The 144179-nt window shown below is 41.6% G+C and overlaps 5 protein-coding genes and 2 long non-coding RNA genes across 21 annotated transcripts; 2 read left to right on the top strand and 5 right to left on the bottom strand.

The window, feature by feature from the left end:
• Nucleotides 1–40171: 40171 nt before the first annotated feature.
• On the top strand, nucleotides 40172–96021 carry LOC131307749 (uncharacterized). Its single transcript, XR_009194212.1, has 2 exons — nucleotides 40172–40377; nucleotides 95385–96021. It is a non-coding gene; the product is annotated as an uncharacterized LOC131307749 (long non-coding RNA).
• On the bottom strand, nucleotides 54543–108220 carry LOC131307748 (protein trichome birefringence-like 13). 8 transcript variants are annotated; one of them, XM_058334410.1, is made up of 5 exons: nucleotides 106752–108220; nucleotides 106174–106351; nucleotides 103923–104071; nucleotides 103266–103328; nucleotides 101777–102343 (listed from the first exon to the last, which is right to left on the bottom strand). In XM_058334410.1, exons 2-5 carry the CDS (start codon nucleotides 106208–106210, stop codon nucleotides 102104–102106), a joined length of 489 nt encoding a protein of 162 aa, XP_058190393.1. In that variant the 5' UTR covers nucleotides 106211–106351; nucleotides 106752–108220; the 3' UTR covers nucleotides 101777–102103. The 8 variants fall into 8 exon arrangements, 5 of the variants coding, with proteins under 5 accessions (XP_058190393.1, XP_058190395.1, XP_058190394.1 ...); XM_058334412.1 differs by having other exon boundaries at nucleotides 106174–106346; XM_058334411.1 differs by having other exon boundaries at nucleotides 107989–108220.
• LOC131307750 (uncharacterized) lies at nucleotides 65264–66247 on the top strand. Its single transcript, XR_009194213.1, has 2 exons — nucleotides 65264–65635; nucleotides 65908–66247. It is a non-coding gene; the product is annotated as an uncharacterized LOC131307750 (long non-coding RNA).
• On the bottom strand, nucleotides 66677–71994 carry LOC131307747 (serine/threonine-protein phosphatase 7 long form homolog). The gene is made up of 4 exons (XM_058334409.1): nucleotides 71697–71994; nucleotides 70325–70439; nucleotides 69814–70224; nucleotides 66677–67880 (listed from the first exon to the last, which is right to left on the bottom strand). Exons 2-4 carry the CDS (start codon nucleotides 70430–70432, stop codon nucleotides 67395–67397), a joined length of 1005 nt encoding a protein of 334 aa, XP_058190392.1. The 5' UTR covers nucleotides 70433–70439; nucleotides 71697–71994; the 3' UTR covers nucleotides 66677–67394.
• Nucleotides 108221–109556: 1336 nt separating the features above from the next.
• On the bottom strand, nucleotides 109557–114391 carry LOC131307810 (probable pectin methylesterase CGR3). Of its 2 annotated transcripts, none has more exons than XM_058334502.1 (7): nucleotides 114151–114391; nucleotides 112486–112629; nucleotides 112197–112236; nucleotides 111959–111997; nucleotides 111286–111660; nucleotides 110997–111052; nucleotides 109557–110032 (listed from the first exon to the last, which is right to left on the bottom strand). In XM_058334502.1, exons 2-7 carry the CDS (start codon nucleotides 112597–112599, stop codon nucleotides 109880–109882), a joined length of 777 nt encoding a protein of 258 aa, XP_058190485.1. In that variant the 5' UTR covers nucleotides 112600–112629; nucleotides 114151–114391; the 3' UTR covers nucleotides 109557–109879. The 2 variants fall into 2 exon arrangements, with proteins under 2 accessions (XP_058190485.1, XP_058190484.1); XM_058334501.1 differs by having other exon boundaries at nucleotides 112486–112621; nucleotides 114151–114369.
• Nucleotides 114392–115729: 1338 nt separating this feature from the next.
• Nucleotides 115730–119100, bottom strand: LOC131308340 (uncharacterized). Of its 2 annotated transcripts, none has more exons than XM_058335258.1 (4): nucleotides 118917–119100; nucleotides 117474–117648; nucleotides 116501–116777; nucleotides 115730–116337 (listed from the first exon to the last, which is right to left on the bottom strand). In XM_058335258.1, exons 2-4 carry the CDS (start codon nucleotides 117640–117642, stop codon nucleotides 116007–116009), a joined length of 777 nt encoding a protein of 258 aa, XP_058191241.1. In that variant the 5' UTR covers nucleotides 117643–117648; nucleotides 118917–119100; the 3' UTR covers nucleotides 115730–116006. The 2 variants fall into 2 exon arrangements, with proteins under 2 accessions (XP_058191241.1, XP_058191242.1); XM_058335259.1 differs by having other exon boundaries at nucleotides 117474–117642.
• Nucleotides 119101–120278: 1178 nt separating this feature from the next.
• Nucleotides 120279–123903, bottom strand: LOC131307277 (uncharacterized). Of its 6 annotated transcripts, none has more exons than XM_058333701.1 (3): nucleotides 123779–123894; nucleotides 122659–122766; nucleotides 120279–122471 (listed from the first exon to the last, which is right to left on the bottom strand). In XM_058333701.1, the coding sequence occupies exon 3, from the start codon at nucleotides 122300–122302 to the stop codon at nucleotides 120545–120547; it is 1758 nt and encodes a 585-aa protein (XP_058189684.1). In that variant the 5' UTR covers nucleotides 122303–122471; nucleotides 122659–122766; nucleotides 123779–123894; the 3' UTR covers nucleotides 120279–120544. The 6 variants fall into 6 exon arrangements, with proteins under 6 accessions (XP_058189684.1, XP_058189681.1, XP_058189680.1 ...); XM_058333698.1 differs by having other exon boundaries at nucleotides 123730–123871; XM_058333697.1 differs by lacking the exon at nucleotides 122659–122766 and having other exon boundaries at nucleotides 123779–123903.
• Nucleotides 123904–144179: the final 20276 nt, after the last annotated feature.

The raw sequence follows: 144179 nt of genomic DNA, 5'->3' as shown, positions 1-144179 counted from the left end.
TTCTGAAACAGATGATAGCGATACAGATAGTTGTGATGACATAGATGAGGTCAGAGAGAAGTACAACAAACTTCATGTTTTTAGTAAAAAACTGATAGACGTGAGTGAAAAGCTTTCTGATAAAGTTAAGAAGTTAGAGAATATTTTGAATGAACGCACTCAAGAGAGGGATGAGAGAAATAAAGAAATTGAGCTCCTAAGCTCCTTGAGAAAAACAAAGCTTTAACTGCTAGCTCCAAATCTAAGGATAAATCAGACGATGACACACAGACAAGGACCAAAGTGTTGGATCATATTCTGTTCATCCAACGTCGACCTAGCGATCGTTCAGGGCTTGGTTATCATGCAACGTCTTCAACTCCACCGATAGGGAGAAACGGAACTAAACGTCCAAGTAAGAAGACTAATGGTAATGATATGCAGAATGTGATTAATTCTCCTACGATAAAGAAGCAAATGGCAACAGAAGTAAACGGACATCACAAGCGCAAGGAGGTAAAATCTAAAGTCATTAATATTGGTAAGTCTCAATTTTTTTCTCCTGTTGTTAAATTTGTTCCTACTTGTCATTATTGTGGTGTCACTGGCCATATTAGACCGCATTGTAGAAAGAAGCATGCGTCATACTCTTCACATGCTCATGTAGCTCATACTTATGGTCATAATTATTTTGTGCCCATTTGCCATCATTGTGGAGTTAAGGGCCATATTCGTCCGTACTGCTTTGCCCTTCATGGCTATCATAGGACACCTCTCCATTACCCTAAGTTGAATAATCGTAGGGAGTATTTTCAGAGGCCTAGACATAGGATGCCTTCACATGCTAATGTTGAAAAACCCATGACCACTAATGTTGAAAAGGGTAAGACTAGACAAATTTGGGTTTGTAAAAATGAGTTGATCTCTAATGCTGATGATGAGGAGCCCTCACACTACTCTGCTCTCTCCGCTCTGTTATTACATAGACCTATAGCAACGGGCTGAAGAAAACTTCCAAGAGCATTGAATGCTCTTCATGCATGATCTTCCCAGAGTGTCTACAATTTCTGCTCTTGGTCTTCCTTGACGTCAACTTGACGCCATGGTTGACGTCATCACCATTCCATCCCCCACTTGGGTGCCAAGTTGCCAACAAAGATTGAACTTCTAGCCCTCCCCTCCTTAGAGGGTAGTGTTACCTGCTAAGGTAACCATATTGCTTTTCCAAACTACCAGATCGTGTCCCATTCAAACTAAAGCCGCTAGAGTAAATTTCTACCCATCCCCTTCTCTTAATTGTTACCATCGGCCGTAGCCATTTCGCTGTTCTTAACTACTCTATTGGCCAATCTACCAAAGTAATGTTCAAACCACACTAACACATTCAAAATAAGCGTTTTCGCCCCCAATTTCTCGATATATTCTCTCGCTAAACAAACAAAGCTCAGCCTTCACCGAAGTTATCAAGTAACAGTCAAAAAGCAAGGAGAGAGAGAGAGAGAGAGAGAGAGAGAGAGAGAGAGAGAGAGAGTACCGATAGTAGTATCTCTGAAGCTTTTGAGAAACTAAAGAGGATCGAACCGCGGGAGACCACAGTGACGGGGCTTCCTTCCACCACCGCTTAACGATATCAAAAGCGTTGAATTTGTTAGTCCGAATGCAATTCCAGCCCTTGTAGATCTCCTTGATCGGTTCGGAGTATTTTGCGGGGTTGAAGTCTAGGTGGTTTTAGAGAGAGAGAATGTGTGTGTGTGGTTGTGTTTTGAGTCTCTCTCAGTGCCATGGGAGGACGACGGTGGATGGTGAACTGAATGCGTTTTTTTCCTTAGTTTATGACGAAAGCGTGTTTGTCAACCACGCATTCTAATCCACTGGCCATGATCTTTTATTCCCTAGCTGTGGCAAATTACCCTTGGCCGCTTACAATTGCACTCGGCCGTTGAAAATTGCTCTTGGCCGCTTCAAATTGCACTTGGCCTTGAAAACTGCTCTTGGACGCTTAAAATTGCATGTGGCCGCTTTGATCTTTGCCGCGAGAAATTGGTCGTAGTCCAAGTTTATGAGGAAAGCGTGTTTGTCAACCACAATTGTGATCCCGGTTCGTGATCTTTTCTTCCCTGGCCGTAGTAAATTACTATTGGCTGCTTAAAATTTCACTTGGCCATTTAAAATTGCAGTTGGCCGCGTAAAATGGCTCTTGGCCGCTTAAAATTGCGCTTGGCCGCTTAAAAATGTTCTGCCGCTTAAAATTGCACTTGCCCGCTTTAAACTGCTCTTGGCCGCTTAAAATTGCAAGTGGCCGTTTAAAATTGCACTTGGCCGCTTAAAATTACACTTGGCCGCTTCAAACTACTATTGGCCGCTTAAAATTGCAATTGGCCGCTTAAAATTGTCTTGGCCGCTGAAAATTGTAATTTCTATACATTGTTTTATTATTTTTGACATCAAATTAAAGTATTCATTTAATTTGGTGTAAACAAATATTTTTTTTTCGGAGTTTGAAAATCCACGAATTCTCGTAAGGGACATTTAAATTGGGAAGGTAGAAGTATATGTTTCTTAAAGTAATTTTTCATTTCTTCCGTGTTTTTCCCCCCACAATTTTCCTTTTCCTGTCAAGGAACGACATTCTATGTTACTACATCTGTCCCCATGAAATAGTCTTTTTTTGCGCTCATTTTATTGGACATAACCCACATGTCTGAGTTCAGAGCAGATGCCCATCCATCTACAACTGGTGGAGAGAAACATGATTGTATGCATTGGAGCTTACCGGGGGTTACGGATACTTGGAATGACTTTTTTATAACTCATCGAAACAACATTAAGGAGCGGATCAGAGATGTAATTGTACTATTTCTTCAAGTAGAAGTATGAAAATCATTTACCTACTTTTGAATTGCTAATAAATTTTACATCTAATATGAATCTTTTTTTTATGTAGATTTCAATTTGTTTATTAAACAATATTTACAAAATCGCATAAAACATTATGAATGACAAGATGTAAGAAAATTGAAAAGTGATACAAACTTTCAAAAAAGACTATTAATCTGCTCTGAGCCATGGAGGGCCTTGTACACCGTAACTCCTATAGGATCCGGGATAACATAAGGGGTAGATTTATACCTCCCTGCTTTGACCATCTAGAAGGCACTCTTTACCATGTATCCAGAAGCCGCAAAACTCGAGTTTCTTAATAGAGGAAAAGATAATGCACCCAACGTTTCAATTCAGCAATAGATTGTACATAATGACCGGGAGATAGTATTACCAGTGTCTCGTGTTAAAGATGAGGATATCATGGAAACTAAAAGATTGGGCCATGTTCCTTCTGGAACATCAACAAATTTATGTATCTTTCTATCTGTATTGAATCTTGTATCCTATACATGCCTTGTATAGCTAAACAAAACAAAACCAAACCAAACCTTCATTCCAAATAAATTGGGTCGGCTACACCATTTCGGTACAAAATACTCATGAATCGACCTCAACCATAACTAAAACCTATTGTTACAGCCTAGCATTTTTCATTTATTTAATTAGTTATATTGCCGTTATTAATTTGTGCGCGCTATGAATATTGATGTCGCGATTATTATATTTGGGGTATGAGATTGATTTTGGATAAAATAAGTGGTACCGAATGGTAATTTTATTAATTGTGTTACATTCTATCTTAGTCGAATTAACTATAATATAGGGAGTAGTGGGTAATTTTAGAAAGTTAGGAGATGTTTTCACGGTATAGGGTTTTTATTTGGAGAAAACGTCTGAGATAAGAAGTTAAAAGAACTTTGGGTGAGAAAGAAAGAGAGAGAGACTGCAGTCAAAAGTTTGGCGATTTGGTGATTAATCGGGTAAGTGATCTTGATCTCTTATTCTTGTTCCTTCTTCCATTCTTTTTACCGAACGTGGGTGTGGAGTAAAAGATTGATTTGGGTTTATTGGTCGTTTGTGCGGTGTGTGTGTGTGCGTGGTGAAGCGTGAAGGTGATCAATGATCAGTATGTATATGGGGTTGTGGTGGCTATATATACTGCTAATAAAATCTAAGAGTTGAACAAGGGTTTGTTGTGGTGTAATTGGAGTAATTTTGGGATTAAGGAACAGGAGAGTTTGGCACATGGTAGACTGCCGTGGGTTGTGGACATGGAAGTTGAGACTCAGAATAACAAAAATGGGTTTTTGCCGTTCCTAATTATTCTTTGTCGTTCACGGGTTTGACACCAATGTTTTCCTTCTAATCCTATTTGACTGATTGGAGCGGTGGTAGATATTGTGGGAGATGTGAGTGTGAGCAGGTGTCAAGATTTGTGCTTAGGGTGATGGTGATGTGTCGTGTGCATGGAGGGTGGTTCGGGTGAATTAAATTTCACGTGGAATTGGAGGCATGAATTGGGCTTTGTAGTTTTGGTGTTAACTGAAGGGTAGTAATTAGGATTAGGCTAGTTTTCTATTTATTTTATGGTACTAGTAGGCAGTTTTCTGTATTACGTAGTGTATATTTGAATAGATGGTCATTTCATGATTTATTATCTTGTTCAGGTTAGCCTCTTTTTGCGTTGTTCGATTGCTTTAGTTTTGGACTCAGGTGAGTAGTTAAGTATGTTACGTATTTTCGAAAGATCCCTGTGTCCCTTAAAAGTATTTCTTTCAAAAATTTATATGAATGTTATTCGGAGACTCAAAACGGTTTATAAGTTGTTCTATAAATTGGCATGCGATGAATTTTATGAGATCAATTGTTAATATTCTTTTTGGTGAGAACTTGGTGGATATTAATGGGAACATTTATTTTGGAAGTCCAGGGAAATTATTCCTTCTCGTGTTGGTGACCCTGACCATTGGGGAAAAGACCGTGTTAGGCCGGTGACCCTAATTCTCAACGGCTTTCTTTCGCCGGATCGTCTTAGGGAAAAGTACCATGGGCTGCCAACCCTGGTGACTCTAAGTTCGATATTGGATCCAATTTTGATGAGATTTATTTTGGCTATGGTACTGTTTGATTGTGGTTCCCCTTTGTTGATGGAGTTATTATTGTGATCACCACTAAGAATGTTCATTGGTTAAAGGCTTTATTGATTAATTTATTATTCTGCTGGACACCTCGTATGCCAAATTATGATTTAATAGTAAATATTATAATCCCCGCTTTCAAATTTATTTATTATACATACTTGCTATTCACTGAGCTCGTCAGCTGACGGATTTATTCCAACTTCTCTTTCAGGCAAGTTGGGGAGTTAGGCAAGGACTCTGGCGGCATCTCGAGGATTCTTTTGTTTGGCCTCCTTAGGGTGTCTCATCTTAGTTTTATTTTAATAAATCGCTTCCGCATTTGAAACAATTGTCAGATAACGATTCCTTTTTTTTTATTATTGTTGGATTACTGGATATTGGTTGGTTCATGGGATGGTTGTGCCCTATACTTTTTGTTGAACTTAATTTTGTTGGAGTTGTTCTTAATTAAAAAAAAAAATGATTTACCGTTTATTAGTTTAATGCCTTGGTTTTTGATCAAATTTATTTTTAGGCTGCATGTTCTACGAGTTTCAGTCTTGTGGTTCATGGCCGGTCACTTTTCATTTTGGGGTGTGACACCTACTGCAACCATTATCGGTTCAAACAACACAATGGCTGTGTAAAATATACAGTTTTCCCAGCAACAAATGAACCCTTGTTGTAAGAATGGAACAGTTACCTCTCAACTCCGCTCCGCACCTTGATATTGCTTAGATGAGAGATAAACAAGTCATTCCTAGTATCTGTAACACCCGGTAAGCACTAGTGCATACAATTGTCATGTTTCTTTCCACCGGCCGAAGATGGATTGACATCTGCTCTATTAGCAGACATCACGGGAAGATCACTCCACACATGGCAACAATCAATTAGGATCATGATTAGTCCAATAATTATTGAATTATTATTCTACATTCCATACTTATCATTTCCTAGTTAGTTGCATCTCTTTCTTATATATGTATAGCTGTATTCTACAATTAATTCTATGGAGAAACAATTCATATTCAACAGAAATTCTTGATTTATATATCATGGTATCAGAGCGCAGTTTGTGCTCTTCTTCTTCTGCATAAAACAAACTGGAGGAACACAACAGCTTCAATCTTTTGTCCATCTTTACCGACATGGCCGATGCCCAAGAGAAGATTAAGAAATTAATTTCTGATAACTCCTCGCCTTATTTTTTGCACTCCGCCGATCACCCCCGAAATCCCCTTGTTGATGTTGCTTGACCCACACAAACTATGGGTCTTGGAATCGTGCTATCACCATGGCTCTTTGTGCGAAAAATAAATTAGGCTTCATCGACAACTCGCTCCTGTCCCCAACAGATGAGGATATTAAGCCCTTTGGAAACGAGTTTCAATAATGGTTCTTTCATGGATGCTTAATAGCATCGACAACTCGATCACACCAAGTTTAACAAGTTGCTGCACGCCGTACGAACTGTGGTGTGAACTCGAGTCAAGATTCACTCAAGGCAATAATGCTACCATCTTCAAAATCCAAAGGGAGATCGGCAATCTTCAGCAAGGTAATCTCTATACCACTAATTATTACAACAGCTTCAAGACGCTTGGGATCAACTTGATGGTATCGATCCACCTCCGAAATGTACGTGTAATACCGCCAAGGCATGGTAAAAAAAGGTGTCGAATGGACGTGTATACAAATTTTGATGGGTATTAATGAACCCTATCATGTTCTTCACACTCAAATTCTCAGCATGGATCCGCTACCCAACCTTGGGAAGGTCCATGGCTTACTAATCTCAGAAGAACACACCAAGACTCCACAACTCGTCCCCACCATTCAACCCATCCAAGAAGATTCGGCTATGATGAGTCAGAAAATTCAGTCTCAACAAAATCGACCCAAACCCAACAATGGACAGCAGCGAAATCCACAAGTTTCTCATTTTTTTCCACAAAATCAAACAAGAGGCCAATCTTATACCCAACCCCAACAGCCCGTTTATGCTGGACCTACACCTCGCTAGCAGCACTCTTCCGCCCGCAACAATCAACCCCGCTAGCTGCAGCATGCCCAACGGCTTGACCCGCCAACTCAACCCAGCAAAGATCCAAATGCTCTATGCACTCATTGCAACCGTACGGGTCATTACAAGTCGATTGGGATGTTTTAAGCTCATCGGGTACCCGGATTGGTTCTTCAACCGCCTTCCGAACACGTCCAATTATGCAACACAATCATCCGTCATGGATTTCAATCCTCACTTGAGTCCCGCCGAGGCATCCCAAGCATATGATTTTTACGATAATCCGTCTGCACTATTTTCTGGTAATAACAATTTTTATTTCACATGATTGGATTATTGATTGTGTAGTGGGGCCTCATTTCACATGACGCCCCATCTATCTCTTTTTAACTCATACATATACAGTCACAGATAAAATTTTGCCAGTTCGATCGGCCTCTGATTCTACTCATTCTGTCTCCCATACAGGAAAAATAAATATCCCTCCTTCCATTACTCTCTTTGATGTATCGCATGTCCCTAGCTTTCGTTTTAATTTATTATCTGTACAAAAATTATCCCGTGACCTTAAGTGCATTGTTATCTTTTTTCCCAATTTTTGCCTCTTTCAGGACTTGAAATCGAAGACTATGATTGGAGCAGCTGAGGCACACAATGGCTTGTACTACCTTTGCACATCACTCTCCACCGCCCTCGTAGCTCCAACCGATGATTCCACCCTATGGCACCAAAGATTAGGTCATCCATCACCTGCCAATTTACCTCGTTCTCTTATTAAATGCACTACTAATAATATTTGCCCTTGTGATGCTTGTTTGCGCGGCAACACACTAGACTACCTTTTAATTTAATTCTCAATAAAAGTGATATTCCATTTGCTCGTATATTTGTTGACATTTGGGGTGGCTATCATACTCCTTCAACTTGTGGGGCTCGTTATTTTCTCACAATAGTTGATGATTGCACACGCACTACTTGGGTGTATTTATTGTGTTACAAATCGGATGCTTTTTCCAAAATCCAATTTTTCCTAAACATGGTCAGGACACAATTTAATACCAAAGTTAAATGTTTTCGTTCTGACAACGGCTCTGAATTCATATCACGTGCAATTCTAAAACTATTTCACGACAATGGCATTTTACAAGAACTAACCTGTGTTTATACACCCCAACAAAATGGTGTTGCTGAACGTAAGCACTGTCACATATTAAATGTTGGCTCGCTACTTACGTTTCCACGCCCATCTTCCCATCAAATTTTGGGAATTTATCATGCTCTGTACTCAGACACATGGGTTAGGTCCAATTAATATATTGAACGCCCCCATTGAGGGCCATGGACAAATGCAGGTTCACCATTTGCACCTCCACATTTGTTCCGTTACTTATCAAGGAGAAAAGATTTTCAACTTAAAAAAAAAACATCAGGTCAGAACCTGACTATGGAATGAAAATAGGTTTGGCTAGCAAAATCTTGTCTTTGGAAAAACCTTTTGAAAACTACACACTTTTCAGGAAACAAAGAAAATAAGTTCAAATTTTCAAAAACAGTTTCCACTATATGAAAGCAAAGAGCATTTCAGTTTTTCATTGTTTCCTTTCCGAAATATACATAAGAAAAGAAGAAAATGAAAACAATAACAATAACACTCTGCTAATGAAAAATAAATATCCGCTGAGAGAAGAACTACAAAGTTTTAAGAATTGGATGTAACTGATGACAAGAACCACCTGGATCCCAATCACCCCCTTCAAAATGTTGAGGGGATTGGGTACGTAAAAATATGCTTGCACTTTGTTTCATTCTTTCCTCCACAAATGATATCTGGCATCTTCACACATATCAGAAGCTGGAAAAAGAAAATAAGCCAAAAACAAATACACGTAATTCCTATTGGCATCTGGGCCGGTTATCGAGTGGACATTTGCATTTTTTTTTTTTGCAACATCATATCATTGTGAATTTCGAATAAGGAACTACTATTAATTTCGAATAAGTAACTTAGCTTCAAACTGCTCTTGGCCGCTTTAAATTGCAATTGGCCACTTAAAATTGCTCTTGGCCGCTTAATATTTCACTTGGCCGCTTCAAACTGCTCTTAGCCACTTAAAATTGCACCTGCCCGCTGAATATTGCTCTTGGCCGCTTAAAATTGCACTTAGCCGCTTAAAATTGCAATTGGCCGCTTCAAACTGCTATTGGCCGCTTCAAAATTGCAATTGAAATCCGAAAATTATGGTTGCCTTTGAATATCAGATTCAGTTCGCATAGATAAACTTCTACAAAATGGAAATTGAGGCATTGATTATATAGCATTATAATGCAGTATTTTACCTCTTTGAGAAGAAAATAGTGAGAGTCAAATGTCACAATCCTTTTTGAATTTTCTCGATTGACGCATCTCTTCCATGTGTCATTTGTTTGTTGATTGACAACCATTCCCGCTGATACTCAAATGAAGCTTTTATATGCCCAACTGAAATTAAAAGGTTTAGTCATAGTAGATTGATATCTTACATTCAAAGATTCTAACCTTTTTCTCACGATACCTATGTTTTTGACAAATTTATGTATCTTTCTATTGGTATCGAATCCCATATCATATCCGATTCCATATCATATCCGTGCTTCATATATTTAAACCAAACCAAACCTTAATTCCCATCATTTGGGTTGGCTACATAATTCGTTCTCTCCATTGAGCGCATCCAGTTCCCTGATATTCAAAAAAACCTACATCCTTAGGACCTAACACATCAAAAGGGTTGTGCCCCAGATTTGCCCAAAAGCTCATACAAACACACCAATCACACAGAACACAAGCAATTTATATGGTTCCCCGAAGGACGGGTACCTCCACAGCAGGAGAGAATGTTGCACCATATGAGAAATACAAAAATGTTACATGGGGTTACCAATCACTCAACTTCTCAGTGTATCGATCTCTCTCAACGCACACTCTCCTGCCAGAGCGCCAAAGCCTTACTGGAGGAGCTCGGCTCCCTCCCAAAGGAGGAGCCCTCACAATACTCTGCTCTCTCCGCTCTGTTATTACATAGACCTTTAGCAACGGAACGAAGAAAACTTCCAAGAGCATTGAATGCTTTTCATGCTTGATCTTCCCAGAGTTTCTACCATTTCTGCTCTTGGTCTTCCTTGACGCCATGGTTGACGTCATCACCATACCATCCCCTACTTGGGTGTCAAGTTTCCAACAAAAATTGAACTTCTAGCCCTCCCCTCCTTAGAGGGTTGTGTTACCCGCTAAGGTAACCATATTGCTTTTCCTAACTACCGGATCGTATCCCATTCAAACTAAAGCTGTTAGAGTGAATTTCTAGCCATCCGCTTCTCTTAATTGTTACCATCGGCCGTAGCCGTTTTGTTGTTCTTAACTACTCCATTGGCCAATCTACAAAGTAATGCCCAAACCACACTAACACATTCAAAATAAGCATTTTTTTCCTCAATTTACTGCTATATTCTCTCGCTAAACAAACAAAGCTCAGCCTTCACCGAAGTTATCAAGTAACTGTCAAAAAGTATGTAGAGAGAGAGAGAGAGAGAGAGAGAGAGAGAGAGAGTATCGATAGTGGTATCTCTGAAGCTTTTGAGAAACTGAAGAAGATCGAACAGTGGGAGACCACAATGATTGGGCTTTCTTCCACCATCGCTTAACGATATCAAAAGCGTCGAATTTATTAGTCCCAATGCAATTCCAACCCTTGTAGATGTCCTTGATTGGTTCGAAGTATTCTGCGGGGTTGAAGCCTAGGTGGTTTTAGAGAGAGAGTGAGTGAGAGTGAATGGTTGTGTTTTGAGTCTCTCATTGTGCCATGGGAGGACAACGGTGGATGCAGAACTGAACACGTTTTTTTACTTAGTTTATGACGAAAGCGTATTTGTTGACCACGCATTCTAATCCACTGGCCATGATCTTTTATTCCTTGGCCCCGACAAAGTACTCCTGCCCGCTCACAATAGCACTCGGTCGATGAATATTGCTCTTGGCTGCTTAAAATTGCACCAGGCGTTGAAAACTGCACTTGGACGCTTAAAATTGCACGTGGCCGCTAAAAATCACTCTGGGCCGCGGGAAAATGGTCGTAGTCCAATTTTATGAGGAAAATGTGTTTGTCAACCACGATTGTGATCCCCGTTTCGTGATATTTTCTACCTGGTCGCGGCAATTTACTTTTGGCCGCCTAAAATTACATTTGGCCGCTCAAAACTGCTCTTGGCCGCTTAAAATTGTACTTGGCCCCTTAAAATTGCACTTGGCCACTTAAAACTGCTCTTAGCTGCTTAAAGTTGCAGTTGGCCGCATTAAACTACTCTTGGCCGCTAAAATTTCACTTGGACGCTTCAAACTACTGTTGGCCGCTTAAAATTACACTTGGCCGTATAAAATTGCTCTTGGCCGCGTAAAATTGCACTTGGCCGCTTAGAATTGCTATACCACTTAAAATTGCACTTGGCCACTTCAAACTGCTCTTGGCCGTTTAAAATTACAATTGGCCGTTTAAAACTGCTCTTGGCCGCTTCAAATTGCACTTGGCCGCTTCAAATTGCAATTGGCCGCTCAAAATTGCAATTGGCCGCTTCAAATTGCAATTTGCCGCTTAAAACTGCTCTTGGCCGCTTAAAATTGCAATTTCTATATTTTATTTTTTTATTTTTGATATCAAATTAATGTATTCAATTAATTTGGTTTAAACAAATAATTTTTTTTTCGGAGTTTGAAAATACAAAAATTCTCGTAAGGGACATTTAAATTGGGAAGGTAGAAGTATATGTTTCTTAAAGTAATTTTTCATTTCATTCGTGTTTTTCCCCCCACAATTTCCCTTCGCTTCTCAAGGAATGACATTCTATGTTATTACATCCGTCCCCTTGTAGTAGTTTTTTTTGCACTCATTATATTGGACATAAGCCACGTGTTTGAGTTCAGAGCAGATGCCCATCCATCTATGGCTGGTGGAGAGAAACATGATTGTATGCATTGGAGCTTACCAGGAGTTACGGATACTTGGAATGACTTTTTTATAGCTCATCTAAACAACATTAAAGAGCGGATCTGAGATGTAGTTGTATATGTTACGCAGTCATTCTGTTGGAATCGACATGGGTTGCCGTACTTTCTTGCTATGGTTGAGGTCGACTCCTGCATATTTTGTTTTGTACTTAACCAAAAAATTTGGTGGCATATGCGTGTTTACCGTGTTAGAATTATTTGCAAAGTCTTTTTTGACGTGCTTCAGTGCAAAGTCAAAAAAAGAGCAAAAGTTATTTGGGTACAATTATGATTCTTTTCCCTTGAAGGATGAGAGGATAGAGGAGGAATCAGTAGGGTTTGAGGTGGCAAGCCGTGGCGTAGCCAGAAATCTTGTTCGGCGGGGCACCTTAAATATACAACAAATGATAATAAAAAAAAGAACTTGGAACATAAAATTTGCTCGAATTTATGAGTAGATAATGTGTAAAACCATAAAGGTAAGAGAATCTTTTTAGAGAACCAGTAATTTTTGGGATACAATTTGCCATGACTTTTATAATTTAGGTGTAAAATTGAAAGTACTAGAAAGTGTAGTGGGGCCTGTGCCCCAATTGGTATTAAATTTGAAAAAGGTTTAGCAAAGCAAAACTTATTGCAAAATTTGACACCAAAAATAACTTAGCCAAAGTTGCACATCAAGTTTGGCTACCCACTCTTTGGGTTAAGTGGATACACACATATTTCATTAAAGAGAACTTTCTTTGGACCATGGATATTCCTTGTGATTCTTCTTGGACTATGAGGAAAATCCTTGGCTTAAGGAAACTGTGCCAACCCCTTATCAGATGTCTTGTTGGTAATGGGGCAAATACTTTTCTTTGGCTGGATAATTGGCATAACTTGGGTCCTTTGTATGCTAAGTTTGGTGAGAGGGTTGTGCCTAATTTGGGCAGAGCTTTATGGGCTAAAGTTGATACTATTATAGAACAAGGTGATTGGTACTGGCTTAGATAGAGAAATCTGTCACGCCCTCGATTTTCAACATAAATAATAATCCATTTCAATAATCAATCTCCGCATAATATAGATAATACCCAAAAGAGAGTTCCCAAAAGATCACTTACAAACCAAGTTCCAGTATTTAGAGATTTTACAACATTGGCACTGTGGCCCAAATTCCATAATTAATCAAAGAAGATAAATTTAAATGTTACATAATATCTAAAGTTAAAAGAGTTCAAATGGATTTGCAATTACACCTTTCTAATAAATTAAACAAAAGATGATAGAACCACTACTCGATAACGGCTTTCAAAAGATGTGAAGTCAAGCATGCACACCATGCGCTCTGCTTCAAGATCCTTGCTTTTTACCTGAAAATGGTAGGTTGAGCTACACTAGCCCAGTAGAGAATTCTATACACAAGCTATAAGTAAATGTGATCAAACATGCAATAAGAGTGTATGAATTCCAATGAGACGAACAAGAGGTATAAAGGAGCACCACAATGAACCGACAGACTATGACTACGGGATCCTATACATCTTATAGTTATCCCTAACCATTCATACATCGAGTCGGAAGTAGCATTCAACACACACATCCATCCAAATAACCTACGACAATTTCTCATACTATTTTAAGATTTGTCAACGAACACCACAACTAGCTTCCTCATTTCTTACCATTCATCATTAGCCCCTTTTCATAAAAACGTTCCTTTCTTGGTTGCCAAAAATACTTTCAAGAAAACTCTCGACCTTTACGGGTCAAGCTCCGTTGATTCTGCGCACGAAAACCGGAAATCGTTGATTCGCTCAAGAATAGCCAGAGGATTTTCATAAAAATCGTTTTTCCAAAATCGAGTTCCTTCCTTTTTAAAAACTTTGATAAATTCAATTATTTATTCTCTTTTTCAACGGTTACAATCTCCAATAATACACAGCTCAATCAATAACATGAACTTTTATAATCAATCATAACTTCCTTCATCATGTGAGACATTCAACTGTATTACCACCACTTGCGTTACAGTGAATTCTCTCCACCTGGGTTTCCGCATTACTACACCTTGCGTTGCGGGCCCTCTAGAGTCCTCGCATTACCACACCTTGCGTTGCGGGCCCTTTATTCAAATTCTCAATTCAAGCATACACACACACAAACCATCGTTCAATGTACAAGCAAGTAGCATTTTCCCAAATTCACATTGTAATACGAACTTGTAAACATGTCACGTAGTACATTGATAAATACTTTAAATTCACATTATTCCTTTAAGTCTATCACGACGCCCTACGTCACGTACCAAATCCACAACAACTCCACGACTCACCACCGGCTAGGTTCTAAGCGAGAATCTTATAGGACGAGTGCCAAAGGAACTTAGGAAGATCAACAAGATGAAGCACGAGGATACGAGTCACAATACTACCCATCTAATCACTAGACAAACTCATGTCTACCCATAACACTTACTATATTACCTCTTATGGTCCACGACACTCCTATCAACCTCATGGTACGATCGATCCCTAACCAACTTCGTTAATTTTAAGCTCTAATGAGTGCCAAGAAACAAGGTCGAACGATGAGTTATTAGAACATTAGCAATCATGCTCAAGAGTGACTTAAACATGTTCTAATTATAGATGGAATGTAGAGACCCGTATTTATTTTAACTAATTTTAATTGTTTATTGAGAAAGAAGTAAGAAATAATGGTGTTTATGTGATTTGGGGTCAAAGTGATAGAATTGATTGTGAAAGGGTTTAAGGTGTGATTTGTGAATTTGGGAGTATATATAGGAGGGTGAGAGAGTAGAGAATTATTTTTCTCCTCTCTCCCTCACCGGCTCTCTCTCTCTCCCCTCTCTCTCCAAATTTCACCAAAATAACTCAAAACCCACTCAAAACAACCTTCAATCCTTCACCCTCTACGTGTATTGTGGTCCGTATTTCGCCGGTTGGAGCTCGGTGGAGTCGTATCGCTCTCGGTTCGATTTTCGAAAGCTAGGGCTCGAAATTCTTGTGGGTTTCGTTCTTCGGCCTCGAGGTAGGGATTCTACCTCTCAATATATGTAATAGAAGTGCTTTCTAGCCTTAAATCGTGTCCTTGGTTGTTGTTGTTGTTGTTGAAATCGTCGAATTTTGCAGAAAATCTGCTCGAACACCCATTTGTATCGATACTGCTCTACTCAGTATCGATACAGCTCTACTCAGTATCGATACAATAATCTCTGGAATGAACTTAGTTATTGATGTATCGATACTGATTAAATCAGTATCGATACAATCATCTCTGGAACGTTTTTAAGGCCGATTGTATGGATACTGAATTTCGTAGTATCTATACTTCAATGCCTTAAGGCCAAGTTTTGTTCCTTACTGGGTATCACGGATACTTGGAATGACTTGTTTATAAGCAACATCAAGGAGCGGAGCTGAGAGGTAACCGTTCCATTCTTACTACAAGGCGCAAGGGTTCATTTGTTGTTGGGAAAACTGTATATTTTAAGCAGTCATTGTGTTGTTTGAACCAATAATGGTTGCAGTAGGTTTTAGTTGTGGCTGAGGTTGATTCATGAGTATTTTGTACCCAAAAGGCTATGTACAAGCTGACAATCGGCTTCACTAACAGTACTGCATAGAAATAACGAATGATTGAATCTAAGAACATATGAATCTTGACTAATTTGTCAGGGCATTTCAAGGTTTACATGGTCATAAGCTTTACAGATCTTGTAAGTGGGAAGGGAGAAACAATTTGGAGCTCGAAGTTCTAGTGGAAGACATTTCCATCTGTTGGTCACAGAGAAATATCGTTCCTCTCCCATATGTTACTTAACACATCACCCAGATAACGTGTTAAATATAGTACCACCCAGATTAAGGATTCTTCAGGCGACAGTCCAAAATTCGATGTTTTGATTATTCCATCTAGTAGGAGATCTGTAATTTGACAACCCATGTTTTGATTAACTCGTATCTTTCAGTCCTTGTTACTCTGCTCTTCTTCTATCTTAAATCCTGACCGTCATGTAATTGACCATAGCCAGAGGTGTGACGGTCCAGGCAAAAAGATAATCAGTCTACTGATCATCGTCGCGTATGAGGAAAAGTTGATCTGAAAATTCTATTTTATCTCTAGGAATATTATTAGCTAGTACTCACTTTGATTACTAAGTGATCACATGAGCATGCTTAAGGTTTAGATGATTTGAGAAATTCTGAAAATCATATTCAGCTAGTTAAAGCGGACCCAATTGTTCACACCCGAAAGTGAATTAATCAATTCACCAGCTAATTAACGTAATCCCAGTCAATTTCGACATCATAAATTTGCTAAGATGAACCAGAAGCCCAACCAGCCCTTAGCCAGGTTAGTTAATTATTATGTGTGTTTCAAGTCTATCTGTAGTTTTCCATGGAAGACTTGTTTCACTAAAATATGGTTGACCATGACAACGATGGCAGGCAGGCAACGATGTAGAAATTGAATCGCAATGATGAAAGACTTGACCCGGGGCAAGCCTTTCTTGAGAGGAGAGAATATAGCAGTAAATTGAGGAAAAAAATGCTTATTTTGAATGTGTTAGTGTGTTTTGGACATTACTTTGGTAGATTGGCCAATGGAGTAGTTAAGAACAGCGAAATGGCTACGGCTGATGGTAACAATTAAGAGAAGCGGATGGGTAGAAATTCACTCTAGCGGCTTTAGTTTGAATGGGACACGATCCGGTAGTTAGGAAAAGCAATATGGTTACCTTAGCGGGTAACACTACACTCTAAGGAGGGGAGGGCTAGAAGTTCAATTTTTGTTGGCAACTTGGCACCCAAGTGGGGGATGGAATGGTGATGTCGTCAACCATGGCGTCAAGGAAGACCAAGAGCAGAAATTGTAGACACCCTGGGAAGATCATGCACGAAGAGCATTCGATGCTCTTGGAAGTTTTCTTCATTCCGTCGCTAAAGGTCTATGTAATAACAGAGCGGAAAGAGCAGAGTAGTGTGAGGGCTCCTCCTCTGGGAGGGAGCCGAGCTCCTCCAGTAAGGCTTTGGTGCTCTGGCAGGAGAGTGTGCGTTGAGAGAGATACACTAAGAAGTTGAGTGATTGGTACCCCCATGTAACATTTTTGTATTTCTCATTTGGTGAAACACTTCTCTCCTGCTGTGGATGTACCCGTTCTTTGGGGAACCATGTAAATTGCTTGTGTTCTATGTGATTGGTGTGTGTGTATGAGCTTTTGGGCAAATCTGGGGCACAACCCTTTTGATGTGTTAGGTCCAAAGGATCTAGGTTTTTTTGAATATCAGGGAACTGGATGCGCTCAATGGAGAAAACAAATTATGTAGCCGACCCAAATGATGGGAATTATAGTTTGGTTTGGTTTGGTTTGGTTTGATTTAAATATATGAAGCACGGATATGATATGGAATTCAATACCGATAGAAAGATACGTAAATTTGTCAAAAACATAGGTATCGTGAGAAAAAGGTTAGAATCTTTGAATGTAAGATATCAATCTACTATGACTAAACCTTTTAATTTCAGTTGGGCACATAAAAGCTTCATTTGAGTATCAGCGGGAATGGTTGTCAATGAACAAACAAATTAAATGACACGTGGAAGAAATGCATCAATCGAGAAAATTCAAAAAGGATTGTGACATTTGACTCTCACTATTTTCTTCTCAAAGAGGAAAATTACTACATTATAATGCTATATAATCAATGCCTCAATTTCCATTTTGTAGAAGTTTATCTATGCGTATTGAATCTGATATTCAAAGGGCAAACATAATTTTCGGATTTCAATTGCAATTTTGAAGCGGCCAATTGCAATTTTAAGCGGCCAATAACAGTTTTAAGCGGCCAAGTGCAATTTTAAGCGGCCAATAGCTGTTTTAAGCGGCCAAATCAAATTTTAAGCGGCCAAGAGCAGTTTTAAACGGTCAATTGCAGTTTTAAGCGGCCAAGAGCAGTTTGAACAGGCCAAGTGCAATTTTAAGCGCCAAGAGCAATTTTCAGAGGCCAAGGGCAATTTTAAGCGGCCAAGAGCAAATGTCCACGGCCAAGTGCAATTTTAAGCGGCCAAGAGCAGTTTGAATTGGCCAAGAGCAGTGTGAAGCGGCCAAGAGCAGTTTAAAGTGGCCAATTGCAATTTTAAGCGGCCAAGAGCAGTTTGAAGTGGCCAAGTGCAGTTTTAAACAGCCAAGAGCAGTTTTAAGCGGCCAATTGTACTTTTAAGCTGCCAAGAGCAGTTTGAACCGGCCAAAAGCAATTTTAAGCGACCAAGTACAATTAATTTTAAGCAGCCAAGAGCAGTTTTTAGTAGCCAAATGCAATTTTAGGCGGCCAAGAGTAAATTGCCGCGGCCAACGAAGAAAAGATCATGAACCGGGGATCACAATCATGGTTGACAAACACGCTTTCCTCATAAAATTGGGCTACGAGCAATTTCTCGCGGCCAAGAGCAATTTCTCACGGCCACGTGCAATTTTAAGCATCCAAGCGCAGTTTTCAACGCCAAGTGCAATTTTAAGCGACCAAGAGCAATTTGCAGGGGCGAAGGGCAATTGTAAGCGGCCAAGAGTAATTTGCCGCGGCTAGAGAATAAAAGATCACGGCCAGTGGATTAGAATGCGTGGTTGACTAACACGCTTTCGTCGTAAACTTGGTAAAAAAAACGCGTTCAATTCAGCATCCACCGTCGTCCTCCCATGGCACTGAGAGAGACTCAAAACACAACCACTCTCTCTCTCTCTCCCTCTAAAACCACCTAGACTTCAACCCCGCAGAATACTCCGAACCGATCGAGAAGATTTACAATGGCTGGAATTGCATTTGGACTAACAAATTCGACGCTTTTGATATCGTTAAGCGGTGGTGGAATGAAGCCCCGTCACTATGGTCTCCCGCGGTTCAATCCTCTTCGGTTTCTCAAAATCTTCAGAGACACTACTATCGGTACTCTCTCTCTCTCTCTCTCCCCCAACTTTTTGACAGTTACTTGATAACTTCGGTGAAGGCTGAGCTTTGTTTGTTTAGCGGGAGAATATAGCAGGAAATTGGGGGAAAAAATGCTTATTTTGAATGTGTTAGGTTGGTTTGGACATTACTTTGGTAGATTGGCCGATGGAGTAGTTAAGAATAGCGAAATGGCTACTACCGATGGTTACAATTAAGAGAAGGGGATGGGTAGAAATTCACTCTAGCAGCTTTAGTTTGAATGGGACACGATCCGGTAGTTAGGAAAAGCAATATGGTTACCTTAGCGGGTAACACTACCCTCTAAGGAGGGGAGGGCTAGAAGTTCGATTTTTGCTGGCAACTTGGCACCCAAGTGGGGGATGGAATGGCGTCAACCATGGCGTCAAGGAAGACCAAGAGCTGAAATTGTAGACACTCTGGGAAGATCATGCATGAAGAGCATTTAATGCTCTTGGAAGTTTTCTTATGTTCGTCGCTAAAGGTCAATGTAATGGAATGGTGGGAAATTCGATTTAGATTCCCATTATGCCTTTCTAGTCCCGCCATCCAAACATATCTTTTGGGAATTAGAAATTAGACAAAGTAAATAAGTTAAGTTGACCGACAAAATTATTGGTAGTTAACCTGCCCGGATGCCAATAGGAATTACGTGTATTTGTGTTTGGCCTATTTTCTTTTTCCAGCTTCTGATATGTGTGATGATGCCAGATATCATTTGTGGAGGAAAGAATGAAACCAAGTGCAAGCATATTTTTACGTACCCAATCTCCTCAACATTTTGAAGGGGGTGATTGGGATCTAGGTGGTTCTTGTCATCAGTTACATCCAATTCTTAAAACTTTGTAGTTCTTCTCTCAGCGGATATTTATTTTTCATTAGCAGAGTGTTATTGTTATTGTTTTCATTTTCTTCTTTTCTTATGTATATTTCGGAAAGGAAACAATGAAAAATTGAAATGCTCTTTGCTTTCATATAGTGGAAACTGTTTTTGAAAATTTGAACATATTTTCTTTGTTTCCTAAAAAGTGTGTATTTTTAAAAAGGTTTTTTCAAAGACAGTTTTTTCTAGCCAAACCTCTTTTCATTACACAGTCAGGTTCTGACCTTCTGTTTTTTTTAAGGTTGAAAAACTTTTCTCCCTGATAATTAACGGAACAAATGTGGAGGTGTGGATGGTGAACCTGCATTTGTCCATGGCCCTCAATGGGGGAGTTTGATATATTAATTGGACCTAACCCGTGTAAGTACAGAGCATGATAAATTCCCAAAATTTGATGGGAAGATGGGCGTGGAAACGTAAGCAGCGAGCCACATTTAACATGCGACGGTGCTTACGTTCAGCAACACCATTTTGTTGGGGTGTATCAACACAGGTTAGTTCTTGTAAAATGCCATTGTCGTGAAATAGTTTTAGAATTGCACGAGATATGAATTCAGAGACGTTGTCAGAACGAAAACATTTAACTTTGGTATTAAATTGTGTCCTGACCATGTTGAGGAAAAATTGGATTTTGGAAAAAGCATCCGATTTGTAACACAATAAATACACTCAAGTAGTGTGTGTGACATCATCAACTATTGTGAGAAAATAACGAGCCCCACAAGTTGAAGGAGTATGATAGCCACCCCAAATGTCAACAATTATACGAGCAAATGGAATATCACTTTTATTGAGAATTCAATTAAAAGGTAGTCTAGTGTGTTTGCCGCGCAAACAAGCATCACAAGGGCAAGTATTATTAGTAGTGCGTTTAATAAGAGAACGAGGTAAATTGGCAGGTGTGGGCACGCGACCTGGAAATTTTCAATTTACAAAAAGGCGCGGCCCTTTTTCGAAAAGCGCGGCGAAACACTTCGATTCAGAGTCGCCACTCGGGTTTTAGCGGTGAAAACACCCAAGGAACCGAACTCGAAAACGTTTGCCACGTTTGTTTGATTTTGAAGAAGGCTTAGACCGGTCCGTCGTCACCTTTGATATCTGAGGTTCGGGAGCCAGGTTACGAGAGGGGAAGGGTTTTATGGCACCCCTCTCGCCCAATCCGGAGATTGGTCTCTACTCGGGCATTTTTGTAAAACGTTTGCATTTTTCTCTCATTAATCATTTCTTAGCCAATTAGGGCGGGGGAGCAGTTAACGGGGATTAAAACTGTAACAACTTGCGGTTTATGCGACAAAATACTCTATGGATGAATTGCTTGCAATGATAAAAAATAGATTGAGAACAAGCACTGAGCAACCCGAATGAGTTGGAGTACGCTGCCCTGAAGGGACATGAACAGGCTCCGCACCAGCATGCCCTGGCCGAACCAGTGCATACTGACACGACCTGCGCACGCCACAACTTAACTGGCGTACTCCAATTATCTAGTTTCTCAGTCTTTGTTTGCAATCCTTTGGGCTCTGGAAAAGGACTAGCGCACACCCAGGACAAACCACGCAGTTAATAGAACAGGATATAAATTTACAGGCAGGCAAAAAGGCTTTAAGCCATGAAAGACAACAGAATACCCCAAAAACAGTGTGGGGATACGAAGGAGGCCAAGATTAAGCTAAGATGCAAGGGCCAACCACTGGATCTTGGGACAAGCTATCGTACGCCAGTTATGGAACGCCGTACGCCATTTTGATCCTGATCCAGTGCTTGGCTTTGCATCATCTGGGCTCTGGAACATGACCAGAAGGATCCCAGGGACCTTCTAAAGCGGAGGAAAGCGAATATTGAATGCTATAGCTAAACAGTTCTAGGATACAGAAAAGCTGTAAATCTGATTATTTAGCATGCTAAGGTGGTTGACAGAAATGTAAGTAAGCAGAAATGATGATCCATGATCCCCACGCCAGTGGTGCTCGTACTGCCATGACTGGCGTACGGCATAGGTTTACTGGCGTGCGCCATGTCTCATCTCATACGATTGTTGTATTTTACCAGTTTTAGGCCAGGACTAGTATTGTTTACTAGCCTGGGCCTTACTGGTTCCCTTCAGGAGTCGAAAACAGAAAATAACGTAAAGGAGGTATACCTTTTTGTATTGAGGTTTGAAGATGGTATGGAGCTTAAAGGTGGAAGATGGAGGTTTAGAAGGTGATTGGATGTCAGTAGGATATATGGAAGTGAGTTGCCTTGCTTTCTCTTTCAATAGAAATGGAGAAAATAGAGAGCAAGAGAAGAGAAGAAGGAAGATGGCACCTCTTGATGTGGCTAACCCCTTGCAAATGAATGCAAGGGGGGTATTTATAGGGGAGAGAGAGACTGAGAACAGGCTGGACTAAGGCCTTGTTTGGCTGTTTTAAGGCAAGAAGGGAGCCTCCCATGCATTAAATGCATGGGACTTGCCTTGATGGGGGGTGTAGGAGAGAAGGGGGACGTCCCTGTCGAGAGTAATCATTAGGGAGACTATGGCCGACGTCAGGGTGGCCACCAAAGTCTCGTCCATGTGGCTGAATAAAGTTGATTTGACATGGCTAGACGGGTGTGCGCCACATGTGGACCGGCTTGCGCCAGTTAAAACTGGGTCAACGGCCGATGACCGACACATGGCAGCTAACTGGCGTACGCCCAAGGAACAATGGCGTAAGCCAGTTGGGTTTTGCTAGGGCTGTTTGGCTCTGGTTTGAAGGGTTTGACATGGGTTTGAAAGAGGTTCGGGACACTCAAAGCTCAAACACACCATCGTCCTCATACTGTTTTCGACCATAATCATCATTGGGAAAAATAAAAGATCAAAAAATAATGTTATCTGGACAGTCCAGAATGGGGTGTCTACAGAAGCCCCCCTTTGACGGCACTTGAAGTACCATTGGCTGGAGACAAGTAACGTCAAAGGTTTTCTAGACACCCCCCTTTGACGGCACTTGAAGTACCATTGGCTGGAGACAAGTAACATCAAAGGTTTTCTAAACACCCCCTTCGAGGCTATCTAGAATGCACGAATTTTGAAGAACCTGTTTGATTTGAAGTTGGGGCGGATAGATTGCCGCTTTGTTGTCTTTGACGGACAGATCACAGAATGTGGACTCTCCTGAGGAATGATCCTTTTTGCAAAAGCATAGACTCTGTTGGAGAAAGAAGACCGTGGGATGGGTGGACCATCGTTGATTTGAAACTGGACGAGTGGACCGTCGTTGATTTGAAACTGGAAGGGTGGACCGTCGTTGATTTGAAATTGGACGGGTGGACCGTCGTTGATTTGAAATTGGACGGGTAGACCGTCATTGATTTGAACTTGGACGGGTGGACCGTCATTGATTTGAAACTGGACGGGTGGACCATCGTTGATTTGAAATTGGACGGGTAGACCGTCGTTGATGGGGATCAAACCGTCCTCGGTACAAAGAACTCCAACATCCACGGGTAGGTTGTGTCAGGTAGGTTAAATTCCATCTGTTGGGAATCAGAGCCAATCTCCTTATCAAAGACCATCCGAGACAAAGCAATAAGGTTGCTGGAAGATGCATTTGAAGCAAAGACTGAAGTAAAGGTATCTGTTCGGGGCAGGCCGAGGCAGACTCTCCTGGGGAACAGTTAGTTGCAGACGAAAGGACCTATTGAATGATATTCTGATCGTCGTTGCTGAATTGAGCCGGACGATGTTCTGATTGTCGTTGACTTGGACAGAACCAGAGGATGTGGGTCATCACTGAAGGACGACTCGTTGAACCATCGTTGACTTGAGACGGTGGGTCATCACTGAAGGACGACTCGTTGAACCATTGTTGATTTGAGACGGTGGGTCATCACTGAAGGACGACTCGTTGAACCATCGTTGATTTGAGACGGTGGGTCATCACTGAAGACGACTCGTTGAACCATCGTTGACTTGAGACGGTGGGTCATCACTGAAGGACGACTCGTTGAACCATCGTTGATTTGAGACGGTGGGTCATCACTGAATATGACTCATTGAACCATCGTTGAAGGATTGAGAAGGATGACATGGCTGATCGTCGTTGATTGAATTGATTTGAAGGACGACATGGCTGGTTGTCGTTGATTTGATTTGAACTGTATTCTGATGCTTTTTTTCTGACCATTTGCAGCTGTGGGCTTACGAGGTGCTGAAGATGTACCCACCAGAGAACAAGTGCCCGAACTTGAGGATGCTCCCTCGTGCCATGATCTGGGGCCCCATGTATAGCGGCAAGAAGAAGTCGAGAGGAAGCCTTCTTGCCTTCCGGTCGTACCTTGACGAGCTGTCTGATACTCAGGTAAGCAACACGTCAAACTGATTATTCTGCCCTTAGAATTGCTTTAATGCTGTCGCTGATGCCTTTGAATCTGTGCAACTGTCTTGCAGGTAGAGCGGAACCCATGGAGCAATGCAGAGCCTGAGCCTGAGTACCTAGCACGGAGCAGGGTGGTGACAGCGAGCCGGGTGTTGTTGGAGTCTGCCTTCGGGTGGCGGTGGTACTTGGGTGACCGGGTGACACGACAGTCACGGGGCTCTCTTGAGTTCCAGGTTCCTGGGCCACTTCCTCCTCACGTTTCTCACACAGACAAGTATACCCTGGCTGAGCTTCGGCGCTTCACTGTTCCAGCCGGCCTTGCTGCTTTTCTGAGGCCCGAGCACGACTATGCTGTCTACCGGAGGCAGCGCTTGGCGAGGCCGCTTGGAGTGTTGGAGCACATTGCCGTGCAGGGCGAGGCACTGGAGGCTGGCGAGGAAAGGCGGAGCCGGGAGAGCAGGGCAGCTCGGCCGAGAGACCGGAGCGACTATGCCACAGCGACCGGGTTGCCTCGGCTTTCTTGGATTCTAGCAATGCAGGACGCGCAAGGAGAGGAGGCTGTAGTTCGGTTTGAGCCCACCAGGACAGATCCAGCAGAGATCACAGGGCCGGTATGACACTCTTCATCCCTTGTAGCTTCCGTATTTTTACTTTCAGCATGCATATTTGGCTCGTATTCTGATTTTGCCCCAAAATTGTATCACAGGCTCCGATGGAATGGGTGCGGGAGGCAGCGCGCTTGATGAAGGCCATGGAGAAGGAGTTCCACGAGATAGCTGGCGGCGCTTCTTTGCAGTTGCATTACCCACCACCAGCTCCTGCCGTGCAGCCTCAGGTATAACTTTCCGTTTTGAATAGGATTGCTTTCAAAATTTCCTGCACTTAGCATTTCAATATATACAATATGCACAATGTATGCTAAATGACTTGAATGACCATGCAGGGACATGCTAGGGCGGCTCCTAGGAGGAAGAGTGTGCGGCCTCCTCCAACAAAGAAGGTAGCACCGACCTCCTCTCGGCCAGCGGCGAGGGTAGAACGGGGAGTGCAGATCACTCCGGCTAGCGAGGAGCTCCAGTTCCGCCGAGTGCTGAGGAAGAGGCCTGCAGAGAAAAGGCTTGCCAAGGGACCTCACAGAAAAAGAGGAGAGAAGAGGAAGAAGAAGAAGAAGAAGAGAAGACGTCCCTCAGCAGCGGCTCCGACTCGGCGAGCGATCCTCGGTTCCGAATGGACCCTCGAGAGTTGGAGGAGAGCGAGGAGGACGACGACGACGAGGACCTTTTCGACGACTGAGGGCTACCACTGAGCCTTAGTTATTTTGCTGATACTTGATACTTTGAGTAGATACTTTGACACTTGGGATTGGGCCTGCGTGCCTTTTGACTTTTGGGCGAGTGTGCCCTGCTACTTTCAATTGTGCCCGGGCCGTTGTGCCATTTCGATGCTTGATACATTTCCACCTTTACGCTTTGACATAGTAGTATAAAATTTTTGCATTTTATGTTTATCATTTTTCTTTTGCTTTGATGAGACTTGGTTAAGGAAAATAACAAACCAGCCGCTAATATCTAACATGCATTGACAAATGCTCTAAATCGATAAAAGACACTTGCATATGTACACGATCGATTTAGCTCGAAGGAAAGATGGACAGAAAAACCCTAGGATACGACACGTATCCCAGACACGCGGAGGATACGGGAAATTTGGGCTTTAGCAGGCGAAATTCCAAGATTCTCCCCGGGGAAGGAAACTGACCCTTTTGAAAGATAGCATAGGTGCATGTTGACTTGCACGAACCATCAAAACTGGTAGAATTGTCTCGTCGCGAGGAAAATACCAAAAAAAAGCTAAAAATGCCGCAAAAATGGACATAAGACGCGAAAGACGACTCGATATGGTCCCGGACCGAAACCGACACCCCCATACAGTCACATAAGACCTATGCAACTTGTACGGTATGACAAAACTTGGCAAAAACCTCTGAAACAAGATTCGACCTCCCGTATCTTCAATTTTAGCTTGAAACGGGCCGCCGAGGGTCCGAAATCTTCATCAGGCGCAGCTTTTGGAATCCGACGCCTTGCCATAGTCCCAAATGACACTTGCGACTTGTAGGAACCAACAAACGGCCAAAGCCAACCCCAGATTTGAAAATGACCATGCGAGGGCAGTAGCTGCTGCAAACTGGTTTCTGGTGAACCTTACTGGCGCACGCCAGAAATGTGGTCCCGTACGCCAGTAGTTGGGGGACACGCACACGCCAGTTATAAACTGGCGTACGCCAGGTTTCTGTGAGCCAGATCCACTTGACTGACCAACTGTCCTTTTTCAGGGGGCATTTTGTTTTTACCCTCACACATTTTGCACACGGTTCCTGAGCCCTCAGAAGGCAGTGTCCTTTGTAGAAGTGTAGTTTGGAAGGTAGCATGAAACTTGAATGAAGTATCAGGAGGTAGAAAGTAAGGCCAAAGCCTATAAAACTGAGGCTAAGGCATTGTGGCCTTCACGGCTGCAGCGCTTCCCCTTTTCTCCAATATACTCCAGCATTTTCCATGGATAACCCCCTCCCAACTTTACTTAGGCCCTGGTTGGCGCAATTTCTAAGCGTTGATTGGCTCAATTTTCAATACCACGGCCTTGCTTCGTTCCGTTTTCTTCGACACGTGCCGCTTCGCCCGGCGCTCCTGCGGGCTGCCCTCAGATTCTGGGACCCTGACGTCCATGTCTTTCATTTTGGCGATGACGAGATGTGCCCAACTGTCGAGGAATTCCAAGCGTACCTCCAGACCTACTCGTCCCCTATGCTTGTAGTTTCGCCTTATCAAGCGAGCATGCCCAAACTGCTGGCCAGCTCACTCAACATTTCCCGGGGACTGGCGAACACTATCCTTGAGGGGGGCCAAATGAACATCATGCGGCTGATTGAGATAAAATACAGCCCAGATGGCGACTTGGATAGCGACGAAGCTCAAGCGCGCCGCCGCTTTGCCTTGGTAATCTGCCTGCTTGCCGCTTATCTGCTCGTTCCGGCCCACGGGCAGGTTAGCCCTTCGCTTGTGAGCGTTGCTGCCCAGATGGGGGCACGAAGGAACGTGATCCCTTTGGTCCTGGCCGAGACACTCTTGGGTTTGGATCTGGTTTACACGGGTCAATCGGCCGTCTTCAGCGGGAGCCCGCTTTTGCTTCAAGTAACCTCACTCAGCTCACCTTTTTCTGGCTTTTCACACATTCTCGTTTTACCTCGACGCTCGGCTTAGGCTACTTCCTAGCTCCTTACTTGTCTTTTCGCTCAGGCTTTATCTGACTTCTTACTTGTCTTTTCGCTCATGCAGTTGTGGTTGTCTGACAAGCTGAGTCTACTGCATCCTCCGGTGGCGGGCTGGAATCTCTTTCCGAAGAGGATTCATCAAAGGGAGATGCGGTACCCTGACATGGACATAGAGGGCTGGTACGAGTTCATGCAGCAAGTGCAGCCTGATGAGATCGCCTGAAGGTGCCCCTGGCTGGACCTTCCGGATATGGCTGTTCATTCCGATGGATTTGACAGGATAGTAATTGCAGGACTGTCGAGCTTTGCTTTCTACATTCTCGGCCGTGTCCTTCGATAGCTGGGCGCCTCTTAGGAGAATCGCCGTATTAGCATTGGGGATTTTCGTGTCCCGAATTTCAACGCTCAAACACTCAACGGTTACCAGAGGCGCTGGGGCCTTAGAGCCCTCCAGGTGGAGATGCCGGAATTTACCACAGGGCTAAGGAGTCGCTATAGACAGTGGCTGAGAGCGGATGTGAATGCAAGGGAAAACATTAACTGACTCTGGGCCACTTTGCTATGCTTAGAATAAACTGCGAGCCGTTAGGCTTCTTAAGCATTTCGTTCTGTTTTTCATGCTTTAACTGTTTTAAGGCTTTTATGCTCAGCTTATGTATTAGAAGTAGTAATTTTGCAATAAAGTTGAAAGACGGTGGATTTCCCCTTTTCTGATTCTCTTGAATGCGGCTTTGACTTGCGCTCGACCTTCTCGAACTGCGACGTGGACCCAAAAATGTCAACCCTGGATCAAAGTTTTGATGGAATATGACCGAATCTCAAGGTGAGATTGCCTACGTATCCCTTTTCAAGGAATCAGGTCAGAACGTAGTTCAGGCTAAGGTTCACTCGTGTATTTTACCTTTCCTTTTATGTTCTAACTTTTGCCTAGGACCGCCTTTTCAGGTTTTCGGCCTAGCGAGCTTTTTGACTTTTGCCTATTTATTTTTGCCTAGTACCGCTTCCTTAAGTTTTCGGTCTAGCAGGCTGCTCTAACTTTTGCTTGAAATCGCCCACCCTTGTGGTTTTCGACCCAACGAGCATCTCTCAGGGATAGTAACGCTTGAGTTGATCCAGGTTGACCAGGGTGTTGAATTCATTGCCGTCGAGGTCAATGAGCTTAGCAGCACCCCCGGATAGGATGGTCTTGATAATGTACGGCCCGGATCGCTTCGGCTTGAATTTCCCGTGGGGATCAAACACTGGGGCCCAGATTTCCTTTGTAACCATGTCTCCTTCGACTAAGCCCCTGGACTTCACCTTTTTGTTGGACGCACGTGCGATTCGACGCTGATACCCCTGAACATGATACAAAGCCCGGAGCCTCCTTTCATCAAACAACATCAGCTCGACAAACCTCCCGCTCAACCACTCAGATTCTTCGAGGCCACTTTCAACCATGATTCTCAGCGACGGTACCTCAAGCTCGATGGGAAGCACTGCTTCCATCCCATATACTAAGGAGAAAGGAGTCGCACCAGTTGAAGTGCGGATAGACGTTCGGTACCCCCAAAGGGCGAGAGGCAGCTGCTCATGCCAATCTCTTGCAGACTCGGTGGTTTTCTTGATGATCATCTCGACATTCTTGTTTGCAGCTTCGACCGCTCCGTTTGTTTGTGGGCGATAGGTCGTCGAATGGTGGATCTCGATGTCGAATTCTTCGAAGAGCTCCAGAACCCTTCCCTTGAAATGACTTCTGTTATCCGACACAAATGCCTGAGGAACTCCGTACCGATAGATGATGTTCTTTCGAATGAACTGAGCAACCTGAATCGTTGTCAGTGTCTTGTAGGATTCGGCTTCGACACATTTGGTGAAGTAGTCTATCACCACCAGTATGAACTTATGGCCGTTCGAAGCAGACGGTCTGATCATCCCAATAACATCGATGCCCCAAACAGAGAACGACCACGGTGAAGTCATGCCATACAATTTGGACGGAGGCACATGTTGCAGGTTCGCGTGAATTTGACATTTGTAATAGCGCCATACGTAGTCGATGCATTGCGATTCCATTGTAGACCAGTAATAACCTTGTCTGAGGATTTTCCTAGCGAGCATGACGCCGCTCATGTGAGGCCCGCAGACTCCCTCGTGAACCTCTTCCATTATTCTTGTTGCTTCGACGCCGTTGACACAGAGCTTGTGCATCCCGCAGTGCGACCTTCAATACAGTTTCCCCCCACAAATGATGTACTGAGAAGTCAACCTTTGTAAAGCAATCCAATCTTTCTTCGTGGCCTCGGCAGGAAATTCCCCACGCTCCACAAAGTTCCAAATGTCATGGTACCATGGTAGGCCATCATCGACATCATCAATGGCGTTGATATACTCATAAGCAGGCAAATCCCTCTGTTCAATCACAATCGGCCGCAGCTTAACGCCTATTGAAAGTTCGATCATTGAAGCCAAAGTCGCCAAAGCATCGACGAACTGATTCTTCAAGCGTGGGACATGGGTGAAAATCACCTTATTGAAGCGAAGAATCAGTTCTTCCAAATCTTGGTGATAAGGCTTCAGTTTTTCCTCACGAACCTTCCAATCTCCATTGACTTGGGAAACCACCAAATTTGAATCCCCAATTACTTCGAGCTTCTCGACTCCTAAAGCGATAGCGACTTCCATTCCGACGATGCAGGCCTCGTACTCGGCTTGATTGTTGGTGACATTGAAATTCAGCTTGAAGGCGAGCGGAATGTGAGCGCCGGCGGGCGTGATCAACAACACTCCGATCCCAAATCCCTTTTGGTTAGCAGCTCCATCGAAATAGAGCGTCCATACTTCCTCGACCACTGTTAACACCTCCTCGTCGGGGAAAGTGAAATCCACTTCTTTCGGGCCGTCGATCGGGTGATCGGCCAAAAATTCGGCCACAACTCGCCCTTTTACAAACTTTCTCATGACGTGTTGGAGTTCGAACTCAGCCAGCAGAATCAACCAATGTGCTAGCTTATGGGTGAGCGCAGGCTTCTCGAACAGATACTTGATAGGATCCATCCGAGAAATCAGTCTCACCGAATAGGCTAGCATGTAGTGTCTAAGCTTTCTGGTAACCCAAACTAGCACCCAACATGTCTTCTCCAGAGGGGTATAGCGCTCCTCGGACCCCACCATCTTCTTGCTCAGATAGTAAACGGCTTTCTCGACCCCATTGCTTCCTTCTTGTGCTAGCAGACATCCCATGGCGGTTGGAGAGACGGACAGATAAAGAATCAAAGGTCGGCCCGGCGTAGGCGGCATCAGTACAGGCGAGGCCTGCAAATACCTCTGAATAGATTCGAAAGCGGCCTGGCATTTCCCTGTCCATTCGAACGGGACCCTCTTTTTGAGCAAACGGAATAACGGCTCACAGGTTAGAGTTAGCTTGGAAATGAACCTGCAGATGAACTGGACCTTCCCTAGAAAGCTTCGCACACCTTTCTCAGACTTTGGCGGCTCCATTTCGAGAATCGCTTTGATTTTGGAAGGGTCCACCTCAATCCCCCTTGCAGTGATCAGAAATCCCAACATCTTGCCTGACGTGACCCCAAATGTGCACTTTTGTGGGTTCAGACGCACGTTGTACTTGCGAAGCCTTTCAAGAAACTGCCTGAGTGAGGGAAGATGGTCCTTTTCCTCCTTTGCTTTCACAATCATGTCATTGACGTAGATCTCAACGGTCTTATGGATAAAGTCATGGAACAAGGTCGTTTGGGCCCGTTGGAAAGTACATCCGGCGTTCGTCAGCCCAAAAGGCATCTTCACATAGCAGTAAGTGCCCCATTCTGTGACAAACGTCGTTTTCTCTTGGTCCTCGAGCGCCACAGAGATCTGGTTGTATCCGGAGAATCCGTCGACAAAAGAGAGCAAGGCATGCCCCGCCGTGTTGTCCACAAGCACGTCAATGTGTGGCAAGGGAAAACTGTCTTTGGGGCTTGCCTTGTTTAAGTCCCTGAAGTCGACGCACAGGCACGATGTTGGCGACCCATTTGGGGTATTCTGCAACCCTTATGAACCCTGCGTCTATCTGCTTTGTAACCTCATCTTTGATCTTCTGAACCCAATCCGGCCTCATCCTGCGGAGTTTCTGTTTGACGGGGACAGCCCCAGGCTCCAACGGGATTCGATGCTGCACTATTTCAGGATCAATGCCGGGCATACTCTTCTGAGACCATGCGAAAACCTCGGGAAATTCTTTGAGAAGCTCGATTGTTCCGGCGTAATTTTCCGGGGACAGATTTGCACCAATTTGCATCATGCGGGGGTCGTCCTCGTCTTTCAAATTTACAAAAACCACTTCTTCTTTTAGAGGCTGAGCACGCCTTTCATCTTCCTTTTCGATGAGGGAACGCAACTCAGCCGGGATGTCCCCGTCGAAGTCTGTTCCTTCATCGTCAGGGTCGACACAGTTTATATAGAAGCTAGCAAAGTAGTCGGAAGTAGGATCATGCATTTCATAAAACCCAACAGGGTTTCCAAGTACAAACGACTCGAACTCAAAGTAAAAGCCACGATGTGGAGGGCCAAGAGGCACAAACTCCGACTCTGAGCTAGACTTAGACTCGACAGACTCTGTGTCAGATTCAGATACATCGTCAATGCATGTTAGACGCGGAGTGAAAATGCAGTTATTGATACTTCCCTGTGCCTTCACGATGAGAGAGGTAGGATCCTCGAGAGCATCTGGTGAGTCGGGCCCGAGCATCATCACTTCAGCTTCCTCACCCTTGCCAACCAAACCTACTTGGGAGAACAACATCTCCAGACCCCCTTGATCAAAAGCCTTCAGCCAATCAAACTCCTCCTTGGTCCGACCCAGCCGTTTCTCGAATTCCCTTTTGGCAAGCTTTTCTTCAACTGTTTCCTCTTCGCCATTGGACCAGGTGTCTGCAGCAAAGATTTCGAATCCCGGCAGCCAGGTGCGAGTCTCTGAATCCCAAAACGGCTCTATCTGTCCTGAGTAAGCAGAGCCTCCTCTTTCTCGAACAAAATAGCTGTCGGGGTTACCAAAAAGGGTCCAAGGTTTTCCTGTGTCTTTCCTCTTTTTGGCGTCTTTGGCCGGCGGAGTGTAGCCTAGGCCAAAGCGGCCTTCGGTGGAAGGAAAAATAGGGAACTCAGCGATCCCTTGTTGGTTGACCCCGAGTCCTAGGCCAGGCATGAATGACATTTTCCTCATCATTTCGAGGATAGTTGAGCTTATGGTGAAATCATCATCCATGGCGATGGCGAGGACTGAGCCAGATGTGTCGAAAGAGAACCCCCTAAAGTCTGAGTCCTCCTCCCCGTGCATAATGCCTAAGACAGGTGTTCCGTCATCCGCGAGTGGGCGGATCCCAGAGTCCCCGCAGATTGTTAAAGTTCCGGTAGGGAGCCCCAGCATGACCTTCTGGTGCAGAGTTGAAGGTACCTCCATGATGTCGGCCCTATGAAGCCACGGCCTGCCCAGCAGCAGCAGGTTGAAGGTAGCAGGGACATCGACCACGTGGAATTCTACGTCCATCTCGAAGCCCTCAACATCTAGTTTCAGAGTTAGAGTTCCTTCCACCATGCGGCGAGTGCTATCGTACACCTTGATGGCCAGATTGGATGATGTTAGGTCACTCTTCGAGAGCCCCAAGCAGTAGGCAACCCTCATTGGGCAAACGTTGATGGCAGAGCCATTGTCGATTAGTATGGTTGGCACCCAATGTCCCCGGCACTTGACGGTGATGTGCAGCGGGCGATTGTGAGCGGTTCCTTCGACGGGCAGATCCCTCTCGGTGAATGTGACGGAGTGCTTAGAGAGGAGTGGCAGCACAAGAGCAATCATGGCCTCGGGAGTGATGTCAATTGGTACTGTAAGCCGGGCCAACGTGGAGGACAGCTTTTCACGATGCTCCTTTGATGACGATATCAAACCCCAGATAGAGACGGCGGCCGGAATCCGTTCGAGCTGTTTCAAAATGGCGTCTTCTTCTGGAACCCCATTTGGAAAGAGCGGATCATTCCTCTGAGCAGCGGGAGCGGTGGTTTTCTGAGCCGATGGATTGGACGAGCTTCCAGCCTGGAGGTTGGATGGCTGAAACACTCGGCCACTCCTTGTGACGTTGGCCACATCCCACCAAGAAGACGAGTCAATAGAATCCCACAGATCGGCCGGTACCTCTTTTAGCTTGCGCTTTCCTTTGTCTGCTGACGCCACCGTTGCGAACGAGTCTGGCCCCAGAGCTGTGTCCCATTCCAAATCCTCCATCACTAGTCCTTCCTAAAAGGTAGGGTCCTGTGCAGCCTCTTCCTCAAAGGGCGCCCCCGGGTTAGTGACGAACGGAACGTCCCAAAATCCTCCATCGACGAGAGCAGTGTTGACGGTCCATACTTCGTTCCCCATGTTCAGACCGACGATATTGTTGACGTCCCAAATATCGGCAGGCGACGGAGTCTTGGTGGTTTCCTCTGCATCCCAAAGGTCGGCAGAAGGCGCATCCAGGACCATGATCGAGCAATCGTCTCCGGGGGCCGAAATGATAGGGCGAGGCTGTTCTACGGGGACAATGTCAAGCGTAGGGTCAACCTCATGGGTGTAGCGGCTGACCATCCCGGCAATCGTATTCACCAAAGGTAGCATGGCGCCGAGTGGGCGACGGATGTTGGGCACAATCTCCCCTTCTTGAAAGTGGTCCCAGTACTCCTCACTAATGTCGTCTTGGTCTAAATCAGCCCTGAGACCTTGACCTATTTGCCATTCATCGGGCTGAGGATCCCATACATATTCCTCGGCTTCTTCCTCAACTTGGTTCAGCTCGGGCTGGTAGAAGAGTGCGAACAAAGAGAGACCGTCCAGAGGGTCAGCCTGTGCCGCATTCCACTCTCCTTCCCACTGGTCTAGCCATATTTGATTGACTTGTGGATGTGTGGGAAACCCCATGTTGTAGTGTTCGACCCAGTCATTGCAAAGTTCTTCCCATTCCTTGGCTTTGTCCTCCATGGCCCAACCGGCTGCCATCATGTTGACACTTGGCTCAGAAGGGAAAGGTACGATTGGTTTAGGGTTGTTGGCTGAGGTAATATGGTCGGTGGGGTTGAATATGGTGGAGCTGAGGTTTATCAGGTTTACTTGAGGGTTGGGGTCGTGTTTAGGCAAGGAATTGGAGATGACGTTGGGCTTGGTAGGTGGAGTTGGAAGGGTACCATTGTCCACCAAATCTTGTATCGCATGACGGAGGCGATAGCAAGAGTCAGTGTAATGGCCGGGCATTTGGTGGTATGCACAGAAAGCATTAGGGTTATGGCTAGGAGGTGGATTTTGAGGAAGTGGAGTCGGGGCTAGAGGTCTAAGGTGCCCGGTTTTGACTAACTTCTCCAATACCGAGGAAAGTGGTGCCTCGAAATTGGTGAAGTTACGGGGTTGGTTGCGGTTTCGGGGTCTTTGAGGGGTTTGAACTTGGTTGATGTCGGCAATGTGGTTGGAGCTTTGGGCAGAGGGGTTGTTAGCAGAGTTTGCATTGGCATAGTTGTTGCCATCGAACAAAGCAGTGCTGTTTCCGGTGTATGCACGGGGTTTTGATTTTGAGGCTGAGGTGGAGGAGGAATTGTCGCTCCTGGGCAGAACACCAGTTTGGAGGGCTTCTTCGATGGCCAACCCAGAGTCGTAGAAGGTCTCGAAGTTTGCCCCTTGAACCAAGACGAGGTTTTTGGTAAAGTCCGGTTGCAGATTGCGGGAGATGATGCGGATCTGGTCTTTCTCGCTCGGGCGATCGGGCATGAGAGCGGCCTTGGCTCTCCATCTCTGGATAAAGTCTGCAAAAAACTCCTTTGCATTCATCTTAGTTGACTCCAACTCCCGGGTGGTCATTTTGAGCTGGGCGTTATAGCTGTACTGTGCATTGAAAGCCGTGCCAATGTTTCCCATGTCCGTCTCTTGGAAATGTCGAGCGATAAGAACCATTTGAAGGCAGGGCCGGCAAGGGTTTATGGAAACAACTGAGCCATGGCATCCTCCCCGACACCATGTAGTTTTATCGCACCATGATAGGCCAACAGGTGAGTTTTCGGATCCCCGATCCCATCAAATTTCGCAAAGTCGGGCATTTTGAACCGATCGGGCAACCTAGCATTTGGGAACGGGCAAAAGCAATCCATGTCTAGCACTCCTGCCCCTTTTCTTTCGGACTTAGCAACTGCCTCTTCCAACTTTGCCATTTTGACGACTAAAGCTGCCATCTCTGGGCTCGGAGCAGGATTTTCGATCAGAGGTTCCTCTTCGGCAAAGACTTCCCGCTCTCCCCTTTCGCCGCCTTCCCCTCCTGCTACAAGAGGAAGTTGCTCTTCAATTAGGGTTCGGAGATTGGCCATGGAGGCGTCGGCCTGGTCGGCCCTTTGCTGCATGATGGCTAGGTTGTGCTGTAGATCGGCCAATACGGTAGCGAGATTCGGAGGTGGGACATCTGCCATGGTTTGAACTTCTATCTTAACGAGCCTTGGAGATGCTGGCAGAGACGGAGTAGACGCAGGGGACTTGTGCAGAGTAGTCGGCGGTGAATCCTCCCGTGACACAGTGCAGGCCAGAGTTTCCGTTGCGGTAGACTGAAAGACAAACCCCAAATCAAACCCTTAAACGGACTCGACGGACGGCCCCAAGTAGGTTTGGCTCTTGATTTCGGAACCCTGCTTTGACATCGGCATGACTAGACAGCAAGGTATAAAAGCTCAGTGACATCCTGCAATCATTTTATTTGAAAGAAACGACAAGAATGGAAAAATGATCATGCCAACGTCGTCGGTGTCCTCCTAGACTCTAGAACTAGAGAGAGTCTGCCTTACGACACTCGGACAGTCGCCATAGAATCCTCGGATTTTCTTTTCGACGGTGTATCCTTGATTGAATCGAATGTTACTAAGAGATGCCAAAACAGCCTAAGCCTTTGGCCTTCACCCTTCTTGAAGTTTCAAAGTTTGATTCTGGAACAACTTGGTGTAGATGGCGTGATACCGTAACCGAAGCGGCGTAAGCAGCACTGTGCCGGAGCCTGGACGGTGTAAGTGATTAGCACTTTTAACCTGAGTGGTGTAAGCAACACGCCATTCTCTCCGTTGTTCCTAGTTTTTCGACTTGAAACCTCGATGGGGTATTGGACAAAGACTTAGAAAGTGTTGATTTCCCGAAATCTCATTGATTAAGGATTTGAAGATTTTTGGTAACGTACAACATCGAGATGCACGACTCGTCATCGGTCCAAGGCAACGTCGAAGGGGCGCGAGACAGACTCGACGAAAGACATCCTAAAAGCCGCCCTAGCATGCTCCTACGCAAAACGGTCATGAATGTATGTACAGGCATGCGATAAGAAAAGCGGTAACACATAGACAGGATATGGGGTTAGATGCAAATAATCCTACTCTGCGGGTTCCTGTCTTAGGTTGAAAGGTGCTAGTGCTTTGTAAGTGCTGTAGAGGCTGGTTTTGGCTTAAGGGGTTCCTCTGACTAGAGCCGCGATATACCTCCCATTGAAACGCGTAGAGCAAAGCAACGGTCGAACGGTAGCACGACTCATCATCGTCCAAGGTTGTTGGGTGTTCGAGGACCCCGGGCTCCAATAAATTGTGGCGGTTACCTAAAACACCTCAACGGGGCTGACCAACCATCGATACGAACGAAGAATGCCGAAAAATGATTCGATAAGAGAGAAATGCAACGCTTTTGAAATAAATCCCCTTTGAAGTTTGGCTCACTTTTGTTAATTGATACTTGGAGAAAATTACACAAGAGAACAATAGTAAAAGCCCCAGTTCGGATTGGTCGGATGCTGAGATCCTGTTACGTTACCATTCCGTTCTTCAGCAGCGCGGAGCGTGCTATTTTGACAGGCTTTTGAAAATTGTTCACTCATGTATTAATTGCCAAATACCAATCAACGCAATGAGTCCCCAGCAGAGTCGCCACTGTGGGCACGCGACCCGGAAATTTTCAATTTACAAAAATTAGGCGCGGCCCTTTTTCGGAAAGCGCGGCGAAACGTTTCGATTCAAAGTCGCCACTCGGGTTTTAGCGGTGAAAACACCCAAGGAACCGAACTCGAAAACGTTTGCCACGTTTGTTTGATTTTGAAGAAGGCTTAGACCGGTCCGTCGTCACCTTTGATATCTGAGGTTCGGGAGCCAGGTTACGAGAGGGGAAGGGTTTTATGGCGCCCCTCTCGCCCAATCCGGAGATTGGTCTCTACTTGGGCATTTTTGTAAAACGTTTGCATTTTTCTCTCATTAATCATTTCTTAGCCAATTAGGGCGGGGGAGCAGTTAACGGGGATTAAAACTGTAACAACTTGCGGTTTATGCGACAAAATGCTCTATGGATGAATTGCTTGCAATGATAAAAAATAGATTGAGAACAAGCACTAAGCAACCCGAATGAGTTGGAGTACGCTGCCCTGAAGGGACATGAACAGGCTCCGCACCAGCATGCCCTGGCCGAACCAGTGCATACTGACACGACCTGCGCACGCCACAACTTAACTGGCGTACTCCAATTATCTAGTTTCTCAGTCTTTGTTTGCAATCCTCTGGGCTCTGGAAAAGGACCAGCGCACACCCAGGACAAACCACGCAGTTAATAGAACAGGATATAAATTTACAGGCAGGCAAAAAGGCTTTAAGCCATGAAAGACAACAGAATACCCCAAAAACAGTGTGGGGATACGAAGGAGGCCAAGATTAAGCTAAGATGCAAGGGCCAACCACTGGATCCTGGGATAAGCTGCCGTACGCCAGTTATGGAATGCCGTACGCCACTTTGATCCTGATCCAGTGCTTGGCTTTGCATCATCTGGGCTCTGGAACATGACCAGAAGGATCCCAGGGGCCTTCTAAAGTGGAGGAAAGCGAATATTGAATGCTATAGCTAAATAGTTCTAGGATACAGAAAAGCTGTGAATCTGATTATTTAGCATGCTAAGGTGGTTGACAGAAATGTAAGTAAGCAGAAATGATGATCCATGATCCCCACGCCAGTGGTGCTCGTACTGCCATGACTGGCGTATGGCATAGGTTTACTGGCGTGCGCCATGTCTCATCTCATACAATTGTTGTATTTTACCAGTTTAAGGCGAGGACTAGTATTGTTTACTAGCCTGGGCCTTACTGGTTCCCTTCAGGAGTCGAAAACAGAAAAGAACGTAAAGGTGGTATACCTTTTTGTATTGAGGTTTGAAGATGGTATGGAGCTTAAAGGTGGAAGATGGAGGTTTAGAAGGTGATTGGATGTCAGTAGGATATATGGAAGTGAGTTGCCTTGCTTTCTCTTTCAATAGAAATGGAGAAAAAAGAGAGCAAGAAAAGAGAAGAAGGAAGATGGCACCTCTTGATGTGGCTAACCCCTTGCAAATGAATGCAAGGAGGGTATTTATAGGGGAGAGAGAGACTGAGATCAGGCTGGACTAAGGCCTTGTTTGGCTGTTTTAAGGCAAGAAGGGAGCCTCCCATGCATTAAATGCATGGGACTTGCCTTGATGGGGGTGTAGGAGAGAAGGGGGACGTCCCTGCCGAGAGTAATCATCAGGGAGACTGTGGCCGACGTCAGGGTGGCCACCAAAGTCTCGTCCATGTGGCTGAATAAAGTTGATTTGACATGGCTAGACGGGTGTGCGCCACATGTGGACCGGCGTGCGCCAGTAAGAACTGGGTCAACGGCCGATGACCGACACGTGGCAGCTAACTGGCGTACGCCCAAAGAACAATGGTGTAAGCCAGTTGGGTTTTGCTGGGGCTGTTTGGCTCTGGTTTGAAGGGTTTGACATGGGTGTGAAAGAGGTTCGGGACGCTCAAAGCTCAAACACACCATCGTCCTCAGACTGTTTTCGACCATAATCATCATTGGGAAAAATAAAAGATCGGAAAATAACGTTATCTGGACAGTCCAGAATGGGGTGTCTACAACAGGTGATGGATGACCTAATCTTTGGTGCCATAGGGTGGAATCATCGATTGGAGCTTCGAGGGTGGTGGAGAGTGATGTGCGGAGGTAGTACAAGCCATTGTGTGCCTCAGCCGCTCCAATCATAGTCTTCGATTTCAGGTCCTAAAAGAGGTAAAAATTGGGAAAAAAGAAAACAATGCACTTAAGGTCACAGGATAATTTTTGTACAGATAATAAATTGAAACAAAAGCTAGGGACATGCGATACATCAAAGAGAGTAATGGAAGGAGTGATATTTATTTTCCTGTATGGGAAACAGATTGAGTAGAACTAGAGGCCGATCGAACTGGCAAAATTTTATCTGTGACTGTATATGTATGAGTTTAAAAGAGATAGATGGGGCGTCATGTAAGATAAGGCCCCTATGCACTATCAATAATCCAATCATGTGAAATAAAAATTGGTATTACCAGAAAATAGTGCAGACGGATTATCGTAAATTCATATGCTTGGGATGCCTCGGCGGGACTCAAGTGAGGATTGAAATCCATGACGGATGATTGTGCTGCGTAATTGGACTGGTTCGGAAGGCAGTTGAAGAACCAATTCGGGTACCCGATGAGCTTAAAACATCCCGATCAACTTGTAATGACCCGTACGGTTGCAATGAGTGCATAGAGCATTTGAATCTTTACTAGGTTGAGTTGGCAGGTTAAATCGTTGGGCGTGCTGCGGCTAGCGGGGTTGATTGTTGCGGGCCGAAGAGTGCTGCTGGCGGGGTGTGGGCCCAACATAAACGGGCTGTTGGGGTTGGGTATAAGATTGGCCTCTTGTTTGATTTTGTGGAAAAAAATGAGGAACATGCGGATTTCGCTACTGCCCATTGTTGGGTTTGGATCGATTTTGTTGAGGCTGAATTTTCTGACTCATCATTGTCGAATCTTCTTGGATGGGTTGAATGGTGGGGACGAGTTGTGGAGTCTTGGTGTGTTCTTCTGAGATTAGTAAGCCATGGATCTTCCCAAGGTCGGGTAGCGGATCCTTGGTGAGAATTTGAGTGTGAAGAACATGATAGGGTTCACTGATACCCATCCAAAGTTGGTATACACGTCCATTCAACACCTTTTTTTTGCCATGCCTTGGCAATGTTACACGTACATTCTGGAGGTGGATCGATACCATCAAGTTGATCCCAAAGCGTCTTGAAACTGTTGATGTTGAGATTACCTTGCTGAAGATTGCCGATCTCCCTTTGGAATTTGAAGATGGTAGCATTATTGCCTTGAGTGAATCTTGACTTGAGTTCACACCACAGTTCATACGGCGTGCAGCAACTTGTTAAACTTGGTGTGATCGAGTTGTCGATGCTATTAAGCATCCATGAAAGAACCATTGTTGAAACTCGTTTCCAAAGGGGCTTAATATCCTCATCTGTTGGGGAAGGGAGTGAGTTGCCGATGAAGCCTAATTTATTTTTCGCACAATGAGCCATGGTGATAGCACGATTCCAAGACCCATAGTTTGTGTGGGTCAAGGCAACATCAACAAGGGGATTTCGGGGATGATCAGTGGAGTGCAAAAAATAAGGAGAGGAGTTATCAGAAATTAATTTCTGAATCTTCTCTTGGGCATTGGCCATGTCGGTAAAGATGGACAAAAGATTGAAGCTGCTGTGTTCCTCTAGTTTGTTTTATGCGGAAGAAGAAGAGCACGAACCGCGCTCTGATACCATGATAAATCGAGAATTTCTGTTGAATATGAATTGTTTCTCCATAGAATTAATTGTAGCATACAGCCATACATATATAAGATAGAGATGCAACTAACTAGGAAAGGATAAGTATGGAATGTAGAATAAGGGAAAATTTCAAAATGACACCTGAACTTTGCACCAAATATCACAGAGACACCTGAGCTTAAATTTATTTCAATTCAACACCTGTACTAACAAAATCCCTAAATTTAGACACCTGAACTTAAGTTTATTTCAATTAAACACCTGTACTAACAAAATCCCCAAATTTAGACCCCCGCCATTAAACTCCGTCCCAAAAATTGCTAACATGGCATCTCCAACCCGTTTAAGTTGCCTCATTGCACATATTTCCAACAAGGGACGATGCACCCAAGCGAAACTCATAGGCAGACTTCAGGTCTAGGGTTGAAGTGAGGGAGATGGTGGAACCATAGGCAGACCTCTGGAGAGAGAAATGGAGGGAAATCAATTAGGTTAAGGTTATTTTTCCTCCAAACCATGTTTTTTTTTACCAAACCAAGTTCTTCTTTCTATTCGGCAGACTTCTAATGATGGGTTTCGCTTGGGTGCGTCGTCCTCTATTGGAAACATGTGCAATGGGGCAACTTAAACAAGTTGGAGATGCCATGTCAGCAATTTTTGGGACGGAGTATAATGACGGGGGTCTAAATTTGGGGATTTTGTTAGTACAAGTGTTTAATTGAAATAAACTTAAGTTCAGGTGTCTAAATTTGGGAATTTTGTTAGTACAGATGTTTAATTAAAATAAATTTAAGTTCAGGTGTCTCTGTGACATTTGGTGCAAAGTTCAAGTGCCATTTTGAAATTTTCTCGTTGAATAATAATCCAATAATTATGGAACTAATCATGATCCTAATTGATTGTTGCCGTGTGTGGAGTGATCTTCCCATGATGTCCGCTAATAGAGTAGATGTCAATCCATCTTCGGCTGGTGGAAAGAAACATAACAATTGTATGCACTGGTGCTTACTGGGTGTTACAGATACTTGGAATAACTTGTTTATCGCTCATCTAAGCAACATCAAGGTGCGGAACGGAGTTGAGAGGTAACTGTTTCATTCTTACCACAAGAGTTCTTTTGTTGTTGGGAAAATTGTATATTTTACGTAGCCATTGTGTTGTTTGAACCAATAATGATTGCAGTAGGTTTTAGTTATGGTTGAGGTCGACTCATGAGTATTTTGTACCGAAATGGTGCAGCCGATCCAATTGATTTGGAATGAAGGTTTGGTTTGGTTTTGTTTTGTTTTGTTTAGATGTACAAAGCATGTATAGGATACGAGATTCAATACAGATAGAAAGATACATAAATTTGTTGATGTTCCAGAAGGAAAATGGCCCAATATTTTAGTTTCCATGATATCCTCATCTTTAATATGGGACACGGGTAATACTATATCTCGGTCATTATGTACAATCTATTGCTGAATTGAAACGTTGGGTGCATTATCTTTTCCTCTATTAAGTAACTCGAGTTCTGCTGCTTCTACATACATGGTAAAGAGTGCCCTTCTAGATGTCAAAGCAGGAAAGTATAAATCTACCCCTTATGTTATCCCGGATCCACTAGGAGTTACGGTGTACAAGGCCCTCCATGGCTCTATGCTCATTTTATTGGACATAATCCACGTGTCTGAGTTCAGAGCAGATTAATAGTCTTTTTTGAAAGTTCGTACCACTTTTCAATTTTCTTACATCGTGTCATTCATAATGTTTTATGCGATTTTGAAAAAATTGTCTAATAAACTATTTGAGATCTACATCAAATAAGATCCATATTGAATGTAAAATTTATTAGCAATTTAAAAGTAGGTAAATGATTTTCACACTTCTTTTTTTATGAATGCACTTTATCCCTTCTCTTTTAGTGCAACTTTTATGTATAATTTTTCGCTATAAGCCAAAAAATGGAGTGCATTTATAAAAAAATGGTTCCTTTTTTTATTTTTTTAAAAATGCATTCTATTCCATGTCTTTCAATGCAACTTTTATGTGTTATTTTTTACTAAACGACAAAAAATGGAGTGCATTTATATATTTAACAAAAGAATGAAAATCATTCCCCTAAAAATATAACCCATTTAAAAAACAAAAAAATTATTACCATTAAATGGAGATGGAGGGAGGATTTAACAGTAGTGGTAGAGCCAACTTGTCTATTAGGCCAGTGACGAATATGAGCTTTAGGCCTCAAATTTGAGAATGACCTGTTTTTTTATGAATACTATATATATTTATATGGGAAAATTAATTCATTTTATACTGTGTTGAAAAGAGTTTTACATTGGATGACAGTTTAAGTAAATCCATTGGCCTGCCAAAGGTTCTGGGTAGCCAAACTTGATGTGCAACTTTGGCGAAGTTATTTTTGGTGTCAAATTTTGCAATAAGTTTTGCTTTGCTAAACCTTTATCAAATTTAATACCAGTAGGGGCATAGGCCCCACTACACTTTCTAGTACTTTCAATTTTACACCTAAATTATAAAAGTCATGGCAAATTGTATCCCAAAAATTACTGGTTCTCTAAAAAGATTCTCTTACCTTTATGGTTTTACACATCATCTACTCATAAATTCGAGCAAATTTTATGTTCCAAGTTCAATTTTTTTAATCATTTGTTGTATATTTAATGGTGCCCCCACCGAACAAGATTTCTGGCTACGCCACCGCTTGCCACCTCAAAGCCTACTGATTCCTCCTCTGTCCTCTCATCCTTCAAGGGAAAAGAATCATAATTGTAACAAAATAACTTTTGCTCTTTTTTTTACTTTGCACTGAAGCATGTCAAAAAAGACTTTGCAAATAATTCTAACACGGTAAACACGCATATGCCACCAAATCAATAACCCTTTGGGCTGAAATGTTGCAGTCTCCTTTGGATTGATCATAAAGGGCACCTGTAAACAAGAAATGGTTAATGAAATCCTACTCACACCGCTTCAATAATTTCTCAATTACAAAGTCATAGTGCTGTTGCAGTCATCAGATAGTACAAATTTTTTTGGTAAGTACAAAACAAAATATGCAGGAGTCGACCTCAACCATAGCAAGAAAGTACGGCAACCCATGTCGATTCCAACAGAACGACTGCGTAACATATACAACTTTTCCAACAACAAATTAACCAACTTCGGTAAGAAATAGTACAATTACATCTCAGATCCGCTCCTTAATGTTGTTTAGATGAGCTATAAAAAAGTCATTCCTAGTATCCGTAACTCCTGGTAAGCTCCAATGCATACAATCATGTTTCTCTCCACCAGCTGTAGATGGACGGCCATTTGCTCTGAACTCAGACACATGGGTTATGTCCAATAAAATGAGTGCAAAAAAGACTATTACAGGGTGACGGATGTAGTAACATAGAATGTCTTTCCTTGAGAAGAAAAGGGAAATTGTAGGGGAAAAACACGGAAGAAATGAAAAATTACTTTAAGAAACATATACTTCTACCTTCCCAATTTAAATGTCCCTTACGAAAATTTGTGCATTTTCAAACTCCGAAAAAAAAAATTATTTGTGTACACCAAATTAAATGAACACTATAATTTGATGTCAAAAATATAAAAACTATAAAAAAATTGCAATTTTAAGCGGCCAAGAGCAGTTTGAAGTGGCCAATTGCAATTTTAAGCGGCCAAGTGCACTTTTAAGTGGCCAAGTGCAATTTTAAGCGGCCAAGAGCAGTTTGAAGCGGCCAAATGCAATTTTAAGCGGCCAAGAGCAATTTAAAGCAGCCAATTGCAACTTTAAGCGGCCAAGAGCAGTTTGAAGCGGCCAAGTGCAATTTTAGGAGGCCAAGAGCAGTTTTAAGTGGCAAAGTGCAATTTTAAGCTGCCAAGAGCAGTTTTGAGTGGCCAAATGAAATTTTAGGCGGCCAAAAGTAAATAACCGCGGCCAGGGAAGAAAAGATCACAAAACGGGGATCACAAGCGTGGTTACGTTTTCCTCATAAAATTGGACTACGACCAATTTCTCGCGGCCCAGAGTGATTTTTAGCGGCCACGTGCAATTTTAAGCGTCCAAGTGTAGTTTTCAAAGCCAAGTGCAATTTAAAGCAGCCAAGAGTAATTTTCAGTGGCCGAGTGCAATTGCAAGAGGCCAGGAGTACTTTGCCGCGGCCAAGGAATGAAAGATCATGGCCAGTGGATTAAAATGCGTGGTCGACAAATACGCTTTTGTCATAAACTAAGTAAAAAAATGTGTTCAGTTCAGCATCCACCGTCGTCCTCCCATATATGGCAGTAAGAGAGACTCAAAACACAACCACTCTCTCTCTCTAAAACCACCTAGACTTCAACCCCGCAGAATACTTCAAACCGATCAAGGAGATCTACAAGGGCTGGAATTGCATTGGGACTAACAAATTCGACGCTTTTGATATCGTTAAGCGGTGGTGGAAGGAAGCCCCGTCACTGTGGTCTCCAACGGTTCGATCTTCTTCGGTTTCTCAAAATCTTCAGAGACACTACTATCGGTACTCTCTCTCTCTCTCTCTCTCTCTCCATACTTTTTGACAGTTACTTGATAACATTGCTGAAGACTGAGCTTTGTTTGTTTAGCGAAAGAATATAGCAGTAAATTGAGTAAAAAAATGATTATTTTGAATGTGTTAGTGTGGTTTGGACATTACTTTGGTAGATTGGCCAATGGAGTAGTTAAGAACAGCGAAATGGCTACGGCTGATGGTAACAATTAAGAGAAGCGGATGGATAGAAATTGACTCTAGCGGCTTTAGTTTGAATGGGACATGATCCGGTAGTAAGGAAAAGCAATATGGTTACCTTAGCGGGTAACACTAACTAGGAAATGATAAGTATGGAATGTAAAATAATAATCCAATATTATGGGACTAATCATGATCCTAATTGATTGTTGCCATGTGTGGAGTGATCTTCCCATGATGTCCACTAATAGAGCAGATGTCAATCCATCTTCGACTAGTGGAAAGAAACATGACAATTGTATGCACTGGTGCTTACCAGGTGTTATAGATACTTGGAATGACTTGTTTATCGCTCATCTAAGCAACATCAAGGTGCGGGAGCGGAGCTGAGAGGTAACTGTTCCATTCTTACCGCAAGGGTTCATTTGTTGTTGGGAAAACTGTATATTTTACGCAGCTATTGTGTTGTTTGAACCGATAGTGGTTGCAGTAGGTTTTAGTTATGGCTGAGGTCGACTCATGAGTATTTTGTACCGAAATGGCGTGGCCGATCCAATTGATTTGGAATGAAGGTTTGGTTTTGTTTTGTTTAGATATACAAATCATGTAAAGGATACGAAATTCAATACAGATAGAAAGATACATAAATTTGTTGATGTTCCAGAAGGAACATGGCCCAATCTTTTAGTTTCCATGATGTCCTCATCTTTAACACGGGACACTGGTAATGCTATCTCTCAGTCATTATGTACAATCTATTGCTGAATTGAAACTTTGGGTGCATTATCTTTTCCTCTATTTAGAAACTCGAGTTCTGCGACTTCTGCATACATGGTAAAGAGTGCCCTTCTGGATAGTCAGAGTAGGGAAGTATAAATTTACCCCTTATGTTATCCCGGATCCAATAGGAGTTACGGTGTACAAGGCCCTCCATGGCTCTGCGCTCATTTTATTGGACATAATCTACGTGTCTGAGTTCATAGCAGATTAATAGTCTTTATTGAAAGTTTGTACCATTTTTCAATTTTCTTATATTTTGTTATTCATAATGATTTATGCGATTTTGAAAATATTGTCTAATAAACTAATTGAGATCTACATCAAATAAGATCCATATTGGATGTAAAATTTGTTAGCAATTTAAAAGTAGGTAAATGATTTTCACACTTCTTCTTTTTTTATGAATGCACTTTATCCCTTCTCTTTTAGTGCAACTTTTATTATAATTTTTCGCTATAAGCCAAAAAATGGAGTGCGTTTATAAAAAATGGTCCCTTTTTTTAAAAATGCATTCTCTTCCATGTCTTTCGGTGCAACTTTTATGTGTTATTTTTTACTAAACGACAAAAAATGGACTGCATTTATATATTAAAAATAATAATGAAAATCATTCCCCTAAAAATATAACCCATTTAAAAGACAAAAAATTTATTACCATTAAATGGAGACGGAGGGAGGATTTAACACTAGTGGTAGAGCCAACTTGTCTATTAGGCCAGTGACGAATATGAGCTTTAGGCCTCAAATTTGAGAATGACCTGTTTTTTTATGAATACTCTATATATTTATATGGGAAAATTAATTCATTTTATACTGTGTTAAAAAGAGTTTTACATTGGATGACAGTTTAAGTAAATCCATTGGCCTGCCAAAGGTTCTGCACTGGGTAGCCAAACTTTTTTTTTTGATAAGTGCAGATCTTATTAAGCTCAAAACAACAATAAAGTCTAGGGATATAGTCTCTTACAACAACCATCAGAAAACAACTCCAAACTAGCCATCAAAACTAACAAACAAGAACCAAAAGAACTAAGCATGTAAGAAAATCGTACTAGATAAGCCCCAATTCCTGCACAAAGATTGATTCTCCGGAGACTGTTTCATCTTTCTCCTTGAGCTAAGGAAGTCCCGAACATCAGCTACAATGCTTCTCATCATCTGATCAAGCCCCATCACTTTCCCTTGAAAAATTCGACAATTTCTCTCCCTCCATAGACCATAGACAGTTGCTGCTAGGGAACATTGAAGACTAATAGATTTCAAACTTTTACCATTGACCTGCCCACAGTACCAGTTAAGAACCTCCACCAGGCTACCAGGCATATTCCAAATCATATTATTGGTAGCCATATGTTGCCACACAACAGTGGAAAAAGAACATTCCAAAAATAAGTGTTGGTGAGTTTTATCAACAGACATACAAAGAGGGCAGATGCCATCCAATTGCATACCCCAGCTTCTCAACCGATCTTTGGTGGTAAGTCTTTGAAGGACAGCCAACCGAAGAATAAAAGACCATCGAGGGACAGTATTACTGCCACAGACAATCTTGTGCCAAGACTGAGTCGGATACCTTTTCCTAATAGCATTATAAGCTGACTTAACAGTAAACATGCCACTTGGATGAGGTAACCAATAAACAGAATCTTCAGTGTTAGGATTTGGTCTCAAACTTGGGGAAGTATGAGCCATAATAGTTTGAATGGACTGATTTGTAGCGACCCGGAATTTTTTTTTTTTTAATTTTTGAACTGTTGTAAGTTAATGCGAAATTTGTGGAGTTATTTTGGTTTGGGGTTGTTTCCTTTCCGAAATATACATAAGAAAAGAAGAAAATGAAAACAATAACAATACTAATGAAAAATAAATATCCGCTGAGAGAAGAACTACAAAGTTTTAAGAATTGGATGTAACTGATGACAAGAACCACCTGGATCCCAATCACCCCCTTCAAAATGTTGAGGGGATTGGGTACGTAAAAATATGCTTGCACTTGGTTTCATTCTTTCCTCCACAAATGATATCTGGCATCATCACACATATCAGAAGCTGGAAAAAGAAAATAAGCCAAACACAAATACACGTAATTCCTATTGGCATCTGGGTAGGTTATCGAGTGGACATTTTCATTTTTTTTTTGCAACATCATATCATTGTGAATTTCGAATAAGTAACTACCATTAATTTTGTCGGTCAACTTAGCTTATTTACTTTGTCTAATTTCTAATTCCCAACTACCATATTGCTTTTCCTAACTACCGGATCGTGTCCCATTCAAACTAAAGCCGCTAGAGTGAATTTCTACCCATCCCCTTCTCTTAATTGTTACCTTCGGCAGTAGCCATTTCGCTGTTCTTAGAGCAACAACATCAGCAGAGCTAAAGAGAAGATTTAGGTAAAATAGCCATGCAAACCTTGAAAATCCATGCTACACCAAAGTAGCAAAACCCCAAGGTAAAATGCATTTGTTGTTTTGGTTCGGCAGAAATACCTATCAACTGTAGCTATGTATAAATAAACAAATATTATTCTTCCCCTCTCTCTCCCTATCACTCCCTCATTCTATCTCTACCCCTCTCTATGTCTTTCCCTTTTAATATATTTTATAAGGATAAAGAGGTATAATAGAGAAGATTGGTGTGGGGTTGAGAGAGATTTGAGTAGGTAAAATAGAAAAAGTAGATTATTGGATAGGTAAAATACATTTCACTGGTGTACATGCTCTTAACTACTCCATCGGCCAATCTAACAAAGTAATGTCCAAACCAACCCAACACATTCAAAATAAGCATTTTTCCCCCAATTTCCTGCTATATTCTCCCGCTAAACAAACAAAGCTCAGCCTTCACCGAAGTTATCAAGTAACTATCAAAAAGTAGAGAGAGAGAGAGAGAGAGAGAGAGAGAGAGAGAGAGAGAGAGAGAGAGAGAGAGAGAGTACCGATAGTAGTGTCTCTGAAGATTTTGAGAAACCAAAGAGGATTGAACCGCGGGAGACCATAGTCACGGGGCTTCCTTCCACCACCGCTTAACGATATCAAAAGCGTCGAATTTGTTAGTCCAAATGCAATTCCAGCCCTTGTAAATCTCCTCGATCGGTTCGGAGTATTCTGCGGGGTTGAAGTCTAGGTGGTTTTAGAGAGAGAGAGAGAGAGAGAGAGAGAGTGGTTGTGTTTTGAGTCTCTCTCAGTGCCATGGGAGGACGACGGTGGATGCTGAATTGAACGCGTTTTTTTACTAAGTTTACGATGAACGCGTGTTAGTCAACCACGCATTCTAATCCCCTGGCCGTGATCTTTTATTCTCTAGCAGCGGCAAGTTACTCTTGGCTGCTTACAATTGCCCTTGGCCCATGCAAATTGCTCTTGGTCGCTTAAAATTGAACTTGGCGTTGAAAACTGCGCTTGGATGCTTAAAATTGCACGTGGCCGCCAAAAATTGCTCTTGGCCGCGAGAAATTGCTCGTAGTCCAATTTTATGAGGAAAGCGTGTTTGTCAACCACGATTGTGATCCCCGAATCGTGATCTTTTCTTCGTTGGCCGCGGCAATTTACTTTTGGCCGCCTAAAATTGCATTTGGCCGCTAAAAACTGCTCTTGGCCGCTTAAAATTAATTGTACTTGGCCGCTTAAAATTGCTCTTGGCCGGTTTAAACTGCTCTTGGCAGCTTAAAAGTACAATTGGCTGCTTAAAACTGCTCTTGGTTGTTTAAAATTGCACTTGGCCACTTCAAACTGCTCTTGGCCACTTAAAATTGCAATTGGCCACTTTAAACTACTCTTGGCCGCTTCAAACTGCTCTTGGCCGTTTACAATTGCACTTGGCCGTGGAAATTTGCTCTTGGCCACTTAAAATTGCCCATGGCCTTTGAAAATTGCTCTTGGCGCTTAAAATTGCACTTGGCCGGATCAAACTGCTCTTGGCCGCTTAAAATTGCAACTAACCGCTTAAAACTGCTCTTGGCCGCTTAAAATTGGAGTTGGTCGCTTAAAACTGCTCTTGGCCGCTTAAAATTGCACTTGGCCGCTTAAAACTGTTATTGGCTGCGTCATACTGCTATTGGCCGCTTCAAAATTGCAATTGAAATCCGAAAATTATGTTTGCCCTTTGAATATCAGATTCAGTACGCATAGATAAACTTCTACAAAATGGAAATTGAGGCATTGATTATATAGCATTATAATGCAGTATTTTTCCTCTTTGAGAAGAAAATAGTGAGAGTCAAATGTCACAATCCTTTTTGAATTTTCTCGATTGACGCATTTCTTCCACGTGTCATTTAATTTGTTTGTTCATTGACAACCATTCCCGCTGATACTCAAATGAAGCTTTTATGTGCCCAACTGAAATTAAAAGGTTTAGTCATAATAGATTGATATCTTACATTCAAAGATTCTAACCTTTTTCTCACGATACCTATGTTTTTGACAAATTTACGTATCTTTCTATCGGTATTGAATCCCATATCATATCCGTGCTTCATATATTTAAACCAAACCAAACCTTAATTCCCATCATTTGGGTCGGCTACATAATTTGTTTTCTCCATTGCGCACATCCAGTTCCCTGATATTCAAAAAAACCTAGTTCCTTTGGACCAAACACATCAAAAGGGTTGTGCCCCAGATTTGCCCAAAAGCTCATACACACACACCGATCACACAGAACACAACCAATTTACATGGTTCCCCAAAGAACGGGTACATCCACAGCAGAAGAGAAGTGTTTCACCAAATGAGAAATACAAAAATGTTACATGGGGGTACCAATCACTCAACTTCTTAGTGTATCTCTCTCATCGCACACTCTCCTGCCAGAGCGCCAAAGCCTTACTGGAGGAGCTCGGCTCCCTCCCAGAGGAGGAGCCCTCACTCTATTCTGCTCTCTCCACTCTGTTATTACATAGACCTTTAGCGACGGAATGAAGAAAACTTCCAAGAGCATTGAATGCTCTTCGTGCATGATCGAATGCTCTTCGTGCATGATCTTCCCAGGGTGTCTACAATTTCTGCTCTTGGTCTTCCTTGACGCCATGGTTGACGACATCACAATTCCATCCCCCACTTGGGTGCCAAGTTGCCAACAAAAATTGAACTTCTAGCCCTCCCCTCCTTAGAGTGTAGTGCTACCCGCTAAGGTAACCATATTGCTTTTCCTAACTATCGGATCGTGTCCCATTCAAACTAAAGCCGCTAGAGTGAATTTCTACCCATCCGCTTCTCTTAATTGTTACCATCAGCCGTAGCCATTTCGCTGTTCTTAACTACTCCATTGGCCAATCTACCAAAGTAATGTCCAAAACACACTAACACATTCAAAATAAGCATTTTTTTGCTCAATTTACTGCTATATTCTCTCGCTAAACAAACAAAGCTCAGCCTTCACCGAAGTTATCAAGTAACTGTTAAAAAGTATGTAGAGAGAGAGAGAGAGAGAGAGAGAGAGAGAGAGAGAGAGAGAGTACTGATAGTAGTGTCTCTGAAGCTTTTGAGAAATCAAAGAAGATCGAATCGTGGGAGACCACAGTGACGGGGCTACCGTCCACCACTGCTTAACGATATCAAAAGCGTCAAATTTGTTAGTCCCAATGCAATTCCAGCCCTTGTAGATCTCCTTGATCGGTTTGAAGTATTCTGCGGGGTTGAAGTCTAGGTGGTTCTAAAGAGAGAGAGTGAGAGAGAGTGGTTGTGTTTTGAGTCTCTCTCAGTGCCATGGGAGGACAACAGTGGATGCTGAACTGAACATGATTTTTTACTTAGTTTATGACAAAAGCGTATTTGTCGACCACGCATTCTAATCCACCGGGCATGATCTTTCATTCCCTGGCCGTGGCAAACTACTCCTGGCCGCTTACAATTGCACTCGGCCGCTGAAAATTGCTCTTGGCTGCTTAAAATTGCACTTGGGCTTTCAAAACTGCACTTGGACACTTAAAATTGCACGTGGCCGCTCAAAATTACTCTGGGCCGCGGGAAATTGGTCGTAGTCCAATTGTATGAGGAAAGCGTGTTTGTCAACCACACTTGTGATCCCTGTTTCATGATCTTTTCTTCCCTGGCCTCGGTAATTTACTTTTGGCCGCCTAAAAGTGCATTTGGCCTCTCAAAACTGTTCTTGGCCGCTTAAAATTGTACTAGGCTGCTTAAAATTGTATTTGGCCGCTTAAAACTACTCTTGCCCTCTTAAAATTGCACTTGGCCGCTTCAAACTGGTCGTGGCCACTTAAAATTGGAATTGGCCGCTTAAAATTGCACTAGGCCGCTTAAAAATGCACTTGGCCGCTTAAACTGCTCTTGGCCACTTAAAATTGGACTTGATCACTTAAAATTGCACTAGGCCGCTTAAAACTGAAATTGGCCGCTTCAAACTGCTCTTGGCCGCTTAAAATTGCAATTTCTATATATTGTTTTATTATTTTTGACATCAAATTAAAGTATTCATTTAATTTGGTGTAAACAAATAAATATTTTTTTCGGAGTTTGAAAATGCACGAATTCTCGAAAGGGACATTTAATTGGGAAGGTAGAAGTATATGTTTCTTAAAGTGATTTTTCATTTCTTCCGTGTTTTTTCCCTACAATTTCTCTTTTTTTCTCAAGGAAAGACATTCTATGTTACTACATCCATCCCCATGTAATAGTCTTTTTTGTGAATTTCGAATAACTAACTACTATTACTTTTTTCGGTCAACTTAGCTTATTTACTTTGTCTAATTTCTAATTCCCAAAAGATATGTTTGGATGGCGGGAATAGAAAGGCATAATGGGAATCTAAATTGAATTTCCCACCATTCCGTACTTTGAGTAAAAACTAAAATACATGTGCACTACTTGTCATGCCTACTTTGATTTGTTGCTATGGAGCATTTTGCACATCTCAGAATTTTCAAAGCACCAACCAAACAAAGCATAAGGGTCATACCATATACTTTAGAACGCTATTGAGGCCAACAGCAGCAGGCATTAGAGGTGTCACAGATAGACCCTTTTTTTTTATTTTTAAAAAGGGTGTTTTTACAAGGGCAAACTTCGAAGGAGCGCACCACCTAAAACAAGAACGACTGAGATGCAAATAAGTAACTCAATATTTCAACATGAAAAACTGATAAACCAAACCAAGTGAACAAGCAAGTGTGTACGATTTAAAATCGTTGAACTACGAAACAATAAGTGTAAAAAAGCTCCTACCTCTGTCGTGTGTGGTAGCTTCTCACTAGGTGTCACTCGTTCAGTGGTTATGGTAAAAAAAAAACAAGAAACGTCCAGTAACTTTGGCAGTTACACCACAATGACTGCACAACCAGAAAGATGTGAAATCAAACTGAGAGAGGACTTCCACAAAGGGGTAGATTCGTACTTCCCAGCTTAGACTATTGATGCAGGGCGCCTTATGAACTGCGGAATAAACGCGCAACAAAGATGAACACAAACTATAAAGTTAGAGAAAACGCTCTCTAGACTCTTTTAATTTCAATAATAATCAATAACGACTCTCTTGCCCAGAAGGCTTACAACTTATTAAATAGTAGAGAAAACCCTAACCCTAATTGATTTGCCCCAAACTGGAAACGGAATCAATTAATGACGAAAATTGCCAAAAACGGAAAAATTCAGAATAATAGAAAACTAGAAAATAGAGAAAATTCTAAGACTTCTCCCAAAAGAACAGCTTAATTCGGATTCTCCTTGCCTAAGTTATAAGCAAATCAAATCTTTCCTTAAACGGCAAATTTGGGCTTTCGGGACCCTAAACGGCCGTAAACGGCTAAAAAACACACAGCAGCCATGAGTCTTGACCGTTTCGGATTGAACCCAAGTGGGCCCAAAGCCCAATCCCCCGGTAAGGTATTTACGAAAAAACCGGCCAGTAGAAATCATGCTTGCGGCGGTACCACTCCGCTATGGCATCTGCATCAACTATCCATAAGGGCATTCTTTACCACGTATATATAAGCCTCAGCACTCGAGTTTCTTATTATAGAGGAAAAGATAATGCAAGAATCCACAAGGGGCTGATAGCCCCCGTACCTATCCCTAACTACTTACGAGTGGAAGTTCTTCATTCTCCTATGCCCAATTCACTTGGTGAATATACATTTCAATTCAGCAATAGATTGTACATAATGACCAAAAGATCGCATTACCAACGTGATAGTGTCCCGTGTTGAAGATGAGGATATCTTGGATACTAATAGCTTGTGCCCATTTTCCTTCTGGAATATTAACATCAACTCTGTAACCCTCTTTATACCCAAAAGACTTCAGCACATCGCCATTACTGTTGGCTGACCACCTGTACAGCATACGAACAAAGTAAATCTGTGAGAAACCATGTCACATAGACTCGGGTACGGGTATGTCTAAGCCTTAGTAGCACGAAGCAGGGGCGGGAGAGCGGAGGCACCTAAAAGCTCCTAGGGAGTGTGGTTATCAATTTGCCAAAATCAATTCCATAAGTGCCAAAATTAATCCCCTATAAGGAATTGATTTTGGCACTCTTCTTTGGCAGCGTGGTTATCAATTTGGAGAGTACCAAAATCACTCCTATAAAAATTGTTGTAAAAAAGATTTTTGCGCGAGGGGCAATTGTTAAAAACACCTTTGTGACACAGCTTCAAAACACACCAAAAGTGTTTCTCTCTTTATATATTAGAATATATGACACATTTGTAAAACACACCAAAAGTGCTTCTTCCTTTATATATTAGAATATATGACACATTTTTGTAGTACCTGCCACAAAGTGCATGGTGCAAGTGTAAATGTGTAATGCATAAGTCGGAGCAACGCAAGGCCAGCGGGACACGAAATAAGCACTCCTCTCCTCTCAAGAAAGGCTTGCCCCGGGTCAAGTCTTTCATCATTGCGATTCAATTTCTACATCGTTGCCTGCCTGCCATCGTTGTCATGGTCAACCATATTTTAGTGAAACCAGTCTTCCACGGAAAACTACAGATAGACTTGAAACACACATAATAATTAACTAACCTGGCTAAGGGCTGGTTGGGCTTCTGGTCCATCTTAGCAAATTTATGATGTCGAAAGTGACTGGGATTACGATAATTAGCTGGTGAATTGATTAATTCACTTTCGGGTGTGAACAATCGGGTCCGCTTTAACTAGCTGAATATGATTTTCAGAATTGCTCAAATCATCTAAACCTTAAGCATGCTCATGTGATCACTTAGTAATCAAAGTGAGTACTAGCTAATAATATTCCTAGAGATAAAATAGAATTTTCAGATCAACTTTTCCTCATACGCGACGATGATCAGTAGACTGATTATCTTTTTGCCTGGACCGTCACACCTCTGGCTATGGTCAATTACATGATGGTCAGGATTTAAGATAGAAGAAGAGCAGAGTAACAAGGACTGAAAGATACGAGTTAATCAAAACATGGGTGGTCAAATTACAGATCTTCTACTAGATGGAATCATCAAAACATCGAATTTTGGACTGTCGCCTTAAGAATGCTTAATCTGGATGGTACTATATTGAACACGTTATCTGGGTGATGTGTTAAGTAACTTCATGGCAACTCTTTTTTCTTTTTCTTTTTTAGTATAAAACAGGTAGACAAACTTTTTTTTTTTTTATAACCAAATGTCTAGGCCACCTTACGCACGCATTGATTAATCTTGGGAGACCATAAACCCACCATCCACTAGCAGGGCCCCATTTAAAGCCAGAGCAAATGCACCGTATGAACCGGCCTCAAAAAGTTGATAGCAACTGAGGGGTTTCAAGCCTGAGACCTTATAAGGGGCAAACCACTAAGTCTCAAATCCTTGACCACTCGGCCAACCCCTTAGGTTAAAAGGTAGTCAAACTTGATGCCAAACTTTTGCAAAAGTCAGTTTTTGTGCCAAATTTGCTGAAGTTTAACTTTTCCAAACCCAACTGATTTCTTCTCTTCAACGGAAAAAAATCACAATTGTTCCAAAATAGCAACAAATCGGTACAATAGCTTTGCTATATATTTTGCTTCCTATTTGACTTTGCACTGTAGCATGCCAAAATCGACTTTCGCAATGTGATTTGATGCGGTGAACTTGTTCTAAGGAGAAGAATGGTTGACCTATGGTAGCATACCAAATTAGTTACCCTTTGAACAGAAACGATTGCAGTCTCCTTTGGCTTGATCGTTAACTGCGGTAACCTGTAACAATGAAAAATGATTGCAGAATCCAGATCAAAGGACTTCGTCTCAGTCTATACAGAAAGGAATGAAGCAAAAATGGTTAATGAAATCCTATTGAACACCGTTATGATGGTTAATAGAAACAAGAGAACGAAGTTTTTAATTGACTTCTTCCACCTTTTTTTTTCTTTTCATTTTCCTCCTCCAATCCCAGATCCATACGTAATATATAGGAGAGAAACGATATTTCTACTTGACCAACAGGTGGAAATGTCTTCCACTAGAACTTCGAGCTCCAAATTGTTTCTCCCTTCCCACTTAAGAGATCTGTAAAGCTTATGACCATGTAAACCTTGAAATGCCCTGACAAATTAGTCAAGATTCATATGTTCTTAGATTCAATCATTCGTTATTTCTATGCAGTACCATTAGTGAAGCCGATTGTCAGCTTGTACATAACCTTTTGGGTACAAAATACACATGAGTCAACCTCAGCCACAATTAAAACCTACTGCAACCATTATTGGTTCAAACAACACAATAACTGCTTAAAATATACAGTTTTCCCAACAACAAATGAACCCTTGCACCTTGCAGTAAGAATGGAATGGTTACCTCTCAGCTCCGCTCCTTGATGTTGCTTAGATGAGCAATAAACAAGTCATTCCAAGTATCCATGACACCCAGTAAGCACCAGTGCATACAATCATCATGTTTCTTTCCACCAGCCGAAGATGGATTGGCATTTGCTCTGAACTCAGACGTGTGGGTTAGGTTTAATATATTGCACTCAGAGCCATTAAGGGACATGTACAAATGCAGGTTCACCATCTGAACCTCCGCATTGGTTCTGTTGCTATTTAGGGAGAATTTTTTCAACCTGAAAAAAAAAAAAAAAAAAGGTCAGAACCTGACTGTGGAATGAAAACAGGTTTGGCTAGTAGTTTCTGAAAATTGTCTTAGAAAAACCTTTTGAAAACTTCACACTTTTCATGAAACAAAGAATATGTTCCAAAATTTCAAAAACAGTTTCCGCTATATGGAAGCAACGAGCGTTCCAATTTTTCATTCTTTCCATTCCGAAATATCCATAAGAAAAGAAGAAAATGCAACAATAACATCATTAAAAAGGTTATTCCCGTAAAATCAGTTTGATTGATGGGACTTCATTACAAAATCTGTTTTTCCCATACCTATATCTTCTATCCTGAGTTGATGGAAAGTATTTAACCTTCAATCAAACCTTATTCATGAAACTATAAAAGCTACAAAATGTCACCAGTAAACAACTACCATAAGAAATTCCCCATGATTAATAACACTCAGAGTCTTTAGTTAGAGAGTGTCTTGAGTCTTGATTCTTACCAATTCAAAGTTTGTTTCTTCAAGCTACCTCTAGGAACTCGAATTGTGGATACATTGTTCTACTTCTTGTTATGAGCCTCATGAACTATGTACTATAAGGTATAAACCAGTCAAGATACTACATATACTATCAACTCAAATACAGCTTACCTACCGTATGGCACCAAAGGAATTGTCCGACGATATACCATAGTAAGGTTGTAATCAAGAAATGTACATCCACAGTCCGCTCCAGCAGGACGCCAAACATATTCCTATTCAGGGAGTCACCTTCAAACCCAGTACTGTTCATCATGTATAAGCTCAATACCAGTGTAAAAACCTATGAAACAAAAACCTATAATAAAAAGATGAACAAAAGAAGGACCAAGGTACATAGGAATCGTGAAATCAGACCATGTAATGAGTTAATACGTACCCACTCATTTTAAACTGCGGGTTGCAAAGAAAATATAAGAATCAAGATTAACCATCATATTATCCACTGTTTTAATTCTAAAATATACGACAAATTCAAATTTCATCCTACATCAAATCAAATAAATAGAGAGAGCTAATTTGACCAGCATGCTATCGAAATCTACAAAAAATGCCAGCTTTGGAGAGTAAGCTATATGATCAACAGGGTGTGATGACTTTTCTAAGACAAGTTCTATGTTTAGCCGTCAATGAAAGACCAAAAAATCAAACCTGTGAAGCACGTATACTTAAGATAGAAGAAGAGCAGAGTAACAAGGACTGAAAGATACGAGTTAATCAAAACATGGGTTGTCAAATTACAGATCTTCTACTAGATGGAATCATCAAAACATCGAATTTTGGACTGTCACCCGAAGAATGCTTAAATCTGGATGGTACTATATTTAACACGTTATCTGGGTGATGTGTTAAGTAACTTCATGACAACTCTTTTTTCTTTTTCTTTAAGTATAAAACAGGTAGACAAACTTTTTTTTTTTTCATAACCAATTGTCTAGGCCTCCTTACGCACGCATCGACTAATCCTGGGAGACCATAAACCCACCGTCTACCAGCAGGACCCCACTTAAAGCCAGAACAAATGCACCGTATGAATCGGCCTGAAAAAGTTGATAGCAACTGAGGGGTTTCAAGCCTGAGACCTTAAAGGGGGCAAACCATTAAGTCTCAAATCCTTGACCACTCGGCCAACCCCTTAGATTAAAAGGCAGGCAAATTTGATGCTAGACTTTTGCAAAAGTCAGTTTTTGTGCCAAATTTGATGAAGTTTAACTTTCCCAAACCCAACTGATTTCTTCTCTTCAAGGGAAAAAAATCACAATTCTTCCAAAATAGCAACAAATCGGTACAATAGCTTTGCTATATATTTTGTTTCCTATTTGACGTTGCACTGTAGCAGCCAAAATCGACTTTCGCAAAAGTTATTTTGACACGGTGAACTTGTTCTGAGGAGAAGAATGGTCGACCTAGTAGCCTACCAAATTAATCACCCTTTGAACAGAAAGGATTGCAGTCTCCTTTGGCTTGATCGTTAACTGCGGTTACCTGTAACAATGAAAAATGAATGCAGAATCCAGATCAAAGGACTTCGTCTCAGTCTATACTGAAAGGCATGAAGCAAAAATGGTTAATGAACTTCTATTGAACACCATTACGATGTTTTGTTAATTACCTAGTCATAGTCTCTAACCTGATCGAAACAAGAGAACGTAGTTTTTAATCGACTTCTTCCACCTTTTTTTTCTTTTCATTTTCCTGCAATCCCAGATCCATACGTAACATATGGGAGAGGAACGATATTTCTATGTGACCAACAGATAGAAAAGTCTTCCACTAGAACTTCGAGCTCCAAATTGTTTCTCCCTTCCCACTTACAAGATCTGTAAAGCTTATGACCATGTAAACCTTGAAATGCCCTGACAAATTAGTCAAGATTCATATGTTCTTAGATTCAATCATTCGTTATTTCTATGCAGTACTGTTAGTGAAGCCGATTGTCAGCTTGTACATAACCTTTTGGATACAAAATACTCATGAGTCAACCTCAGCCACAATTAAAACCTACTGCAACCATTATTGGTTCAAACAACACAATGACTGCTTAAAATATACAGTTTTTCCAACAACAAAGGTACCCTTGGGCCTTGCAGTAAGAATGGAACAGTTACCTCTCAGCTCCGCTCCTTGATGTTGCTTAGATGAGCAATAAACATGTCATTCCAAGTATTTGTGCAGTAAGCACCAATGCATACAATTGTCATATTTCTTTCCACCAGTCAAAGATGGATTGGCATCTGCTCTGAACTCGGACGTGTGGGTTAGGTCTAATATATTGCACGCAGAGCCATTAAGGGACATGTACAAATGTTGGTTCACCATCCGAACCTCCACATTGGTTCTGTTGCTTTTCAGGGAGAAAAGTTTTTCAACCTGAAAAAAAAAAAAAAAGATTAGGTCAAAACCTGACTGTGGAATGAAAACAGGTTTGGCTAGTAGTTTCTGAAAACTGTCTTTGAAAAACCTTTTGAAAACTACACACTTTTCATGAAACAAAGAATATGTTCCAAAATTTAAAAAACAGCTAGTTTCCGCTATATGAAAGCAACAAGCATTCCAACTTTTCGTTTTTTCCTTTCCGAAATATCCATAAGAAAAGAAGAAAATGAAACAATAACATCAGTAAAAATGTTTTTCCCATAAAATCAGTTTGATTGAAGGGACTTCATTACAAAATCTGTTTTTCTCATACCTATATCTTCTATCCTGAGTTGATGGAAAGTATTTAACCTTCGATCAAACCTTATTCATGAAACTATGAAAGCTACAAAATGTCACCAGCAAACAACTACCATAAGAAATTCCCCATGATTAATAACACTCAGAGTCTTTAGTTAGAGAGTGTCTTTAGTCTTGATTCTTACCAATTCAAAGTTTGTTTCTTCAAGCTACCTCTAGGAACTCGAATTGTGGATACATTCTTCTACGGGAATGACTTCGGTGTCCCCGGTCATTTTGGGGACACCGTAATTTTTGGCATAATAAAACCATTATGAGCATAACCAAAATCCATTACAAGCATAACAAAACCATAACAAGGCATAACAAAGCATAACTTATTTGTTATGTCTTGGTTGGATTTGGTTATGCCTTGGTTGATTTTTTGGATATTCCTTGGTTATGCCTTTTTTGGGTTTTGTTATGCTTGTAATGGGTTTTAGTTACGCTCATAGTGGTGAAGTTATGCCAAAAATTACGGTGTCCCCAAAATGACCGGGGACACCATAGCGCGCATCATCTACTTCTCGTTATGAGCCTCGTGAACTATGTCCCTGTTCTATAAGATATAAACCGGTCAAGATACTACATATACTATCAACTAAAATACAGCTTACCTACCATATGGCACCAAAAGAATTGTCCGACGATTTACCATAGTAAGGTTATACTCAAGAAATGTAAATCCACAGTCCGCTCCGGCAGGGACGCCAAACATATTCCTATTCAGGGAGTCACCTTCAAACCCAGCACTGTTCATCATGTATTAGCTCAATACCAATGTAAAAACCTATGAAACGAAAACCTATAATAAAAAGATGAACAAAAGAAGGACCAAGGTACATAGGAATCGTGAAATCAGACCATGTAATGGGTTAATACGTACCCGCCCATTTTAAACTGCTGGTTGCTGAGAAAATATAAGAATCAAGATTAACCATCATATTATCCACTGTTTTAATTCTAAAAGATACGACAAATTCAAATTTCATCCTACATCAAATCAAATAAATAGAGAAAGCTAATTTGACCAGCATGCTATGGAAATCTACAAAAATGTCAACTTTGGAGAGTAAGCTATATGATCAACAGGGTGTGATGACTTTTCTAAGACAAGTTCTATGTTTAGCCGTCAATGAAAGACCAAAAAATCAAACCTGTGAAGCACATATACTTCAATCGGAATGGTATTGCATTCCAGCATTCATGTTTTCGCGTTCGAAATCCGATTATGTTTTCCCTCTGAATATCGGATTCAGTTCGCATAGATAATTTCTACAAAATGGAAATTGAGGCATTGATTATATAACATTAGAATGCATTATTTACCAACTTTGAGAAGAAAATTTTGGGAGTCAATGTTGCACAATCCATTTTGGATTTTCTCGACTGACGCATCTCTTCGTTGTGTCATTTATTTGTTCATTGAAAACCATTCTTGCTGATCTCAAATGAAGCTATTATATGCCCAACTGAAATTAAAAGGTTTAGTCGGAAAAATTTCTTTTATATCCCTTCGACTTTTGCCTAAAATTCAATTTGGTCCTTCACCTTTCAATTTGGACAAATAAAAACTTCGACTTTCCAATTGGTTCCAATGTCACCCCTTAGTTGGATGCTGTTACATTTTTTGACAAAAAATTGACATGTGCCTAGCATGTGATTGTTTTTGAGGGGTAGAATTGTCCATTCCCCTCCTCCCTCAAAACCCAAGTCTCTCTCTCTCTCTCTCTCTCTCTCTCTCTCTCTCTCTCTCCCCTGTTCTTGATGTTCTTCCATTTCGTGCAATCAAGGTGTCATGTGAAATCAGGGAGTTAATCGAATTGGTTGCCAAGCAAGTGAGGAAGGCGAAATGGAAATTTGGCCCAGTTAATATAACCGCGATGAATCAAGTTACTTTGATGATGAATCAATTCAAGCCCGACCGGAGCTTCATCAAGCGAGTTCTCGATTACCTTGGGATTAAAGAGCTGGAACAAGTATCAAAGTTAAATCAAATTTTTGGGTGAGCAAATTATTTTAGAATGCGTACATGGTAATGAGAGAGAGCTTCCTTTCATTTGTTGAGTAGTGTAGTTGGGTTTATGTGCTACTGCAAGGATTCCTGTTCAAAACAGGGGACTATGGGACATTGCATCAAACAGATGGTAGGTGTAATCTGGAAACATTTTCATGCTTAAATTCAGAGCATTTTCGGTGACCATTTCCCTCAAGCTAATGACCAATCTGGTAATGACCAATCTGGTAATCGAATCTTCCAATCAGACTAACAATTGGATTTCGATTCAAAAGTGGCTATAAGCTCGAAACCTACTCTCTCAAACAGGGTAGATTTTAGCGAACACAGAGTTACTCTTTCTTGGATTTAGAATTTCAAGAAAGAGTTTTTTTTTTCTGGTTTTTTGTTTGGACGTAGATGTAAAACCATTGAACAGATTTCTGTGGGGGAGATCGGAGGGAGGAAGGACATGTTGGAGATTTCGAATTTGAGGGTTTGGGCGATGAGGGATGAAAGAGAAGGGGAGGCGAGAGAGATGTTGAGGTAGACGGGTGGTGGTTGGTAAGTGACATGGAATTGGTCAGAGGAGATGGAGGCGGAGAGGAAGGACCGGAGGAGGGAAGGGGAGGAGGATGGACGAAGAGGAGAGAGGGCCAAGAGGAAAGGATGGGTGAGGGAGGAGAGAGAAACTTGGGTTTTGAAGGAGGAGGGGAATGGAAAATTCTGCCCCTCCCAAGTTGATTTTCCGTTAAAAAATGTAACGGCATCCAACTATGGGGTGACATTGGAACTAATTGGAAAGTCAAAGTATTTGTTTGTCCAAATTGAAAGGTGAAGGACCAAATTGAATTTTAAGCAAAAGTCGAAGGGATATAAGATAAATTTACTCGGTTTAGTCATATTAGATTGATATCTTACATTCAAAGATTACAACCTTTTCTCAAGATACCTAAGTTTTTGTAGTAAATTCAAACATTTGACAAATTTACGTATCTTTCTATCCGTATTGAATCTCGTATCCTATCTGTGCATCGTATATTTAAATTATACCAAACCACGCCAAACCTTAATTCACAATCAATTGGGTCGGCTACATAATAAGTTTTCTCCATTGAGCGCATCCAGTTCCCTAATATTCAAAAAAACCTAGATCATTTGGACCTAACACATCAAAAAGGTTATGCCCCAGATTTGCCCAAAAGCTCACACGCACCCCCAATCACACAGAACACAAAGAATTTACGTGGTTCCCCAAAGAACGGGTACTGCCACGAGAGGAGAGGAGTGTTTCACCATATGAGAAAATACAAAAATGTTACATGGGGGTACCAATCACTCAACTTCTCAGTGTATCTCTGTCAACGCTCGCTCTACTGCCAGAGCGCCAAAGCCTTACTGGAGGAGCTCGGCTCCCTCCCAAAGGAGGAGCCCTCATACTACTCTGCTCTCTCCGCTCTTCTATTACATTTACCTAGAGCAACGGACTGAAGAAAACTTCCAAGAGCATTGAATGCTCTTCATGCATGATCTTCCCAGAGTGTCTACAATTCTGTTATTGGTCTTCCTTGACGCCATGGTTGACGTCATCACCATTCCATCCCCCACTTGGGTGCCAAGTTGCCAACAAAAATTGAACTTCTAGCCCTCCCCTCCTTAGGGCATCCACATCTCTCTCTTTACTCTCCTCTTTAAACTAAATTAAAGAGTCAAAACAAGAAAAAACATCCAAAACCCTCTTTATCAGCCTCTCTTCCTTCCTCTTTACTTTGAAGAAAATTTAGTTTTGCTACAGTACCTCGTTTGTATAGGCGAGGTACTGTTCACTTGCTTCTGAATTTTATATTCTCTCTCTCTCTCTCTCTCTCTCTCTCTCTTTTAATTGTTGCGTACCAGGGGCGGTCAAAGGGTCAGAGGAAGGGAGACTGGGAGAAATTTTTTTTTTATCAGAGAAGGAAGAGTTAAATGGAGTATTTAATTGAGGTGGGTTTGATTATTTATTGAGAGGAAAGTGAGAGTAAAGAGTCTGATGCAGTAGTTATTTTAAAAGTAGATAGCTAAAGTAATAAAGTGACTTTTTGAGGTGTAAATTGGTCCAAAATGTAGAGAGTCTAGTGCGGATGCTCTTAGAGGGTAGTGTTACCCGCTAAGGTAACCATATTGTTTTTCCTAACTACCGGATCGTGTCCCATTCAAACTAAAGCCGCTAGAGTGAATTTCTACCCATCCCTTTCTCTGAATTTTTACCATCGGCCGTAGCCATTTCCCTGTTCTTAACTACTCTATCGGCCAATCTACCAAAGTAATGTTCAAACCACACAAACACATTCAAAATAAGCATTTTTTCTAGGGCAGCTCAAAAAATCCGGTGAACCGTGAAACGGTCCGAACCGAACCGATCCGTACCTTTTGAATTTTGTTCGTGGATTAATGGTCCGGACACGGATTGAACAATTAAAAAACCGTGACTCGCGGTTCGGTCCACGGATTTTCATTACGAAACCGTGGATTAACCGAACCGAACCGTGAGATATTTATTTTATATAAATAATATATATGTGTGTATTTATATAATAAATTGTTAGTAATGTTAACACTTTTTTCCACCAATTTTAGTATTTTATCTTAATAATGGGATATAGTGTAAATGTACAAAAAATATAGGGAGTAAATCGTAGTTTTTTCGTAAAATTACGGGTAACCTTAGTTGAGTTTTAGTAGTTCGTTTCTTTTCCGATTCTTTTATGTTATGTAATGTACTACTCCCTCCATCCCTTTTTAAGTGTTCTGCTTCGTAACTCCAACTTATTAAAAAGATATTATCATTACACCTTTCACATCAATTTTTTCCACCACTTTCCCTACTTACCCATCATCATTACACTTTTTGCTCATTAACTTTTAAAAAAAAAATACTTTTAGGAACAAAATAGACAATGCACCAACTTTTATCCCATAACTTTACAAAATAGACACTTATTAAGGGACAACCTAAAATAAAATACTGGACACTAAATAAGGGACGGAGGGAGTATAATGATACAATCCTACTTGTGTTTTAGATTCTTTTGAATTTGATTTTTGAAGTAAGCCTTTGGTAGTTTATGTAACAAGTACTTTCTGGTGGTGTTAAACTTAATTCTGAATGTAACATTCTTCCCTTTTATTGTGAGATATATGTTTGAGCTTTATTTTTGCTAAAATCTGTGGACAAAATCGTAACCGATTCGTGAGTCATGGATCGGATTGGAACCGGACCGTAGAACTTTTGGTCCGGACACGAATTTCATTTTGTAAAAACCGTGACTAGCAGTTCGGTCCTCGGATTCCTAGAAATCCGAACCGAACCGGACTGCGAGCAGCCCTAATTTTTTCCCCAATTTCCTGCTATATTCTCTCGCTAAACAAACAAAGCTCAGCCTTCACCGAAGTTATCAAGTAACAGTCATACAAGTAATCAAGTAATAGTCAAAAAGTAGGTAAAGAGAAAAAGAGAGAGAGAGAGAGAGAGAGTACCGATAGTAGTGTCTCTGAAGCTTTTGAGAAACCGAAGAGGATCGAACCGCAGGAGATCACAGTGACGGGGCTTCCTTCCACCACCGCTTAATGATATCAAAAGTGTCGAATTTGTTAGTCCCAATGCAATTCCAGCCCTTGTAGATCTTCTTGATCGGTTCGGAGTATTTTGCGGGGTTGAAGTCTAGGTGGTTTTAGAGAGAGAGAGAGAGAGAGAGGGAGAGAGAGTGGTTGTGTTTTGAGTCTCTCTCAGTGCCATGGGAGGACGACAGTGGAGAGTTTTTTATGAAAGTAATCCTTTTTTTTAAACAATTGGTCGAACTACTCTGATTTTCAAACTATTTTTAAAACTAGTCGGTAGCGTCACTTCAAGTGGCGCTACCCAACTAGCGCTACTCCAATTGGCGCTATATGCCATGTGGCGTTGTCCCGATGCCACGGTGGACTGGACTAGCGCTATTTTAAATAGCGCTAGCCAATCGGTAGCGCTATTTGAACAAGCGCTACTCAATGAAGTAGCGTCATCTCAACTAATGCTACCTCTTTCGATCGGTCAAAACCGTTTAGCATTCATGAAATGCCTTTTTGAGCCTCATATGATTCAGCTTTTTCAACCATCTTCATATAACTTTTTTTAGCCTTTATTTCCTATTGTATTTTTCAGTCTTAATAAATTCGTACAGCATTCAAAATAAAATTTCTAATTATCACTTGTTAAATATAGTTTAGTTTCTCAAATTTATTTCATATATTCTCATTATAATGTTAACTTCCCTTCAATTATGTGATACTAATTTTGTTATTTTAATAGGCAATTTAACAATCGAACACTCAAGCGCTACAAAATTAATAACCATCATAACTTTGCATTACATAGTTCTAACAATAGTACTTCATTAACAACTTCCATGAAATAAAATAAAAACTGAAAATTACAAGTTACAGATCCATTTTAGCAATTGAAAAGTTAAGCAGATGCATAGTTTTAAACATTACAAGTTATATATTTGCTGCTGAAGATGACGCTTCTCCCCTCTTTGAACATTTTCGCTTGTTATGCCCATGTCCACCACACAAGCTACAAGACTGTTTCTGTGATGGTTGCCCCTCAAGCCATTCATCCATCATATCCATCTCATTTCGAAATCGATTTACTTGTGGACGTCCTCGACCCCTAAGACGTTCTTCATTAGGATAAATTAGTGGCCCTTCGTAGGGAGGCCAATGCGGTTTGTCACGCAGTGGTAAAAACGTTTTAGAGCTATAAATGGCTATGTTTGAGGCAAGCCTCCAAACATCGCCAAAGAATCGACTAGGGTCCATGGCCATTCTGTTACACACTGCAATCACATGCGAGCACGGCATTCGCCATTGTTGCATCTTGTTGCAAGTGCATGTCTGTGCATTGAAATCTACTGTGTGCCTGTGGTTTCCTTTGTATGGACTTGTTGGATTCAATGGAGTTCGCACCTCGTAAATTCTTGTCTCTCTGTCAAACTCAATCACTTCGTGCCTTCCTGCCTTCTTCCTCCATTCATCGTACTTTTCCGTTGCGAATTTGCTGAATGTTTTGCCTGATTCGATCCCCTCCCTTGCTTTGACGGCATAGTCGTTGAAATGCGTAACACACTTATAGAATGTCGTCCTAATTGTAGCCACTATGGGGAGGTGTCGAGCTTCTTTAAGGACTCCATTAAAGCTCTCAGACAGGTTTGTAGTGCGCGATCCGCATCGCATACCCCCATCATGTGCATAGGACCACTTCCGTAGGGGTAGCTTCTCAAGATCCTTATTGACTGCACCGTCGGAAAACCTTTGAAGTTTTTGCATCTCAATCTCAAACTTTCTAACTTGTATTTCATAGGCTGCTAGTTTTACTTGGTGCCCACAATTTTATTGTACTTCCGTACGTAGTTTGCCCCCAAGTGGCGGGCACAGTATCTGTGGTATGCCCATGGGGGTCTCCATGCTGGAGCATCTTTCAGATATGACAGAAGGCTTGCGTGCCTGTCTGAAATGAGACACAAGCCTTGACGTTGAGTACCATAAAACCTTATGCAATCGAGAAACCACCCCCAACATTCCTTGTTCTCCTTCTCGACAATAGCGAATGCAATAGGGAAGATTTGATTCTCAGCGTCCTGACTTACAGCAACAAGCAACGTTCCCTTGTATTTTCCTGTCAAGAAAGTACCATCAGCACTAATTACAGGGCGACAATGCTTGAATCCTTCAATGCCGGGAAGCCCAAAACACAGCATCAAATATAACATGTCCTGGCCTGCCCATCTCCTTTGTTATGATATGGGTTTGAGTACCTGGATTTCTCTCTTTAATAGCTTCCAGGTATTGAGGGAGTTTCGTGAATGATTCTTCCCAATCACCGTAAATGGCTGCTATAGCCATTTTCTTTGCAGCCCATGTCTTTGCATACGATGGATAGTAACCATCGCACTTATCTTTTACCATTGCTTGAAAAGCCTTGACCTTTGTACTTGGGTCTGCTTCCACGGTTGACATAATCATATTGGCAATGTAGCGAGCGTCGAGCATCTGATGATCTGTGGTGACATTAAAAGCCAAGCAGCTGTGGGGTCCTGCATATCGCGTAATTTTCCAAACATCCTGATCTGGCTTCCTTATTACTCGAATTCGCCACGAACATGGGTTTTGGTTTGCGCATTTGTAGACCAACAAACAGGTTGTGGACTGATCTGTCTTTGCCACATAATTCCTGTCCATGCTATATTTCTTCACTGTATTTTTAACCTCAAGCTTTGAAAAGAACATCTGCGAATAGAGGTAAGAAAATGCAAAATTTTTCATGAATGCCACATTTTACGTATGAAATGTATGATGATATATAAAGTGGGGGAGTTATCTTAAAAAAACACCTATCCCTCGAAAAGCTCAGACCTCCCGTCCCACCCAACGTGATTGTGTTCCCTTATTTAGATTCATTTTTTAAATTAGACAAACAATTCGGACATAGGGAATATAATTTTCCCTCATAATGTTCCCGTCTATTTTGTATCATTTTTCAGTCTTTGAAGAAATTAATAATGAAATGAACATACCTTCCTAAAAGCGGAGCACCGAGCTGAGGGGCACATTTCCCTCTACGTCCAGGGGCAAGATACGGGAACCGCTCCCAAGCCCAAACCTGCACAAGTACGAACGGTCCTGTCATCTGTTTCGATTTAATCTTAGCTCCATGACATAAATTACGGTACAAAACGGATAGTGCACCACTGCCCCAACTATACTCCCCATCTACATCAAAGTTTTCCAATAATTGGAGGTAAGACAAGTGCACAAAACCCCTCGTGACGTCAGCAAAAATTGTTCCCCCAAGCAACAATAACAAGTAACCCCGTGCTTGGCGCGCAACCACCTCTGCAGCTGCCCCATCCTCTACAATGCCGTTAAACCTATCACGTAACCATTTCAACTTCACCTTCCCCCCTTTCTTATAACGTTCCCCAGGAGCTTCACCCAAAAGACGAAGGCACAAATCATCAGGATCGATCAATGTAGTGCCAGTCGCTGGTCGCCCGTTGACAGGTATGCCTAACAAAATCTCGACATCCTGTAGAGTGATTGTCAACTCGCCTGGACGCATGTGGAAAGTGTGCGTCTCAAGATGCCATCGCTCAACAAGAGCCGTAATCAGAGCCCAATCCAAGGACAAGAAAGGCACTGAACAAAGTCCCTCTAAGCAGGCACGGTGTATCAAGTCCATGATAGCGGGTGACGGCTGTTTTCTCTTACGTATCCGTGACTCGACCCGACGAATTCTCATGCTTTCACAATCATCCGGCTGTGTGCGCTGAATTAAAGTAATTAAAGGTTACATCGACGAATTTATAAATAATGAAATGAAGTACAACTATGCTCTACATTTTGGAACTGTAAATGTATTAACTTACATCAGCATCCCAAACTTTCTGGGAGCGGTGCTGCTGTTGTAAAACAAGTATCGACCCATCTATGGGCCCTGGGTCAGCACTATGCAGCAAGTCAACGTCCAAGTCCATAGTCAGGCTGCTAGCAAAGCCATAAATTGATTAACAAAAGGACATCAACAACAACAACAAAAAATACTTAAGTGCAACATTGTTCCTCTAGGTAGAACACTCAAAAGAAACCACATTCTAACCTCAACACCCAAGAATCCACATTCAAATAGTGTCATTGTTCCTCTATGACACAGATGTTTTGTGTCAGACAAGCGCACAAGAGGACGCTTTAAAAATTGGTGCATTGGTGGTGGGTTTTTTTTTTTTACTTGAGAAAAGCATCGGTTGTTAAACATGTACTATATCTTTAGTCTTTCTAGGGAGACAAATAATGACACTCTGATTTTGCCTTGATGAGAAAAGAAACAAGAAGAGAGCCCCTGACTGGATTTTGAAGTTGATCAGTTCATTTGCAGCCTAAACTTCTAGTTACTAGTATTATTCATCATGCTAGCTCATGATTGAAGTAAAAAGACTGTATGATAGCAACCATACAATGCTTGCATGAGAGAGTGTTACGTTTATCTTGCTGATAAAAACTAATGCCCAGACATCTCAAGGAGTCGATTCTTTAACATAACAAAAATTGAACTTGGCGTAACTCAAGCTAGAGAATGAACAACAAAGCAACAGAAAAGCAAATATCACAAGCATGACGTGACATGACAAAATTGGGATTGTGTTTGCAATTTGCTATCCGAACGCAGCATCTATGTTTGGATCCTAGAGTTAATCACGTACTTTTTTTCCTTTTTGATCATTCAATAACTGCCAAAACAAGGCTTACAACGAAAGGTTTACATCAGAAATCAAAAGAGCAACTAAACTAGCAGGAGGATTAAACACCAATCCTCGGGAAGATTTCTTAGAGATGCCAACGCTGCTACGTGGTGGGCTGCTCTGTTCTTTGCTCTTGGAGTCCAGGAAAAAGTACTTTGTGAATGAAAAGAAAAAAACAATGGACTTGGTGAAGCTAATTCATTATGTTCACTCTTTTCCTATGCTTTTGTGTGTGTGTGGCTGTACTAATCCCTCAACAAGTCCAAGATCCTGACACAATTAACAAAATAAATCAGAAGTTACAGCCCTATCAATAAACTCGTAGCGTGCCATCAGCAAATCCCACTACATGGAAGTATTTTAATTTCTCTGCATCCTACATCTCAACCAGGTCCACACATAGTCCCATCGTCTGAGTTTTGAGAAGCAGCACACATTACACAACCCAAAAAAATGAGAGAGAGAGAGAGAGAGAGAGAGAGAGAGAGAAAGAGAGAGATACGGTGATTAAGAGAGGCCGGATTCGGCGACGGTGAGTTCGCAGGGAGGAGAGCTGAGATTGCCAAGCCCTAACGCAGAGGAAAGATGAGAGAAGTAACGAAGCGTCTTTTGAAAGAGCATATATAAAGCCCTAGCGCTATCTGAGAAAGCGCTAATTGCTTGTGTGGACATTATTGCCACGCAAGCCAATCAATAGTGTTAGTCGAACTGACGCTTCTCTGATAGCGCCGTTTCAAAAGCCGCTACCGAGTAGTTTTAAAAATAGTTTCAAAACCAGAGCACTTCGACCAATTGTTTTTTAAAAGAGATTAGTTTCATAAAAATTCGACAGTGGATGCTAAACTGAATGCGTTTTTTTTTACATAGTTTATGACGAGAGTTTTTTACGAAACTAATCTCTTTTAAAAAACAATTGGTCGAAGTGCTCTAGTTTTGAAAGTATTTTTAAAACTACTAGGTAGCGGCTTTTGAAATGGCGCTATCAGAGAAGCGTCAGTTCGACTAACGCTATTGATTGGCTTGCGTGGCAATAATGTCCACGCAAGCAATTAGCGCTTTCTCAGATAGCGCTAGGGCTTTATGTACGCTCTTTCAAAAGACGCTTCGTTACTTCTCTCATCTTTCCTCTGCGTTAGGGCTTGGCGATCTCAGCTCTCCTCCCTGTGAACTCACCGTCGCCGAATCTGGCCTCTCTTAATCACCGTATCTCTCTCTCTCTCTCATTTTTTTGGGTTGTGTAATGTGTGCTGCTTCTCAAAACTCAGACGATGGGACTATGTGTGAACCTAGTTGAGATGTAGGATGCAGAGAAATTAAAATACTTCCATGTAGTGGGATTTGCTAATGGCACGCTACGAGTTTATTGATAGGTTGTAACTTCTGATTTATTTTGTTAATTGTGTCAGGATCTTGGACTTGTTGAGGGATTAGTACAGCCACACACACACACACACAAAAGCATAGGAAAAGAGTGAACATAATGAATTAGCTTCACCAAGTCCATTGTTTTTTTCTTTCATTCACAAAGTACTTTTTCCTGGACTCCAAGAGCAAAGAACAGAGCAGCCCACCACGTAGCAGCGTTGGCATCTCTAAGAAATCTTCCCGAGGATTGGGTGTTTAATCCTCCTGCTAGTTTAGTTGCTCTTTTGATTTCTGATGTAAACCTTTCGTTGTAAGCCTTGTTTTGGCAGTTATTGAATGATCAAAAAGGAAAAAAAGTATGTGTTTAACTCTAGGATCCAAACATAGACGCTGCATTCGGATAGCAAATCGCAAATGCAGTCCCAATTTTGTCATGTCACGTCATGCTTGTGATATTTGCTTTTCTGTTGCTTTGTTGTTCATTCTCTGGCTTGAGTTACGCCAAGTTCAATTTTTGTTATGTTAAAGAATCGACTCCTTGAGATGTCTGGTCATTAGTTTTTATCAGCAAGATAAACGCAACACTCTCTCATGCAAGCATTGTATGGTTGCTATCATATAGTCTTTTTACTTCAATCATGAGCTAGCATGATGAATAATACTAGTAACTAGAAGTTTAGGCTGCAAATGAACTGATCAACTTCAAAATCCAGTCAGGGGCTCTCTTCTTGTTTCTTTTCTCATCTAGGCAAAATCAGAGTGTCATTATTTGTCTCCCTAGAAAGACTGAAGATATAGTACATGTTTAACAACTGATGCTTTTCTCAAGTAAAAAAAAAAATCCACCACCAATGCACCTGTTTTTAAAGCGTCCTCTTGTGCGCTTGTCCGACACAAAACATCAATGTCATAGAGGAACAATGACACTATTTGAATGTGGATTCTTGGGTGTTGAGGTTAGAATGTGGTTTCTTTTGAGTGTTCTACCTAGAGGAACAATGTTGCACTTAAGTATTTTTTGTTGTTGTTGTTGATGTCCTTTTGTTAATCAATTTATGGCTTTGCTAGCAGCCTGACTATGGACTTGGACATTGACTTGCTGCATAGTGCTGACCCAGGGCCCATAGATGGGTCGATACTTGTTTTACAACAGCAGCACCGCTCCCAGAAAGTTTGGGATGCTGACGTAAGTTAATACATTTACAATTCCAAAATGTAGAGCATAGTTGTACTTCATTTCATTATTTATAAATTCGTCGATGTAACCTTTAATTACTTTAATTCAGCGCACACGGCCGGATGATTGTGAAAGCATGAGAATTCGTCGGGTCAGTCACGGATACGTAAGAGAAAACAGCCGTCACCCGCTGTCATGGACTTGATACACCGTGCCCGCTTAGAGGGACTTTGTTCAGTGCCTTTCTTGTCCTTGGATTGGGCTCTGATTATGGCTCTTGTTGAGCGATGGCGTCCTGAGACGCACACTTTCCACATGCGTCCAGGCGAGTTGACAATCACGCTACAGGATGTCGAGATTTTGTTAGGCATACCTGTCGACAGGCGACCAGTGATTGGCACTACATTGATCGATCCTGATGATTTGTGCCTTCGTCTTTTGGGTGAAGCTCCTGGGGAACATGATAAGAAAGGGGGGAAGGTGAAGTTGAAATGGTTACGTGATAGGTTTAACGGCATTGTAGAGGATGGGGCAGCTGCAGAGGTGGTTGTGCGCCAAGCATGGGGTTACTTGTTATTGTTGCTTGGGGGAACAATTTTTGCTGACTTCACGGGGGGTTTTGTGCACTTGCCGTGCTCACATGTGATTGCAGTGTGTAATAGAATGGCCATGGACCCTAGTCGATTCTTTGGCGATGTTTGGAGGCTTGCCTCAAACATAGCCATTTATAGCTCTAAAACGTTTTTACCACTGCGTGACAAACCGCATTGGCCTCCCTACGAAGGGCCACTAATTTATCCTGATGGACATGATGGATGAATGGCTTGAGGGGCAACCATCACAGAAACAGTCTTGTAGCTTGTGTGGTGGACATGGGCATAACAATAGAAAATGTTCAAAGAGGGGAGAAGCGTCATCTTCAGCAGCAAATATATAACTTGTAATGTTTAAAACTATGCATCTGCTTAACTTTTCAATTGCTAAAATGGATCTGTAACTTGTAATTTTCAGTTTTTATTTTATTTCATGGAAGTTGTTAACGAAGTATTATTGTTAGAACTATGTAATGCAAAGTTATGATGGTTATTAATTTTGTAGCGCTTGAGTGTTCGATTGTTAAATTGCCTATTAAAATAACAAAATTAGTATCACATAATTGAAGGGAAGTTAACATTATAGTGAGAATATATGAAATAAATTTGAGAAACTTAACTATATTTAACAAGTGATAATTAGAAATTTTATTTTGAATGTTGTACGAATTTATTAAGACTGAAAAATGCAATAGGAAATAAAGGCTGAAAAAAGTTATATGAAGATGGTTGAAAAAGCTGAATCATATGAGGCTCAAAAAGGCATTTCATGAATGCTAAATAGTTGTGACTGATCGAAAGAGGTAGTGTTAGTTGAGATGACGCTACTTCATTGAGTAGCGCTTGTTCAAATAGCGCTACCAATTGCCTAGCGCTATTTAAAATAGCGCTAATCCAGTCCACCGTGGCACCGGGACAGCGCCACATGGCATATAGCGCCAATTGGAGTAGCGCTAAAAATAGTTTGAAAATCAGAGTAGTTCGACCAATTGTTGAAAAAAAAAGATTACTTTCATAAAAAACTCTTGTGACGAAAGCATGTTTGTCAATCACGCATTCTAATCCAGTGGCCATGATCTTTTATCCCCTGGCCGTGGCAAATTACCCTTGGCCTCTTACAATTGCACTCGGCCGCTGAAAATTGCTCTTGGCCACTTAAAATTGCACTTGGCGTTGAAAACTGCTTTTGGACGGTTAAAATTGCACGTGGCCGATTTGCTCTTGGCCGCGAGCTAGAAATTGGTCGTAGTCCAATTTTATGAGGAAAGCGTGTTTGTCAACCACAATTGTGATCCCGGTTCGTGATCTTTTCTTCCTTGGCCGCGGCAAATTACTATTGGCCGCCTAAAATTTTCCTTGGCCATTTAAAATTGCGTTTGGCCACTTCAAACTGCACTTGGCCGCTAAAATTGTACTTGGCCGCTTCAAACTACTCTTGGCCGCTTAAAATTGCACTTGGCCCCTTAAAATTGCACTTGGCCCCTTAAAACTGCTCTTGGCGAGCGAAAATTGCACTTGGCCGCTTAAAACTGCTCTTAGCCGCTTAAAACTACTCTTGGCCGCTTAAAACTGCTCTTCCGCTTAAAATTGAACTTGGCCGCTTCAAACTGCTCTTGGCCGCTTAAAATTGCAATTGGCCGCTTAAAACTGCTCTTGGCCGCTTAAAATTGCACTTGGCCGCTTTAAACTGCTCTTGGCTAAAATTGCAATTGGCCGTTTGAAATTGCAATTGGCCGCTTAAAACTGCTTTTAGCTGCTTAAAGTTGCACTTGGCCACTTAAAATTGCAATTTCTATATATTATTTTTTTATTTTTGACATCAAATTAAAGTATTCATTTAATTTGGTGTAAAAAAATAATTTTTTTTTCGGAGTTTGAAAATACACGACTTCTCGTAAGGGACATTTAAATTGGGAAGGTAGAAGTATATGTTTCTTAAAGTAATTTTTCATTTCTTCCTTGTTTTTTCCCCCACAATTTCCTTTTCTTTTCAAAGAATGACAATCTATGTTACTACATCCATCCCCTTGTAATAGTCTTTCTTTGCACTCATTTTATTGGACATAACCCACGTGTTTGAGTTCAGAGCAGATGCCCATCCATCTACCGCTGGTGAAGAGAAACATGATTGTATGCATTGGAGCTTACCAGGAGTTACGGATTCGTGGAATGACTTTTTTATAGCTCATCTAAACAACATTAAGGAGCGGATCTGAGATGTAATTGTACTATATCTTACCGAAGTTGGTTAATTTGTTGTTGGAAAAGTTGTATATGTTACGCAGTCGTTCTGTTGGAATTGACATGGGTTGCCGTACTTTCTTGCTATGGTTGAGGTCGACTACTGCATATTTTGTTTTGTACTTACCAAAAAAATTTGTACTATCTGATGACTGCAACAGCACTATGACTTTGTAATTGAGAAAACATTGAAGCGGTGTGAGTAGGATTTCACTAACCATTTCTTGTTTACAGGTGCCCTTTATGATCAATCCAAAGGAGACTGCAACCTTTCAGCCCAAAGGGTAATTGATTTGGTGGCATATGCGTGTTTACCGTGTTAGAATTATTTGCAAAGTCTTTTTTGACATGCTTCAGTGCAAAGTAAAAAAAAGAGCAAAAGTTATTTTTGTACAATTGTGATTCTTTTCCCTTGAAGGATTGAGAGGATAGAGGAGGAATCAGTAGAGTTTGGGGTGGCAAGCGGTGGCGTTGCCAGAAATCTTATTTGGTGGGGGCACCATTAAATATACAGTAAAACAAATGATAAAAAAAAATGAACTTGGAACATAAAATTTGCTCCAATTTATGAGTAGATAATGTGTCATTTTTTAAAACCATAAAGGTAAGATAATCTTTTTAGAGAACCATTAATTTTTGGGATACAATTTGCTATGACTTTTATAATTTAAGTGTAAAATTGAAATTACTCGGAAGTGTAGTGGGGCCTGTGCCCCAACTGGTATTAAATTTGACAAAGGTTTAGCAAAGCAAAACTTGTTGCAAAATTTGACACCAAAAATAACTTCGCCATTTTGCTTGACAATGTTAACATTCGCTGGAACATATTTGGAGCTTGACAATGCTACTACTTGCTGGAATCAAGAGCTGCTCTTCAAGTTTGGAGAATCCATTATTGTGATTGATAAAATGTTTCGACAACTTTATATTTGTCAGTTAGGTTTTATTGGGTTTGATATGTGTTGACCCAGATTTGTTTTGTGAGCTGTTGGATCTTTCAAGTTGACCCCTTATCAACATGCAGGCTGAGATGTAGATGATTGCCGCGGGGCAGGTGCCCACATTGTTGGGATATTTTCTTTACGTTGTAATGTTTTCTCTTGGCCTTTTATCTGTACTATCCTTTCCTCTTCTATTTATAAAATTCTTCTTCGCTGTTCAAAAAAAAAAAAAATTGGCTACCCAGTGCAGAACCTTTGGCAGGCCAATGGATTTACTTAAACTGTCATCCAATGTAAAACTCGTTTTAACACAATATAAAAATGAATTAATTTTCGCATATAAATATATATAGTATTCATAAAAAAACAGGTCATTCTCAAATTTGAGGCCTAAAGCTCATATTCGTCACTGGCCTAATAGACAAGTTCGCTCTACCACTAGTGTTAAATCCTCCCTCCGTCTCCATTTAATGGTAAAATTTTTATGTTTTTTAAACGGGTTATATTTTTAGGGGAATGATTTTCATTCTTTTTTTAATATACTAGTAAATAGCACACGTGCGTTGCACGTGGCGTTCTTCCCATTATATGGTTTTCTATTTTGGAAAAACCCTAATTTAGTGCCTACAGGGTTTTTGAATTAGATCAACAGAAGCAAGTGGTGATTGTGGTTTCATCCAATGTTATAGACAAGAAGAGTGTTGACGAAAGGTACATTGTCTACTTGAATGATTCCCAAACCAGCACATCAAAACCATATTAGTAGCGGAAGAACATTTTGATACAAGAGTATTCAAGTTCATGTTGAATGCAACAAAACCCATGAATGTCCCAATTGCAATCAGCAAGTTAACAGAAGTAATCATCCAGGCATAAAGCAACTTCAAAATCCAATGAAAAAAAAGCCTTTCTTCCTTCAATTGCTTAGATTTATAGGCACCTAAAGATGTCAACAAGAACTTCATGGCGAGCACCATGAATGCCAAAGCTTCTCTCCTACAAAAAATATATCAAGAACCACATAACCAAATGAGTACACAACATTGACCTCCCATTTTTACATGCGCCCCGATTTAGGTTACTCAAAGCATTTTTTTCCTGCAAAAAGAGTAAAGGAACAAAGGAACCTCCATTTTCTTATCTTGAATCTGTGGGGTCAAACTGGTATGGCTTCAATTCTAACCACATTGCATTTTTTTACTCCACGTTGCATTTGAATAGTCTTCAAAACATAGTGCAAAGCAAATTGAAGCAATTGTTCATCATGCAAAACAAAGGAAAAAAATGAAACATAACATATCTAGAGAATTGAGTGTCATTCCATTACCCTACATATCTCAATGTCTAGGTTCATTGTGCTACTAATAATACTTTTAAGTAATTGGATCTTGCACCGATACCAAAGCAAAAAATCAAAATGAATAATCATGTCAGAGAAACATGTTAAACCGATGAGAATTATTCATCAATGGATGGAGGTGAGGAACCAAAAAAATGAACACTGCTATTGACTGCTATTAATTGCGAAAAATATCATTACTGCTGCAGTTCCTCACATGCACACTGCTGTGTATTACATTGCATTTTCCTTTTATTAAGCAACACAAATGAATATGCAAAGTAGTATAAAGGAGTACAGGAGAAAGAAAAAGGCATGAAATGAACAAACATATTTAGAGTTTTCAACTCAAGTAATAGTTAGCTCAAAATCTTATGGGAAAAGAGAAGAACTAATAAGCCATTGCAAAGAAAACTGAATCATGCATAGCCCTATTTGAATAATATATTCGTACCTCTTCCAACAAACAAAAGCCCGATCAATAAGGCTTTGCCAGTAAACCAATATAGCTTCAAAGAAATAAATTAGGACCCAATCAGAACTAACTATAAGAAGATACTCAAAGTAGAACCAATAAGCCACTGTACTTGTTTATATCAGCTAACTATCTTTCACCAATTTGATTCCTCTACAATGACCAAAAGTTCTGAACCACATAATTAGAGATACTTCCGAAAATCCTACCCGAGAATCAAGAAAATAAAATACGAAACTTGCAACGATAAAATATTCTTCGATTTTGAAATTTCATTGGTTTGATCCAAGGAAATAGCCTAGATTGATAACTTACATAGTAGTTTCAAGTACATATTGATGCACTCTCATACCGTGAGCTACAAAATAAGCTGTTGAACAGATAACTGAATTATGCATAATCCTATTGGAACAAAACATGTGCCTCCTCTAACCAAGAAAAGTCTAATGATGCTTTTCCAGTAAACCCAATGAACCTTCAAAGAATTAAACTATGACTGCATCAGAATTAAGTATGGATAGAAATAGAAATCTGAAGTAGAACAAATACGTAAATGTGCTTGTTAAGATCATATAACAATATTTCTCGAGTTTGATTTCTTGGAAGCGACAAACAATTTTGCACCACACATTGATCGATCCTACAGAATCTTACCCGAAAATCAAAACAAATACATGGCGAAACTTGTGCGGCTACAACATTCTTCAATTTTGAACATTGCAGGGATTTCTCCAAAGAAATTGGCCTAGATTGATAACTTCCATAATAGTTTGAAATTGGTAATGGTCCCTAATACCGTAGACCAGAAGGCCATTACATTACCATGCCTGTGTAAAATAGAAATCAAGCATCAATACACTAAGAGATACCACACATTGGATATTGGTAAACTTGACACAAGTTTTTGGTTCCCCATTCATTGATTAGGAAGAAATAGGAGCAGAATCCATTAACATCCAACTCAACAGTTTCAACTTATGACCTTACCACAAAGATATCCATACTTTACGGTAACTTGTGGTCTAATCCTCATAGAGGCAATACATCGAACACCTAATTTGCAGTAGTACGTCCATGAATCATAGAAGTGCCTCTGTAGAAGAAGATTCCTCGATCATTTCGATAAATTGATACTTTACTATCATCTGATATAGTTCGTATCCTACCTGATATTTTGGGGTCAAAATTGCCGAGAATACACAAATGGGAAAACGGAAAAGAGAGCCAATGAGTGTTGGTTATTGGTGATGCCAAGAGAGATGTCAGTCAGGGGCACACTTCCACACCCTCATCGGAATAAGATTGATTGTCGAAGGCTGGTGTTACGGTACATCTTCGGCGGATGTTTTGTGAAGGACAATTTGACGACAACGTTCCATGGTCTCATGTTCTGGGCAGTTAGAGAGAGGGAGTGAAGTTACCAGGAGAATAGACGTAGAAGGAGAAATAATGTGTACCGCGTGGAAGCTGAAGCTGCAACATGAAGAGATTCTGGGTGGTGGGCAACGACGGACGTTGAGATTCTGGTTGTCGGAGGGATCTTCAATCGAATTGAGTCTAGAGGCGTTGTCGTGAGAGACGTGGGCACCGCTTCAATTTAATTTAAAGGTCTGGCAGATGAGAGTTGCCGTTGGTTCGTTTTTGGAAAAGTGCGTCATTAGGAAACAACACAAAGCAAAAATGGTGCAGAGAGCTTTCAAGTGGCGTTAATTTCCATTTGGGGTGGTCAGTTATTTCAAGTTTTTTGAAGGGGCATTTTTGAAAGGCAAAAAGTAGAAAACACCTTCGTGCTTTTAAAAGTAGTAGTATAATATAGATGACAACAATTAGAGTCAATATTGTTCAAATCTCATTTCTAGAATCATACATTTTGTTAACATCTCATTGCAAAATGCATGCGAGAACCACAAACAGAACAACAAACTTTTTTTGTTGATGTATTGTTAACGCTCATACATCATCAGGGTAGACATATATTCCAAGAACTATTTTAAAAAACAGTGCGCTTGGTAATTTATTGCTTAGACATTTCGTGAACATCTGGTGAACAAACTACGGACAGCGAAAATTCACCGATTAACTCAGCAATAAACCAATGGTAAACTTTAAATAAGAGGGAGAGCAAATAACATGAATAAGATATATTGTTGCGAATCAACTCAAAATTAAACCACAGGTAAATTAAAAGACAACAATACCGACAATCTTTGTGCTGTGTTACGAGAAGTTGGAATTTGTTGGTCAACCAGCTGGTCGTGCCACGTGCTTGACAATGAGGTGACTTGTTGCCGGAAAATGCAGAGGAGGGGTGGGAGATGGAATAGTTGCTAAGTGGAATGCCCTTGGTCTAAATGGATTATTCAATTCAACTCTGAGTCCCATCGAGAGGAACACGATGCTCACGGGAGAAGAGGTTTTGCTATCGAAAAAGATGCTTTCCAGAAGGGCAACGGAATGTGGCAGTTGCAACTAAAACTGCAGTTGCTATTAGTTTTTTTTGTTTGTCTGTTTTTTTTGGGTTGCGGCGATTGCCAAATAGTTAAGGTTTTACTTTGGCAAAAGACCCGTGCTCTTCTTGGGACAAGGAGATGCATCTGTTCCGGAAAGAGGCGGTCCTTTGGTGTCCCTTCGCTTGTGTGGGAAATTGAGAGATGCGTGGCTTTAGATACGTTTGTGATTTGTTAGACATAGCAGGGGCATTTTTGGAAACAAAAGTGTGGGAAACGCATGGGTTGCTTCCGACAATTTTAAAGTGTCCCGCACTTTTAAAATAGGAGTAGATGAACAAGGGTATTATTGGAAATGAAAAAGTAGAAAACACCTTCGTACTTTTAAAAGAAGTAGTATAGATAAATGCACTCCATTTTTTGTTGTTTAGTAAAAAATAACACATAAAAGTTGGACTGAAAGACAAGGAACAGAATGCATTTTTAAAAAAAGGGACCCTTTTTTATAAACGCACTCCATTTTTTGGCTTATAGCGAAATATTATAACATAAAAGTTGCACTAAAAGAGATGGGATAAAGTGCATTCATAAAAAAAAGAAGAAGTGTGAAAATCATTTACCTACTTTTAAATTGCTAATACATTATGAAAGACGCATAAAACATTATGAAAGACAAGATGTAAGAAAATTGAAAAGTGGTACGAACTTTCAAAAAAAACAATTACATGGGGATGGATGTAGTAACATAGAATGTCATTCCTTGAGAAGAAAGGGGAAATTGTGGCGGAAAAACACGGAAGAAATGAAAAAGTACTTTAAGAAACATATACTTCTACCATCCCAATTTAAATGTCCCTTACGAGAATTCGTGCATTTTCAAACTCCGAAAAAAAAATTATATGTTTACACCAAATTAAATGAATACTTTAATTAATTTGATGTCAAAAATAATAAAACAATATAGAAATTCAATTTTAAGCGGCCAAGTGCAATTTTAAGTGGCCAATAACAGTTTGAAGCGGCCAAGTGCAATTTTAAGTGGCCAAGGGCAGTTTTCAACGGCCAAGTGCAATTTTATGTGGCCAATAGTAATTTCGCGCGGCCAGGGAAGAAAAGATCACGAACCGGGGATCATAATTGTGGTTGACAAACATGCTTTCCCCATAAAATTGGACTAGGAGCAATTTCTAGCGGTCAAGAGCAATTTTTAGCGGCAAAGTGCAATTTTAAGCGTCCAAGAGCAGTTTTTCACGCCATGTGCAATTTTAGGCGGCCAAGAGCAATTTTCAGTGGCCGAGTGCAATTGCAAGCGGCCAAGACTAATTGGCCGTGGCCTGGGAATAAAAGATCATGGCCAGTGGATTAGAATGCGTGGTTGACAAACACGCTCTCGTCATAAACTAGGGAAAAAAACACGTTTCAATTCAGCAATAGATTGTACATAATGACCGAGAGATAGTATTACCAGTGTCCCGTGTTAAAGATGAGGATATCATGGAAACTAAAACATTGGGCCATGTTCCTTCTGGAACATCAACAAATTTATGTATCTTTCTATCTGTATTGAATCTCGTATACTATACATGCTTTGTATATCTAAACAAAACAAAACCAAACCAAACGTTCATTCCAAATCAATTGGGTCGGCTACACCATTTCGGTACAAAATACTCATGAGTCGAACTCAGCCACAACTAAAACCTACTGCAACCATTATCGGTTCAAACAACACAATGGCTGTGTAAAATATACAGTTTTCCCAACAACAAATGAATCCTTGCGGTAAGAATGGAACAGTTACCTCTCAACTCCGCTCCGCGCCTTGATGTTGCTTAGATGAGCGATAAACAAGTCATTCCAAGTATCTGTAATACCTGGTAAGCACCAGTGCATACAATTATCATGTTTCTTTCCAACAGCCGAAGATGGATTGACATCTGCTCTATTAGCGGACATCACGGGAAGATCACTCCACACATGGCAACAATCAATTAGGATCATGATTAGTCCCATAATTATTGAATTATTATTCTACATTCCATACTTATCCTTTCCTAGTTAGTTGCATCTCTTTCCTATATATGTATGGCTGTATTCTACAATTAATTCTATGAAGAAACAATTCATATTCAACAAAAATTCTTGATTTATCATGGTATCAAAGCGCGGTTTGTGCTATTCTTATTCCGCATAAAACAAATTGGAGGAACACAACAGCTTCATTCTTTTGACCATCTTTACCGACAAGGCCGATGCCCAAGAGAAGATTCAGAAATTAATTTCTGATATCTCCTCTCCTTATTTTTTGCACTCCACTGATCATCCCCGAAATCCCCTTGTTGATGTTGCCTTGACCCACACAAACTATGGGTCTTGGAATCGTGCTATCACCATGGCTCTTTGTGCGAAAAATAAATTAGGCTTCATCAACAACTCACTCCCGTCCCCAACAGACGAGGATATTAAGCCCCTTTGGAAACGAGTTTCATCAATTGTTCTTTCAAGGATGCTTACTAGCATCGACAACTCGATCACACCAAGTTTAACAAGTTGTTGCACGCCGTACGAACTGTGGTGTGAACTCGAGTCAAGATTCACTCAAGGCAATAATGCTACCATCTTCAAAATCCAAAGGGAGATCGGCAATCTTCAGCAAGGTAATCTCAATATTACTAATTATTACAACAGCTTCAAGACGCTTTGGGATAAACTTGATGGTATCGATCCACCTTCGGAATGTACGTGTAACACTGCCAAGGCATGGCAAAAAAAGGTGTCGAATGGATGTGTATACCAACTTTTGATGGGCATCAATGAACCCTATCCTGTTCTTCGCACTAAAATTCTCGCCCTGGATCCGTTTCCCGACCTTGGGAAGGTCCATGGCTTAATAATCTTAGAAGAACACACCAAGACTCCACAACTCGTCCCCACCATTCAACGCATCCAAGAATATTCGGCTATGATGATTCAGAAAATTCAGCCTCAACAAAATCGACCCAAATCCAACAATGGGCAGCAGCGAAATCCGCAAGTTCCTCATTTTTTTCCACAAAGTCAGACAAGAGGCCAATCTTATACCCAACCCCAACAGCCTGTTTATGCTGGACCTACACCCCGCCAGTAGCACTCTTCAGCCCGCAACAATCAACCCCGGCAGCCGCAGCACACCCAACGGCTTGTCTCGCCAACTCAACCCAGCAAAGATCCAAATGCTCTATGCACTCATTACAACCGTACGGGTCATTACAAGTCGGGATGTTTTAAGCTCATCGGGTACCCGGATTGGTTCTTCAACCGCCTTCCGAACCAGTCCAATTAAGCAGCACAATCATCCGTTATAGATTTAAATCCTCACTTGAGTCCTGTAGAGGCATCCCAAGCATATGATTTTTACGATAATCTGTCTGCACTATTTTCTGGTAATACCAATTTTATTTCACATGATTGGATTATTGATAGTGCAGTGGGGCCTCATCTCACATGACGCCCCATCTATCTCTTTTTAACTCATACATATACAGTCACAGATAAAATTTTCCCAGTTCGATCGGCCTCTGGTTCTACTCATTCGGTCTCCCATAGAGGAAAAATAAATATCACTCGTTCCATGACTCTCTTTGATGTATCGCATGTCCTTAGCTTTCGTTTTAATTTAATATCTGTACAAAAATTATCCCGTGACCTTGAGTGCATTGTTTTCTTTTTTCCCAATTTTTGCCTCTTTCAGGACCTGGAATCGAAGACTGTGATTGGAGCAAGTGAAGCACGCAATGGCTTGTACTACCTCCACACATCACTCTCCACCGTCCTCGCAGGTCCAACCCATGATTCCACCTTATGGCACCAAAGATTAGGTCATCCATCACCTGCCACAATTCTCGTAAGGGACATTTAAATCGGGAAGGTAGAAGTATATGTTTCTTAAAGTAATTTTTCATTTCTTCCGTGTTTTTTCCCCACAATTTCCCTTTTCTTCTCAAGGAATGACATTCTATGTTACTACATCCGTCTCCATGTAATAGTCTTTTTTTGCGCTCATTTATTGGACGTAACCCACGTGTCTGAGTTCAGAGCAGATGCCCATCCATCTACGTCTAGTGGAGAGAAACAAGATTGTATGCATTAGAGCTTACCGGGAGTTACGGATACTTGGAATGACTTTTTTTAAAGCTCATCTAAACAACATTAAGGAGCGCATCTGAGATGTAATTGTACTATATCTTACCGAAGTTGGTTAATTTGTAGTTGGAAAAGCTGTATATGTTACGCAGTCGTTCTATTGGAATCGACACGGGTTGCCGTACTTTCTTGCTATGGTTGAGGTCGACTCCTGCATATTTTGTTTTGTACTAACCAAAAAAATTGTACTATCTACAGCACTATGACTATGTAATTGAGAAAACATTGAAGCGGTGTGAGTAGGATTTCATTAACCGTTTCTTGTTTACAGGTGCCCTTTTTGATCAATCCAAAGGAGACTGCAACCTTTTAGCCCAAAGGGTGATTGATTTGGTGGCATATGCGTGTTTACCGTGTCAGAATTATTTTGCAAAGTCTTTTTTGACATGTTTCAGTGCAACGTCAAAAAAAGAGCAAAAGTTATTTTGGTACAATTGTGATTCTTTTCCCTTGAATGATGAGAGGATAGAGGAGGAATCAGTTGGGTTTGGGGTGGCAAGCGGTGGCGTAGCCAGAAATCTTATTCGGTGGGTGCACCATTAAATATACAGTACAACAAATGATAAAAAAAAAAAAAAAAAACTTGGAACATAAAATTTGCTCCAATTTATGGCTAGATAATGTGTCATTTTTTAAAACCATAAAGGTAAGATATTCTTTTTAGAGAACCATTAATTTTTGGGATACAATTTTCCATGGCTTTTATAATTTAGGTGTAAAATTTAAATTACTCGAAAGTGTAGTGGGGCTTGTGCCCCAACTGGTATTTAATTTGACAAAGGTTTAGCAAAGCAAAACTTATTGCAAAATTTGACACCAAAAATAACTTCGCCAAAGTTGCACATCAAGTTTGGCTACCCAGTGCGGAACCTTTGGCAGGCCAATGGATTTACTTAAACCGTCATCCAATGTAAAACTCTTTTTAACACAGTATAAAAATGAATTAATTTTCCCATATATATATATATAGTATTCATTAGACAACAGATCATTGTCAAATTTGAGGCTAATTAAAGCTCATATTCGTCACTGGCCTAATAGACATGTTGGCTCTACCACTATTGTTAAATCCTCCCTCCGTCTCTTTTTTTTAATGGTAAAATTTTTATGTTTTTTAAACGGGTTATATTTTTTGGGGAATGATTTTCATTCTTTTTTTTAATATATAAAAGCACTCCATTTTTTGTCATTTAGTAAAAAATAACACATAAAAGTTGGACTGAAAGACAAGGAATAGAATACATTTTAAAAAAAAGGGACCCTTTTTTATAAACGCACTCCATTTTTTGGCTTATAGCGAACAATTATACATAAAAATTGCACCGAAAGAGATGGGATAAAGTGCATTCATAAAAAAAGAAAGAAGTGTGAAAATCATTTACCTACTTTTAAATTGCTAATAAATTTTACATCCAATATGGATCTTATTTGATGTAGATCTCAATTAGTTTATTAGACAATATTTTCAAAATCGAATAAAACATTATGAATGACAAGATGTAAGAAAATTGAGAAGTGGTACGAACTTTCAAAAAAGACTATTACATGGGGACGGATGTAGTAACATAAAATGCCATTCCTTGAGAAGAAAAGGGAAATTGTGGGGAAAAAACACGGAAGAAATGAAAAATTACTATAAGAATCATATACTTCTACCATCCCAATTTAAATGTCCTTTACGAGAATTCTTGCATTTTCAAACTCCGAAAAAAACATTATATGTTTACACCAAATTAAATGAATACTTTAATTTGATGTCAAAAATAATAAAACAATATATATAAATATATTTTTTGGGGTTTGAAATGCACGGATTCGCCGTAGAAAATATTTAAAGTGGGACGAAGGGAGTACAATAAGGAACATAGTTTGTGGCCAGGAAGTACTGATTTTGCGGCTACTGGAGAGGGCGTCATTGATAAACACACTTTTCTCAAAAATGGGGCTAGGAGCAATTTCCCGCGGCCAAGAGTAGGTTTTAGCGTCGAGAAGCAATTTTCCACGGCCTGGGAACAAAAGATCACGGCCAGTAGATTAGAATGCGTGATTGACGAACAAGCTTTCCGCAAAAAATAGGACTAGGACCAATTTCTTGCTCGCGCCCAAGAGCAGTTTTAAGCGGCCAAGTGCAATTTAAGCGGCCATGAGCAGTTTTAAGTAGGGCTGTCCAAGAAAAACTGAGAACCATGAAACCGGTCCGGACCGATCTGATCCGTGCTTTTTGGATTTTGTCCGTCGATTAATGGTCTGGATACGGATTTGAAAATTAAAAAATCGTGAGATACGGATTATGTAACGACCCGGATTTTTGACCCAATTTTTTTTAATACAAATTTATATTTTTAAATTCCTAATTCAATAATTAATTAGATTGAATAATTAAAATATATTATTATGTGTGCAATTGATATTATTTGCATTATTGTATAAGATATGTATTTAAACTTTAGATATACAAGAAATCAGTGATTCATATTTATCTTTTATCTTTCCTATCTAAACCCTAAGTAGAACTCTATTCAAACTAACTCTTCACTTCTCTATCTCTCATCCTATACATAAAAGCGTCCAGATACATTCTCACCATGTACATACATGCGTCCACATACATTTGAATTGAAAACCCCCCAAATGTGGCACTTGTCCCCCATCTTTTTATCATTATCAGTATCACTCTCCTTCCTCATTCCACCACTTTTACACTTATCCTCTCACCTTCTTACTATCTTATTCTCTCTCATTATACATACCCACATAATCCGAAAATTGAACACCAGTAGATTATTTCACTCCCAATTCTATTGTTGAGTCTAGAACAGAGAGAGAGAGAGAGAGAGAGAGTTGTGACCGTAGGTGTGTGCATGCCGTGAGTTTCGTGGGCATACCGCTGCTGCGGGCCCTATCAGAGTGCCGCCGGACGCTGCCTCGAGATTTCAAAACCACCATGGCGATCTACGAACACCGTACAATACTTATCCGGACTTAGAATCGCGTTTGAGGTAGTTTTCCGAAAACCCAAAACCTTTATCTGCATTTTAATGGAGTTACTTAGATTTAAAGTTTATTGAAGACGATGATCTGCTGTTAAATTGTTAATTTATTTTTAGTCCTGTTTATATTAAAATTTAGTCTGGTTGTGCTGGAATGATTAGTGTTATACCCTGTGAAAATTTATGATCGTTTAACAAATGTTTGATTGTGAAATTATTATTGATGTTGCATTGTTAATTTGTATTTGAATGGACGTTTACGTGGTTAATAAATTATTGGAGTAGATAAATATTTATGAAACATTAACAAGAATATTTTATAAGTAAAACTTTATTTAGATTGTAAACAAGAAATATTTTAGATTATATATTAGTTAATCTTTAACTCTAATAAATATTGACTAAAATAGCCTCGCATAATTTTGTTGTTATAAAAATCTCATATTAATATTTAATATAGTTAGTAAATGCTAAATTTAGCAATAAGTATTTTTCAATAAAAAAATTAGTTTGTAAAATCTATAAATAATATGAGAGTTAAAGAAAATATTTAAATAGTAAAAATGTTTTATAAAATTTCTAAATGAGAGAAATAGACTTAATTTTAAGTGTAGTAATTAATTATTTAACTGAATATTATTTTGTTACTCACATGATTAATTCTATGGTAGGATAAATTTTATTGCATGGTTATGTGTTGTTAGCATGTTAGTACTTTTAGTTGAAATGTTGAACTGTGCGGTATTTTGTTGTGATTGTAGATTGAACAAATAGGTTCCCGGGGTGGTTACGAGTAGTGAATCATGTAGACGATGATAAGTAAATGAAAAATGATAAAGTGTTGGAAGTGTGATTGTGTGGATTGTGATTTGAGCCATGGTGATGGCAAGGGTAACCTATGGGGCCCTGTGTTGAAATGGGTTACCTGAGGGGCCCGGTGTTGTGACGCTAACGTATGATACGTCATGGGAAGTTTCTCTTCGAGGAAGAGAATGGGTCCCATGAGACGGTTATAGTTAGTGAGACGTTAATGTATGATACGTCATGGGAAGTTTCTCTTGGAGAAAGAGAATGGGTCCCATGAGACGGTTATAGTTAGCGTGGGGTAGTGGATGTCCGACCCTAATGTACGATACGTCATGGGATGACTCGATCCTCCTGTTATGGTCTTAAGTGAGAACATACTCGGTACATAACTTAGATGCGCTCACCTAGGACCCTGGTGCAGGACAAGCAAGAGGAAGGGTGGACCCATAAGACGATTGTAGTTAGTGGATGTGGGAGGAAAGGATCTCGCGGAGAGAATCCTTAGATTACATGTAAGATGATGGATAGTAAAGAAAAAGACGATGTGTTATTATTTTGTACCTTCGGTGTGTTATGAATTATTATATTGTTGATCTGCATATTGTGGTATTGGGTTTTAGGATTTCTACTTTGTGAATTATCACTCAGGATACGTTTGTATCCTGGCAAATCGTGTGCTTCGGCGTTCAATTTGCCAGAGTGTGCAGGATTCCACAGTGGAGCAGTTGATACAGGTGGGACCCCTGGAACGGAGTCTTGGCCAACGTTGCTTGGAATTCGTGTCAAAATTAGAGTCGCTCTGGAGTCGCTTTTATTAAGTAAATGTACATAGATTTTTGTATTATTTTGAAATTGTAATTTTTGTATAAGGATAAACATGGGCCTAATAGTTTGTAAAATTTAGTGTATTTTTGGGTTAATGTTCCCGAAATCCCTTGAAAAATCGGGGCGTTACAGATTAGGATTGGATTTTCATTTCAAAACCGTGGATTAACCGAACCGAACCATGAGATATTTAAAAAAATAAAAATATAGATATGAGTGTGTAATATATATATATAAATAATTACAGTATAATTTTACTAATTTGCTTGTTTGTTTTGAGAAACTAATTTTCTATTTTTTGTTTGGTTTTTATGGAATGTAATAAGTAGATCATACTGGACTAGAATTTTTGTATTTTGGACGGAAATCCGTGGATAAAACCGGAACCGAACCGTGATTCACGGTTCGAAATCTAAACCGAACCGTGAGACTTTTGGATTAGGATTGGATTGCATTTTCTAAAAACCGTAAGATACGGATTAGGATTGGATTCATACGAAACCGATCCGATCCGGACCGTGTACAGCCCTAGTTTTAAGCAGCCAAATGTAATTGTCAGCAGCCAAGAGCAATTTTCAGCGGCTAAGTGCAATTTTAAGTGGCCAAGAGCAGTTTTAACTGGCCAATTGCAATTTTAAGCGGCCAAGAGAAATTTTCAGCGCCCAAGGGCAATTTTAGGCGGCCAATAGTAATTTGCCGCGGCCAAGGAAGAAAAGATCACGAACCGGGATCACAATAGTGGTTGACAAACAAGCTTTCCTCATAAAATTGGACTACGAGAAATTTCTCATGGTCAAGAGCAGTTTTTAGTGGCCGAGTGCAATTGTAAGCGGCCAATAGTAATTTGCCGCGCCCAGGGAATAGAAGATCATGGCCAGTGGATTAGAATGCGTGGTTGACAAACACGCTTTCATCATAAACTAAGTAAAAAAACGCGTTCAGTTCAGCGTCCACCGTCGTCCTCCCATGGCACTGAGAGAGACTCAAAACACAACCACTCTCTCTCTCTAAAACCACCTAGAAAGATACATAAATTTGTTGATGTTCCAGAAGGAACATGGCCCAATCTTTTAGTTTCCATGATATCCTCATCTTTAACACGGGACACTGGTAATACTATCTCTCGGTCATTATGTACAATCTATTGCTGAATTGAAACGCGTTTTTTTACTTAGTTTATGACGAAACCACGCATTCTAATCCACTGGCCATGATCTTTTATTCCCTGGCCACGGCAAATTACTCCTGGACGCTTACAATTGCACTTGGCTGTTGAAAATTTCTCTTGGCCGCTTAAAATTGCACTTGGCGTTGAAAACTGCTCTTGGACGCTTAAAATTGCACTTGGCCGCTAAAAATTGGTTTTGGCGGCGAGAAATTTCTCCGAGTCCAATTTTATAGGGAAAGCGTGTTTGTCAAGCACGATTGTGATCCCCGGTTCGTGATCTTTTCTTCCCTGACCGCGGCAAATTACTATTGGCCGAATAAAATTGCACTTGGCCGCTGAAAACTGCTCTTGGCCGCTTAAAATTGCACTTGGCTGCTTAAAACTGCTCTTGGTCTCTTAAAATTGCAATTGGCCGCTTTAAAGTGCTCTTGGCCGCTTAAATTTGCACTTGACCGCTTCAAACTGCTCTTGGCCACTTCAAACTGTTCTTGGCCACTTAAAATTGCACTTGGCCGCTTCAAACTACCATTGGCCGCTTAATATTGCACTTGGCCGTTTAAAATTGCAATTTCTCTATTGTTTTATTATTTTTGACATCAAATTAAGGTATTCATTTAATTTGGTGTAAACATATAAATTTTTTTTCGGAGATTAAAAATGCACGAATTCTCGTAAAGGACATTTAAATTGGGATGGTAGAAGTATATGTTTCTTAAAGTAATTTTTCATTTCTTCCGTGTTTTTCCCTCACAATTTCCCTTTTCTTCTCAAGGAATGACATTCTATGTTACTTCATCTGTCCCCATGTAATAGTCTTTTTTGAAAGTTTGTACCACTTTTCAATTTTCTTACATCTTGTCATTCATAATGTTTTATGCGATTTTGAAAATATTGTCTAATAAACTAATTGAAATCTACATCAAATACGATCCATATTGGATGTAAAATTTATTAGCAATTTAAAAGTAGGTAAATGATTTTCACACTTCTTCTTTTTTTATGAATGCGCTTTATCCCATCTCTTTTAGTGCAACTTTTATGTATAATTTTTTGCTACAAGCCAAAAAATGGAGTGCGTTTATAAAAAAGGGTCTCTTTTTTGAAAAATGCATTCTATTCCTTGTCTTTCAGTCCAACTTTTATGTGTTATTTTTTACTAAACAACAAAAAATGGAGTGCATTTATATATTTAAAAAAAGAATGAAAATCATTCCCCTAAAAATATAACCTGTTTAAAAAACATAAAATTTTTACCATTAAATGGAGACGGAGGGAGGATTTAACAATAGTGGTAGAGCCAACATGTCTACTAGGCCAGTGACGAATACGAGCTTTAGGCCTCAAATTTGACAATGATCTGTTTTCTAATGAATACTATATATATATATATATATATGGGAAAAGTAATTCATTTTTATACTGTGTTAAAAAGAGTTTTACATTGGATGACGATTTAAGTAAATCCATTGCCTGCCAAAGGTTCTGCACTGGGTAGCCAAACTTGATGTGCAACTTTGGCGAAGTTATTTTTGGTGTCAAATTTTGCAATAAGTTTTGCTTTGCTAAACCTTTGTCAAATTTAGTACCAGTTGGGGTACAGGCCCAATTACACTTTCGAGTAATTTCAATTTTACACCTAAATTATAAAAAGTCATGGCAAATTGTATCCCAAAAATTAATGGTTCATTCTCTTACCTTTATGGTTTTACAAAATGACACATTATCTACTCATAAATTGGAGCAAATTTTATGTTCCAAGTTCATTTTTTTTTTATCGTTTGTTGTATGGTATATTTAATGGTGCCCCCTCCGAACAAGATTTCTGACTATGCCACCGCCTGCCACCCCAAACCGTACTGATTCCTCCTCTACCCTTTCATATCCTTCAAGGGAAAAGAATCACAATTGTACCAAAATAACTTTTGCTCTTTTTTTGACTTTGCACTGAAGCATGTCAAAAAAGACTTTGCAAAATAATTCTAACACGGTAAACACGCATATGCCACCAAATCAATCACCCTTTGGGCTGAAAGGTTGCAGTCTCCTTTGGATTGATCATAAAGGGCACCTGTAAACAAGAAATGGTTAATGAAATCATACTCACACCGCTTCAATGTTTTCTCAATTACATAGTCATAGTGCTGTACGTTGTAGTCATCAGATAGTACAAAATTTTTGACAAGTACAAAACAAAATATGCAGGAGTCGACCTCAACCATTGCAAGAAAGTACGGCAACCCGTGTCGATTCCAACAGAACGACTGCGTAACATATACAACTTTTCCAACAACAAATTAACCAACTTCAGTAAGAAATAGTACAATTACATCTCAGATCCACTCCTTAATGTTGTTTAGATGAGCTATAAAAAAAGTCATTCCAAGTATCCGTAACTCCCGGTAAGCTCCAATGCATACAATCATGTTTCTCTCCACTAGCCGTAGATGGATGGGCATCTGCTCTGAACTCAGACACGTGGGTTATGTCCAATAAAATGAGCGCAAAAAAAGACTATTACATGGGGGCGGATGTAGTAACACAGAATGTCATTCCTTAAGAAGAAAAGGGAAATTGTGGGGAAAAAACACGGAAGACATGAAAAATTACTTTAAGAAACATATACTTCTACCTTCTCAATTTAAATGTCCCTTACGAGAATTGTGGCAAGTGATGGATGACCTAATCTTTGGTGCCATAAGGTGGAATCATCGGTTGGAGCTGCGAGGGCGGTGGAGAGTAATGTGCTGAGGTAGTAAGAGCCATTGCGTGCCTCACCCGCTCCAATCACAGCCTTCGATTTCAGGTCCTGAAAGAGGCAAAAATTGGGAAAAAAGAAAACAATGCACTTAAGGTCACGGGATAGTTTTGTACAGATATTAAATTGAAACGAAAGCTAGGGACTTGCGATACATCAAAGAGAGTAATGGAAAGAGTGATATTTATTTTTCCTGTATGGGAGACAGAATGAGTAGAACAAGAGGCCGATCGAACTGGCAAAATTTTATCTGTGACTGTATATGTATGAGTTAAAAAGAGATCTATGGGGCGTCATGTGAGATGAGGTCCCACTGCACTATCAATAATCCAATCATGTGAAATAAAATTGGTATTACCAGAAAATAGTGCAGACGGATTATCGTAAAAATCATATGCTTGGGATGCCTCGACGGGACTCAAGTGAGGATTGAAATCCATAACGAATGATTGTGCTGCATAATTGGACTGGTTCGGAAGGCGGTTGAAGAACCAATCCGGGTACCCGATGAGCTTAAAACATCCCGACTTGTAATGACCCCTACGGTTGCAATGAGTGCACAGAGCATTTGGATCTTTGCTGGGTTGAGTTGGCGGGTCAAGCCGTTGGGCGTGCTGCAGCTGGCGGGGTTGATTGTTGCGGGCTGAAGAGTGCTGCTGGCAGGGTGTAGGTCCAGCATAAACGGGCTGTTGGGATTGGGTAAAAGATTGGCCTCTTGTCTGATTTTGTGGAAAAAAACGAGGAACTTGCGGATTTCGCTGCTACCCATTGTTGGATTTGGGTCGATTTTGTTGAGGCTGAATTTTCTGACTCGTCATAGCCGAATCTTCTTGGATGGGTTGAATGTTGGGGACGAGTTGTGGAGTCTTGATGTGTTCTTCTGAGATTATGATGTGTTCTTCTGAGATTATTAAGCCACGGACCTTCCCAAGGTCGGGAAGTGGATCCATGGCGAGAATTTGAGTGCGAAGAACATGATAGGGTTCATTGATGCCCATCAAAAGTAGGTATACACGTCCATTCGATACCTTTTTTTGCCATGCCTTGGCGGTGTTACACGTACATTCCGAAGGTGGATCAATACCATCAAGTTGATCCCAAAGCGTCTTGAAGCTGTTGTAATAATTAGTGATATTGAGATTACCTTGCTGAAGATTGTCGATCTCCCTTTGGATTTTGAAGATGGTAGCATTATTGCCTTTAGTGAATTTTGACTCAAGTTCACACCACAGTTCGTACAGCGTGCAACAACTTGTTAAACTTGGTGTGATTGAGTTGTCGATGCTATTAAGCATTCATGAAAGAACCATTGATGAAACTCGTTTCCAAAGGGGCTTAATATCCTCATTTGTTGGGAACGGGAGTGAGTTGTTGATGAAGCCTAATTTATTTTTCGCATAAAGAGCCATGGTGATAGCACGATTCTAAGACCCATAGTTTGTGTGGGTCAAGGCAACATCAACAAGGGGATTTCGGGGATGATTAGTGGAGTGCAAAAAATAAGGAGAGGAGATATCAGAAATTAATTTCTGAATCTTCTCTTGGGCATCGGCCATGTCAGTAAAGATGGACAAAAGATTGAAGCTGTTGTGTTCCTCCAGTTTGTTTTATGCGGAAGAAGAAGAACACGAACCGCTCTCTGATACCATGATAAATCAAGAATTTCTGTTGAATATGAATTGTTTCTTCATAGAATTAATTGTAGAATACAGCCATACCTATATAGGAAAGAGATGCAACTAACTATGAAAGGATAAGTATGGAATGTAGAATAATAATCTAATAATTATGGGACTAATCATGATCCTAATTGATTGTTGCCGTGTGTGGAGTGATCTTCCCGTGATATCCGCTAATAGAGCAGATATCAATCCATCTTCGGCAGGTGGAAAGAAACACGACAATTGTATGCACTGGTGCTTACCGGGTGTTACAGATACTTGGAATGACTTGTTTGTCGCTCATCTAAGCAACATCAAGGTGCGGAGCGGAGTTGAGAGGTAACTGTTCCATTCTTACCGCAAGGATTCATTTGTTGTTGGGAAAACTGTATATTTTACGCAGCCATTGTGTTGTTTGAACCGATAATGGTTGCAGTAGGTTTTAGTTATGGCTGAGGTCGACTCATGAGTATTTTGTACCGAAATGGTGTAGCCGACCCAATTGATTTGGAATGAAGGTTTGGTTTGGTTTTGTTTAGATATACAAAGCATGTATAGGATACGAGATTCAATACAGATAGAAAGATACATAAATTTGTTGATGTTCCAGAAGGAACATTGCCCAATCTTTTAGTTTCCATGATATCCTCATCTTTAACACGAGACACTGGTAATAGTATCTCTCGGTCATTATGTACAATCTATTGCTGAATTGAAACGCATTTTTATACTTAGTTTATGACGAAAGCGTGCTTGTCAACCACGCATTCTTATCCACTGGCCATGATCTTTTATTCCCTGGCCACGGCAAATTACTCTTGGCTGCTTACAATTGCACTTGGCCGCTGAAAATTGTTCTTGGCCGCTTAAAATTGCACTTGGCGTTGAAAACTGCTCTTGGACGCTTAAAATTTCACTTAGCCGCAAACAATTGCTCTTGGCCACGAGAAATTGCTCCTAGTCCAATTTTATGGGGAAAGCGTGTTTGTCAAGCACGATTGTGATCCTCGGTTCGTGATCTTTTCTTCCCTGGCCGCGGCAAATTACTACTAGCCGAATAAAATTGCACTTTGGCCTCTGGAAACTGCTCTTGGATGCTTAAAATTGCACTTGGCCGCTTAAAACTGCTCTTTGCCTCTTAAAATTGCACTTGGCCGCTTCAAACTACTCTTGGCCGCTTCAAACTGTCTTGGCCGCTTAAAATTGCACTTGGCCGCTTAAAACTGCTCTTTGCCTCTTAAAATTGCACTTGGCCGCTTCAAACTACTCTTGGCCGCTTCAAACTGTTCTTGGCCGAATAAAATTGCACTTGGCCGCTTAAAACTGCTCTTTGCCTCTTAAAATTGCACTTGGCCGCTTCAAACTACTCTTGGCCGCTTAAAATTGCACTTGGCCGCTTCAAACTGCTCTTTGCCTCTTAAAATTGCACTTGGCCGCTTCAAACTACTCTTGGCAGCTTCAAACTGTTCTTGGCCGATTAAAATTGCACTTGGCCGCCTAAAACTGCTCTTTGCCTCTTAAAATTGCACTTGGCCGCTTGAAACTGCTCTTGGCCACTTAAAATTGCAATTTCTATATTGTTTTATTATTTTTGACATCAAATTAAAGTATTCATTTAATTTGGTGTAAACATATAATTTTTTTTTCGAAGTTTGAAAATGTACGAACTCTCGTAAGGGACATTTAAATTGGGATGGTAGAAGTATATGTTTCTTAAAGTAAATTTTCATTTCTTCCGTGTTTTCCCCCACAATTTCCCTTTTCTTCTCAAGGAATAACATTCTATGTTACTACATCCGTCCCATGTAATAGTCTTTTTTGAAAGTTCGTACCAATTTTCAATTTTCGTACATCTTGTCATTCATAATGTTTTATGCGATTTTGAAAATATTGTCTAATAAACTAATTGAGATCTACATCAAATAAGATCCATATTGGATGTAAAATTTATTAGCAATTTAAAAGTAGGTAAATGATTTTCACACTTCTTCTTTTTTTATGATTGCACTTTATCCCATCTCATTTAGTGCAACTTTTATGTATAATTTTTCGCTATAAGCCAAAAAAATGGAGTGCGTTTATAAAAAAAGGGTCCCTTTTTAAAAAAAATGCATTCTATTCCTTGTCTTTCGGTCGAACTTTCATGTGTAATTATTTACTAAACGACAAAAAATAGAGTGCATTTATATATTAAAAAAAGAATGAAAATCATTCCCCTAAAAATATAACCCGTTTAAAAAACATAAAAAAATTTTACCATTAAATGGAGGCGGAGGGAGGATTGAACACTAGTGATAGAGCCAACTTGTCTATTAGGCCAGTGACGAATATGAGCTTTAGGCCTCAAATTTGAGAATGACCTGTTTTTTTATGAATACTATATATATTTATATGGGAAAATTAATTCATTTTTCTACTGTGTTAAAAAGAGTTTTACATTGGATGACGGTTTAAGTAAATCATTTGGCCTGCCAAAGGTTCTGCACTGGGTAGCCAAACTTGATGTGTAACTTTGGCGAAGTTATTTTTGGTGTCAAATTTTGCAATAAGTTTTGCTTTGCTAAACCTTTGTCAAATTTAATACCAGTTGGGGCACAGGCCCCATTACACTTTCGAGCAATTTCAATTTTACACCTAAATTATAAAAGTCATGGCAAATTGTATCCAAAAAATTAATGGTTCTCTAAAAGGATTATCTTACCTTTATGGTTTTAAAAAATGACACATTATCTACACATAAATTGGAGCAAATTTTATGTTCCAAGTTCTTTTCTTTTCTTTTTTTATCATTTGTTGTACTGTATATTTAATGGTGCCCCCACCGAAAAAAATTTCTGGCTACGCCACCGCTTGCCACCCCAAACCCTATGATCGAGCCCAATTCGGTAGTCGTTGAAGTTTACCAAACGGCCGTCAAATTCAATTATTTATTAACCGGACTACAACTAAAGATTTGCATAGTATAGTGAGGAAGTCCGAGTCGATCCACAGGGAGTTCGAATATAGCTTGTTCGGATTAGATGTAAGGGTTTCCGGCGTTTAGGCGGCCAACTTTTAGTTTTCCTTTGAAATGAGAAAACACCAAGGAAAAATACTAGAAAATGATTTTGAACTAAGAATTAAAAATGGCAAGGCAATGGAGTTACTAACGCCCCGTAACTTAGGCCATCCAACAATTCTCAACGAAAACACGGTTGAATCGCACGGCATAGGCTATCAACCGGAAGATTTTGCTAATGAAAATGGTTAGACTTGATATAGAGTTTGAACAACAAGCTTAACACAAGGCGTGACATCGCTCCCGGAACCATGTGAGCGAGCACATGATCACCGGAGATTAACAACGCCAAGACTTGCATTCAAACTACATATCAAGGTCAAGAACTAGAAGTGTGGTTTGGAAAGCGAGCAAGTTCTTCGGTTCTTTTGGCAAACACGAGTCGAGACATAGCTCACGGAACCATATGAGCGAGCATATGATCACCGGAGGTTAACATCGACAAGTTTTGTTACATAAAAGGCTAACCACACACATTTACAAACCAAACCTCAAGTTCTAAGATTGAGAAAAGCAAGATTAACTAAAGTCATTCACCCCATGGCCAAGCCTAAATGACTACTAACACTAAGGAAAAGACTAGAAAACATGCTAAAGGAAGAAAACATGATTAACCGATAGAAATGAAAATAAACTTGATTTAAAGAAGAATCTAGTCCGTAGCTACAACATTAATACACGACAAATTAAACGAAACCAAATACTTACTTGAGTTCTTGACAAATTAAAGACAAAAGCTTGAAAGCACAACAATGGAGAAAGACTATCCTAAGCTAACTACTTACCCCTTTACAAGTGAGAGAGAGAGGAGTATTTATACAAAAAGACTCTCTCTCTCCTCCAAAATATCCAGAAATACACCAAAAGTAGAAAGTTGCCACTTATGGAAAGTTAAAAGCTGTCAAAAAGTAAGTCGGTAAGCCTCCCGTATCGATACTCCAATACCGTATCGATACTGAGCTGTTGCTTGAATTCCAAAATTCCCCGTAGAAGATCGATACGCTGAAGCCTTCAAAACTCTCTGTTTCAATGAAGTATCGATACTCCAGAATCCGTATCGATACGCTGAAGGTTGGATTTATGGCTACCTTCTGTTTTGAAACCGTATCGATACTCCGAAATCCGTATCGATACGGTTCTGCTTCCTGGTAGCTCAAGTCCCTTGTGCCCCGATTTGACACCCGATGGCCCATGACACGCTCCGGACACTCCGGAACTCGGATTTAGGTGTTCTTTGGACCGTTAGAAAGCTTGTCGAGTCTACTTTCTATCCCAAGTGGTTTGGTTCAAAAGTAATTTATACATAAAAAGTTATGACAATTCTACCCTCAGCTGGTTGGAAGATGAGTAGCTTTTGTAAAATCCTCACTTCTCCTTCAATTCCCTTGACCCTTGGGCGACCCGAGCAACCTCCAAACCATCTCTTCATGACTCTTCGGGCACCACAACGTGGTGGCACATGGCCTTGAGTACTTGGTTGCACCCGGAGCATTCCTTGGCATTCAAACACGCCTTATTTATACGAATTACCTGAAACACACAATAACCTACCTTACGTGCAATATTGCATAAAAACAACAACATATATGTACAAACACAACATACTAGAGGACTTAAACACCAAGAATAAGCATTATTGGGTGCTTATCACCCTACTGATTCCTCCTCTATCCTCTCATCCTTCAAGGGAAAAGAATCACAATTGTACCAAAATAACTTTTGCTCTTTTTTCGACTTTGCACTGAAGCATGTCAAAAAAGACTTTGCAAAATAATTCTAACACGGTAAACAAGCATATGCCACCAAATCAATCACCCTTTGGGCTGAAAGGTTGCAGTCTCCTTTGGATTGATCATAAAGGGCACCTGTAAACAAGAAATGGTTAATGAAATCCTACTCACACCGCTTCAATGTTTTCTCAATTACATAGTCATAGTGCTGTTGTAGTCATCAGATAGTACAATTTTTTTGATAAGTACAAAACAAAATATGCAGGAGTCGACCTCAACCATAGCAAGAAAGTATGGCAACCCGTGTCAATTCCAACAGAACGACTGCGTAACATATACAACTTTTCCAACAACAAATGAACCAACTTCGGTAAGAAATAGTACAATTACATCTCAGATCCACTCCTTAATGTTGTTTAGATGAGCTATAAAAAAGTTATTCCAAGTATCCGTAACTCCCGGTAAGCTCCAATGCATACAATCATGTTTCTCTCCACCAGCCATACGTAGATGGATGGGCATCTGCTCTGAACTCAGACACGTGGGTTATGTCCAATAAAATGAGTGCAGATCCATGGAGGGCCTTGTACACCGTAACTCCTATTGGATCCGGGATAACATAAGGGGTAGATTTATACTTCCCTGCTTTGACTATCCAGAAGGGCACTCTTTACCATGTATGCAGAAGCCGCAAAACTTGAGTTTCTTAATAGAGGAAAAGATAATGCATCCAACGTTTCAATTCAGCAATAGATTGTACATAATGACTGAGAGATAGTATTACCAGTGTCCCGTGTTAAAGATGAGGATATCATGGAAACTAAAAGATTGGGCCCTGTTCCTTCTGGAACATCAACAAATTTATGCATCTTTCTATCTGTATTGAATCTCGTATCCCATACATGCTTTGTATATCTAAACAAAATCAAACCAAACCTTCATTCCGAATCAATTGGGTCGGCTACATCATTTCGGTACAAAATACTCATGAGTCGACCTCAGCCATAACTAAAACCTACTGCAACCATTATCGGTTCAAACAACACAATGGCTGGGTAAACTATACAGTTTTCCCAACAACAAATGAACCCTTGCGGTAAGAATGGAACAGTTACCTCTCAGCTCCGCTCCACACCTTGATGTTGCTTAGATGAGCTATAAACAAGTAATTCTCCAAGTATCTGTAACACCCGGTAAGCACCAGTGCATACAATTGTCATGTTTCTTTCCAACAGCTGAAGGCGAAGATGAATTGACATCTGCTCTGAACTCAGACATGTGGGTTAGGTCCAATATATTGAATGCAGAGCCATTGAGGGCCATGGACAAATGCAGGTTCACCATCTGCACCTCCACATTTGTTCCGTTACTTATCAGGGAGAAAAGTTTTTCAACCTTAAAAAAAAAAATAACAGTAAGTCAGAACCTGACTGTGGAATGAAAACAGGTTTGGCTAGCAGAAAACTGTCTTTGGAAAAACCTTTTGAAAACTACACACTTTTCAGGAAACAAAGAAAATATGTTCAAATTTTCAAAAACAGTTTCCGCTATATGAAAGCAAAGAGCATTTCAATTTTTCATTGTTTCCTTTCCGAAATATGCATAAGAAAAGAAGAAAATGAAAACAACAACAATATCACTCAGCTAATGAAAAATAAATATCCGCTCAGAGAAGAACTACAAAGTTTTAAGAACTGGATGTAACTGATGACAAGAACCACCTGGGTCCCAATCAACCCCTTCAAAATGTCGAGGGGATTGGGTACGTAAAAATATGCTTGCACTTGGTTTCATTCTTTCCTCTACAAATGATATCTGGCATCATCACACATATCAGAAGCTGGAAAAAGAAAATAAGCCAACCACAGATACACCTAACTCCTATTGGCATCTGGGCAGGTTATTGAGTAGACATTTGCCTTTTCTTTTCTTTTTTTCAACATCATATCATTGTGAATTTAACTACTATTAATTTTGTTGGTCAACTTAACTTATTTGCTTTGTCTAATTTCTAATTTCCCAAGGATATGTTTGGATGGTGGGAATAGAGAGGCAGAACGGAAATCTAAATCGAATTTCCCACCATTCCATACTTTGAGTGGTCCATTACAAGGAATTCCATTCTAGTAGTGGACAAATAACAATTAGGGACCTGAAAACCTATCCATTTGCAACATAGTAACATGCATAAATGGATTAGTTGTGTAAAAACTAAAATACATTTACTGCACTACTTGTCATGCGTACTTTGATTTGTTGCTATGGAGCATTTTGCACATCTCGGACAGAATTTTTAGAAGAAGATTTAGGGTCATACCATATACTTTAGAATGCTATCGAGGCCAACAGCAGCAGGCAATGGAGGCGTCACAGGTAGACCCTTTTCAAAAAAAAAAAAGAATGGGTGTTCTTACTGGGTCAAACTTCAAAGGAGCCCACCACCTAAAACAAGAACCGAGAAGCAAATAAGTAACTCAATATTTCAACATGAAAAACTGGTAAACCAAACCAAGTGAACAAGCAAGTGTGTACTTGAACTACAAAACAATAAATATAAAAAAAACTCCTACCTCTGTCGTGTGTGGTAGCTTCTCACTGGGTGTCACTCGTTCAGTGGTTATGGTAAAAAAAACAAGAAACATCCAGTAACTTCGACAGTTGCACCGCAGTGACCACACAACCAGAAGGATGTGAAATCAAACTGAGAGAGGACTTCCACAAAGGGGTAGGTTCTTACTTCCCAGCTTTGACTATCCACAAGAGCATTCTTTACCATGTATATATAAGCCTCAGAACTCGAGTTTCTTATTATAGAGGAAAAGATAAAGCAAGAATCCGCAAGGGGCTGATAGCCCCCCGACCTATCCCTAACTACTTACGAGTGGAAGTTCTTCATTCTCCTATGCCCAATTCACTTGGTGATACATTTCAATTCAGCAATAGATTGTACAAAATGATCGAAATATCGCATTACCAGTGTGACAGTGTCCTGTGTTGAAGATGAGGATATCATGGATACTAAAAGCTTGTGCCCATTTTCCTTCTGGAATATCAACATCAACTCTGTAACAATCTTTATACCCAAAAGACTCCAGCACATCGCCATTCCTGTTGGCTGACCACCTGTACAGCATACGAACAAAGCGATTCTGTGAGAAACCATGTCACATAGACTCGGGTACGAATGTTGGGTGCGGGTATGTCTAAGCCTTAGCAAGACGAAGCGGGGGCTGAGGCGAGGGAGCGGAGGCAACTAAAAGCTCACAAGGTTGGGAGCACCTAAAGAGAGTATATAGATTACATAAAAATATGTATATAAAATATCTTTAAATACTTAACCATTAAAGGAAAAGTGATACTTTCTTAAAGTGTGATTATTGGAAGTTACATATTCTCAATTTGCAAAACTTCTTGACTAATATAATTTTCATATTCTTATTTCCACGATTTGCATAACTCCCTTAAAAGTAAGAGAATAACCATCTCATCGGCCCAATAAGCTCCCATCTTAGTGGGAGTGAGCTCCCGTCAAACTCCCATCTTGGGAGCGCCGATTCGAGCTCCCGTCTAGGGAGCGCACCCATTTTAGAAGCATCTTCCTTCTAAGGTCAAAGCATCTGATCATATAACTTCAATTCAAGGATGCGAGGACAAGTCGGAACTTTAAAAACACTCGATATATGAATTATATTTCCTGGCTAAAATGGTGTTTGCTTGTTGTCTTACACCCTTTAATGCATGTTATTGAGGTTCTATACATAGCTCGTGCGGAAATTGAATTTGAAAATATGCTTGTTAAGTTAAGGTCCAACACCGCAACATGAACCCTATTCCCTTATCCAAGCATCGGGTGGCCCACACGGATACTTTATAAATTATGAAGAAAACTTGTAAAATAGGCAATGTTCTAAATGGCGCTTGGCGCTAGTAGGGCGGAGACCCACCTCCAAGCGCCAAGCCGCCTAGGCGGCCGCCTAGGCGCTGCCAAGCAATTCGGCGTTTTTTTTTTTTTTTTTTAACAAACCATTATCCAATCAAACTATATTCTATGTATCCATAATACAAGTTCAAAGTTCTACATAACCATAATGCAAAGTTTAATGTACAAACCCAAATGAAATTAAGTAGTAGCAACTAGCAAATAAGTTGAATAAGACAATAAGTAGAAATAAACGAGATCGGAGATCCCTCATGCCAAGTTAAAAGTTCATCTCCTTTCTTTAACTCTTCTCCTCCATACCCTTCCAAAACTTGATCTACATTAGTTTAATACTATACATTTAGGGCCGCCAAAGACGTCGATGATGCCGCCAAGGTCCGCCAAGACCGCCAAGGCCGCCTAGGCGGCCGCCAAACACCGCCAAACCTTCCTGGGCGCCAAATCGCCGAGACCGCCATGGCCGCCTAGGCGGCCGCCAAGACCGCCAAGGCTGCCTAGGTGGCCGCCAAACACCGCCAAACCTCCCTGGGCGCCAAATCAAACGCCAAGGGGTATTGGCGTGGCGGCAGGGTACCTCCAAGCGCCTAGGCGGCGCCTAGGCGGCCTCGGCGGCCGCCATTTAGAACAGAGAAAATAGGAGAGAAGTGAATGAAACTATGGAATAGTCTACATCCAAATCTACTTTGTATCATATCAACTGTAAACAAAAGATGAGAAATGATAGGAAAACACATGCACAATCCGATGAACATTGATACTGATAGAGTGGAAGTGGGCAGCATCCATGATTAATTTTGTCTCAAGTAGGACAACCCAAAATTGCAGTTCATTAAACAGGTCAAGTGCTATAATGCACCACGTCCATGAGAAATCATCGTCCGTCAATATCCTTTCATCACGGTGCTTGGCAAATTGATTCATTGTAACAAAGGACCTTCATAAGAAAATAAGGCTTTGTTCCCTTGGGGTTTCCAGACAAATCTCCTATCTCTTAGCATTGTTTTCAATAAGTTTTCACTCAATTTATACTTTCATTTTTCTATCCATCTCTCTCCACTTATTACTCCAAAAACCTCTATCAAACAACCACTAAGTTTTTCTCATTACTATAACTTCGATTCTAAGTTGATACCTCTAAGAACTCTAAGTGCGGGTACATTGTTCTACTTCTCGTTATGGGCCTCATGACGACCATGCAACATCATATACGAATTACGGACAACCCATATTCTAATGAACAGGTAAAATATTAGATATGGTATCAGCTCAGATATAGCTTACCTACCATATCGCACCAAAAGATTCATCCGATGATACGACATAGTAGGGTTGTACTCAATAAATGTAAATCCACGGTCTGCTCCCACAGGACGCCACTTTCTTACTTCACCTGGGACTCGTTTCAACGTGCAAAAAGAGAAGCAAACATATTCCAATTCAGGGAGTCACCTTCAAACCCTGCACTGTTAATCATGGATAAGCTCGATACCAGTGCTTAAACCTATGAAACAAAAACCTATAATAAAAAGATGAACATAAGAAGGACCAAGGTACATAGGAATCTTGAAATCAGACCATTTAATGAGTTAATACGTACACATTTTAAACTGTCGGTTGCTGAGAAAATATAAGAATCAAGATTAAGCATCATATTATCCACTGTTTTAATTCTAAAAGATTCAACAAATTCCAGTTTCATTCTACATCGAATCAAATAAATAGAGAAAGCTAATTTGACCAGCATGCTATGGAAATGTACAAAAATGCCAGATTTGGAGAGTAAACTACATGATAAACAGGGTGTGATGACTTTTCCAAGACAATTTCAATGTTTAGTCATGAATGAAAACCAAAAAATCAAACCTGTGAAACACATATACTTCGATCGGAAAGGCATCGCATCCAGCATTCATGTTTCTGCGTCCGAAATCCGAAAATTATGTTTTCCCTTTGAATATCGGATTCAGTTCGCATAGCTAAACTTCTACAAAATGGAAATTGATGCATTGATTATATAGCATTAGAATGCAGTATTTTCCCTACTTTGAGAAGAAAATAGACAGAGCCAATGTCGCACAATCTTTTTTTTTAGATTTTCTCGATTGACGCAGCTCTTCGTTGTGTCATTTATTTGTTCATTGACAACCAAATGAAGCTTTTATATGCCCCATTGAAATTAAAAGGTTTAGTCATATTAGATTGATACCTTACATTCAAAGATTACAACCTTTTCTCACGATACCCAAGTTTTTGTAGTAAATACAAACATTTAACAAATTTATGTATCTTTCTATCCGTATTGAATCTCGTATCTTATCTGTGCTTCGTATATTTAAACTATACCAAACAAAACAAAACCAAACCAAACGTTAATTCCCAATCAATTGGGTCGGCTACATAATTTGTTCTCCATTGAGCGCATCCAATTCCCTGATATTCAATAAAACATAGATCCTTTCGACACCTCACTCATCAAAAGGGTTGTGTCCCCAGATTTTGCCCAAAAGCTCATACACACACACACCCAATCACACAGAACACAAGGAATTTACGTGGTTCCCCGTAGAACGGGTACATCCACGAGAGGAGAGGAGTGTTTCACCTTTTTTTGAAATACAAAAATGTTACATGGGAGTACCAATCACTCAACCTCTCAGTCTATCTCCTCTTACGCACGTTCTCCTGCCAAGAGCATTGAATGCTCTTCATGCATGATCTTCCCAGAGTGTCTACAATTTCTGCTCTTGGCCTTCCTTGACGCCATGGTTGACATCATTAAAATTCCATCCCCCATTTCGTTTCCTAACTACCGCATTGTGTCCCTTTCAAACTAAAGCCTCGAGAGTCAATTTCTACCCCTCCCCTTCTCTTAATTGTTACCATCTGCCGTAGCCATTTCACTGCTCTTAACTACTGCATCGGCCAATGTACCATAGTAATGTCCAAACCACCCTAACAGTACATCAAAATAAGCATTTTCTTCTCTCTTTTTTCCCCAATTTCCTGCTATATTCTCTCACTAAACAAACAAACAAACAAAGCTCAGTCTTCACCGATGTTATCAAGTAACTGTCAAAAAATAGGTAGGAAGATAGAGTACCGATATTGGTGAGGGGGCTTCCACCATCGCTTAACGATATCAAAAGCGTTGAATTTGTTAGTCCCAATGCAATTCTAGCCCTTGTAGATCTCCTTGATCGATTCGGAGTATTCTGTGGGGTTGAAGTCGAGGTTTTGATGGCGTTGGAGAGAGAGGAGAGAGAGAGGTTGTGGTTCGAGTCTCTCTCAGTGCCATGGGAGGACGACGGTGGAAGCCGAACTGAACAAGCAGTACTTCCCTTTTTTTTTAGTTTATGACGAAAGCGTGTTTGGCAGAGACGCATTTTAATCCACCGGCCACCATCTTTTCTTCCCTGGCCGCGGAAAATTTTATTTGGCCGCGGTAAATTGCGCTTGGACGCCAAAAACTACACTTGGCCGTGTGAAATTGCTCCTAGTCCCATTTTATGAGGAAAGCGTGTTTGTCAAGCATGCGTTCTGATCCACTGGCCGTGATCTTTTGTTCTCTGGCCACAGAAAATTGCTTACGGACGCTAACAATTGCTCTAGACCGCTAAAATTAGACAGTGGAACTATATGTTTCTTGATGTAATTTTCCTTTTCTTCCATGTTTTTTCCCCATAATTTCCCTTTTCTTATCAAGGAAAGGAATTCTATGTTACTACATATGTTTCCGTGTAAAAGTTTTTTTTGAAAGTTCCTATCACTTTTCAATTTGCTTACATCTTGTAATTCATAATATTTTATGTGATTTTAAAAATATCGTCTAATAAACTAATTGAGATTTACATCAAATGAGATCCATACTGAATGTAAAATTTATTAGCAATTTAAAAGGCATATGACATATGCTATTCAATATTGTTTAAGAAATAAGCCTAACAAAATGAACAGTTTAGAAAGAACGCAGCTTGTAGAGAGAGAAGCTCTGGGGTGAGTTCTCCACCCACCCCTCCCTTCTCTTTTTTTCCCCCTTTTCCTCCACCTTCCTTCCTCTTCTCTTCTCAATCCCCCATCTCCAAACTTCTCCTCTCTTCCTATTTTCTTTCTACACCCATCATTGTGAGATAGTTGAGACTTTCTCTTTTAGAGAGCTGAGGCCTCTCACTCTCTCCATTATTTTTGGACTCGGGAGCCAGATCTAAGGTTCTAGATCTGATTTTTTAGAACTAATTTACCGGCGACAAAGACAGCGTATGCAACGACTTCTGCCTTCAGTCTGCGACGGGACGAGTTCGAGTTGGTGCGACGGGTCATCTAAGAGGGTCTGCTCTGTGTTCATACCTGACCTCCCAACTTTGGCCTCTCCAACCCCTATTCATGTGTGTTTGACGGGTCCGGCTCTGAAGTCATGGTTCCAAGCCGCTTTTCTTTTTTTGGTTTATTTTATTTTATTTTGTTAGTTGATGTATTTTGAGACCAGTAGTGTCCCCTCTTATTGTACTGTGTTTACTTCGGTTGGGTTTGTTAATAATATTGGGTTGATCGGGTTCAGTCAAAAAGCCTGACTCAGAAGAAGATAAACTGCTTAAAAGACAAAGCAATATGTGACAAACACAAGGCTTCCTCTCCACAGTTTGCCAAAATCTGAATAAAAGAAAAACGCGAAAAAAGAAGACATCATTTCAAATTATTGAAAGAATAGTGGTCAGTTTTCTCCTATATACTAATCAAACTAGCAGATTAAGTTGGAATATACTAAACAGAATCAGCATTTGGCCTACAACAAGCTCCAGCATTGGGAAGCAAGAACCCGAAACACTATTACATCTTACCAAGGCTCCCTGCAGATTTTTTTTTTCGGGTAAAAGATATCTAGTGTTGCATAAATTAAGCATCAAAACAAAACTTAACATGATATGTAATATATTTCTCGTGAACTGAAGACATTTCTCATCATAATTTTTTTGCCAAGATGTTATCGAGACATTTCAATGGTACGATTTGAGGTGGAAAACTTGGCAGGCAGGCTTGTACGATCTCTTGGTTGCAGCTTGCTCAAACTTCTTAGTAGCAGCTTCGTTCTCTTCTAAGCTGGTCTGCACAAAGTACCTTATCCACCAAGATGAGCTTCGCAGTTTGGCCTTCACACACAAACACAAAAAGAAACAGCATGTTATGCTTTAAAGCTGACGCTGAAGATTTTTTTCCGAGGTGACCAAAACCAGATAGCTGCCACTAAATAGGGAGGCAACATGCAACAAATGTATGGTACGCAAATAAGAGGGCATGACCCCTAAGAACAAGTCCATTTACTTATTTGCGTGACAGTAGTTGTTAGTAAGATTCATTTTTTAACCTAATTAGACAAACGAGTAATGGAGTTTCAATAAAAGTATATCATGCAGATATCAAAAGTTTGTGTCATGAGGTTTGCAGATACCAAAACTTTGGCGGGATAAATTCAAGAGAAACTGATATTTTGTGGATGATGGACAATTAGACATGCACCATAATAATTCAAGCAATTTCTCTTCATCTTTTGAGAAACTTGAGCAGACTCCAAAGGAGGCAAGCTTTTAAGCAGACCACCCCCGATTTTTACTAATGGGAAGTCCGGAGCAGAATCTAACTTGGTATATTAGAACAGTGTCGAGACTTCATTGAAGTCTGTAAGGACTGGTTGAGGGTCGCTTGAACCAAGTTAGAGTCGTGCTCCAGGCAGTTACAATAGAATGACAACTTTTGTATCATGTATAAACTTCTCGCAGTAGCAAGGCAGATACGAGATAAGTGGGAACTTCTGGCATGACAGTTAGAATCTTGAACATAAATTGTTTCCAGCAGGAATATCGATGCACACATCTACTTCACAGAGATACAAGATGCAGCAGATCTATAAACTACTATACATCGTATTGAATATATTGATAATCCTCAATTAATGAGTGCTGTCACCTATGCGGCCAATCCAACCAACCTAACAGTCAATTATAAAAATGATCCACACAATATTTTTCATCTTGTACGCATGAGCAACTATAAGTCTATAATACCCCTGCAATGACAAGGAACAGATTGAAGTCCAAGAAAACATTTGTAACTTACTGGTCGACCAAATTTGGATAACTCTGCCACTTTAGCTCTATGCTGACCTGGATAACCTACGTATGACAACACAAAATAGAAAATATTCACTAAACTGACCAAAACCACAATGAGATATGCAAACAGTACAAGAGTTTGATTGCTGTTGAAGAACTTTTGAATTTAGGGCATTTTAAGAGATTTACCATAAAAAACAACAAAACCTTTGCAAGTACAAATTGCACCGATATGCAAGCAATAGGCAAAATGTTCAAGAGTGTTTAAAATCTATGCTTTTGGAGGGATTTACCAGTAAAAACGACAAAACCTTCAGCTGATACCCTCGCCAACTCCGGCAGAGACCTGTTTAGGTACTTTGGTGACAGATAATCCAATGCGTCTGAAACTATGACTAGAGAAAATGATTTCGGTCGGTAGGGAAGAGGAAACTTTATATCAGCCAGCCGAACAATGCCTCTGTGCACTAGACTCTTGCAGTTGCTATCAGCATCCTCCAAGTCATATGGTTCCACACCCCAGGCTTCAGTATCCTCTTCTTTTAGTAATGCAGATACCACCGAACAGGTGTCAGGGCCCACATGCAGTACTTTACGCATGCTGTCCCCATATGCTTTCTTCAGAATAGGCAGTGCTTTTTGAACTTCTAATGTGCATGAAACACCGCCTGTATACAAAGGTTCTCTTTAATATCTCACAGCCCCTTATTGATGCCACAGTTAATTCTAACAGAAAGAGACCACTTCAAACACCCATTCAAGCCAAAAAAAGGTTCATATTTTGTCACCTTGCTTGGTTCTCATTTTTGAAAGTTATTTTTGATGTAATGAGTGGAGAGAGATAGAGAGAAAAAGGTATTGACAAAAGTGTAGAGAGGAAAATGAGATTAGATAAGATGGGAACCAAACAAGGTGTGTACAGTTTTATGTCTGCAAGTATGTCAGATAGGAGACCACAGTACTTACCTTCAAGTTTACTAACGGCATCTTGACTGCTAGATCCACCTGCCACTCAAAAATCCGACACGTCAGAATGCATGGAAGAAACAAATACACCCCATGACTAAGGGAGAGAGACAGTAGCTATAAAGTTTCTTTTCTCCAAGGTTTCCTACGACAACATAGAACAACCCAACAGAAAACAGCAAAACAAAGAATAAGTTTTAAGCTAATAGAGTTTCGAGTTAACAAACCGAATGCATACCTGAACCACTGTACAGATACCCAATTATGAGAAATGCACCCTGAAAAATTGAAAAGTAATCATCAATAGAAATAGAACTGAACTACCTGAATATACTATATGTAATGCCTGCATTACAACAGAGGCATCAGTTGTGACTTGTGAGGTTGAAGAGAAATACTGAGCATATTTGCTCATCTAAGAAGATAAACTCCAATTGTTAATGTAGTGATATGATAGTATATCTGTGGAGGAAAAGCAGAAGATATTAGGGTGGATCGTCCAGAGGGTGATCAGAACCAATATTTACCACAAGCACAAGTCCAACAGATAATAATGGTGACGAGCGAGCTTTGGGATGCAAGGAGCCCATAAATGGAATATTCGCACCATCTCCAAAACGTCGGGAGGGCCTTCTTGACATGGTTATTTTAACAACAGCGACCCTGCAAGACTACCATTAGATGGAAGAGAGTAAAATTGCAAAAGAAAACAGAGTGCATACAATCGAATTTACCAGGTAAAATAGACAACAAGAAAATGTATACACAGTGCATGATGGCAAGTAGGGTAAACAGAGATTCATGCTCACTGTATTTTAACACATCATACTGTTTATAATGAAGAATCTTCTTAATAGATTATCTTTCTAATGGAGTATATTTTTCCTTTCCGACTAAACTTCGAGTCCGGAGGGCTTTTAAAATAAATTTAGCAACAACAGAAAGACGCATAGTAGGGAATAAAACAAACACTCTACTTTTGAGGAATTCTGAAAGAGGAGAACAACTACTGAGGAGGGGAATAGGGAAGCTATTACACAGAAAGGACTGGTGAGTCTGGTGCCCATGTTCCTATTGCAAACTGTGTGTGGGAAATGGATCATCTTCCTCAAGATTAATGATACGGAAAAGACCCTGCTTAAGGTTAAAAACTCATCCACAAACAACCGTCCCTACATTCTTCACCAGTATAATTCAGTCACTGTAACAGTAGGAAGAAATCAACTGAACATAGTTTTCTGATATCCATCCATCATTAACATTTGTAGCCTAACTTCAAAAATTTGAATTACAACCAACCTCAACCGAGGCTCCTGGCAAAGCTATCGGCCTCACCCCAAAACGTGTCCAAGAGCTAGACCTACCTAAACCTACAAGTTATATCGTAGGATATTAGGATTCCAAAAGTTAGGTATGGCTATGAGGCACGTCCTAAACATCCTTACCCTAGTGTCGAGTGTCTAGAGTGAGTATTTACAAACATCTAGTAAAGTCCATATAACACGGCCCGAAAAAAATCAAATGAGAATTTCCACTTCATAGTCTCCATACTTCCCCTTCTACAAAGACTTAATTGACATTTTTTTCCCATCCATACTTGCTTAGGGTGGTGCGGAATGCAGACTAGAACTCTAACTCTGCAAAATGTTAGCACCGACCACTAAGAAAACTATCACTCCGGCATCATAATGTTTTATCATATACGCACACAGAATTCTTCTATCTATACACCTAGGAGAAAACATGAAACTCTAAACAGTTATTGCTACCGACTAATAATTGCTTACCTTCCTGATTCTGCATACAGATCCACAGAACACAAGAACCACTCTAACTAATAGCAAATTAACTGGAACTATCTAAAGAGCGGTGCTAATTCTCGGTGAAATACAAAATTCAGACACGAACAACATTATTCAATACCAACTAAAATGCCCAGAACATTCAGGAAATGAATGAACTGTACAATTCGGTGAATTTATTCAAAATTGGGCTGAAATAAAAAAAGGATAACTTCAAATAAGTGAGAATTAACAATGAACAAACATACTTACCAAAAAAAAAAACAAATGAACAAACATAAACCACAAAAGAGCAAAATGACGTAATAATTCCAAGCATGAATCAACAAATCGAAATGCGACGGAGAGAGAGAGAGAGAGAGAGAGAGAGAGAGAGAGAGAGAGAGAGACCTGAGATGAACGATCGGATGAAGTGAGTTGAAAGATGTTGGGGTTGGGATCTAGATCTACTACTGGTTCGTCACTCAGCTCAAAAGAGGGGAGAGAGAGAGCGAGAGAGAGAGAGAGAGAGAAAGGAGATGCTATTGCATTTATTAACAGTGCGCGTATAAATTATTGATGATGGGGAGAGGTCTGTGGTCGTATTTGGTTTTTAATCAGCTTTCCGCTTTTGAAATTTTTGATTTATATTGTGCCAGTTGAATAAAAGGGGAAGGAAAGGATATTGCTGCCGCCACTCCAAACTTTACTTCACTACTTCACTCTTGAATATGGCCCGGCCCATTATGAACGAGGTATCCAATGGCCCAAAGTTCAAAGAGATCATACTCTAATTTTCTCCCATTTTCGAATACCTATTCGGTTTGGGTTTTGAGAAAGTTTTTTGAGAGCAATGAGTGAAAAAAGATAGATAGAGATAATTTATTAAAGACCGTGCCTAGGAGCTTTGAGACTCCAAAACGAGTAAGGCCGGTCCTCACAACAAAAATTCGTAGTAATGCCGGTAACTACGAAGTAAACTTAAAGCATCACTATTAAAGATGTGCAAAAGAAATATAATACGTGATGGAGAAAACCGCTTACTATAATATGTTGTCGGGAAAGAAAAATTTGCTCTCGTTACGTACCTAACTACTAGTTTTGAACTCTAGTTTTTTTAGATTGTAGTTCACTTGAATTAAAGAGTGAAGTCAATGTAACGAAACGTCGAAGCTCTGAAGAAATGAAATTCCAATGGCCATTGATGCTCCAGCTCTGAAGAAATGTAACTACAAGTTGGCTCCTCCTTTCTTTTTATTCGACTAGACTAGACTAGAAAACTGAGAACACGAGCCGGGAAAACAATGAGAAATTCTACGAGAAACGTCTGCGAATAGAGTACTATATCGGCCATGCCTGGAAGCAATGAACTCCTCTGGTAACTTGCTTCCGTTTTCCCCGAATCAAGGTGGTCTTTTCAAATTGTCTCTCTTCTGGTGCTCGAGAGAGACGATAACATAACTACTAGAATAGCAAACCGGGCTTCAGAGGTACAGCTAAAGAGCTAGCTCGGTCTAATGGGTACATCCCTCTTATGCACTCGATATGCTACACCAATCGAAACAGTTAAGCTGCATCGCTCGGTTTCACCACCCAGCCTTGGATGATTTTACAGAAAAAGCTTTACACATTCAGACACACAATATGCTTTCCAAAATCTTACGCGTACGAATATTTTCCAAAGAATTGCAAGTTACTAATGAACTAACAGTAATCAACAACTTAGAAAAAAGGAGGAAAAATATACTTCTGATTAAAGATCACAGCAGCTGATCTTAATTCTCACTTACATGGAAATTGAATTCACTGGTCAGATTCATGCGCGTTCACATGGAAACTTCAAAGCCAAATGGACACGCACATCAAGAGTATGAATGAAGTGTAAAGGTTTGCGCATGTTTTCCTGAGTATACACTCAATTTAATTAGCGCATCCAAATGAATAAGAGAACGAGGTCTGGCTTATTTGCTCAACAGAACATTATAAGCACTTTAACCACGAAAAAGTCTCTAGTCTTATTAAATCTGCACAGAATACACCCATCGACAATCATTGGTATTCCAGATTCATCAACGGCAGAAGGATGAATTCGATTTGAAGAAAGAGAAAAACCAAGACAGAACAATGTTGCAAGCCAATAGTGTCACCAATTGCTACCCTGCCTCTATTTGGCAAAAGTCACATATAATAACAATCATCAATTGTACAGACTGGAACTGCCATCCACAACACAGTGCATATTAGAAAACAAGGGGGGGGAAAACCCCTTACTTGCGATGCTTGTGCCTTTTCTCCTCCCTCTTTTTCTTCTTCTTGTCTCTCGACTTCTCTTCTGATTTGTGCTTCCTTGAGTGCCGTTTGCTCGAGCTAACTCTCTCTGCTTTCTTCCGCTTATTCTGAAGAGACTCCTCTTCAGAAGAATCACAAGGCTTCAGCGAAGAAGGCTTCTCTGGACCAAGAACAACACGACGTTTCCATCTTTCATTTCTCTCTTCATCCGGGCTTGCTAATTGCTTTTCTTTTGAATGTGGGCCAGGGGGAAGGTAAGGACCAGCTTCATCCATCCGTGAACCAACAGCACCCCTACCTCGCTTGACCCTGACATCATTGATTCTCTGTGAGTCCAAATAAAACACCCACAAGTAAAATTAAGGCAAATATCCATGTAAATATGCAAGTACTCGTCTAAGAAAGTCGCACCAAACACACAGACACAGAGAGAGAGAGAGAGAGAGAGAGAGAGAGAGATAGAGAGAGAGACCTTGAGTGTAAAAATTGATCAATCTCGTCATCCTTCAACCCTTCATCTTCTCTAGAATAGCAATCTTCTATTACTCTTCTACTCGATGAACAAGGAACATTAGCACTTGTCTCACTGTGAGAATGCCTGTCATTTGTATGCTTTCGAGAATCGCCGCTGTCCCTATTGCTCCTATCACTGCTGCTGTTATCTCTGGATCTCCCTTTAAGCCTATCATCTAGCTCTAGTTCTTTCTGACGGACACGCCACATCTCATTAACTTCCACAGCTCGATTTGCTGGATTGAACAAAATTTCAAAGTCAAGCAGAAACGATGAAGATCAATTAAACATCAATCCAATAATTTTGATACCAGAAAACATTGCCAGCGCTAAAAATGAAATTGAAGTCAAGCACAGTTAGTAAGTTAATCATAGCTATGAATTAAAATTGAAACAGAAAGCTACCATTTTAAACCACAAGAGAATCCTCACAAGTGGCTTAACATTCAATGGCTCTACGAAGATCATAATCCAGTTCAATAGTTCCACCATTCTCTGGTTTGACCAACTGTATTAAAGAGGACCTCAACAAGAGAATGACAACAGAATTCAGGTTAAATTTTAAAAAACCTGCTCTGTATCACAGTTGGGAACTACTGATCTGTAAAGAAACCTTTCTTCTTTCAGAATTTCTGAAGAAGTGAGGAATAGCAGTAGTAAAAAGGAGAGAGAGAGAGAGAGAGAGAGAGAGAGAGAGACTTGGATTGGATATCAACCTGCTCACAAGTTTTGTAAACAAGGCTTAGGTGATTGGAAAAAGATACGACCCAGGCAAAGGACAAGGCTTAGGTGATTGGAAAACGCACCAACTTATGAGAGGACAAAGACTGACTTTCCAAGCAAACATTTAGTGAAGCATTTGTGCTAATTTTCTTGCTAGCTCATAAGCATTAACTATATATCATTAACTATAAAGCAACCACAGAACTAACACTGTTGTACTCCAAGAACTGTCGCTGTGAGGAAACGTGAATTTGGCCGACCCCTAAAATTTTGCTGCCTAAGATAAACATTTACACCCTCCTTCTCAGCTTGTCGCCGCAGCTCTGCTGCCTCTTTCATAAGAATAGCAGCTATTCTGTTTTCCGTCTCCAAATCCATCTAAACCTATTGAGGTGACCAAAGAAGCTAACAAATCAACATCAGCATTTCATAAACATTAGAAAAAACAGATTGATCTGCAAATCCATTTAAACAAAAGATATAACTTGAAATCACAAAACAAAAATTAAACCAGGGTTTTCTAAGGAAAAAGAGAGTACACAAAAGATGAGGGCAACTGCTAGATGTCAAATTGTATGGCATATTGTTTCTCTATTTTTGGAGTCATGATTAACAATGATCACGCACCACACCTTTTCCCAAATTTTTCCTCTACAACTAATGAAGTAGTGCCAATGTCAAAAATAAGTACCTACTACCTGTAATGCATAGAAAATGATGCACAAACATAACTTTCATGCATAAAACTCATCCAAAATGAAGCCGTAATGATTTGGTTTGATACAAAAGAGACATCAAATGCCTCATCAGTCCGCCTAGAAATTGCACAAACATGTTAGCATGGTATTACTAAATACAAGACAAATTCTAAATCATTTTGAAAGAAAGGCATGTGATTGCACTAGTTAAAACCTAATTCAGTGTGAAGTAACGCAATCTGACCACTTACAGCCAATATAAAACTTGTTATTGCACTTGAATTAATTTGTCGAAGAACAGAATAACCAGGCATAAAAAATATGCCCCTTTCTTGTAAAGTTCTTAGGTATTGTTTGGTTAGCTGATTTCGCCAAAGTTGGTCAAAGATGATTCCATCTTGTACAGTAGATTGCACAAATTTTGAGTCAAAACGTGGACATAATAAGCTTTCTACAGGAATTATTATTCCATTCCACCTTCGATGCGTGAACCAAACACTTCCTTAAGAAACATTCTTTCGAAAATCCTACAATACATGCCCCCCATCCCCTCATCTTCCTTCCATTCATCAAATTCAAACAACCACTAAGAACTATTGATCACATTAAGGGTGCGTTTTCCGCCAAACTAAACAGACTAGTTTTCAAGAATTTCTAAGCAGATCATTTATACTCACTTACATCCGCTAAAATATCATTTAGCGGAAACAACTTGACTGACTATTGCTATTAGGCTGAAGCTATCTATTTAGTTTAGCATAAACAAAAATCTCCAATTTCCAACTGGCAACTGAACCCATCAATACTCCAAAAGGAAGCCATCAGGAATTAACCAACCCAGAAAGTGATACCAAATTAAAGAGACACAAAATAATGATCACGAGGGTAAATTTCGAAACAAGAAGGGAGAGAAAAACAGAATTTTGCAAAGGAAAACAAATTGAAAGCCCTAACCTTGTGAGTTGTATTCCTAATAGGAAGGTGAAGTACTTGTTGGGATCGAAAACGCCGCAAGATAGGATATTTGGCGTAACGAGAGGCCGTGAACGGCGGCGGTTCACGGCGGTGGATGTAGCTTCTGGTCGCCGGTGATGACAGAGAGAGAGAGATTATTGGGAGAGATCTAGCAGAGAGATCGATTGGCAAGTCTGTTTTCTTTTAACTTACAGCGGCACCCCCGAAGTTATACTTCTAATGCGTTTGCATCCCCCGAGCTTTTCACAATTACAGATTTAGTCACCTTCAGCTAATGTAATTGCGGATAAAAAAAAAGAGCTACGTAATGTAATTAATTGAGTGTTTTCTGGGTTCTATCGACCAAACCAGTTCGAGTCGGGGGCTCATTCTTCACACGGGTTAGAGGCTCAGCCTCTCTGCCTATTCACATTTTTGTATTGCGTACTCTCGGAGTACCACGTGGCATTGTCAAGTAGTATTTTCCACCAATAAAATATCACCACTACACAACGTGGGTCATGCCTTATCTCCTAAACACCCAACATAAATGAATGATAATGTTTTTATCGCATAATTTGTTGACATAAATGATTGGTAGTATTACGTAGGTAATGCCCCGTGTTGCTCGGGGAACGCTGAAAACATTAAGAGAAACCAATTGCAATTTTTGCTACTGCCTTGGTTGACAGTTCTTAGAATTTCTTCCATGGGTTCCATTGATGAAAAGCGCCATCGAACTTATTTCCTTTAAGGGCACCCTTTCTTTAAAGGGTTGTTTTCTTGAAACGGGTTTGGGAAGGAGAGGGGGGGGGGGGGGGGGCTGGCGCGGGAAAGAGGAGCAAAAATTTTGCGTAAATTTTTGGAAACCATTTCATCTGAAGTGAGTATAAATAATGATAGTAATCTTTTGCTTTTTGTGTTTGAAAAGGTGTTTGTCTGGTAGAACTTGTTCTCAAATTACACATGCTGCATGCAGTATGCTGGATGAGCTAGGGGCTCAAGTTTGGTGCAGCTGGGAAACTCTGATTAATTGTTACTTTTCATCTCCTTTGAGTCATTCCCGTAGATGAATCACTGTATCTCTCTTGGAGCTCACAAGCTTCCGATGACGAAACGTACAATTCATGTACCACCTGGTGCAATGAATCCAAATATGCAGAAGGCTCTTTTGTGCACTTAAATCCAAATATGCAGAATTCTTGCAGTTGAGGTAAATCATACAGAAAAATATGCTCACCTGGTGCAATGAACAGGAAAAACAGGTACAGCAGCAGTTGCTTATAGCCTGCAAGCATAAATGAAATTCGTTGCAAGTTGATCGTCGTGATCTACAAGGCCTATGGGTTGCCAAAAGAAACCAAGAACTCGAAATTCCAGGTACTTTCTCAAGATCATCTGCAATCATGTTGCATGATTGTCTAACAAAAAGCTCTCATACAATCTCCAATATATAAAGAAACAAAATCCTCCTGCCAGTAAGCCCTATCTGAAGATACATATACTACACTGGAGTACAATATAAACACAATTTCACATGGTAAGGCCCAAGCCAAACCAACCACTAAGCTTCCTCAACATCATATCAACTAGTTCATCAAGCAAAATATAAGTACAAATCTAAACACCTAAAACTGTTCTATACTATTCATTGCCACTGCTTTGCAAGTGGTCTTATAGTGTCCTGTTTGGTTGCACCGGCTACAACGAACAGTATGCTTCCCGCGATCAAGGTCCTCCACACAAATCCGCTTCTTTTCCGGCCGTCCTGGTGGTCGGCGGAACTTAGGTGGCCGCACAACCCGCATCTCATCGTCATACATAGGAGGAGCCTCACCTTCCTTCTTCCAACCAATTCTCCACGGAATAGGGTTTAAATCCTCCGCGTATGCCTCGCGGAAACTAGCTACACTAAAGCACTTCTCAGTAAAGGCATAAACGTCTTTTCTAGAGGATATGAGAGCCGCAACGGCATGTGAGCACGGAATTCCGTACAACTGCCAATCACGGCAGGAACAACTGTGGGTCCCAATATTCACGATGTCCGATCTTTCTGCCGATAGGACCTCAAATTCTACTTCGTCCGATCGGAGGACTTGATATGTGGAACCACGGCTGATCGCCTCCACCAAGCGATTCTCAGCACTTGGGGTAAGCATAGAAACCCACAAAAGACTTTTCGCACGCCGTTCTTCAAACTCAGCCATCAATTTACTGTGGACCTGCTCAATCACCTGAATTATGGGTAGCTCCCTTGCTTCAAGAATCCAACGGTGGAACTCCTCTATATTTGAGGAGAGATGACCGTACCGTATTCCCTCAAAATATACTAATGCCCAATGAGGAGGTGAAAACTGTTGAAGCCACTTTGCAGCTTCAGAAGAAACCTCCTCAATTTCTAGCAATTTCTCTTTAAAACCACTTGTAGTGGTGGAGTATGCAGCTTTCCACAAAAGATGGACAAGCCTAGAATTCTTGAACTCTTTCCCAATGCTTTCACTCAAGTGCCGCATGCAAAACGCATGAGAAGAAGAAGGGAATTTCCTTCTTACAGATTCTGCAATACCCTTTTGACCATCCAATAAAAAAGTAAGCTGTGGGATCTTCTCCGAGTGCACCTCCAGGGCTTTGTGTAACTCTGACAAGAACCACATCCAGCTCTCATCATTTTCAACATCAACAACGCCGAAAGCAAGGGGAAACAACCCACCATCTGGATCAACCGAAGTGGCTGAAAGTAAGGTGCCAAGATATTTGCTCTTAAGATGGATTCCCCCAAGGCCAACAATAGGCAAACAACCATTTAGAAAGCCATGAATGGAAGCATAGAACGATGCAAAGAGCCGATGAAACCTGTTATCTGAACCAACAGTGAAAACTTCTGCGATACTTCCTGGGTTTGATTTCTTTATTTGTTCACAATACAAGGGTAGGAGGCAATATGCTTCTTCAGAGGAGCCATATATTGCTGCAAGCCCACGCTCCTTAGCACGCCATGCTTGCTTATAGGGAATTGTGATCCCGTACTGTTTATGGATGTCATGCAAAATGTCCTTCGGTTTGTAATTTATGTTATCACGAAGTCTTTCCTCTATGAAATTTACTACCCAATCCACAGAAGCCTGATGATGCCCATTTTGAGCAATTTTCCCACAAGTATGTGTCGCCTCGATGCTTCGTATTGCGAAGGTGGGGGCATTAGGAAGCTTCACAGCACGGATGCGCCATGGACATTCTTCAGTGGCACACTTTGCAAAGTAGCGAATCAGGTCACTTTTCACAATACGCAGTTCAAAGTGTTGCGCAATTGCAGCTTCTTTAATTGCACTCCGGAAGGCCTTGACATCAGGGAACTCTTGACCAACCACAAAACTGTGATCATCCATGAGCTAACACATCAATTGAAAGCTCCTTGTTTTCAGCACCACGGCCTCGAATTGTTCCGTGCCCGGAAGACCACTGATGCTTTAAGAGGTACTTTTTAAGAAATGGATATGCAGGTCAGACCTGAAACCTTCTATATGAACTCAGAAAGATATATGAACTGGCATAACACTGAAAATAAGCATAAAGGAAACAGGATTACAATCCGGCACGGCAAACATGGCATGTCAAAATAACTTATCTGTACATTTCATTACCTTATCTCTAAATTTCATAACTTGGATCATCAAACTAATTTGGTAACACTCCGTGTCACAAGACCCAAAGTACCGTGCATACTAACAAAAGATATCTGTACCTCTAAAATCACAGGATACAAGAAAAATGATTCAATATTCTGAGGAATTGTCAAGTGGTGCTCCGCTGGGCAAAAGCAAAACCACCTATCCCTCTTCTTCTTTTGAGCCTAGCAATGAAGTGTGATTGCTCAATAATGTGGGAACCATAACTTTTATGTTGGTGTTCTGGAAGATAAAATAACAAGCAGCACATCATAACGGTGACTATAGTAATGCCTGAAGACCACTAAATAACTTCTTGCACACCAGACACCAATGTCCATATGCAATCAAAGCCTAACATTTTCACTTCTTTCACTAGGTGGACTGTCACTGTATTATCTCAAAACACATACGGCCACATACATGTGCACAGTATAGGCACATAAACAAATCAAACCCAAAGGCCAAAACTCAAATTTACAGCATAGTTTGGTTTGCTGGAATGAATAGAATCGATTGGTTATTCCTTCCGACCCTTGGAATAGTTCCGCCGTTTGGTTCGCTCTAAACAAAAAAGATAAACACACACTAGCTCGTAGAATCGTCCCTCAACAATTTAGGTGAATGGTCATTCAACAGGGAGGTCATTCAATTCTTTCCCGAAACCAGTACAACGATTTCCTGAGAAAACAAAGGGTTTTGCTTTCTCACCAAATCCCATCATTTTTTGGGTGAGAAACAGTGAGAAACAAAACATTCCTTGCATTTACACACATTCCTCATCATTTCTCACCTATTTGTCCAAACAAGTAGTGAGATTCTCCTTTCTATTCTTTTTATTTTCTGACCAAATCCCTCGAACGAAGGTTGCATGTTAGTGGGTTTCAAACACTGTGATGCAACACATCAGAAAATTTCAAAAGAAACTCGCGTAATTAATCTGAATGGAAAGAAGCATGACAGCAAGTAAACGCACGAAATGATAAAGAACAACGGAGGGGCTTATCAATTAACAGCTAATAAGTACAATCATTTGCTTCGACAATTGAGACAAGCTTAACATTCATGAAACAGAACACGCTAACCACACTTATGAAAAGATAATGAGTACAGCTAACGAGTGTATCGCATAAGAAACAGATTAGTACCGAAAATCTAGCCAGATGGAGAAGTAGTCGGTGCGAATCATGAACTGACCTGAAAAGAAGTAACACTGGAAGAGCCTGCGTTAGGGGGGAGAGAGAGAGAGAGACCGACGGGGGATTCCGATGGAAGATTAGGGTTGATTAGGTCATATCGGAGTTTAAATTGTACAGTACGTAACTAGTAATTATGGTATGAACATTGGGGTGTTCTTGTCATTTAACAAATTGTTTTCTGGATATTGGATTTGGGGTCCACTGGTTCAGTCCAGAGGAGATCAAAACCCAGATTTGAGATTTCACTAAAACTCGACCGAGGGATTAGTGAACTCGTTCAAACTATAGTAGTTTTTATTATTATTATTTTTCGAAAGATAAGGTGTTTTTATTAAATTAAAATATTTAACACATTTTTTTTATTAACCCAACACATATTCTACGTTTTATAGTTTACTAAAAATAACTTTAACATTTATGGACTATAAAAAGCACTAGATCATAACTTAACACTCAACGGAAACGCTATGAGTTGAATTCAGAAATGTGTTGTATGGAGAAAATAATGAGATGCAAATATAATATGGCTTATCTATGGCTATAGTTATTTTTTTATTTGAACGCCAAAATATTAACTTTGAACGAAGAGTTTTCAAAGACTAAAAGGAACCAATAATTCTATAGGTACCGACCCCCCTACCGAAATTGTACCAACGGCCGCGTCGGGCCATCTCCGGCCACCGGACGGGCGATCCAAGCTGTCCAAAACTTCTAAAAGAAAAAAATCAGAGGGCCCAAGCGGAAATAAACGGCATCCGATGAAAAATAGGTGTTTAGTTTAAGCACTCTACACACATCGGATGCCGTTTATTTTCGCGCAGGCCCCCTCGGTTTTTTTTTATAGAATTTTTGGACGGCTCGGATCGGCCGTCCGGTGGCAAGAGATGGCCTGGCGAGACCGTCGGTGTGATTTCGGTAGGGGGAGGGTCGGTAAATATAACAGGACTCAAAATTAAAGAACACAGAAAAGTAATAACACACCAAAGTTTATGTTTTTAAGTGATCGCAACATCAAAAAGAAAGTCTGAATTTTCCACGGAGGCCGGCTTGCCTGAGACCATTCACCTGGTGATCGCTAGGTTGCAGTAGAGCCTCCTCATAAGTCAGAGCATCAATGCAATGAAAGAACCATCCATTCTTATTTCTTTGCCCTCTCAGACAAAAAAGAAAATTAGACCCCAAAGAACCCTTAATTACCACTTTAGGGGTGGGGTTGAAGGGGTTTACATACAACCGAGGCAAAGTAGTTAATGATTGAATCTCAAGAGGCATTCTTATCATTTGGTAGATTCAAGATAGTCATCCCAACGAAGTTAGCACCAAAGTTTACAAACAATCCTATACCAATCCAAGACCAAGAGAAAGAGCCGGTGAGAAGCCAACCCAAAAAGGAGAAGAACTAGGACAAATGAGATCCAAAAACCCAAAATAACAAAAAATATATATATCCAATTAGTTTCTTGTTAATTCTAAAATGGCATGCTCTGTTTGGAACATGTGAAAAGTGAGAGAAGAGAAGAGAAAATAATTAAGAAGGAAAATGAGAGAAATTAAGAGAAAAATTTTACTATTCAAAAGAACTCTATTTTGACATTTTCTCTTCTCTTCTTTCTCAAGCCAAACAAGGAAAATGAAAAAAATTCAAACTTTCCCTTCTTTTCTCTTCATTTTTTCAAAATTCCAAACAAAGCATAATTAGAATTTTTCAGTATTCATATATTTTATCAGCCGAACCTCGCCACAACCTCCTCCAGCTACTTCCGCCACTGACCACAACAAGCCACCACCTCCTTCATTGCCTATGTCAACCATTATTTTCATGTTTATCCTATTTGTCTTCATCTTTTTTAAGCTCTTCTTTGTGTTCACAAAGACCGTGTGACATTTGTATTTTAGCCTTTTGGTTGATGAATACTACAAGTATTATTAAGAAAGAACATACTTAGAGGGATGATGCTATGGTGTCCCCGGTCATTTTGGGGACACCGTAATTTTTGGCATAATTTCACCATTATGAGTATAACTAAAACCCATTACAAGCATAACCGAACCCAAACAAGGTATAACCAAGGAATATCCAAAAAACCAACCAAGGTATAACCAAACCCAACCAAGGCATAACAAATAAGTTATGCTTTGCTATGGTTCTGTTATCCTCATAATGGTTTTGATTATGCTCATAATAGGTTTTGGTTATACTCATAATAGTTTTGTTATGCCAAAAGTTACGGTGTCCCCAAAATGACCGGAGACACCGAAGTCATTCCCTACTTTTAGAGTATTTAATCAACAATAAAACTTCAGGTATTTAAAATCTAATACGTACTTCAAGTATTTATTAGTAAGTGAAAGGTATAACCATTATTCACAGTGACATGAAATAGTAGGGGAAGGTAAGAATTCTCTTTCATGTCGTCCCTCTCTGTAAATACTATAACAAGTGACAAAACAAGGAAACCATTATTTTCATATTATCAAGAATAATATAATTATTTCACACAGACTACCACATTTGGCTCCAATCGTGCTGATAACTAGTTATAAAATTGAAAAGTAAAGTACAAAGGAACATAAAATATATAGTACTGAAGATAGTTTCTTCAGAAATTATCGTGAGAGGGGTTAGTAGAGTAACAAAATATTATTGAAGTATTTCTCACCATTTTACTTTTACTCCTTTACAATAGTATCAAAAAAACTATGGATACACCATTTGGTGTACACCAAATCCACACACAAATAGGCACACCACCATTTGGTTCCACACAAATTATTGAAGCTGCTCAATGTGTTTATAATATTTTTGAAGGATTCGCGTAAAAAAATCAATTCAATCGGATGTCGATAAGGGCTTGATCAATTATTCATTCAATTTTCTGTTGGCTCCAATCATTTGTGTTGGATTCCGAGATCGGTCCTTCACAATGCGGTATGCATAGGGTGTACACCAAATGATGTACCCATAGCAGGACTCACAATAGTATCGCTGATTTTTCTTAAGGGAAATGATTTTCACACTCATTTTTTGAATTATGGCACTCAATTTTTTTATCTTTTAGTGAAACTTTTGTGTGTATTTTTTTCATTACAAGACAAGAAAAAGAATGCTATATAGTAAAAAAAGGAAGTGTAAAAATCATTCCTCTTTTCTAAATGGAAAAACTAGGATCGAGGTCTAGATGGAATTCCAAGAATCTATCATTAAAAAAATAAAAAACAAAATTTGTGACTTATTTTTCAACATGTCTTTTCATTCAGATTTTAACATCTTGTAATTTGAATAAAATAATGAATGATTGAATGGAACATTTATACATATCGAATTCAACTGATTTTCAAAAGGGCCCACTTGATTTTCAAAAAAGATTTATTAATCGGCTTGGATCAACTTTGTAGAATTCAGAGTGCATCCCGCAAACCCCCTATACTATGATAAGGGCCCGTCAACAGTGCCGTCGGTTCATGGCCGGTTGGTGGCCATAGACGGTTTTTATCCCCCACGTTTTGAGTGCCGGAACAAAATAAAGAAAGAGCAAAAAAGTAGGTCCCGCTGGATTCTAGATCTTTTATGGGTAAGTTTTCAAGGAAATTAAATAACCATCCCAGGTGGGCATACCACGTATGTTTTTATCCTGCTAACTTTTCAAAGTTATGTTTACATCCTCTTGACATGTGATTTACATCTTTTACCCTTTAATTATCATATGCATATGTACTGTTTCCTATCTTATTGAGATTCCATTAATATTGTTTCCTACGTTAGTGGGATTTCATTAATATTGTTTCGTAACTTAATGAGATTGACTATTTCAAACAAAAAGTATGAAAAATTCAAAATTGTGGTTGGAGGAAATTTTATTTTTCTTGGTGAACATTTTTTCTATCATGTAAGATTCAATTTTACCATGAACTTTATGTTCGGAGTACTTGAATAGATTTTGAAATCTGTCATGTTTTGTAATCTTGTGTTTGAAATATCATGGTGCATTTTCTCATGAAATGAAGTAAACAAACAGATTTCATGGTAAACGGTTCAAATAAATGCACCATGAAATGATTTGAAAAAATAGATTTCATGATAAACGGTATAAATAATTTACCATGAAATGGTTTTTTTTTTTTAATAACCATGAATTGATTCGAACAAGCAGATTTCATAGCAAACGGTTCAAATTTATAAACTGTGGGCACGCGCTCCCAAAATCCTTGATTTCCATTTTTAAGGTCGGGTGCGGCCCTCTTTGGAAAAGCGCGGCGAAACGCTTCGATTCAGAGTCGCCACTCGGGTTTTTGCCGTGAAAACACCCAAGGAACCGAACTCGAAAAACGTTTGCTACGTTTGTTTGATTTGAAAAAAAAGGCTTGTAGACCGGTCCGTCGTCACCTTCGATATCTGAGGTTCGGGAGCCAGGTTACGAGAGGGGAAGGGTTTTATGGCACCCCTCTCGCCCAATCCGGAGATCGGTCTCTACTCAGGCATTTCATAAAAATGTTTGCATTTTTCTCTCATTTGATCTTTTTTTTTAGCCAGTTAGGGCGGGGGAACAGTTAATGGGGGTCAAAACTATAACAAGTTGCAATTACGTGACAAAATGCTTTATGAATGACTTGCTTGCAATGATAAAACATAGATTGAGAACAAGCACTGGGCAACCCGATTGAATTGAAGTACACTGCCCTGAAGGAACATGAGCAGGATCCACACCAGCATGCACTGGCCGAGCCGGTGCATGCAGATACGACCTGCGCACGCCACAACCAAGCTGGCGTACTCCACTTACCAGGTTTCACAGTCTTTGTTTGCAACCCTCTGGGCTCTGGAAAGGGACCAGCGCACACCCAGGACAAACCACGTAGTTTAATAGAACAGAATATACACGGTTACAGACAAATGAAATGGCTTTCAGCCTCAAAAGACAACAGAATATCCCAAAACAGCGTGGGGATAGAAAAGAGGCCAAGTCTAAGCTAAGATGCAAGGGCCAGCCACTGGATCTTGGGACAAACTGTCGTACGCCAGTTATGGACAGCCGTACGCCACTTTGATCCTAATCCAGTGCTTGGCTTTGCATCATCTGGGTTCTGGAACATGACCAGAAGGATTCCAGAGGCCTTTTGAACATATGAAGGAGCAAGCAGTAACTACTACAGTTAAGCAGTTCTAGATACAGAAAGCAGTAAACTGGTTATTATCATGCTTAGGTGATTGACAGAAATGTAAGCTAATAGAAATGATGATCCCTGATCCCCACGCCAGTAGTGCTCGCACTGCCATGACTGGCGTATGGCATACGTGTACTGGCGTGCGCCATGTCTCATACTGCATGATTGTCGTATTTTACCAGTTTAAGGCCAGGACTAGTATTACTTACTAGCCTGAGCCTTACTGGTTCCCCTCAGGAGCTGAAAACAGAAAGGAACACAAAGGTGGTATACCTTTTTGTATTGAGGTTTGAAGGTGGTTTTGAGCTCAAAGGTTGAAGATGGAGATTGGATGGTGACTGGACATCAATAGGGTGTATGGAAGTGAGTTCCCCTCCTTTCTCTTTCAATGGAAGATGAGAGATAGAGAGCAAAGGAAGAGAAGAAGAAAGATTGCACTTCTTAATGTGGCTAACCCCTTACAAATGAATGCAAGGGGGGTATTTATAGAGGAGAGATGGACTGAGATCAGTTGGGGCTAAGGGCTTGTTTGGCTTGTTGGAACAAGAAGAGAGCCTCCCATGCATTAAATGCATGGGACTTGCCTTGATGGGGAGTGTAGGAGAGAGAGGGAGCGTCCCTGCCGAGAGTAATCATCAGGGAGACTGTGCCCAACGTCAGGGTGGCACCAAAGTCTCGTCCATGTGGCTGAATAAAGTTGATTTGACTGGGCTTAACTGGCGTTCGCCACATATAGACCGGCGTGCGCTAGTAATAACTGAGTCAACGGTCGATGACCGACACGTGGCAGTTAACTGGCGTGCGCCAGGGGATCTATGGCGTAAGCCAGTTTGGTTTTGCTGGGGCTGTTTGGCTCTGGTTTTGAAGGGTTTGAAGGGGGTTTGAAAGAGGTTCGGGACACTCAAAGCTCAAACACACCATCGTCCTCAGACTGTTCTCGACCATTAATCATCATTGGGGAAGTAAAACATCGAAAAATAGCGTTCTCTGGACAGTCCAGAATTGGGTGTCTACAGTAGCCCCCCTTTGACGGCACTTGAGGTACCATTGACTGAAGACAAGTAACGTCAAAGGTTCTCTAGACACCTTATTCGAGGCTATCCAGAATACGTAAATTTTAAAGAACCTGTTTGATTTGAAGCTGGGACAAATAGACCGCCGCTTTGTTGTCTTTGGCGGGCAGATCATGCAATGTGGGTTCTCCTGGGGAATGATCCACCTTGCAAAAGCATCGACTCTGTTGGGGAAAGCAAGACTATCGGACGGGTGGACCGTCGGACGGGTGGACCGTCGTTGACTTGAAGTTGGACTGGTGGACCGTCGTTTGATTTGAACTTGGACGGGTGGACCGTCGTTGATTTGAATTTGGACGGGTGTACCGTCGTTGATTTGAAATTGGACGGGTGGACCGTCGTTGATTTGAAATTGGACGGGCGAACCGTCGTTGATTTGAATTTGGACGGGTGTACAGTCGTTGATTTGAACTTGGACGGATGGACCGTCGTTGATTTGAAATTGGACGGATGGACCGTCGTTGATTTGAACGGGCCTCTACTTGGGGATGACTTCAACATGGGTACCAACGCGACTCATAGCAATTTAGGACACTATTTGAGAATGGATCCCGTCGCATGGGGTGATTTGGGCCTCAGGCCCAAGATGTACTGGCGTACGGTACTATAATACTGGCGTGCGCCACTTTGTTCAAAGATCCGAGCCCAGACCAGGCCCAGATCCAGCCCAGCACGGCTCCTATGTTGTATAAACTTCCGCGACAATGCAGAAAACTGCTCTTCGTCGGTTTTGAAATCCCAAGGGCTCCCAACACCTCTTGAATCTCTAATCTCTTCCTCATTCCCTCATTTTTCTTCAAAACCCACTCTCCTACACTGATCCATGGCAGAACCCAGTGGTAGCAGTAGCAATGGCGGCGATAGAGGTGGCGGTGATGGTGAACGGTTGAGGGACAGGTCCGAGATCCCTCAAATCGATGATCAGTCGATAGGCGAAGCTCCCTCGGCGACTGGTGCAGGGGTTTCTGGTAGTACAAGCGGCGGCGACGGCCATGCAACGGAGGTAGGTGGTGGCGACGAACGGCGTACGCCAGGGATGATGGAGCGTACGCCAGCTGTCGTCGGCACAGGGGGTTTACGGGTCCAACGGTTGGATTATCGGAGTGGTGTAGAGGGGCTAGTGATCACTGGTTTGGGCTCGATTGGGGCCGGCGGTAGCGGCAGTGGTGGTGGTGGTGGTGATGGTGATGGTGATGAACGACCGAGGACACCACCTAGGGACCCGGCGAGGGGCAAGGATCCCATGGTTGAGGAGGGGGTATCCGAGGAGGTGCCCACGGAGGAGGTGGAGTTTAGGCCGGCAGTGGGGTCTTCGGCGCATGTTCCTATCACACGGGGGGATTTTGCAGAGTTTGTGTCCGAAGAGGAACTTGGTCGCTTGCTTCGGGAGAATCCGGAGGTAGTGGCTGCGGTGCTGGCAGCGCGGGAGGACAGGCTCCGGAAAGTTAAGAGGGCCCAGGAGGAGGAGCGCTTGAGAGAGGAAACCGAGAGGGCCAGGGCCCAGGAGGAGGCTTTCGTGCGCGAGACCGGGGCAGCCGAGGAGGCTCAGGGGGAGGTGTGGTCTTTTGAGCGGGCAGTGACACTTGCAGAGTCCATACGGCTGGCCCCCCATGCTAGGTTTGACGCGGCCATGTTTGTGTTGCCCGAGCCACACTTGTTTATACCGTCCGGAGTTGAGAGCCTTGCACCTCTGCGGGAGAGCTATGACGCAAAGCTCATACTGAGAGACCCGCAGAGACACCTGTCCATGGATTGGGCACAGGTATACTTCTGAACTTTCTTTAAAATCCATGCTTTGTCATTTGTAATCATATGTAGCTTGAATTGGCGTAACATAGCGGGTAACGCACGTAGGCCAAAAACCTTGAACTGTAGCTTGATTGAGAAAGTAGAACTCGAATGGTAGGCCTTGACTTTGAAACTTGACTAGAACGATAGAACACTTGATGTGGCTAAATAGACTTGCAGAACACCCATAATTTCAATAAAGACCGTTAGTGCCAGGCTTGAATCGACCGTAAGCTGTCTCGACTAATAAGATAGCCCTTTGAACTTGAGCTCGACTAAGTAGATTGCCATGACACGTTGAACGCCCGAATGGCGTGTCCAATAGTTTGAATCGACCAGTTCGACAAACAGAAATCCTTTTGAAATCGACTGAGATGTGTACCCGGAAAGAATTAAGGCCCCGTGGCTCGGAACTTGACTGAGAAATGCCTTTGAGTTGATTCGACTGATAGTAGAACTGGACAGAGAAATACGACTGCCCGGTGGCTTTGTTCGACCCTTATGATGCTTGTTTCGACCGTAGAATTACTTTTGAAACTCTGAATTTGACTGACTATTTGAATTGCAACTGCTGATGAACCTCTTTTGTTGTATGTCTTTGTATGCAGAGAGGGGCGGCCAGCACTCGGGGCCATGGAGGTCCAGCGAGCTCGCTTGAGTTATACCGAGGGCTGCCTGAGCGAGTCAGGGCCTTGGTAGATGCTGCAGCGTTCCGGCCGTTTGTGGGCAGCGTGCCCTTCGGAATTTTCGGATTCCGAAAATGCAAGGGCCCAGATCGAGGGAGCGCGAGTGGGGAAGCAAGCGCTCGCAAAATACAGAGTCGCCACTCAGGTTTTGAAGGTCCAACACCCAAGGAACCGTATTTCGAAGCACTTGCCGCGCTGTTTGATTTAAAAAAAGTTAAGGAACCAGTCCGTCATAACCATATCTGGGTTCGGGAGCCAGGTTACGAGAGGGGAAGGGTTTTATGGCACCCCTCTCGCCCAATCCGGAGATCGGTCTCTACTTAGGCATTTGCGAAAAATGTTTGTTTGCGATTCTGTTTCATTAATCAATTTTTAGCCAATTAGGGCGGGGGAACAGTTGATCGGGGATTAAAACTGTAACAGTTTGCAGGATGCGATAAGATATGGCATGGATTAGTGAGATGACACATAATAAATGGAATAAAGTTCAAAACATCGATCATACATCAAAGCAGTGCCGTGTATGATTTTGGCACGAACAAACAGCCAGCTTGCATGCGTGAATCCATCTACATGCAAGCCAACCATCGCGCGACACTCCCATACACTCGCGCGAGTGTTGATGTTCCACCAATGTTTTGGATTTTACCCCCTTCTGGGCTCTGGAAGGACCAGTGCTCACCCAGGTGCAAACCAAGCAGTTTATAAGTACTTGAAAGTAAACAATGTTACAGCAAGCAGATGGAAATATTATGAAAACACGACCCCTAAACAGTGGGGGTATCTAAACAGAGGCCAAGGCCAAGCTGCTCATGCAAGGGCAGTCCCTGGAAAACCCAGACCCATCGCGCGACAGAGTGATACAGGCGCGCGATTGTTCAGACTGGACTTCCAGGAATTGCTTTGCATACTCAGGGCTCTGAGACATGTTTAAGAGCATCCCAAGAGCATTCCAAACCAAGAGGAGTTATAAACTAAGCTAAACAATGATTTTTAACATGCAAAAGCAGTGAGCTAATACCTTTTAAAAGACTTGAAAATGACTATGAATACAACAAAAAACTTGAAGACCAGCATCCCTTCCCCGCGTGGTCCAATCTCACGCAGACACAACTGTCGCGCGAGCCTATGGGACCATCGCGCGAGGGTATTCCTGGCAACGGCTCTTGAAACCTTGCCAGCTTTAGGGCCAGAACTGGTATCGATTACCAGCCTTGACCCTGCCAGCCCCCCTCAGGGGTTCGAACAGTGAGCAGAAAGATATTATACCTTTGCTTGAGTGTCTTGGAGATGGCTTGAATGAGGTGGTGAGGTTTGGAAGATGATTATGTGGGAGTGAGTATGGTGTGGGACATTTGTGCTTGAGCTTTGCTTCTTCTTTCTTAGAGAGAAAATGGTAACCTTTTGCAATGAAGCATGGGGGGGGGGTGGGTATTTATAGAAGAATGGGTTGGGTTGGTGGCTAGCCAAGGCCTTGTAACCAGCCAACAAGGCTAGTTAGAATCACTTGGTGGAGAAGTGGGGTGGCAAAGGTGATGGGAGAATGGGGGGTGAGGTGGTGCAAGGGGAGCCCCCAGAACGCTGTTCAGCCGACGAAAACGGGGTCACATAGGCCTGTAGCCCCCTGACCACCACGCAATCCGGGTGAAAATGACAGGTGTTGACCATCGCGCGAGACAGTGAGAGCATCGCGCGAGGGTCCAGCCAACCCTGCGAGGGTCAATAGTCAAAGCTTTGACTTTGACCACCACCTGGCAAATGGACCATCGCGCGAGGATCCCAGTGTGTCGCGCGACATTCAAACCCAAGGTCTTGGTTTTGATTCAAGGGTTTTAGGGCTAAGGATGGGTTCCGCGTACACCAAACTCAAGCCATTCCAAGTTCTCGAGACTGTTTTCGACCTGATTCATCATCGGGGAAACAAGAAACCGAAAAACAAAGTAAAACGATCGGGAAACCAGATCGGGGTGTCTACAGTAGTCCCTCTTTGACGGCACGCGGAGCACCATTGGCTGGTACGGGTAACGTCAAAGATTTCTAGACACCCATCCAATCCACCCAAAAGCCGATTTAAACGAAAAGTGCAAGCAAATATATACAAATACCGTGCACCAACGGATCGGTGAGCAGATTGATTGCTGATCCAAATTGGGACGGATAGATCGTCGTTGATTGATAATCGGACAGATAGATCGTCGCTGATTTGAAAATTGGACAGATAGATCGTTGCTGATTTGATAATCGGACAGATGGATCGTCGCTGATCTGAAATGGGACGGATAGATCGTCGCTGATTTGATAATCGGACGGATGGATCGTCGCTGATTTGAACTTGGACGGATGGATCGTCGCTGATTTGATAATCGGACGGATGGATCGTCGCTGATCTGAAATTGGACGGATGGATCGTCGCTGATTTGAAATTGGACGGATGGATCGTCGTTGATTTGAAATTGAACGGATGGATCGTCGCTGATTTGAAATCGGACGGATGGATCGTCGCTGATCTGAAATTGGACGGATGGATCGTCGCTGATTTGAAATAGGACGGATGGATCGTCGCTGATTTAAAATTGGACGGATGGATCGTCGTTGATTTGAAATTGGACGGATGGATCGTCGCTGATTTGAAATTGGACGGATGGATCGTCGCTGATTTGAAATTGGACGGATGGATCGTCGTTGATTGATAATTGGACTTTACACGGGCAGACCACTGCTGGGGATATAAACGCGCCTCGGATTTTAAAAGCCATCGACCCACAATAAACCTCAAAATTGTTGCAGCGCCTAAGTGAAAACCTATGGGCTCTTAAGGGTGGATAAACATGATTGGGCCTGTCCAGGAGCTGCATTGGGCCTGAGGTCCAACCAAACCATCGCGCGACATAGTCACTCCGTCGCGCGAGGGTAGTCTGTTCAGGCCTGGGTCTGTTAAGAGCCCAGACCCGGCCCGGACCTGCTTTCTTCCATACAATCGACGGGGACGTTCGAAAACCGCTCACAGCAGTTTCGAACTCCCTCCAACACTATTCTCTCTCAAACTCTCCCTCTCCCAACCTTGATTTCGTCCAAAAACCGAGTAGACCCACGTGCGTATCATCATCCATGGCTGACCACGGCAATGGTGGCGGTAGAGGGGAAGTTGTTGATCGTCCAGGGGACGAGGGAGGACGAATGGTGGTCGAAACAGAGGATCGGCTGCCAACGGGGGCCGTTGTAGACACCGGTGCAAAGGTAACGGGCGGCGGCGATGGCAAACAGGGCCATGAGTAGGAGGTGGGTGGAGGCGCTGAGCATCGCGCGACGGTATCAGAGGGTCGCGCGACAGAGGGGGTCGAGGCCGCGAGTACTGGAATCGAGCAACTGGACCCGAGTGTGGCCGTGAGTGGTTCTGTGGTGGTTGGTAGTGGTTTTGGCAGAGATACTGGCGGTAGTGGTGTTGGTGGTGACGGCGTAGGTGGTGATGACACCGGGCCGAGCGAGACCCCGCCGAGGGACTCGACGAAGGGCAAGGGCGTAGCGGCCGATGAGGAGGAGACCGCAGGGGTTCCTGAGGAGGAGGTACTGTTTCGGCCGGGAGCCACGTCATCGGGCCACAGGCCGATCACGAGACAGGATCTTGCGGAGTTCCTGAGTGACGAGAGATTAGCCCGGCTTCTTGAAAAGGATCCCATGATTGGGGCTGCCGTGTTAGAGGCTCGAGAGGAGCGAGAGTGGGTGATAGCCGCTTCAGAGGCTACGGCGAGGGCCGAGAGGGCGAGGGCCGCTGAGGAGAAGGTTTTGAGGGATGCGGAGGCCGAGGAGCGGGTTGGAGCGAGGGGGCAGGGACCGAGGGTAACAGCGGTGTCCGAGGCAGAGAGTTTGACTCGTGCTCCGTTTTCAGCAGAGGGGTACAGGCCACCAGTTCCACATTTGTTCGTACCATCGGGTCTTGTGGCATACAGGCCACGGCAAGCGGAGTACGACCCCGAGCTTGTTCTAAGAGACCCCGATACCCACATTTCGAGCAGCTGGGCTGAGGTAAATTTCTGAAAGTCCTTCATTTCCTTTTGTGATTGCAAATTCAATACAATGCATGTGCTTAAATACCGAGGAACATAGGATAATCCTTTGAAGTAGATTCGAATAGTGACACTATAGTTTCACGTTGAATGCCATGCATGACACATAATAACTTGAACCAACCATCTACTGCCAAGCTGTATTGATTACCTAGAACTTGAGAATGAAAGCCTCACATGCTGATATATCCCCTGTTGCTTGTTTCCGTGTCTAATGCAGGAGAGAGAGAGAGACAGAGGGACATCCGGGGTTTTGGGGGCGCCTGTAGCTCCTTGGCGTTGTACCAGGGTTTGCCGGAGAGGGTGAGGCAGTTGGTGGATATGGCAGGTTTTGGGGAGTTCATACAGACCTTGACTCCCGCCAGAAATGACCATGCGGTCTTGGTCGCGCTTGCAGAGAGGTGGAGGGATACCACTAACACCTTCCACCTGCCGCTCGGGGAGATGACAGTGACACCCACGGACTTTGCAGCGATCACTAGTTTGAGGGTTGGAGGTGACCCCATCCCGTTTGACTCGGGCATTCAGGAGGACGAGGCAGCCCTGGAGTGGTTCTTGGGAGAGGTGCCCAAGGTTGAGGAGGGGATGGCGAGATATGGACAGTTCACCCGGTACCTTGCAAAGGAGGTGGCGACCGAGCAGGAGGCGAAGCAGATGGCCCGGGCATACCTATTGTACCTTTTTGGTGCTACCCTGTATCCGAACAGGCGTAGCAAGGTCCACCTATCGTACTTGCCTGCACTGAGGGATCTGAGGACGGCCTCGTGCTTTGATTGGGGAGGAGCTGCGCTTAGCGCAGCTTATGGCTTTATGGGGGACTCGTCGAGGACTGAAATGAGCACTGCTGGCTACTGGCGGATTTGGGAGGTATGATCATAATAGAGTAAAGTACATTTCCATTATATACTTATCTGTTTGAATACATAAACTGCTCAAAAATATTCCTGCATTGTGCTAATGATTTGAACTTCGATAACCGTGCAGCTTTGGGCCTACGAGGTTTTGAACATGTGCCGTCCAGTGACGAAGAGCTTGGACTTGGGGATCCTCCCGCGTGCTCATATCTGAAGCAAGAAGAATATGGGAGAGAAAAGAGGGAGAGGTGACCTGAACGGCTTCAGGATATACCTAGACGCGCTTCGTCCCTCACAGGTATGACACGACTTTATCAAAAATAGAAATATGCATCTCTTTTTATTGCTTTAATGCTGTCGCTGACCGACGCTTGCATTGCTTGCTTGTGCAGGTAGAGTGGGACCCTTGGAGAGTGGCAAAGTCAGAGCCTGAGTACTTGGCCAGGAGCAGGGCCGTGACGGAGAGCAGAGTGCTGCTGGAGTCGGCTTTCGGTTGGCAGTGGTACTTGGGTGACCGAGTGACACGCCAGTCGCTTGGCCACACAGGGTTCCAGGTGCCCGGACCACTTCCACCACGGGCCTCACATACAGGGGAGTACACGTTGGCCGAGCTAGAGGTCTTCACGCGGCCTGATACCGACTTGACACGCTACCTGCGTCCCGGTGTGGACTATGCAGTCTACCAGAGGGAGCGCTTGGCGGGGCCATTGAGAGTACGAGAGTTCAGGGAGGTACGGAGTCAGGCCCGTGGAGCTGCTGAGGAGAGGAGAGCCGTCACTGCGAGGCAGAGCAATGGTGAGAGTCGCGCGAGACGGGGTCCGAGTGGACCTGTGAGGGGTGGGCCACCAGAGTTGACATGGCATATAGCTGTGGTGGATTCTCAGGGCAATCCGGCCGAGCTACACCTTGTTCCTGCCAGAGTTGAGCCAGCGCCCGTCACTATGCCGGTAAGACATTGTATCCTTCATTATTGTGCTTTCATAAAGTCTTGAAACATTGCTCCATTGCTTATATTCAAATTATTCTTGCAGGTGCCCAATGAGTGGGCGAACGAGGCCGTTCGGCGTATGCTTGCACTGGAGAACGTGATAAGGCGGGCGGCGAGTGGCCTGCCTTTGGACTTGCGTTACCCACCACCGGCAGCTCAGGGGTCTCAGGTATATCCTTCAGAGAAACGATACATTCCTGCATTCGATACTTAACATATGCATGCTTTGCTCGATACATAGTATACTTTAATTGCCGTCAACTTTGAAATTGATTGTACCTGTCTGCAAACATACAATACATAGAACATATACTCAATGTGCAAAATTTTACAATGCAGACACAGGGACGGGCGGCTCCTAGGAGGAAAAGCGCGAGAGAGCCTCCACAGAAGAAGCTAGCAAGCAGGACTCCTGCTCCTCCACCTACTACTAGACCACAGACGCGGGGCGTACAGCTACCCGTTGCGAGCGAGGAGGCGGCCCGAGAGGCCGTGGCGCGCGCAGAGGAGAGGTATCAATTGAAGATGCGCCAAAGGCCGGCGCAAGATGAGCCTGTCCGCAAGAAGCGGCTGATCTTGCCCGAGGATTCTGAGGAAGAAGAGGGAGAAGAAGAAGAAGAAGACGAGGAGGCGCTTGACAGCAGCGGCTCGGACGACTCAGCCGACGATCCTGGTTTTAGACAGGATCCTAGAGAGAGAGACGACTACGATGACGACGACGACGGAGATGGTGATTGGTTCGGGGAGGACTGAGAGCTACTAGGAAGCCTCATTTCACTTCCCGCACTCTTGGTTTTTGCTTCTGGGCCTGCGTGCCCACGTAGATAGATTGAAGGCCGGAACGCCTTAGCTGATACCTGATACATGTTTTTGGGGCCTGTGTGCCTTTTTGATTTGATGGGCGAGTGTGCCCGCGTTGACATGATGACTTTGAGCGGCCAAAGCGCCGCACGCACAGTAGTCTTCCTTACTTTGGCATGAATAGATTATGGATTAGCTATAAAATTTGCATTTTCAGTTCATTTTACTATTGCAATAAACTTAGAATAAATAAACGCTTGCCACTAATACCATGCTTGCATTGATAACGTACCGAGACTGTTCACAAATGCACGCATACGTACAGACAGAACTAATCTCAGAGAAAACGAAAATGTACCCCAGGATACGGTCAGGATACGAGGATACGAGGGAACGGAATATTGAACATTTACAAGTCAAAACCTAAAATACCCCAACTTGGATAAAAGGGATGCTTCCGTGAGGTCATGCATATACAAAATGACCTGCGAGAGTTGACAGATTCGAGAAATACCTCCCGAAACACAAAATTCCCTAAAAACCTTACGAAGGACACAAAAGGGACACGAGATGGGAAAACATGACTCTATTATGTCCCGGACTGAAACCGACACCTCCGTACAGTCATATTAGGTCATCATGACTTGTACGGCCTGAGAGAAAAGGACACGACCCTCCGGATCGAGTTTCGAACTCCCGAAATGCTCATTTGGCCTTGAAACGAGCCACCGAGGGTTCAAAAACCTCGTTAAACGCAATATCTCGAATCCGATGCTTGGATATGGTTGCATATGCTCATAGTGACTTGCTGGAACCATAAAAGTTGCAAAAGTACCCTTGGAATAGGAAGCGACCAAAATTGGACAGTAGCTGGTGCAATCTGTCAAAATGCAGGCTGAACCGTCGCGCGAGGGAGTGAGTATGTCGCACGATGGAGTGGATGTTTCTCACTCGCGCGATGGAATGAGATCATCGCGCGATGGTTGGGTCGTGCCAGGCCACCTTTATTGAGTAGTGCTAGCTGCACCGACCAAAGTGTAGGGAAACCGTACCGACGGCCACCGGACGGCCGTCTCCGGCCACCGGACGGCCGATCCGAGCCGTCCAAAAATTTTAAAAAAAAAAACCGAGGGGCCCTGCGCGGGAATCAACGGCATCCGAGGTGTGTAAGGTGCTTGATCCGAGCACCCTTTTTTCGTGTATATATGTATATTCGCGGAATATACATATATACACGAAAAAAGGGTGCTCGGATCAAGCACCTTACACACCTCGGATGCCGTTGATTCCCGCGCTGGGCCCCTCGGTTTTTTTTTTTAAAATTTTTGGACGGCTCGGATCGGCCGTCCGGTGGCCGGAGACGGCCGCGCGCGGCGGTCGGTACGGTTTCCCTACACTTTGGTCGGTACACATAGGATTTCTGACCTTTATTTGACCATTTCAGATTTTTAGGACGACCAAGCCTTGTCATCACCCTTTAACTGCTCAGAGTACTTCAGGGGGCGGGGGGGGCAATGCAGAGATGCCTTTACTTTGGAGAAGAGAATGCCACGTTGTATGATTATTTGCACTGGGAAAGGAGAATATTTCATGTGCTCTGTCTATAAAGGGGCTAACGCTTTGCTGATGAAAGGCATTCTTCCCACAGTTTGAGAGTCCCACGAGAAGCAGAATGGCAAATAATCTTCCGGCCCTGATTAGCCCATGGCTTTCGGCCTTTGTTGCTAGAGATTGGCTGTCATTCCGGTTTCACGGGTTGGCCGCATTCCGTTTCCTCCGCAATGTGAGGGTCCGTCCTGAGTTTCTGAGGGCAGCCCTACAATTCTGGGACCCAGAGGTTCACGTGTTCAGGTTTGGGGTTAATGAGCTGTGCCCCACCGTGGAGGAATTCCAAGCATACCTCCAAGGAGTCGCCTCGAGCGTGATAGTCGTGCCACCTTATAGGAAAAGCATGCCAAAGCTCCTACAGTCAAGTCTTGGCATTACCCGGGGAGCGGCCGAAAGTTTGCTAACTGGAGGGCAGATCAACATCATGCGCCTAATGGAGTGGTATGGACCAGAAGGGGACGTAGGGAATATAGCCGTGCAGGCTCAGCGTCGATTTGCTCTGGCAATCGGCGTGCTAGCCGCTTATTTACTGGTATCTCCGAATGGGCAAGTCAACCCCATGCTGGTGAGCGTTGCAGCTCAAATGGGCGCCCAGAGAAATGTGGTACCACTGGTTTTGGCAGAGACACTCATAGGTTTGGATTTGGTTTCTTCCGGCCAAACAGACGTGTTCGGCAGTAGTCCACTACTACTGCAGGTTAGCTTAGTTCTCACTCAGCTCACCTTTTTTCGGCTTTCGCACGTTCTGTTTTTACCTTATCTCTCAGCTAAGGCTATATCGAAGTTCCTTACTTGTCTTTTCTCTCAAGCTTTATGTAACTTCTCACTTGTTTTTCCACTCATGCAGCTCTGGCTATCTGACAAATTGGGATTGCTTACAGCACCAGAAGCAAACTGGCCTCATCTGCCCGGCCGAATGCATCAGCGGGGTATGATCTACCCGGAAATGTCTGTGCACCAATGGTGTGCATTTATGAGAGAAATGCTGCCGAACGAGATCATATGGCGGCATGAAGCCTTAAATATTCCAGACATGGCCCTGAGTTCCGCAGGTTTCGAGAGAGTAGTGATAGCTAGGCTGACCGCTTTCACGTTCTACATCCCCGGACGCATCCTTCGTCAGCTAGGCATGAGCCAAGGATTCCACCGAGCTGGGACTGAAGATTTCCAAGTCCCTGCTTTCACTGCCCGGAATCTGAGAGGATATGAGCACAACTAGGGCCTGCGGCAACTCGGAGGAGCTGACCCAGACTTCAGTACGGAACTTACGCACCGATATCAAACATGGCTAAGAAGGGAAATCACAAGCAGGCAAAACAACAATTGACTTCTGACGAACCCTGATGATCTAGAATAAACCGTGAGCCTGTTAAGGCCTCGAGCACTTTATTCTATTTTTATGCTTTACTCTTTTTAAGACTGCTCAGCCTGTGTAATAGAAGTTATAATTTGAATAAAAATGAAAGCTCGAGAGTTTTCCCCTTTTGATCCAAGTGTTGAACCGCCGTGTCACCCAAGTATCAAGTCAACTTCTGGTAACGGGAAACCGTGGATCAAGTTGATAGATTGTGACCGAATCTCACAGAGAGATTGCCTACGTATCCCTTTTCAGGGAATCAGGTCAGCACGTAGTTCAGGCTAAGGTTCACTCGAGTATTTTAGCTCTCCTTTTACGCTCTAAATTTTGCCTAGTGCTGCCACTTCGGGTTTTCAGCCTAGCGAGCTTTGATTGATGCCTATTTATTTTTGCCTAAACCGCCTTCTCAGGTTTTCGGTCTAGCAGGCTTGCTCTAATTTTTGCTTGGAATCGCCCACCCTTGTGGTTTTCGGCGCAACGAGCTTCTCTCAGGGATTGTATCGTTTGAGTTGATCCAGGTTAACCAGAGAACTGAATTCGTTGCCGTCGAGATCGATGAGCTGAGTCCCTCCCCCAGAAAGGATGGTCTTGATGATGTAAGGTCCGGAACGCTTGGGTCGAAACTTGCCACGGGGGTCAAAGACTGGCGCCCGAATCTCTTTTGTGACCATGTCTCCTTCGACCAAGTCTCTAGACTTCACTTTTTTGTTGAATGCCCGTGCGATTCTCCGCTGATAGCCCTGAACATGATACAAAGCCCGGAGCCTCCTCTCATCAAAAAGCATGAGTTCAACAAATCTCCCACTAAGCCATTCAGATTCCGAAAGTTCCGATTCTACCATGATCCTCAAAGATGACACCTCAAGCTCTATAGGGAGAACTGCTTCCATCCCGTAGACCAAGGAATAGGGGGTTGCCCCCGTTGATGTTCGAATCGACGTTCGATAACCCCAAAGAGCTAATGGCAGCTGCTCATGCCAGTCCCTGGCGGACTCTACAGACTTCTTGATGATTGTCTTGACATTCTTGTTGGCCGCTTCAACCGCTCCATTCGTTTGGGTACGATAGACCGTTGAGTGATGGATTTGGATCTTGAATTCTTCGAAGAGCTCCAGGACCCTGCCTTTGAAATGACTCCCATTGTCTGATACAAACGCTTGCGGAACCCCATATCGGTAGATGATGTTTTTCCTAATGAAATGAGCAACTTGAACCGCCGTTAGGATTTTATAAGATTCGGCCTCCACCCATTTGGTAAAATAATCTATCGCCACGAGGATAAACCTATGACCATTTGATGCAGACGATCTGATCATGCCGATGACATCGATGCCCCATACAGAGAAAGGCCAAGGCGAAGCCATGCCAAATAGGTTAGAGGGTGGAACATGCATTAGATTAGCATGAATTTGGCATTTGTGACATCGCCGCACATAATCCACACACTGAGATTCCATAGTAGACCAGAAATAGCCTTGGCGCAAGATTTTCCTAGCCAGCATGACGCCGCTCATGTGAGGGCCACAGACCCCCTCGTGGATCTCTTCCATGATTCTGACGGCCTCGGTCCCGTTGACACAGAGCTTGTGCATTCCGCAATGAGACATCCTATATAACTTTCCCCCACAAATGATGTACTGGGCAGCTATCCTCCGCAATGCAGTCTGATCCTTTTTAGAGGCCTCGGCCAGATACAAGCCACTCTCGACGAAATTCCATATGTCATGGTACCAGGGTAGGCCATCATCAACATCATCGATGGCGTTGACGTATTGATAAGCGAGGCGGTCCCGTTGTTCGATTAAGACTGGGCGAAGTTTGACTCCCAAAGGTAATTCGACCATGGAAGCCAAAGTCGCGAGTGCATCGGCAAACCGGTTCTTCAAACGAGTGATGTGGGTGAAAGTCACTTTGTTAAAGCGAGGAATTAGCCCCTTCAGATCCTGATGATAAGGTTTCAGCCCCTCTTCACGCACCTTCCAGTCCCCATTGGCTTGAAATACAACGAGGTTGGAGT

Source organism: Rhododendron vialii, chromosome 11a (assembly GCF_030253575.1).
Source record: "Rhododendron vialii isolate Sample 1 chromosome 11a, ASM3025357v1".
Taxonomy (NCBI): Eukaryota; Viridiplantae; Streptophyta; class Magnoliopsida; order Ericales; family Ericaceae; genus Rhododendron; species Rhododendron vialii.
This window is presented reverse-complemented; position numbering and strand designations above follow the sequence as displayed.

Bases quoted from the DNA above. Each gene is read 5' to 3' on its own strand.
- LOC131307747 (XM_058334409.1), bottom strand. From the start codon at position 70,432: ATGGACTTGGACGTTGACTTGCTGCATAGTGCTGACCCAGGGCCCATA. The intron at 70,225-70,324 runs GTAAGTTAATAC...ACTTTAATTCAG, and splicing joins AGAAAGTTTGGGATGCTGAT to CGCACACAGCCGGATGATTG. The intron at 67,881-69,813 runs GTAGAGGATGGG...TTTGACAGAGAG, and splicing joins GTGATAGGTTTAACGGCATT to ACAAGAATTTACGAGGTGCG.
- LOC131307748 (XM_058334410.1), bottom strand. From the start codon at position 106,210: ATGTCGTATCATCGGATGAATCTTTTGGTGCGATATG. The intron at 104,072-106,173 runs GTAGGTAAGCTA...TATGCTGTACAG, and splicing joins GAATCTTTTGGTGCGATATG to GTGGTCAGCCAACAGGAATG. The intron at 102,344-103,265 runs GTATGACCCTAA...TTTTTTTTTAAG, and splicing joins ATAGCATTCTAAAGTATATG to GTTGAAAAACTTTTCTCCCT.
- LOC131307810 (XM_058334502.1), bottom strand. From the start codon at position 112,599: ATGTCAAGAAGGCCCTCCCGACGTTTTGGAGATGGTGCGAATATTCCA. The intron at 111,661-111,958 runs GTAAGTACTGTG...CTTTGTATACAG, and splicing joins TGCCGTTAGTAAACTTGAAG to GCGGTGTTTCATGCACATTA. The intron at 110,033-110,996 runs GTAAGTTACAAA...TTGTGTGTGAAG, and splicing joins TATCCAAATTTGGTCGACCA to GCCAAACTGCGAAGCTCATC.
- LOC131308340 (XM_058335258.1), bottom strand. From the start codon at position 117,642: ATGGATTTGGAGACGGAAAACAGAATAGCTGCTATTCTTATGAAAGAG. The intron at 116,778-117,473 runs GTTAGTTCTGTG...TGTTCAATCCAG, and splicing joins AGTTCTTGGAGTACAACAGT to CAAATCGAGCTGTGGAAGTT. The intron at 116,338-116,500 runs GTCTCTCTCTCT...CAATGATGTCAG, and splicing joins GATCAATTTTTACACTCAAG to GGTCAAGCGAGGTAGGGGTG.
- LOC131307277 (XM_058333697.1), bottom strand. From the start codon at position 122,302: ATGGATGATCACAGTTTTGTGGTTGGTCAAGAGTTCCCTGATGTCAAG.